Source organism: Eptatretus burgeri, chromosome 2 (assembly GCF_056783735.1).
Source record: "Eptatretus burgeri isolate ZD-2024b chromosome 2, Ebu_testis_v1, whole genome shotgun sequence".
Classification (NCBI taxonomy): Eukaryota; Metazoa; Chordata; class Myxini; order Myxiniformes; family Myxinidae; genus Eptatretus; species Eptatretus burgeri.
Window position 1 is genome coordinate 30,498,301 of NC_140962.1, and position 144,179 is coordinate 30,642,479.

General features: G+C 46.8%; 2 protein-coding genes across 3 annotated transcripts; one reads left to right on the forward strand and one right to left on the reverse strand.

Moving 5' to 3' along the window:
• Positions 1–16,332: 16,332 nt before the first annotated feature.
• LOC147031722 (cytochrome c oxidase subunit FA4-like) lies at positions 16,333–57,001 on the forward strand. 2 transcript variants are annotated; one of them, XM_085852913.1, is made up of 4 exons: positions 16,333–16,489; positions 38,634–38,722; positions 40,238–40,298; positions 56,647–57,001. In XM_085852913.1, the coding sequence occupies exons 1-4, from the start codon at positions 16,448–16,450 to the stop codon at positions 56,701–56,703; spliced, it is 249 nt and encodes an 82-aa protein (XP_085709039.1). In that variant the 5' UTR covers positions 16,333–16,447; the 3' UTR covers positions 56,704–57,001. The 2 variants fall into 2 exon arrangements, with proteins under 2 accessions (XP_085709039.1, XP_085709029.1); XM_085852903.1 differs by lacking the exon at positions 16,333–16,489 and adding an exon at positions 29,918–30,073.
• A 16,790-nt stretch (positions 57,002–73,791) lies between these two features.
• Positions 73,792–111,639, reverse strand: LOC147031723 (putative protein PTGES3L). The gene is made up of 8 exons (XM_085852843.1): positions 111,497–111,639; positions 106,650–106,763; positions 106,462–106,531; positions 82,513–82,611; positions 81,918–82,007; positions 81,782–81,838; positions 81,626–81,671; positions 73,792–74,626 (listed from the first exon to the last, which is right to left on the reverse strand). The coding sequence occupies exons 1-8, from the start codon at positions 111,520–111,522 to the stop codon at positions 74,607–74,609; spliced, it is 522 nt and encodes a 173-aa protein (XP_085708969.1). The 5' UTR covers positions 111,523–111,639; the 3' UTR covers positions 73,792–74,606.
• Positions 111,640–144,179: the final 32,540 nt, after the last annotated feature.

Sequence of the window (144,179 nt, forward strand, 5' to 3'; positions counted from 1 at the left end):
TTCCTTGTCACACACCCAACGGGTCCACCAAGTTTCGTCTGAATCCGTCCACAACTTCTTGAGATATCGTGCTATGCATCATTTTTGGCGTGATCTCTCCATGGTGAAGAATCACTAAAAAAAATTCTACTAGCTGGATGCGGATCTGCATCTCCACCAAAATCGAATCAGTTGGCCTTGTCACACACACAAACTGTCCACAAAATTTCATCCGGATCCATCAACAACTTTTTGAGATATCCTGCACACAAACAAACAAACAGACAAATGAAATTGCTCATTGAGCAAGGAATTTCCGGAATAACTTTGTCATATCTCCATGATCTCTGAAAAAAACAAAATCCTGGAAATCAATTTGGTTCTTATAAGTCGATAGTGCTACTGTTTAATGAGTTATAGCACTTAGTTTGGTCATGATCATAACTTGGAAGTCAATCAGACTTGAAATGGCATTTTTATCGCAATTTGAAACTTTTGACCCGACCTCCCTGACATTCGACCCCCGACCGCAAAGAAGGGTGTTAGTGTGACACCCCAATGAGACATTCGGTTGGATGCAGTATTTGAAGATGCACATTTTGGATTTGGTTTGAAGTCGATACGACCATTTTAGCGGACGTTATTGCAAAAATAAGAATTCCTGTTTTTCGGTGACCTTGACCTTTGACCTAGATTCACCAAAAACGACAAGTGTCTAAGTCGGACCATGGCCGAAGTCTGTACCCAGTTTGGTCATGATTGCTGAAACGGTGTGGCTGCTACAGGGTAAACAAACACACAAACAAACAGACAGACAGACAGACACACAGAATGACACACACAACCGACCAACATAATTGCCAAAATCCGAAGGATTCCGGCAATTAACAAACAAGAAGATGTGCAGAGCACGATACTTGCAAAAACCATAAAACAAATTTGACCTCAAAAATAATTAGTGGTTGAATTCAATGACCAAATATGCAACTCTTCTTCAAATTTCAAGTGAATCGGATGAAAAGTGACAATTTTTTTTTTCATTTGGCCTATGTTGAGCTTTTGGCCAATGTGAACCTCAAAAAGAATGGGTGGTTGAATTCAGTGACCTGATATGAAAATCCTCTTCAAATTGGAAGTCAATGGGATGAAAATTGAGGATTTTAGAAATCTCACCAAAGTTGTTGACCTTCAGCTTATGTTGACCATTTGGTCCATGTTGATCTCAAAAATAAATGGTGGTTGAATTTGGTGACCCAAAATATATATCCTCTTCAAATGCAAGTCAATCGGATGAAAATTGAGGATTTTAGATAGACCACCTTGGTTGTTGACCTTGGGCCTATGTTGCCCTCAAAAATAATTGGCTGGTTGAATTCAGTGACCTGACCTAAAATATAACTTATTTTAAAATTTCAAGGCAATCGGATGAAATTGAGGATTTTAGAAATTCCACCTAAGTTGTTGACCTTTGACCTATGTTGTTGACCTTTTGACCGCAAAAACAATAGGCTTCTTCGTTATGACAAACTCTACCATGTGGTGAAGTTTCGTGAAGATCGGTTTAAAATTGTGACCTGTAGGTGACGAACAGACAGACAAACAGACAGACAGACAGACAGACAGACAGACAAACAGACAACTAGAGTGGGAGCACTCGGTTGAGTGCAAAACCTCCGCCGCCAATACTGCTGGGTCACTTAAGTGAACCTGATATCCTATTCATTGTAGGTCAAAACGGATCAGACTCTACTGAACCACGATTGAATAAATTAAACTAGATCGACATGCATGTAGAAATGCCAAAAAAATAAAATCGAAACTTTTTGAAAAAAAGGTTGTAAAAATTTTTTTTTTCCTCTAACAATTTTTTTGGGGGTTTGGAAATCACTTAAAACATGTAGAAATGCAAAAAAAAAAAAAAAAAATCAAATCTTTTTCAAATAAAATCGAATTTTTTTTGAAAAAAAGTTGCAAAATTTTCTAAGTTTTTTTTTTGGACCAAGTCCAAAATCTAATGGCATGATCCTTGGACCATACCTAATCCCCCCACCAAGTTTCGTCGAAATCCGTCCAGGAGTTTTTTCCGTAATACTGCTCACAAACAAACAAACAAACAGACAGAGGTGAAAACAGTAACCTCCATCCATCTTCGATGGCGGAGGTTAATAACAAAATCGACGAACCAATATATTTGAAAAATCTTTGATTTTGCAAGTAACAAACAAACAGACAGACAGGGGTGAAAACACAACTTCCATCCACCTTCGGTGACGGATGTAATAAGAGAGTTCATAGTCCATAGAACACATTATCCCGCGCAGACGCACTGTCTCGAGAAACAACAACATCGGGAGGGTTTCTGGGCAGATAATTTGATTGGTCATGATGACGCAAAATGGCACATTATTTTGTCCATGTATCACTAAATGCAAGGGTTTTGAAAGTGCTAAAAAGGCGATTTGTGTCCTCCAGTGTTTAGTACCGCATGTGTATAATTACTGTATATTGAAATTTGAAAAAAGATTTTAAAGGTTCCAGAAAACTTTGTTTTTTCGAAAGTCATCTTTGATACCACCTTATTTATTTAACCCTGAAAAAGCATCCTGGGATTATAAGGACTCCCAATTCAACAAATATTTTCAAAAGTAAATATATTTTTAAAACATTTTTTCCCCAAAAAATAAAATGCAAAATGGTTATTAATAGTATTGTTATGTTTGTGTGTGGTTGGGGGTCAGAGATCAGATATGGGAGCATGTGCCAGAACAGCGCGTCGCTGCGTCCACTTTCCGCCGGTACTCCAGGGGCCTCCGTCTGGCCATCCCCCAGGCAGATGCCAGGCCCATCCCCATCTCCTTGAGTCCGACATCCTCCCAAAAATCCAGTCCATACAAGTGCTGAAAAGTGTGGGGGCAAGTACACATCCCTGACGAACTCCAGTAACAACTGGAAATAAGTCAGAGGCGGTACCACCACACTTCACAGCACTCTCAGTACCAGAGTAGAGTTCAGACATCAGATCGATCAGTTTCGGTGGCACCCCACGAAGACCAAGAATCCTCCAGAGGACATCCCGATTCACTGAATCGAACGCTTTACAGAGATCAACATAGGCTGCAAGCAGCCCCTGCCGAAACTCTCGTCTGCGTTCGGTGAGGACACGAAGTGCAAGGATACGGTCAATCATTGACCTCTTTGGTGTAAAGCCTGACTGCTCTGGACGCTGGTGCTCAAGCAGATGGTGGCGAACCCTATCAAGAATTATCCGAGCAAAGACCTTGCCCGGCACTGAGAGCAGCGTCACCCTCGGTAGTTGTTGCAGTCTTGGCGATCACCCTTCCCTTTCCAGAGAGGGACAACAAGGCCCCTCTTCCAGTCAGTTGGGATGATGCCTGTGTTCCAGGCAGAGCACAAAACTGCATGCAACGACGCGAGTGCAGCATTTCCACCAGCCTTGAGAAGTTCGGCATGGATGCCACAGATCCCTGGAGCTTTGCCCCGTTTCAACTGGTTCACCGCAGCCCGTGTTTCCACAAGCGTAGGTGGACCACAGTTGATTCGAGGGTCAGCAACAGGGATTGTAACACCCTTGACGTCCAACTCGACAGCTGGGGGATCAGCCTGGTACAACCGCTCAAAGTAACCGGCCCAGTGGGCCTTCACTTCAGACTCCTCTGTCAAGAGCCTACCACTCTCTGCTCGAACTGCAGTGCTCCGAGGGATGGGCTTGGATGAACGTAATGCGCGAATTCCCCTGTAAGCGGGACGAGAATCACCTGTCCACAGGTGATGCTCTACCCCTCACAGATTCCTCGCACATAGGCCTCCTTGTCCACCCTCAGTGCACGTACAGTTTTACGCCTCAGCTCCCTGAACAGCTCAGCTCTGCCATTCAGCCTGGCCCTGCGACTCTGGTCAATGGTATCCAGTGTCCCTTGAGAGACAAAATTCTTCTTTGCCCTGCGGTGAACTCCAAGGCATCCACCGGCAACATCAAGGACGGTGGTCTTGAAGGTGCTCCACAACTCTTCAGGACCCCCAAAGCACCCAGACCCCCAAGTGTCCACTCAGCCTGTTCGCAAACTCCTCAGCTACTCTCATCCCTGAGCTTGGCAACATCCAGCCTAGGCTGGGATGGTACCATTCTCCAGGATTTAAGGTGCAGCTTTAGAGTTGCTACAACAAGCCTGTGGTCAGTATTGAGGAACTGAGCACTCCGGTAGACCCCTGCAGTTCTGGATCATCCTCCAACGACCGTCAATGAGGACATGGTCAATCTCCTTTGCCACACCGCCAGCGTTGGAATACCAAGTCCAGCGATGAGCTTGCGGGCGCTGAAACCATGAACCAGCCACCCTCAGTCCATGACTTCTTGCAAAGTCAAGGAACTTAGTGCTATTCTGGTTCATAGTTCCTGACCCATGGGGACCAACACACACCTCATAACCATCCCTATCAGTTCCAGTCGATGCATTGAAATCCCCAAGACTAGAAGTGTATCTCGTCTGGGGCACTGATCAACCACAGACTCGAGTGTGGCGTAGAATGCATCCTTCACGGTAAGATCACTCGCCTCAGTCGGAGCATAAATAGAGACCAGGGAAATGACACCTAAGGAGTGACGAATCCTTAATCTCATAATACGCTCGTTGACCGGTGTTACCTCAATTATCATTGGGGTCAGCTTATTGGACACAGCTACAGCAACTCCTTGGGTATGGTAACCATCAGAGCGACCAGACCAATAGTAGGTGTAACCACCCACCATTATCTCGCCGCAATCCGGTCTCCGAACCTCAGAGAGAGCTGCAATCCCGATGTCCAAACGCTTGAGCTCAGATGATAACAGAGACAGGTGATCATCCTCTCTTAGGGATAGGACATTCCAGGCACCCACCCGAAGGGACCGCCTCAGGTTAACCCAAGGAGACCGCCGTCTGGTGGACGACACCTCAGCACCACTCCGACACACTCTCCCGCAATCTGACCCAGGGATGTTACCCCGTGGTTTCCCTCCTATCAAAGATTGGGGGTCCCGAAGGCTTTGCCCCAATCCCATCATCCGGTGAGCTGCCCTGCGAAGGGAAGCTGCACAGGAGGTACTCCCACGGAGTGGGTTTTCAGATTTTTTTGCGTTTTTGCGTTTTGCGGAATGAAGCGTTTTACGGTGGCTGGAGTGCAAATCCTGCCACCAACCTCCTAATTAGAAGTGACCCAACTGCAGAAGGACGTCCGCAGACACAGTTGGGCACTAGATATGGATGGCCGTTGGCTCACAAGGAGCTCCTCCGCCCTTTGACAGGTTTTGTTTTTAATCCTGCTGGGTGTCCATATCCAAACACCCTCCTCACCAGAAAACCTGGTGGGGGAGACGGTTTAGTCGCCGACAACCCGACCATGGAACAGGTTAGTACAGGTTTACATGGTACCTGTAGCAGGTCACAGATCGAACCTGACCTGACATGGTTGGGGGGGGGGAGTTAGATATTCCTATAGAGCAGATAGGAATGTATAGAGTGGCATGGTCCATGTACGAGTAGTTAGCCCGTCTTGATATAATAAGTAGGGACACGTCAGCCCCCAGGATGTCTTGTTTGTCCATACATCATGTCGGGGTGGTGCATGGTAATTATAATTAGTTAGGGATTATGGTTAAGGAAATTGTGTGTATGATCCCCATTATAAACCTCTACCGGGGACCCGGGAGACTTTGCAAGAGGAAGAGAGGGGCGGAGCTGTGAATGTCTCCAGGGCAGAGTGTTGCCCGGGGAGAGGAGGGAGGAGCCGAATCTGGCATTGAGTGTGTCGGTGAGGTGCATCAAAATCTGAGGAGTAAAGACAGATGAGAGAAAACTCGATGGAGAAAAAGAGTGCGGAGGAGTGTTTTGAGGAGGTCTTCCTGCCTGCCTGCCAGCCTTTTCGGTGTTCTTGTCTTGCCCCGTTCGTCGACCTCCCGATGTGCCTTCATTTCGTCATCATCCTGCTCATCATCTCCTTATCGCCTGCTTTTGGGTGCTTCGTGCCCATCCTCCCACCACCAGAGCTGAGTCCCCCGGTTTTGTCCTTTTCCCGTCTGAGATCCAGTCTGGAGGGAGGCATCTTAGATTTATTTAGATTCATTTTTATTCATATTGTACATACATTTTTTTTATTACATTTTGTAATTATTTTATTAATTATCGATTCGGTGTTCCCCCTTTCTTCCCTATCCCAACCCACCATCGTATTCCTTTTGTCGGGTTAATCTTCTCCTGGTAGTTTGTGGTTTCGGGAATAAACCCATTGGTTTTAAAAGCTTTAAAGTTCTCGTGTTTCTCCTCATGACCCTTGCGTGTATTCTCCTCCATTAATTTGGAATGTCTTCATGGGAGTTAAGCCGTTCGGAACATTGAGAGATTTTAACTTCCCGCGCAACGAGCTCGACGTTAGTTGAGTTAATTGACACAATAGGAGATTAATCTTAAAATATCGCAAATGGTTTCATTTGGTATGTAGATAATGTTATTTCAATAAAATTATTTGAACAGTTTTTTTCGAATCCTTCGGGGGGGGGGGGGTTCCGAAAGACACTAGGTTGCCCAGATGTTACTATGGAATGAAGGTTATTCGTGCTTGTTGTTTGTGTCCTTTATGACGTCCTTAAAAACAGTATGTTTCCCACTTGGAGTGATTTTCAGTTTTGTTTGAATGCCAGGCAGGTGAGGACTTCAGGTCCACCACTTGAAGTTCTCAAAACCTCAAAATTCAACCTTCCCCCTCCCACACCCCCTTAAATTAAATTTCTGGGGAAAACACTTGTTACAAATCAACATAATTAACTATTTGAATTCAGTAAAAATATAGTGTACAACGATCACCAGACATAAGGCCCACCCTGCAGAATATTTATTTTTCGAGGACAATATATCTGTTTGAAAAATCTACCAGCCTTACTGCCTACCCCATCATATATTGTCCAAGACATTTGATTGGCATAAGGTGCTATAACATCAATACCTCCGCCACTGAAGGTGGACGGAGGTTAGGTTTTCACCCCTGTCTGTCTGTCTGTTTCTTTTTTACTTGTTTGTATGTCAATCACCTCCAGGTTACAATTTTAAACCGATCTTCCTGAAACTTCACCACTTGGTAGAGTTCATCATAAGGATGAAGCATACTATTTTTGAGGTCAAAAGGTCAACATAGGACACAGGTAAACAAGTTTATCGAATTTCTAAAATCCTCAATTTTCATCCGATTGACTTGAAATTTGAAGACGATTTGCATATCAAGTCACTGAATTCAACCAGCCAATTGTTTTTAGGTCAATTTAGGCCAAAAGGTATAGGCCGAATTTCTAAAATTGTCAATTTTCAATTTTCATCGGATTGACTTGAGATTTGAAGAGGATTTGCATATTTAATCATTGAATTAAACTACTAATTATTTTTAAGGTCAAATTTGATTGATGAACTCCGCAATTATCTTGCCATGCATGACGTCTTTTGGGTAGTCGATCGAGTCGAAAAAAAAATTGAGATTTTTTTCTACCCTTATTACACTGAACAACAAATTTCAAAAATTTTTTTTTACTGGAGATGTGTAAAGTGATTAAGACTAATTTGGGTACGCTGATTTCAAAAATCATAACCGTTTTGCTGTATCACGTCAGGATTTTCAGGAACAGAAATATTCCCATTGCCTAGAAGTCAGGATTTCAATGAAATTTACATATGTCTTTAACATGTCTATTTCGTACAATTGTTGTTAACTTGTGTTATATTTCTTTCTTTCAGATAAAGATGAGTAGGCGTTCCTGTACCAATCATCCTGACAACTTCTGTTATGTCTGTGGTCGGTATACCAAAAAAGATCAACAGCGAAGTATATCTACAGCAGTGAAAATGAAGGCCGCCTACTTTCACTACTTCGGGTGTAAGGTGGGGGACCAAGAACAGAGCTGGGCACCACACATCTGCTGCACAAGCTGTCACACAACCTTGACTCAGTGGTTGGTGGGCAAGCACGCGAGCATGCCATTTGCGGTGCCCATGATATGGCATGAGCCGCACAATCATCATGATGATTGTTATTTCTGCTGCACAAGCATCGCCGGCTTCAACAAGAAGAATAAAGGTCACATCAAGTACGCTGACTGCGTCTCTGCTCGTAAACCTGTGCCTCATGATGACGAGAACCCCGTTCCAACACCTCCAGCTGATCAGAACATAGCTGTAAGCAGTGGTGAAGAGGATGGTGATGATGAACCTTTTGAACCCGACACTCAAGAATCACACCTTCTGAACCAGGGAGACTTAAATGATCTTGTAAGAGATCTCTCGCTGTCAAAGGCGAAGGCAGAGCTGCTTGGATCAAGGCTGCAGCAGTGGAATCTACTTGAACCTAACACCAAGATATCCTTGTTCAGAGCACGTCACAGAGACATGGCTGAGTTCTTTGAGATGGAAGACACGATGACATTCTGCAGTGACATCAACGGTCTGTTGAAAGAACTTGGGTGTGATCACGATCCTGCAGACTGGCGCCTCTTCATCGACTCGGGGAAGAACAGCTTGAAGGCTGTTTTGCTCCACAATGGCAACGAGAAACCATCAGTCCCACTGGCTCACACGTTCGGCATGACAGAGACCTATGAGACTATGCGGCAGCTGCTTGATTCCATCAAGTACAATAACTTCAACTGGCACATCTGCGGAGACTTGAAAGTGGTGGCGCTGTTGTTAGGGCTGCAGTCAGGCTACACGAAATACATGTGCTTCCTTTGTCTCTGGGATAGCAGAGACGACAAGAATCACTGGACGAAGAAAGATTGGGAAGAGCGAAAAGAGCATGTACCTGGTCGACACAACGTGAAGCATGTCGCCCTTGTCGACCCAGCCAAGGTTTTCCTTCCACCACTCCACATAAAGCTCGGCTTGATGAAAAGTTTTGTACGGGCAATGGATCTGAATGGGCGTGGGTTTTTATCAACCTCAAGGAAAAGTTTGGCAACACGTTGTCGGAGGCCAAGATCAAGGCTGGTGTCTTTGTTGGACCGCAAATCCGACAGATTATGAAGGACGAAACTTTTCCGACAACTCTAAACCCCAAAGAGCTGGCAGCGTGGAGGAGCTTCAAAGCTGACGGACAACTTCTTGGGGAACGAGCGCGCGGACAACTATGAAGAAATAGTGCAGCAGCTGCTGGAGTCCTTCAGGAAACTTGGCTCCAGGATGTCCCTGAAAATCCATTTCCTACACCAGCACCTGAACTTCTTCCCTGACAACTTGGGAGCAGTCTCGGACGAGCACGGCGAGCGATTCCACCAAGAGATTTCACTCATGGAGACGCGTTACCAAGGGCGGCACAACCCGAACATGATGGGCGATTTCTGCTGGTTCCTGCATCGTGAAACTGACACAGAGCAGCACAAACGCAAAGCCAAATGCCTAAAGCATTTTTAATTACATTCTAGTGGAGTTTTTCTGTAATTTCTATAATTTTGAAGCATTCATGATGAAATAAATGAATAAATGAATTTTTGTAAATTTCATTGAAATCCTGACTTCTAGGCAATGGGAATATTTCTGTTACTGAAAATCCTGACGTGATACAGCAAAACGGTTATGATTTTTGAAATCAGCGTACCCAAATTAGTCTAAATCACTTTACACATCTCCAGTAAAAAAATTTTGTTGTTCAGTGTTATCAGTATTTCTATCGATATTTTTGTCTGTTGGGTAGTCGATTGAGTCGAAAAAAATTTTTTTGGGGGTAGTCGATCGAGTCGAAAAAAAAAATGTCGAATTTTTTTTTTCGATTAAAATTTTTTTCTTTGATCGACCCTTATTTGTTGGTCGTGGTGTCGGTCTGTCCGTGTGTGTGTTTGTCGGGGGTTTTTGACCCCCTTGCAGTTGTTCGATTTTGATGAAATTTGGGTGGTAGGACCAGTTTATGACCTCGTTGTGCCGCGTAGGTACTGGTTACTAACGCCCCTTTGGTTGCCTAGCAACGGGACTTTGAAATTTTTGAAAAATCATAAAAAAATCATTTTTTCGAAAATCAAAAATTGGGCCACGAGCGACTGTGGGCAGTACATTCCACCATATTGTCAAAAATTTCCAGCCGGATCCTATGAAAACTGTCGGAGAAGATAGACTTTGAATGAACCCTGGTCGAAAACAATAAAAAAAGGAAGTTCGTTATATCTCAGAGACTATGAGTCAGATATACATGAAACTGGTATGGTAGGTTCATGGTATGTCCTAGTTATGTGTGAAAAGAACTGTTGCTATGGACCCCTCCGTTGCCTATCAATGGCCGAAAAACCTCTAAATGTTGGGGGTATTTTAATGAAAAAACAATCTGCAGCATTAACCCTTGAAGCTGGAATCATGAATTTTCTTGTGCTTAATCCTCAGGTCATTTCCCATCGAACGGGTCCATCACACCAGGTTCTATTGGGTAATCGACTACCCATGTCCGCCTACTGGCTTGTCTGTCTGTGTGTCTGTATGTATGTCTGTTCGGTCCAGTGCTCCGTTAATACAATGGCGATTTCGATGAAACTTGGTTGGTAGGTTCATACCATGACCTAATTGTGTGCAAATGAGAACCGTTGCTATGGACCCATCCGTTGCCTAGCAACGGACCTTTGAAGTTTTCAAAAAAAATCTCAAAAATTTATTTTTTCGAAAATCAAAAATCGGGCCACGATCGACTGTGGGAAGTACATTCAGCAATATTGTCAAAAATTTCCAGCCGGATCCTATGAAAACTGTCGGAGAAGATAGAGTTTGAATGAACCCTGGTCGAAAACAATAAAAAAAACGAAGTTCGTTATATCTCAGAGACTATGAGTCAGATATACATGAAACTAGTATGGTAGGTTCATGGTATGTCCTAGTTATGTGTGAGAAAGAACCGTTGCTATGGATCCCTCTGTTGCCTAGCAACGGTCGAAAAACCTCTAAATGTGGGGGTATTTTAACGAAAAAACAATCTGCAGCATTAACCCTTGAAGCTGGAATCATGAATTTTCTCGTGCTTAATCCTCAGGTATGTCCGATTCCCCATCGAACGGGCACATCGCGTCAGGTTCCATTGGGTAGTCGACTACCCATGTCCGCCTACCGGCTTGTCTGTCTGTTGGGTAGTCGACTACCCATGTCTGCCTACTGGCTTGTCTGAGTGTCTGTCTGTCTGTCCAGATCATAACTTCGTGGACTTGATTCGATCTTGATGAAACTTGGTTATGTGTTCGATATCAATGTATAGTTGTGTTTTCTTGGATGAGGGCGTGCTACGCCCATCGTGGGCAGAGCCACGCCCCAAAAAAATAGCCATTTTTAGGGGGTAATCGGATTAAAAATCTATCTTCTCCAAGGGAATTGACTGAATGGAATGGCTTCTTCGGTATTTGAATAGGAAAATGAATTATCTAAAACTTGCCGTTGTCCGATTTTTCATTTTCATCCCAAGGTCAAGGTCACAAGGTCAAAAACTTAGAAAATTGCGAATTTTGACATAAAAATCATACGACCGCCCAAACATTGAGAGGTCAGGTCAGGTATGGGAGCATGTGCCAGAACAGCGTGTCGCTGCGTCCACTTTCCGCCGGTACTCCAGGGGCCTCCGTCTGGCCATCCCCCAGGCAGATGCCAGGCCCATCCCCATCTCCTTGAGATGATGGTCAACCTGCTGCAACCATGAGGCACGTGGTCGGCCCACTGGCTTCCTCCACTCATGAGACTCCCTCGCTGAGAGAATCTGGTGAGCAGGATCAGCGTCAGGAAAACGAGCCACATGTCCATACAGCCGCAACTGATGCTCACAGACTATGCAGGTAACAAATCTCATCCGAGTCTCTCTCAGCAACCGCTCGTTGGACACAAAATCCGACCAGCGATAGCCAAGGATTCTCCGAAGACACCTGGTACCAAAGGAATTAAGTCTCCGTCTCAGATCCTTGGTCAGAGTCCAGGTCTCGCACCCATAGTGCAAGACTGGAAGTACCAAGGACCTGAAGACTCGGACTTTTGTCCTCCCGCACAGGTACCGGTAGCGCCACACCCCATGAAGCAGTGAATCCATGACTCCCCAGGCCCGACCCAGACGTCGATTGACCTCTCACTCGCAGCCAGCAGAGACATGAATATCACTGCCAAGGTAAGTGAATCTCTCCATGACCTCAACATCCTCACCACAAACAGACACAGACAAGACAGCAGCATCCAAGATGTCACCGAAAGCCTGGATCTTAGTTTTGACCCAAGAAACCCGTAATCCCAGCGGCTCCGACTCCTCGTTCAGCACCTCGAGGGCCCCCAAGAGGATGTCTAAAGTCTCCGCAAAGATGACTGCATCATCTGCAAAATCAAGGTCCGAGATCTTGACATTCCCAAACGATGCACCACAGCTTGATCTCTCCGACATCCTCCCTAAAATCCAAGCTGTTCATACAAAATCTGTTAAAATCCAAAATCCAGTCCATACAAGTGCTGAAAAGTGTGGGGGCAAGTACACATCCCTGACGAACTCCAGTAACAACTGGAAATAAGTCAGAGATGGTACCACCACACTTCACAGCACTCTCAGTACCAGAGTAGAGTTCAGACATCAGATCAATCAGTTTTGGTGGCACCCCACGAAGACCAAGAATCCTCCAGAGGCCATCCCGATTCACTGAATCGAACGCTTTACAGAGATCAACATAGGCTGCAAGCAGCCCCTGCCAAAACTCTCGTCTGCGTTCGGTGAGGACACGAAGGGCAAGGATACGGTCAATCGTTGACCTCTGGTGTAAAGCCTGACTGCTCTGGACGCTGGTGCTCAAGCAGATGGTGGCGAACCCTATCCAGAATTATCCGAGCAAAGACCTTGCCCGGCACTGAGAGCAGCGTCACCCGTCGGTAGTTGTTGCAGTCTTGGCGATCACCCTTCCCTTTCCAGAGAGGGACAACAAGGCCCCTCTTCCAGTCAGTTGGGATGATGCCTGTGTTCCAGGCAGAGCACAAAACTGCATGCAACGACACGAGTGCAGCATTTCCACCAGCCTTGAGAAGTTCGGCATGGATGCCACAGATCCCTGGAGCTTTGCCTCGTTTCAACTGGTTCACCGCAGCCCGTGTTTCCACAAGCGAAGGTGGACCACAGTTGATTCGAGGGTCAGCAACAGGGATTGTAGCAACCTTGACGTCCAACTCGACAGCTGGGGGATCAGCCTGGTACAACCGTTCAAAGTAACCCGGCCCAGCGGGCCTTCACTTCAGACTCCTCTGTCAAGAGCCTACCACTCTCTGCTCGAACTGCAGTGCTCCGAGGGATGGACTTGAATGAACGTAATGCGCGAATTCCCCTGTAAGTGGGACGAGAATCACCTGTCCACAGGTGATGCTCTACCCCCTCACAGATTCCTCGCACATAGGCCTCCTTGTCCACCCTCAGTGCACGTACAGTTTTACGCCTCAGCTCCCTGAACAGCTCAGCTCTGCCATTCAGCCTGGCCCTGCGACTCTGGTCAATGGTATCCAGTGTCCCTTGAGAGACAAAATTCTTCTTTGCCCTGCGGTGAACTCCAAGACATCCACCGGCAACATCAAGGACGGTGGTCTTGAAGGCACTCCACAACTCTTCAGGACCTCCCAAAGCACCCACACCCCCCAAGTGTCCACTCAGCCTGTTCGCAAACTCCTCAGCTACTCTCTCATCCCTGAGCTTGGCAACATCCAGCCTCGGCTGGGATGGTACCATTCTCCAGGATTTAAGGTGCAGCTTTAGAGTTGCTACAACAAGCCTGTGGTGAGTATTGAGGAACTGAGCACTCCGGTAGACCCTGCAGTTCTGGATCATCCTCCAACGACCGTCAATGAGGACATGGTCAATCTCCTTTGCCACACCACCAGCGTTGGAATACCAAGTCCAGCGATGAGCTTGTGGTCGCTGAAACCATGAACCAGCCACCCTCAGTCCATGACTTCTTGCAAAGTCAAGGAACTTAGTGCTATTCTGGTTCATAGTTCCTGACCCATGGGGACCAACACACACCTCATAACCATCCCTATCAGTTCCAGTGGATGCATTGAAATCCCCCAAGACTAGAAGTGTATCTCGTCTGGGGAACTGATCAACCACAGACTCGAGTGTGGCGTAGAATGTGTCCTTCACGGTGAGATCACTCGCCTCAGTCGGAGCATAAACAGAGACCAGGGAAATGACACCTAAGGAGTGACGAATCCTTAATCTCATAATACGCTCGTTGACCGGTGTTACCTCAATTATCATTGGGGTCAGCTTATTGGACACAGCTACAGCAACTCCTTGGGTATGGTAACCATCAGAGCGACCAGACCAATAGTAGGTGTAACCACCCACCATTATCTCGCCGCAATCCGGAGTCCGAACCTTAGAGAGAGCTGCAATCCCGATGTTCAAATGCTTGAGCTCAGATGATAACAGAGACAGGTGATCATCCTCTCTTAGGGATAGGACATTCCAGGCACCCACCCGAAGGGACCGCCTCAGGTTAACCCAAGGAGACCGCCGTCTGGTGGACGACACCTCAGCACCACTCCGACACACTCTCCCGCAATCTGACCCAGGGATGTTACCCCGTGGTTTCCCTCCTATCATCAAAGATTGGGGGTCCCGAAGGCTTTGCCCCAATCCCGTCATCCGGTGAGCTGCCCTGTGAAGGGAAGCTGCACAGGAGGTACTCCCACGGAGTGGGTTTTCAGATTTATTTGCGTTTTTGTGTTTTGCGGAATGAAGGGTTTTACGGTGGCCGGAGTGCAAATCCTGCCACCAACCTTCTAATAAGAAGTAACCCAACTGCAGGAGGACGTCTGCAGACACAGTTGGGCACTAGATATGGATGGCCGTTGGCTCACAAGGAGCTCCTCCGCCCTTTGACAGGTTTTGTTTTTAATCCTGCTGGGTGTCCATATCCAAACACCCCCCTCACCAGAAAACCTGGTGGGGGAGACGGTTTAGTCGCCGACAACCCGACCATGGAACAGGTTAGTACAGGTTTACATGGTACCTGTAGCAGGTCACAGATCGAACCTGACCTGACAAACTAGTTATCTGTCTGTTTGGTAGTCGACTACCCATGTCTGCCTACTGGCTTGTCTGAGTGTCTGTCTGTCTGTCCAGAGCATAACTCCGTGGACTTGATTCGATCTTGATGAAACTTGGTTATGTGTTCGATATCAATGTCTCGTTGTGTTTTCTTGGATGACGGCGTGCTACGCCCATCGTGGGCGGAGCCATGCTCAAAAAAATAGCCATTTTTAGGGGGTAGTCGGATTAAAAAATCTATCTTCTCCAAGGGAATTGACTGAATGGAATGGTTTCTTCGGTATTTGAAAAGCAAAATTAATTATCTAAAACTTGCCGTTGTCCGATTTTTCATTTTCGTCCCAAGGTCAAGGTCACGAGGTCAAAAACTTAGAAAATTGCGAATTTTGACATAAAAATCATACGACCGACCAAACTTTGAGAGCTCGGATGACAATATTTTTATGCATAATCTTGAGGTCATTCCCCACCTAAAGTCTTGAAACCATTTTGCTCTATATCGAACACCTTGCCCGTGGCGCCCCCTTCAAGTTTGTTTTTACACTGATTTCATCAAAGTATGGATAATCCGAGGAGTGTGAAATGCCATATAGCCTATATGACGTCATATTGTTCCTGGAATGTTCCAGAGGAAGTTTTTCACCAAAGGTCAGAGTCATTGACCTTTGACCTTTAAAGGCCACAAAGGTCAAATTTTCAAAGTTGTGGGAATCGAACCGGGTTTTTGACCTTCTTCGACGAACTAACTCCATTAAGCTATAGCACGTATCCTGTTTCCATATTTTAATGTCCACAACATTGTTTTGTGACCTTTAGAGGTTATGCAAAGGTCAAATTTTGAAAGTTGTTGAACGAAACCGGGTTCTCATCATTTTGCAGCTAATAACCTGTCACTCGTACCACATCATGTTGATCATTTTTATAACTTGGTCAAAAATTATCACATTGTCTCATCCTTGACTTCTGAAACAATCTGCATCGTCAAATACCACTCGTGAACCATCGTCGTCTTCAGACTTGCTTTATTGTATTCTTTTGGTTTGATTCGATTTAGATTCGCAAGAAAACAAGAAAGCCAAAACCCAACGGGGTTTCCTTCTTAGAAATGCCACGTGCTTTCTTTCACGTCCCTCGATCCAGAGAACGCTGCACACCTGCACTTTTTAAAACGACGTATAAATCATTAAAAAAAGAAACATAATTCTACCGTTCAAGAGAAATCAAGGCAAATCATTGAGTCGTATCAAAGTGCTCACAAATAACGACGACATTGCACGATTGTCCTGGGCGAAACACAGCCACCTGTCGTCGTTCGCCGTTACCACCCCCATGCTTTATGACGTCATTTCCGCGGCACGCGCGACATTGTTGTTGAAGGCTGAAGGTGAACGTGGAGAACGTATCCGATACAATGCTGCGACACTTGTACTTCCAAGCTAAAAAATATCCGAGCGTGAGTACAAGGCCTTTCGTGTTGAATATTTTTCTCTCGTTCTGCCTCAGTCTCTCTCTCTTTTCCGACCATGAACGTCAATGGCGTCGCGGTTTATGCCAACCTCCCTCGTCCTCCTATAAACAATGATTATATTTTTTAAATGTGTTTTTTTTTTTTACCCAATTTATTGAAACCAACTGGAATTCCAGAACGCGAACGTTTTTGAGCGGGAAAATGATCGATGTGTGAGGAAACGCGCGCCTCATTTCGATTGTTTGTTGTGTTAATTGCTGAGTAAAATGAACCTGCTGCTGCTGCTGCTGCTGCTGCTGCTGCTGCTGCTGCTGCTGCTGCTGCTGCTGCTGCTGCTGCTGCTGCTGCTGCTGCTGCTGCTGCTGCTGCTGCTGCTGCTCCTGCTGTTCCTGCTGTTCCTGCTGCTGCTGCTGCTGCTGCTGCTGCTGCTGCTGTTGTTGCTGCTGCTGCTGCTGCTGCTGCTGCTGCTGCTGCTGTTCCTGCTGCTGCTGCTGCTGTTCCTGCTGCTGCTGCTGCTGTTCCTGCTGCTGCTGCTGCTGCTGCTGCTGCTGCTGCTGTTCCTGCTGCTGCTGCTGCTGCTGCTGCTGCTGCTGCTGCTGCTGCTGCTGCTGCTGTTCCTGCTGCTGCTGCTGCTGCTGCTGCTGCTGCTGTTCCTGCTGCTGCTGCTGCTGTTCCTGCTACTGCTGCTGCTGCTGCTGTTCCTGCTGCTGCTGCTGCTGCTGCTGCTGTTCCTGCTGCTGCTGCTGCTGCTGCTGTTCCTGCTGCTGCTGCTGCTGCTGCTGCTGTTCCTGCTGCTGCTGTTCCTGCTGCTGCTGCTGCTGCTGCTGTTCCTGCTGCTGCTGCTGCTGCTGCTGCTGCTGCTGCTGCTGCTGCTGCTGCTCCTGCTGCTCCTGCCGCCGCCGCCTCGCCCTCGTGTGTTCGTTCAGTCAGTCATACAGTGTTTGGAATATTTCCAGCCGGTGACCTCAGATCTTGTACAGTCTCGGGGGTTGTCGGAGGCAGGGTCCATTTGGTCCATGACATTGACAGCCGTGATGCACGTATTCTCTCCTCCGTGTTCGCTCGACATCTCTGTAATCGTAAAACGGGGTTTAATCGGCTGTTTATGATGGTCGATCGTAAAGTGTGTGGCCTCGTGTAAAGTTATTTATTAATTTTTTTTATAAAGCAATTTGAAAGTTTTATTTAGAAACGACGTGTCAAAGTCAAAAGTATGGAAAAACGTTAGGACTATTAATACGTGCCTCGTCTTTCTTGTCTGTACTCTCCACATCTCAGTACAGTCGTCACACATTTGCATTTTGTCATAATTGTACTGTACACAGGTAAACCCAAGCAGGATGTTCGACCAATGAGTGCGACCACAAAATATGTGATTGTCTTTGGTTTTTAGCTCACCTGGAACGTCGTTCTGTCCGTCTGTCCGTCCACAAATACTTGCAACTTCTTTTCAAAAATAACGTACGATTTCGCATGAAACTTGACCACAACGTTCATCACCGTGTATGTACCAAATTTTGATCTTGGCATTAAAAAAAAAAGGGGGATGTTGTGGGGGTTGCCTCTGAAAATAGGTATTTGCTTTCTTTTCCAAAACGACGCACACACAGTTCCGATGAAACTTGACTACAACCTTCATCACCCGTGATGTACCAAATATTGTTCATGGCATTAAATTTTTTTTTGGGTCTGAGGGCTCCACAGGGGGGGGGGTTGCCCTCCAAAAGAGGGATTTGTTTTTCTCGGAAACGACACACACAATGCCGATAAAACTTCACCGCAACCTTCATCTTCAGTGATGTACCAAAGTTTGATCGTGACATTTAAAAGATTGGGGTCTAAGGGGTTCTGGTGGGCGGTTGCCCCCCAAAATATGTATTCCAAAGATGGCCCCCCAAGATATGTATTCTTTCTTCTCCAAAACCACACACAATTTCGTTGAAACTTGACCACAACCTTTATCACCCATGATGTACCACACTTTGTTTCCTGCATTTTAAAAAAACCCATAGGTATTTACTTTCTTCTCCATTATGTACTTTGTGGGCCATCCGTGTCTACCAGTGGTTCCCTGGTTATCTTATCCAGCCGCTACCAGGTGAGCACCCAGGGATATTGCCTCTATGTCTGTTATTGCTTGCAGAGTACCCGCCCAACGTTCTTCTGACACATACCTTTATTTGGGTGGTGTATAGGCAACTGACAGCTCTGTATACACAAAAAAATAATAATCATAAAGTTTATGTGCAGGAAGCAAAAACATACCTCCTGCTTATAATTCAAAACGCTTCACTGTACTGGTAATGGTATCGACTTGTAATACTCTGCCCCACCTGGAGGCGGCGCGACACAACACACATTTACACAGAGGATTAGCATCTCCTCCCCCCTCTCACAAAGACCACCGGCAAAGATAGAAACTCACCTGTACAATAATTCGGGTCATGCTGATTCCACATAGCAAGTCTGGATGTAATCGGTCCAGAGCTGTAGGAGGAGTAGCGTGACCAACAAACACCAGTCCATGAATAGTAAGGATAAGGATTACCTTCGCCACTGAAGGTGAATGGAGGTGATGTTTTCACCCCTGTCTGTTTGTGAGCAGGATATCTCAAAAAGTTGTGGACAGATTCAGGCGAAATTTGGTGGACGGGTTGGGTGTGTGACCTGGAAGGAGGAATTGCTTTGATTTCGGTGAAAAATGCGGATCCGGATATGAGTTCTTCAAAGTGATTCTTCACCATTGAGATGTGGGGCCAAAAACAATATACAGTATCGCATTATATTTCAAAAAGTTGTGGACGGATTGGGTCGAAATTTGATGGACAGTTTGGGAATGTGACAAGGCCAAATTTATTCCATTTTGGTGTGATCTGGATGCAGATCCGGATCCGATCATTTTTAAATGATTCTTCATCATTGAGTAGTTGGGCTAAAACCGATATGTATTGCTACGGGACCGGTGCGTCGGCCGCGAGCCGACCACTCTGAAGGCGCCGCGAGCCGGCTCGGCCCGACCGATCGCCCGGAATATAGATCGCCGCCCAGATAAGTCCAAAGCCGACTTGTGCAAGAACCGTGAAGGGCCAATTTTTCCACCACGTGGTACAGGGTTATTTGCCAATTCTTCAAAATACCTAGAGACCACGTGGCGATCGACTGAGCCTCCACACCCTCGACGGAACTCGTACAAAACAAGCCGCTTAAGCGAGCCTGTCCAGTGCGCGATTCCGAGCGGCTTAATCGCCGAGAACCGTCAGTCCGAATGTCCCCCTTTTACGGCAAACCAACGGCTTTTTAATTTCTAACACACAACATGCTCAGTCAATGAAAGAATCGACGCGACGAGCTGAAAAACATTTAACAATTGGGGTTTTTATTAATAATAATGGGGAACTAACTATTCCGACTAACCATAACTATTCCGACGATACAAAATGCAATGCAAAGATTTACAGCACACAAAGCACTACAAGTTTCCTACTTATTAGACGGGCCCACAAACACACGTACGCACACGCACACCCAAGAAATGGCGGCTGATGCCTTTAATACGGACTTCAGCTCGGAGGGACAGATGAGCTGAAACCCAGAACCTATCTCGAACCTCTCCACCTCGTGTGGTCTTCAAGCTGCTCGGACCGCGGCTCCAGCAAGAGCGAGCTGGATCCAATCGCCGTGAGCCGCGATCCTTCCCGAGCTCCAGCGAATCCCCTCGCGCTTCTGAACACGTTCTGGTGAGACGAGGCGCCGATCCTTCCCATTGATGCGTCGCTTCCCCGAAGAACCACCTCCAAAATGAGGCCAATGAGTCGCACCAAGCCGGGAACCAAGCGGAGAACAAAGAGCTCCACGAGCCAAGAAGAGCCGGCAGAACCAGGCCACGAAGCAGAGCAACAGGCTCGAACCAGCTCGAGCACCCTTGAACCAGGCTGACATTCCTCGACTACCAGAGCGAAGAAGAACCACGACAACCCGACCAGCTCCTCCGATGAACATCCAGCCAACAAAACAAGACCCAGAAGCAACTCCGAGCCAAGCAACCAGCTCAACTCTCTTCCGATGAACAAAGCAGCCGACTCTCTTCGACGCACCAAGCACACAAAGCGAACCACCTCTCTTCCGAACAAACCTCCAGCCCAAAAAGCGAACCGAGCCAAGCAGAACCAAAAAGCCTTCTCCCTAACCCGAGCCAAGCAGAACCCGAAGGCCTTCTTCAAGCCAAGCCAAAAAGCTCTGGCAGAGGGTCTCCCTCTTATTCCTATCCGCCCCTCCCCAGCTCCCGCCGTGACTCATCCCCTCATGCCCGCACAACCGCGGGTGGGAGGGAGTTGTTTACGTCATGAATCACGGGACGGGAGGGCTCTTCTTCCTCTTCCCAAAGGAGGGGGAGGGTCGGCTTCCTTTGTGTTGTGATCGCTCCCTAACTATTAAATTGAATCGCAACGCACTTAATCGATTTCTGCCCATTAAACAATGGAAGGTGAGCTATCTATCGAACATGCACTTATCGACATAACTGAGCTAAAGGAACCTGAATGTTGTGTGCGATCGATTTCCAAATTCGTAACACTACCCCTCCCCTTTTTACAGACTCGTCCCGAGTCGTCAAATTTTCGTGTGACCAGCATGTGTAAGTTTTCCCCGAGTACGTTTTACCTTCGGATCCCTGAGTGCAACATTTCTTGATACGTGTCCCAAAAATAAATAACCTAATGCGCTGCGGAACAAACTAAACAAACTCACACAGACTCATTCGGACAACTTAACTAAAATTGCTGGCGCTAAAACAAACATGCAGGCGGGGGTTCACGTATTTACAATTTTCACTCAACTTATCCATTACATTAACCATGGCCCAGGACCTGTGATCTGTGAAAGGGAAAAGGCAAAAGTCATTTCAAAGTCATTTGTGCAGGGGAATGGATGGAGATGGTAGCAAAACAAATGAACATGATGGATGCATAGGCTGCCTGCAGGGCAGTCCTTGCAAAACTGGATGATCCTGGCGCACATGGTAATGACACTGGCAGACGCAAACAAGGGCAGCAGGCATGGGGTTATGGCAGAGGCAGGCAAATGAGGCATGGCAAGGCAAGCCCATGCAGAACAGGTGGCTGCAGCACAACAGGCCGGCAGGTGAAGCTGGCCGGCCTCTGGTGTGGTTCCATCAGGTCTGGAGGGAGTGCGGTGGTGCTGGCCACTCTGAAGGCGGGCTCGGACCTAGCCTGTCTCCCCCCACTCTATCAACTTTGCCTGTCTCTGTCCATACCCACTCCCTTAATTTGCAACACAACAACAAAATTTGGCCCCTCTTCATTTTTATTTCCATTTTATAATTGTCTCCCTAATCCCCTTTATCGTCTTTGTCCAGCTAACCTTTCTCGTCAACCAAGCCTACTCCCAACCCCTACGTTCCCTCTCTGGAGGGGAATAGGGAGAGACTAGCGTCCTGTCTCGAGGCCCAACAAAGCCTCAGAATGGCCTTCTCAGAGTTCAGTGATCTAACCCAAAGTGGGTCCAGCGGCCTATAATGAGCGAAGGGATGGATGGTGCGAAGGGGTGCATCTCCTCACTACCCTAACATTTATTACACCTGAAACTACCCCGGGGCTTTCCAAAAACGCCTCACACTTTTAAACTATCGGTTCTAAAAACCATGATTCCCATCGCCTGTGTTGGTGTCCATTATAAATTTGGGCCTTGACCTCAAATTTTCATTCGTGCCCTCGCACAATTTCCTGGCTGGGCAGCGTGGCTCAACTGGCAGGAACTCCCCCTCTGCCGAACTCGAACCATGGCACCCCCAGGCCCGCAGGCTGCCTCCGAGCCTAGCTGCTCCCTATGAACGCGGGGGGGGTTGCCCTCTCTGGCATTGCCCCCCTCTGATGTCCACGTGGCATGTTGTTACCCCGGGTCCCTTTCCGAGGGTCGCCCTTGCCCACGACACTGCCCCCGTGGCATTCTGGCACTACGGGTCCCGTTTCCGATGGGTTGCCCGTACCCACTACACTATCCCGGCCCCTCTTGGGCCCTTGGCCTACGGGGTGCCCTCTTAACAAATACTCACCGTTCAACAGCCACGCTCCCAGCCGGTCATGAATTCCTGCACCTCTCCAAACGGGTTTCGTGCCTTCTCTCGACACCAACAACAAAACGACCTCCTTTTTGTAAACTTAACTACCCACGAACTAACATTACTCTGACCCCGGGGTCACTTGGGTGGGAATCACCCCTCCCCCCAATCATTCATCGCACCATGCATTCAACATTCGCTCCACTCACACACTTGGGCCCGCTGTCCCTCACTTATTCCTCACACACTTTCCATTTCTCAACTCACACCAACACTCTATACTGCCATCCTTCCTAATTCAATTCCCTTAACTAACTCGTGCTCCTCGTCATCCCTTAAAACTCATGCACGTTCCATTTACTCTACGTAGCTAAGCTACGTCTCCACTACACATTTCCAGTCTGTCCATGTCTCAAATTCCAACAATTCCCATTTCCTAAATCTAAACTGAAATCCCTCTAACTAATCCATTCCACGGGCTCCATGAGGAACAAGCCATGTCCCCATGAAGCCGGTCAAACTAACTCTAACCCATCCCCCTAACTTGTGGTCTTCCTGTGCCCCCTAAGCAGGGGGGTCTCCTTCCCCCTGCCCAGGGAATCCTGTATACCTGAAATGGGAGGCTTGCTTTTTTCTTCTTATTATTTTTTTCTCTCTGCGCACCAGCGCGGCAATTCACAATCTGCGCTCTTTTCCCGTGACGTCGCGGCAGCTGCTTGCGCCTCGCGCAACTCGTCCTTTCTCGGATGGTAACACCCGGCAGGGATTTCCATCCTGCCGGATTCCAACCATGCGTGCAGCCACGACATCACCGCGCATCCCAAGCAAGCCTCGCGTTTCGAGGGGTTCCCCACGCGAGCACATGTGCTCTGCCCGTCCGTAACCCGTCCGAAGACCACGAGCCGCCCGCTCGCTCATGACCGACACTACAGTTGGCTGACGAGGATCTTCGGATCGGCGTGTGCAGGGTGGTGGCGTTCGGATCGGCAGCGAATAACCCGTGCGGTTCCAGGCTACGGAGCCAAGGGTCTCGCCAGCACGAGCATGGCAGAAGGTCGGGGCACGGCGCACGGACGCGTGCCCATTTTCGGGGGAGATGACTTCGAGTTGTTTTCTGAACAATTGGGTTGCTACTTCCGCGCGAATGATGTAGATGATGAAGACAAACGCAAGTCGATCTTGCTCGCCTCGCTATCAACGGAGCACTACCGGCTGCTGAGTGATTTGGTGGCTCCAGATAAGCCCAGTGATGACGGGTTATTGTTTCAGGACATCGTGGCGAAAATGAAGACCCACTTGGCGCCAGAGAAGTCATTGCAACTCGCACGGTACCAGTTCGATCACCTCACGAAGGGTGCCGAGGAGCGCGTTGCAGATTTCGTAGCACGGGTGAAGCATTCGGCCGTGCCTTGCAAGTTCACGGCAGAGGAGCGTCCGGCACGACTCGGAGATCGTTTTATTTCTGGTCTGCGGGACGCGAAGATGGTAGCAGCCATCCTGCGGATGACCGACGTCACGTTCGACTCGGTGGTCGGGACTGCTTCGTCTGTCGAGCAGACACTCACGGATGTCCGCACCATCGCTGGCCGGGACGTAATGAGTAGCTCCAGCTGGGGCATGTCGGCTGATCCCGAGGTCCACGCGATGACCCAGGTGCCGCAGGTTGCGCATCCCGGAGTTCACGCGATGACCCAGGTGCCACAGGTCGCGCATCCCGGGGTCCGCGCGATGACCCAGGTGCCGCAGGTCGCACGCGCGTCTGGCGGTGCGGGCCGAGGGCGCGCACCGCAGCACGGTCGCACCGAGAGCGAAGTGGATTTCCAGGGGTACTGGGGGTGTGGTGGTCCGCACCTGCGACGAATGTGCCCGTATAAGAACACCGTGTGTTTGCATTGTCACAAGGTGGGACATTTGAAGCGTGTGTGTCGGATGGCGGGGGCCTCCGTTGGGGTCTTGGATGGCGAGGTGCGGGAGGACCCCAGTGACCTGGGGAGCGGCCTGCAGCCGGGGCATGGCGATGCCGGCGGGCCAGAGCAGGAGATGCAACCAATGTTGAGTCTGTTTTCCATTGGTCCGGAGGTGACGACACCGTTCACGGTGGAGGTCGAAGTGAATGGCGAGCCGACCGTGTTTTGCGTGGACACCGGGGCTGCAGTGTCGGTCATGAGCGAGCGGGCGGCTCGTGGTCTTCGCGGTGTTCGCCTAGTCGAGACGACCTTGTCGCTGTGCACGTACACCGGTGAAGCGATTGCACCGCTTGCGATGGCCGACGTCTCGGTGCGCTACCGAGGTCGAAGCGCCCTACTCTCGGTGTTCGTGGTGCGAGGGGAGGGGCCTGCCCTTTTTGGGTCGGGACTGGCTGACGCACCTCGGGCTGGATCTCCAGTTCGTACCTCCAGGTGTGCCGGTGCTCCCTTCGATGCGTTCGTCGAGTTCCGAGGGCGAGGTTCTGGCGGCGGAAGCCGCATCGAGGCAGCGGGAGCGGCCGTTCGTTGCTGCCTGCAGCGGTGATGTGCGGTTCGGGAGCAGCGGGAGCCGTGCCAGCTCTCGCGATGAGCACTCGCGCTTCGCAAGGCGCGCCGGTGTTGTTCGGGCAGTTTCAACGGGGAGTTGCAGCGAGCCCGTCGCGTTCAAGAAAGTCACGGTTCGCAACATCGAGTCGACAACCAAGATATGGACTCGTGATGTGGGTTATGGGTTGCTGTTCATTGCATATTTGTTTTGCATTGCTCGAGTGATGCGGTTTAACGTTGTTGAAATAAATGCCGACAGTTCATGTGTGAGAATGGGTTTGGCTGAGATCAATCGATGGGATTTGCATTATGATCAATGTGATGTGAAGGCTTTGGGAGCGATGGTGGAGAATAAAGAGGTGTTGTTGGCCTCCCATTGCCCCGGGCCGCGGGTGGTTCCCTTGTCGTGTGCAGGGATTTTATCGAAAGAACGCGCTGTACAGAAAAATGAGTTTGCGATTGTACCAACGATGTTCTTGTTGATTTATGACGAGCCTGTGATTGAAGGGTGCTTTGAATGGAGTGGCTACCGTCTGACTGCCGTGTGGGTCTCGGAGATCGACTCGGAGCCGGGGCTGGTGCGCCGTTCGGCGTTACCCCCACCTCTGGTTTCGGCAAGGTCAGACGTGCCTGGCGCCTGGGACGCGGCTCTCTGTTTTCGCTCAGGGCAGTTTGGACATGCATTGGGGTCTCAACTGATTGTGGTGCGTGGGTTGTTGTGGGGCTTTGGTTGCATCCAGCCAGCGGCGCTGTTCAGCGCCCCCACTCAAGGTCGATCTGGTCTGGCGTTGGCGCCACGACTTCCAGACAGCGGGCTTCCGGCCTCGAAATGTCTGCTTCAGGTCTGGCTGGGGGAGATGTGCCGCCTTGTGGGCCGGGGGCGTTTGATGGTGCCGGGGGGAGGTTTGCTCGGGAGGTCGCCACGACCTCGCCGAAGGCCATGTAAGCATGAGCCGCCTGGGGGCGCTTTTGCTGTGTAGTGCTGCTGTGCTTCTCGCCTTGCTGCTTCATATCGGTAACGCGGTCGGGGTTTTGTAGGTTCCTGGTGCAACTTAGTCTTCGGGACCTGGCCGTTGCAGCTCCACTCGCTCGTGTCGACACGTTATATGATGTGATATGCTTTTATACTATGCTGTGTCTTTTTGTGCCTTGTCTGCTTTAATTCCGTGGTATTTCGTGCTGCTTATGCTTATTATGATGATGATCATTTAATAATCATGGTTTTAGGAGGGAGGAGTGTGGTATAGCCTGCGGGCCTGCGGGGCAGGGTGTGATGGTGGGGGAGTGGTCGGCGTGATCATCGTGTCTGCCGGGGATATAAGGAGTGCGCGCCGCCTGAGGCGTTGTAGTGGGTGCCGTAGTGCCACGGCTCGTGAGTGTGTTGAGTACGTAATAAAGGAGAGCTGCGGGCAAAGTACGCCCGCGCTCGCGCTTGTACACCACAGCCGGGCTCGGCTGTTCCTCCGCTCGTGTCTGCCTTATAAGCGCCCCTACCACGACACTACAGCTTTTTTCTTCTTATTATTTTTTTTCTCTCTGTGCACCAGCGCGGCAATTCACAACCTGCGCTCTTTTCCCGTGACGTCGCGGCAGCTGCTTGCGCCTCGCGCAACTCGTCCTTTCTCGGATGGTAACACCCGGCAGGGATTTCCCTCCTGCCGGATTCCAACCATGCGTGCAGCCACGACATCACCGCGCATCCCAAGCAAGCCTCGCGTTTCGAGGGGTTCCCCACGCGAGCACATGTGCTCTGCCCGTCCGTAACCCGGCAGTGGGATCTCCGATGACGTCACTCGCACCCCAAAACCGTGCGATTTCTCGTGCAAGTCGGGGTACGCGCAGCGCATCGGGGGAAACCGCTTCACGCGCTCCGCGCACAGAACGTGCGACGCAGGCCACTCGGAGCTTTACGCACATGCTCACCTGGAGAACCCGTCCGATCCAAATTCACATTTACAGCCTAGTTTTTGTCCGTCCGCGGGATCGGCTTGTATCCACCGCGGGCGTTTTCCGGACCGGATCTCACTCGCGTAGGCGCGTACGTAGCAGCCTCGTGCGAAGCACAGCACGGACCTCACGCGTGCTGCTGTGCGAATCCGGCACGGTTACCAAAATGGCTATGGCCGCTACACGGCCCTTGTCCCTCATCTGGTGCCGTCTTCGTTGCCATTCAACACACGCACTCCCACGTGCCATGATGCTTACACACCTCGCCATGACACGCGGTTGCGTTTTCTCGCATACCAACCGCCATCTCTTTCATACCGCTCTCTCACACTTGGCATTTCTCCCTTAAACACCTTTTCACTCCCGCACGCCATTTCACTCACACGATGCATACGTTTCAATACAGTCGCTGCACTCGCACCTTTAACCACACACACCGGGACAATTGCTGGGGATTCGCGCCACTACAAGCGCTCCCGGGGTCTCCATACCCCCCAAGCTCCACGTGTACCCGTTTACAGTACTCGCCCCCTCAACCTCGCAAAGCTCGACCGGATCCACCTGGTCGCGATCCGCTTCAAGGGGGCATATTCCCTCCCCTCGGTTCTGGAGGATGCCATCCTGCTGCTCGCACCGGATCACGACACATTCCCCAAGCTCACTCCTATTGTCCCCTATTACTCCCACGTGTGTGTGCTCGTTAATAGTTTCGTCCACTTCACGCTGTTCTATCTCCCGTGTCTCTATTTTTATTTCTATGGTCTTTGTTTTTCGTTTCTCTGTTATTACTTTTAATTCCTGTGTCGTCTCCTCATATTTATTAGTTTCTCCGTCACCATCAATCTGTCCGTCATCACCTCCACCTGTCTCACCCTACACGTGGTGACGGCGTCCTGCATCATGACCTCGCTCGTCTCCATTGCGGGACCGACACAATCCACACCTCCCCGAGCTCATTCGCTCCACCACGTGGCGCCGCCATGATTCCTCTTATGCCCGTCCTTATTGCCTTCTACCCTTCCTGGAGGTTTCGCCCCATGCGCTGCATCTCACCCCTCATTGTTTGCATTTGCGCATCCATGCTGTTTTATATTCTTCCTTAATTTCGCTTTGCATGCCATCCATGCTGTTTTATATTTCTTCCTTCATTTTGCTTTGTATCGCTTGCATCATTTTCATCAACATTTCGATGCCCGAGTTTGGTTGCGGGGAAAGTTCAACCTGCATGGTGATCTTGTTCTGGACCATGGGTTGGTCTACACTACTACCTCTACCCACCTGCCTCAGCTCATCTTGGCTGGACATGTTGAGAATAATAAAATTAAAACCGCTCGCAATTTGGGGACATTGGGGGGGGGGGGGGGTTGCTTCATATAACCCTGATCCGACTCCGTGAATTTTGCTACAGAGGCGAAGGGGGCCGAATCGCACTCCTGGCAACCACTGTTACGGTGCCGGTGCGTCGGCCGCGAGCCGACCGCTCTGATGGAGCCGTGAGCTGGCTTGGCCCGACCGATCGCCCGGAATATAGATCGCGCCTGGATAAGTCTGAAGCCGACAGGTCCTTGTGCAAGAACCGTGAAGGGCCAATTTTTTCACCAAGTGGTACAGGGTTATTTTCCAATTCTTCAAAATACCTAGAGACCACGTGGCGATCTGCCGAGCCTCGACACCCTCGACGGAACTCGTACGAAACAAGCCGCTTAAGCGAGCATGTCCCGTGCGCGATTCAGAGCGGCTTAATCACCGAGAACCGTCGGTCCGAATGTCCCCCTTTTACGACAAACCAACGGCTTTCTAATTCCTAACACACAACATGCTCAGTCAATGAAAGAATCGACGTGACGAGCTGAAAAACATTAAACAATTGGGGTTTTTATTAATAATAATGGGGAAATTGGGAAGCACGTAAGAGCAGAACTATACCGACTATACGAAATGCAATGCAATCATTTACAGCACACAAAGCACTTAAGTTTCCTACTTATTAGACGGGCCCAGAAACACACGTACACACACACACACACACACACACACACACACACACACACACACACACACACACACACACACACACACACACACACACACACACCCAATAAATGGTGGCTGATGCCTTTAATACGGACTTCAGCTCGGAGGGACAGATGAGCTGAAACCCAGAACCTATCTCGAACCTCTCCACCTCGTGTGGTCTTCAAGCTGCTCGGACCCGGGCTCCAGCAAGAGCGAGCTGGATCCAATTGCCGTGAGCCGCGATCCTTCCCGAGCTCCAGCGAATCCCCTCGCGCTTCTGAACACGTGCTGGTGAGACGAGGCGCCGATCCTTCCCATCGATGTGTCGCTTCTCCGAAGAACCACCTCCAAGATGAGGCCAATGAGTCGCACCAAGCCAGGAACCAAGCGGAGAACAAAGAGCTCCACAAGCCAAGAAGAGCCGGCTGAACCAGGCCACGAAGCAGAGCAACAGGCTCGAACCAGCTCGAGCACCCTTGAACCAGGCCGACACTCCTTGACCACCAGACCGAAGAAAAACCACGACAACCCGATCAACTCCTCTGATGAACAAACAGCCAACAAAACAAGACCCAGAAGCAACTCCGAGCTGAGCAACCAGCTCAACTCTTCCAATGAACAAAGCAGCCGACTCTCTTCGACGAACCACCTCTCTTCCGAGCAAAGCCAGAGCCCAAAAAGCGAACAGAGCCAAGCAGAACCAAAAAGCCTTCTCCCTAACCCGAGCCAAGCAGAACCCGAAGGCCTTCTACAAGCCAAGCCAAAAAGCCCCGGCAGAGGGTCTCCCTCTTATCCCTCTCTGCCCCTCCCCCGCTCCCGGCATGACTCATTCCCTCGTGCCCGCACAACCGCGGGTGGGAGGGAGTTGTTTACGTCATGGATCACGGGACGGGAGGGCTCTTCTTCCTCTTCCCAGAAGAGGGGGAGGGTCGGCTTCATTTGTGCTGTGATCGCTCCCGAACTATTAAATTGAATCGCAGTGCAGTTAATCGATTTCTGCCCATTGAACAATGGAAGGTGAGCTATTTATGGAAAAGCACTTATCGACATAACTGAGCTAAAGGAACCTGTATGTTGCATGCGATCGATTTCCAAATTCGTAACAATATATATATATATATATATATATATATATATATATATATATATATATATATATATATATATATATATATATATATATAATATATACTAGTGCGGGCCCGTAGGTGCGTAAACGACGACTGTATTGGGGCATTATTTCAATAGATTGGACTAACCGTATCATAAATGGCCATAACTTGGGAAACATACTCAGGTCCCCAGCGTCAATTGTAACGTCATATCAAATGAAGAATTGTGATGCCCTCTCTCTCTCGCTCCCCCTAGTCTCGCCCCTCCTCTCCCCCCTCCTCTCTCGCCGCCACTCTCACCACCCTCTCTTGCCCCCTCTCTTGAATTGTGACTCACCCCGCTCTCTCACCCCCTCTCTCACCCCCTCTCTCACCCCCTCTCTCACCCCCCTCTCTCACCCCCTCTCTCACCCCTCCTCTCTCATCCCCTCTCTCATCCCCCTCTCACCCCCTCTCTCTCACCCCCTCTCTCACCCCCTCTCTCTCACCCCCTCTCTCACCCCCTCTCTCACCCCCTCTCTCACCCCCCTCTCTCACCTCCCTCTCTCACCCCCTCTCTCACCCCCCTCTCTCACCCCCTCTCTCACCCCCTCTCTCACCCCCCTCTCTCACCCCCCTCTCTCACCCCCCTCTCTCACCCCCCTCTCTCACCCCCCTCTCTCACCCCCCTCTCAAACCCCCTCTCTCTCACCCCTCTCTCACCCCCCTCTCTCACCCCCCTCTCTCACCCCTCCTCTCTCACCCCTCCTCTCTCACCCCTCCTCTCTCACCCCTCCTCTCTCACCCCTCCCTCACCCCCTCCCTCACCCCCTCCCTCACCCCCTCTCTCACCCCCTCTCTCACCCCCTCTCTCACCCCCTCTCTCACCCCCTCTCTCACCCCCCTCTCTCACCCCCTCTCTCCCTCCCCTCTCTCCCTCCCCTCTCTCCCTCCCCTCTCTCCCTCCCCTCTCTCCCGCCCCTCTCTCCCGCCCCTCTCTCTTGCCCCTCTCTCTTGCCCCTCTCTCCCCCTCTCTCTCTCCCCCTCTCTCTCTCCCCCTCTCTCTCTCCCCCTCTCTCTCTCCCCCTCTCTCTCTCCCCCTCTCTCTCTCCCCCTCTCTCTCTCTCCCCCTCTCTCTCTCCCCCTCTCTCTCTCCCCCTCTCTCTCTCCCCTCTCTCTCTCCCCCTCTCTCTCTCCCCTCTCTCTCTCCCCCTCTCTCTTCCCCCCTAGTCTCACCCATCCTCTATTCCCCCTCTCTTTCCCCCCTCTCTTACCCCTAGTCTCACCCCTCTCTCTCGGTTCTCTCTCTTGCCCCCACTCCCACCCCCCTCTCACACCCCTCTCCTGTCCCCCTCTCTCGCTCGTCCCCACTCCCACCCCCTCTCTCTCCCCTCTCTCTTGCCCCCCGTCTCGCCCTTCCTCTCTCCCCCCCTCCTCTCTCGCCCCCCTCTCCTGTCCCCCTCTCCCGTAGATATTGGTCGACAGATAAATTGCCGTAATTTGGGAACAACTCGTCCGATTAATATCAAACCTCGAAAAGGCACATCCGCGGGTCCCCTGCAATATTCATGGCAAGTTTCAATCAGATCCGACCGTCAATCGTGCAAAAAAAATAATAAAAAATAAATAAACATTAATTGTGACGTCATTCGTAATGTCATAGCACCGTGTCTTGTCATTGGTCGACAGATAAATGGCCGTAACTTGGGAATTGCTTATCTGATTAATATCAAACCTTGAAAAGGCACATCCGCGGGTCCCCAGCAATATTCCTGGCAAGTTTCAATCAGATCGGACCGTCAATCGTGCAAAAAAAATAATAATAATAATAAATAAACATTCATTGTGACGTCATAGCACCGTGTCTTCTCATTGGTCAACAGATAAATGGCTGTAACTTGGGAACCGCTCGTCTGATTGATATCAAACCTCAAAGGCACATCCGCGGGGCCCTGGCAATATTCCTGGCAAGTTTCAATCCGAAGAGGAAGCATTGTGATGTCATTCGTGATGTCATAGCACCGTGTCCTGTCTGATTGACAGACAATATATAGGTCGTTATTGGTTGACAGACATTGGTCATTGTATCACGTTATTCTTTTTTTTTCAATTATTGCGTACTGCCAATTATTGTGTTATTATTATTATTATTATTATTAATGTGCTGTTATCATTATTCTGAGAAAAAATGGCATGATAAGGTGATATGGTGGAACGACACTTCAGCTGCGATATATACACCTTTAAAACACTGAAAAAGCAATTAAATGGCCGTAACTTGGGAACCGCTCGTCCGATTGACATCAAACCTCCAAAAGGCACATCTGCGGGGCCCCGGAAATATTCCTGGCAAGTTTCAATCAGATCGGACTGGCGGTTGTCGAGAAACGGCCGTCGCAGACAGATAGACACACACACAGAGATTGCTGGAATTATATATATATATATATATATATATATATATATATATATATATATATATATATATATATATATATATATATTGTTGTGGTTGACGAAATTCGCAAACCACCATTCAGGTCCCGTAGGTGAGATATCTCTGTAAGTATATGTGTAGTTAGGCCCAAACCCGTTGTTTAGAGGGAATAAATGTTATTCATTCGGGCTGCGACCCTTCTAGATAGCCGTTTTTCTTTTACTATCTTTATTTTGGACCAGCCGCCATTACTACCACCACAACCACCACCAACCACGTCTCAACAGCCATCACACAACAACCACCAACCGCAATGCCGCTTCACAACAACAGCCACGACCCTTGCCGTCACATCTCGCTCTCGCAACCATCGCATCACCGCCATTCCCGCGCCGCTTGTGGGCGCCGATCCTGGACTCGTGCAGGGCGCGCACCGAGCAGCGGGTGCAAAAACACCAACCTTTCCGAGAAATCGGATCAAAAACGATTCACGCCCACTTCTGTTCCGTCCTATCAGCGAGCGTGGGGCGATTTGGCCCCGCCTCCAGGTGCGTCGGAGTATAATCGCTATATGCAGATTCGCGGATCAAAAATCATTCACGCCCACTTTTCCTCTGTCCAATGGGGAGCCAGCCAGAGATGAAGGGTCGAAGGTGAAGGAGCGAAGCCCCGGGGGCGATAAAGGGCCGCGTTCGCTCGCCGACAAGCAGTTGTTGAGGGAGTTTCTGAGAAAAGGAGTCAGTCAAGGAGAGTTGAGAAGAGAAGAGTCAGAGAAAGCAGTTGGACGGAGCTGAGAAGAGTGGAGAGTGGTGGTGGCGGCGGCGAAGGCAGTCGAGAGGGCGCTCGTGTCAGAGTCGGGGAGCTGCGGAGAGGGGAGGCCGGTAACGCGACCGAGGTCGCGGTGGAGATGCTCGTCGTGGGACCCAAGCCAGCGAGATATCCTCATTCCCCCGAGCATCAACAACCCCCTCCTGTTTCCCCCCGCGCTGAGATAGTGTGAGAAGGGGGCCCCGTTCCCACCCCATTTCCAGGCAGTGCCAGCGAGGCCCGCGGAGTCGGGGCGCCACCGCCATTTTGCGGCTCATCACCAGACGGGTAGGCTCGACGCGGTCTCGGCCCCAGGCCCGTCTGCCCCCTCATAGTGGAGGGTGGTCCCTTTTTCTTTTGCTTTGAGTATATGTGTTGTCGGCGCCGTCTGTGAAGTAAAACTGTATAAGTGTTGCCGTGTGCTCGGTAGTCGGTAGTAGATCTGCAGTGTGTTTTTCTTCTTTTACATTTGCTTTTTGTGCATTATTGTGGTGTTTCTTCTTTTGTTACATTTGCTTTTGGTGTATAATTGTATATGTGTGCTTTCCGTGTGCCGCGGAATAAATGTGCTTTATGTTGAACTGTTTTACCCGTTTCGCTTCGTCTTTTCCTTTATTGAATCTCCATCTTACTTCACGTAAAGGGTTGGTCGTGGGCTAAAAACGTCCGATAATCAATCGAACCGTCGAGGTTGACGATAACACCGCTCGGTTATCCCGATAGTACGGAACGGGTCGCTTAAAGTGGCCCGTGTCCGAAGTCGACCTGCGACGAGGTGCGATCGCCCGGTCTACCCTCCGTGTGGGTACTTAGGTAGGTCGAATTTGGTGAGCAACCCTATCCCACGCGGGGGGCCGATTGGCACGATCGTGGTGAGGCCGAAAGGCCCACCCATGACTAGTTCCCGGCGTTAGTCCGAGAGGGTCACGACGGGATTGTTTCCTCCGGTGGGCGACGTGCCGCAATTTGAGTTACGTGGCCGTCCGCACGCCGGCAGGTGCGAATCCGCAACAATATATATATATATATATATATATATATATATATATATATATATATATATATATATATATATATATATATATATATATATATATATATATGGACAGGGCTGCAAAATTACGTCTACAGTAAGGATTATACCAATATTACCAGTATTATAATCGTGGTGCTAGGATTCATTTTATACTAGAATTCATATAATTTGAACATTTGAGAGATTAATATGTTTATTATTGATGTGCTTTTATAATCAATAAAATACGTTTTGTGCGCACGTTTTGTTTTCCATTACTGTATTCCTACTTTTGCAGCCCCATATCTATGTAATATATATATATATATATATATATATATATATATATATATATATATATATATATATATATATATATATATATATATATATATATATATATTTTTACGAATCTGGAAGCCTCCTGCACACAGACAGACAGCAGTCCCTAAGCTTAGTTATTTCGATAAGTATGTGTTTATGGTTAGGTCCCGTCCCAATGTTTAATGGGTGATTAAGTGTATGTGCGCTGCGAGTTATTGTCTTAGCTCTAGAATTTATATCCACAAAAATAACAACAACAACACTGTGGACCATTCCCCGCACGATGGCGCGCCGATCACTCATGTGGGCAGAGTTCCCTCGGTCACCGAAGTTCTGACTCCACGCTTCGGCCAATCAGAAGGGTGCGAACGCGTTTGCCGCCTTTCAGCCAATGGGTGCAGAGCGAGCTCCAAGAGAAGCAGAGTCTCTTCGGGGGGTGGGGGATCGAGTCGCCCCGACATGCCCCCCGACCAATCACGGAGAGACGGCCGATTTCCCCCGGAGAATGAGGGGTGCGGTGACGTGAGACACTTCCCCCCCCCCTCGACCCCGGTCGGGAAAGAAATAGATGGGATGGCACGGTCATCTCGTGGCTGGTCTCGTCTTGTCGCTGGCTCTGGTCTCGTCGCAGTGATCCTTCGCCTTGTCATTATTCGAGCTGGCTGGCATCCGTGGCTGAATCCTTGGTCCCTCGGTGCCTGGTATATCGGCGCGGCTTCGAGTCCCGCCACCGGACAAGATCGACGTTACCGCACGAGTCGGGCAGGTGCAAGACCAGGCTCTTCCCTCAGCTCGTCTTCCCTCCCGATCTGTAGGGCACAATAAAGGGCAACCGGCCCCATTTCTTTTTTGTGTGTGTGTGTGTGTGTGTGTGTGTCTGTGTCTGTGTCTGTGTCTGTGTCTGTGTCTGTGTCTGTGTCTGTGTCTGTGTCTGTGTCTGTGTCTGTGTCTGTGTCTGTGTCTGTGTCTGTGTGTCTGTGTGGCACCAGTCCGATAAGTAGACATTGTTTCAGTATCTCACCTTTGTACATTGACTGCATATTCGGTTTTAACTCTGCTCTTTGTGTGCTCCCCTCCCCGATTATTTTTCATAAATAAATCCTCTTGTTAAATGTACCAGCTCATTGCTGTCGTTTCTTTCATTGGTTTAGCACGGTGTGTATTGGGAATTAGGGAGGCCTTGTTGCTGTAATTGTTCATTTGGACCAATGGATCTTGATAATCCCCACTCAGTTTACACCCGGATCGGGTTCGGAAAACGGCCCGTTCCGCCCGAGGTCCGTCGAGGGTGTGGTTTTCCCCGGTAGTTAGACGACGTGGGTACTTGGGTATATTGAAATTAGGCAATTAACCCTACCCCACGCCGTCAAAATATTGGTGTCCGCTCAGGGACCCGTGACCTTTGGAGTTATCTAAGGGTTACGACCTTCAATTCCGGGTACTCTGTGGAGATGACCCTACTGCTCCACCTAGCTGTCGCTCCTCGCCACCGACCCCCGGCCCACAACAATACATCTCAAAAGGTTATGGATAAATTCTGACGAAATGTGGTAGACAGTTTGGGTGTGTGCAAGGCCAAATTGATTCGACTTTTGTGAGATCCAGATACGAGAGGTTTTTTAAATTCTCAATGTGATTCTTCACCGTTGAGAGATGGGGCCAAATACGATGTATAGCATATTTCAAAAAATTGTGGATGAGTTGTGACCAAAACTCGGTGGATGAGTTGGTTAGATGATGCGAACAAGACGATTCAATGCTAGTTGAGATCCAGATCCAGCCCATTAGTGGGATACAAAATGTAAACTGTTCAGCCTGGCCGAGCGAGGTGTGTGTTCTACCGAGGGCCTTTTTCTATTTTATTTTTTTTTAAAGTGCATCCACAACCCATTAATCAGTCTGACAGGAAGGTGTAGAATTAGCATGATTATCAATGAACTGCCTAGTTTAGGTTAGGCCCAGTAGCCTGGCGTTGGGTTCACGGTTATGGTGGCTGGCGTAAGATCGTAGGTCGTAGGGTCTTGAGATTGAGCGTCTATGGTGCTGTTGAAATAACAGCAGTTGTGTTGACTCGGCCTATCATCCTTCTGAGGTTGGCACAATTCGTACCAACTTACTGCTTATGGGTACTGCAACAACGGCACAGCCACGATTCCAGAAATGATGTAACCAGCAGCCACAAGCTACATATGAAACAACAACAACAACCGGCACAGTTATAATCTGTTTAATTGTTATGCAGGTAGAGCATCCAAAACTCGGTGGATGAGTTGGTTAGATGATGCGAACAAGCCGATTCAATGCTAGTTAAGGTTCAGATGCACCTTAACTTCACAAGAGGATGCACAAAGTGCACGTCCCTCGGATGGACATTAAGCTGGGTGTCCCATTTGCTCGCATTTGTTGGTGGATGTGATGGATCCTGCAATGTCATTCACAATAGGTGAATTATCCCTGGCACCCTTAACAAAAAAAATTCCTGCCATCGCTAGTTGGCCATCAGGCCTGGCCAGCCAGTTTGTGAAATGACTTGGGCCGACAACTTTTCCCCGGAGAGAGAGACAGACAGACAGACAGAGAGTAATTTAAGCCACTTAAAGTGGAAGTCATACATGCATCCACAATCCAGTTCCGACAGAATGGTGCAGAGGAAGCACACTTACCTTTGAGCTGCATGTTTTGGGTTTAATTCCTGACTGACTCTAAATTGTCATGGTGCTTCACAAGCATGGCATTGCATAAATAAAGTTCACCGTACTTCAGATTGAAGTCAATCTGGATGTCCCATCCTCTAACGTTAGCTAAAATTGGATGTTAAAGATTCCACTGTCTTTGTACACTGTCTTTGTCTTTCTCGTTTCGTCAAGTTATCACCGTCACCCTGAACAAATTCCAAATTCCTCCTTGAATCGGCTCCAGTCAAATGCCACGCCTGGTAAACCGGTTTGTGAAATCCTTGGGCCAATCACCCCTCCTCGGTCGACCCCACGAGGAGGTGTAATTAATTTAAGACTTTAAAAGAAGAAGAAGTAGTCGTCGATGCGTCCTTAACCCTAATGCAAGTAGGTTGACCAATCTATATATTAATACTGAAGGACCAATATATTAATACTGAAGGACCAATTTTGTGCTCCTCCTCGCAGTCGCGTCACGTTTTTCTCGGTACTGTGACCTGGACTGAAAGAAACTTCGTACCTGTAAGAGTGCATCGCACATAGTGGCAATCGTCAACCTTCAACTCTGAAGCATCTATATATTGATACTGAAGGACCAATTTTGTGCTCCTCCTAGCGGTCGCATCACGTTTTTTCTCGGTACTGTGACCTGAGAAGTTTTGACACGGTGTTTGTACGTCAAAGTAGACACGTGCACGAATCAGGGGACTTCTTCACAAGTAGTGTACACCAAAAATGTCGTGTACAAGGACGTTTTGTAGGCCTCATTAGGTAAGGCCATGGAGTACATCGACTGGGATCCGGCTCTTACAAGAGCCGCCACTGGTTGTCATATTGGGCTCATGGAACGGAATCCGTCTGTGACGGGGTTTCGGCTAGTGAATAATAATATCACTTCTAAACTTTTGCCATTTCAGATTTAATGGCCTTGAAAGTAAACAACTAAGAATCAATCCTGTTAAGTGAGGGTCTGTCCCTCCCTCTCCCTCTCTACTTTCCATTTTTCTCCATTATGTGGCCTCTGCCTTGTCCCCAAATTTTACTCATGTCAGTGTAGTGTTTTATAATCTGGCGGTTTGGGGAGGGTCGGGTGGAATTCCTGTGAAATTGGTCGATCTGTTTGTTCATCAAAATCTTTGTTACAACGAATTAAAAATTAGTGGTCTTTGTTTTATAGGAGACATGCAGTCTAACCATACTGTCGCGTTGTCATTGCTCTTGTCCACAGTTGATTCCAATGTTCGTGTTTGTGGGGCTCGGAGGTGCAATGGCCTCCCTGTACATGGCACGCTTGGCATTGAGAAGCCCTGATTGCAGGTGAATTACTGTGCACACCTGCATCCTTTTCACATTCTAAATGTGTTGTGATCTTGTGCTGAGCTGTGTTGTGTTTTTATGTGTGTGTGCACATCTGAAGAGCTGGGTGATGTCAAAAGAGCTTCCTCATCCTTTCGATGACCCACTTGATTTGAAAGCGTTGAAGGCAGGAAAGTGTGTGTGTGTGTGTGTGTGTGTGTGTGTGTGTGTGTGTGTGTGTGTGTGTGTGTGTGTGTGTGTGTGTGTGTGTGTGTGTGTGTGTGTGTGTGTGTGTGTGTGTGTGTGTGTGTGTGTGTGTGTGTGTGTGTCGGTCATCCTTTATTCGAAAGGGTTCCTGCTTTTGTAGAATAAAACAAATGGTACCATTGGAATACTAATAAGAGATTTACTTAGAACAAAACTTAGTGTCTGTTTACTCATAAAAATGCCAGTTTTGAAAGCCCATCTTTCCTGGAGGGGAGGGGAGGGGGAAAGGAAGAGGCACAATTTGGAACTTTCAATGTAGCAGTTTCAATGGTGTGACAGCAGTAACCCTTTAGAATAAAGCCTGATGGATGTGGAAGGAGCACACAAAGTCATGTATAGTAGTACTTCTCGGAACAATAGAAAAATGTATCATAGTACACAGGAGCACGGCAACAACATCAACAACAACAATCACCTATTATAAAAGATCCTTTTTTTCATGTACAGTATTTCACTTCATTTTACTTCCTGATTGAGACTCACAGGTAGATATGCAATATGTTTGTGAAGTACAACATGCTGTCTTTTGATTAAACCCATCAGCATAGTGTTAGGTAAGCATGGCTGGTATACTTCTAATTTTCAAGTAAGAATGCCAAGCTGTTAGATTGGGGGGACGGGTGGGTGAGGTGGGGACACCTGGATTTCCAAATGAAGACCCATAATCCAGTTTGAAGTATCATGACCGTTTGGCTGGCATAACCACTGTAACAGTATATATGTTGGCTTGTGGATTTTGTTTCGTTTGATTTGTATGCACTCCTAAACTGCTGGATAGAATGAGTTGAAATTTGTTGGTTGTATTTGGGGTTTCCCTGTGGAGGCTTTAGGCAGAAAAAAAAGAAGAAAATCAGTCATGGGGATTCGGGAGGGGGGAGGAGTGCGACGCAAGTTCTCTCTGTAAACACGTACCATATAGCACCACTCAGTGGTGGGAGGGGGTATTACAAGAGCTGTGGAGATTCTTTTCAATTTTGCACTGTGCATGTTGCAGAGTGTAAGTACTTTACTGACGAGATAGAGACAGAGACAATATATATATATATATATATATATATATATATATATATATATATATATATATATATATATATATATATATATATATATATAATTACACTCTCGTAGGGTGAGGGTGTTTCTCGTTAAAGTAAATTTGTTTTGATTGACATTGTCAGTTGAACCTGTTATTTGTAATTTATGCATAATTATATTCTTACCCTAATCATATAATATGGATGTTTATTATACAAATTCTCATTATAACAGTTGGGACAAGAATAAAAACCCAGAGCCTTGGCAAAAGATTGGACCGAATGAACAATACAAGGTAAGTAACCTTAATTTAAAGAATGAAACTTTCAAACTGTACCTTCGGTGGCAATCTCAAAATCCTCGACTCAAACTCTTGTCCTCACGTATTCATTTGAAATATTCTGTTTGCCACTTTTTAAACTTGGTTATCAGTAACATGGGCATGCCTGGTCCTGCAAAGTGACTGTTTCAATTAATATGTGCAACGCTGATTTGAATGCGAGTGTAATGCAAAACGTATGGTGTTGTATTGTTGAACTCTGCTTCAGTTCTTTAACCTCCAATAATCAGATATTTTTCGCCAAATTTCTGAAAGTCCACTTCATGCATGAAGCATCTTATTCCCGAATGTGGGGTTTCATGGATAATTGTAATTGAGATTGCTTGGTTTTCGGTGTGGGGCTTCATGGATAATTGTAAAACGTGGTGTCACTTGGTCCTATATTGCTTGTGTTGTAGATCACACAAGGTAAAACCCCAAGCTCCAACTTGTTTTTCTCCATGCAAGGGTCTTATTCCAGGACTCGGGGGGGGGGGGGGAATTGAGGCTCATTTGCTTTCTTTGTTCAGATGAGGAGCCATCTTAGCATGATGTACCGAAGGGTAGGATTTGAAGGAAGTTTAGGGGAGGGAGATATATTTTATTTGGAAAAGAAAAGAGCAGATAGTGGGGGTTGGAAAAGAGGGGTTAGATAAGGCAGAGTAAGTTGGTAGAAGAATTTGGAGGGTGGCATGAGGAAAGGAGGCTTTGAGGAGGATGGTGGTGGGGTGGTGGGGGGGCGGTGGTGGTCAAAATCCTACCTTTTCATGTCATTTATTTCCAAGCAAAGCCGATGAGAAGGAAAGTTTGGAGGTTATAGATGTGACGTATCGCACTATATTACGATGCAGTAACTCACCTTTATACTTGTAATCTGATCCTCAGACACAAGATTTCTTCCCCGAACCACATTTAATATGTTTAATTTTTCTTCTTCAGATTACCAAATCAACCATACTTGTCAAAAGATCTGTCAACCATACAAAGTATAATTGTCCCAGGGATTTTGCTTTGGATGATGAAAATGGCATTCCACCTCCAGAAAGTTTTTTATTTGTTTGTGATTATTTTGACTAACTTTGTTTGGGCTGCTTTGGAGTTTTATCAAATGGAATAGCAAATTGTTGGATGAAGTCTTTGGCTTAACTACCTTGAGCTATAAATACCTTAAGGCCCAGTCACACCTTGACGTTTTAGCCAGCTTATGCCGATTTTTGAAAAATTTGTCTAAAACGCTGGCACACGTCGAATACGTTATGGGTAAGTTTTGGAAACATTAAGAGCACGCTGAAAAACACTGCCATACGTCGTAGTACGCTGGCTTTCATCGTTGTACTTTGCGGTTGTCCTCAAATTTTAGCATGCTTGAAATTTTACGACGTATGCCAGCGTATGACTCACAAGTTCCGCTACGCTGGCCATAAGTTGTAGGCACGTTATGTGATCGTTGACACACGTCGACACGCGTTAATTGTAAGTTAATCATTAGTCAAAACACATCGAGGTAATGTTTAGCCTACCCGAAACTTATTTCTAACCTATGAGTAACTTGTTGTCGGCACGTTACATGATCGTTGACACACGTCGACACACGTTACTTGTAAGGTACTCATAAGTCGAAACACGTCAATGTAATGGTTAGCGTCAGTGTTCCAGACTCCCTGGTTTTTTTTTTTGTTTTTTGTTTTTTTCTTTTTTTTTCTTTGGTATGACGGTCATGTTGACACTTCGATTTCTAGTGCGGTTATGATTTAAATCGTTGAGCGGCAGCCTATTAATTACATTATATTATAACCGCACTAGAAATCGAAGTGTCAACATCACCGTCATACCGAAGAAAAAGAACCAGGGAGTCTGGAACACTGACGCTAACCATTACATTGACGTGTTTCGACTTTTGAGTAACTTACAAGTAACTTTTGTCGACGTGTGCCAACGATCGCATATCGTGCGTACAACTTATTTCCATCGCATGTGGAACGTGTGAGGCATACGGCAAGTACGTCGTAAAATGTTTAACATGTTTAAAAGTACAAGACATACTCCACTTACTACAACGTATGATAGCGTACTTTAGCGTTCTATTCACATATACCAAACTTACCCACACCGTATTCGACGTGCGCCAGCGTTTTAGACGAATTTTTCAGAAGTCGGCATACGCTGGCAAGATCGCCAAGGTGTGACTGCGATGTTGACACTTCCATTTCTCCGGCGGTTATGATTTGAATCATTGTGGGGCAGCCTTTTAATAGGCTACGCCACGTAATCGTCGGCGATACGTGCAGCGCGCTATGCATAAGTTAGACTATCGTTGGGCATAGGTTGTGAACGCCGACAACAGGCTAAGCATTCATTGGTATAAGTTATCTATACGACAACGAAACGTTCTGTGTCCGTTACTAATATGTTATGCATACGACCAACTCGTTATGAATACGTCTGTATCTTTTAAAAAACATCAAAAGTTCAGCGTAAGCCAGCGTTTTACATACATTTTGATACGTTGCCATTGCTGGCTAAAACGTCAAGGTGTGACTGGGCCTTTACCAAACTGAACTCGGAGATTTCCCACTTTTATAGGTACACTTGGCTATGTTTGTATCCACATCATCCTTCATTTTAAATGAACACAGGTGATGTGTAATCTATTGTTGTTGTGTTATTGGAGTTGTATCCATGGTAACTGGACTGGCAGGATGGCCTATAGGTATGCACACTCACCTCCGAGTTTTTTTTTAGCCTGCTTTTGAAACCCGACCCAGCGATAAACCGTCATCCGGTGTTTCACAGGCAGGGTGATTCATCAATGTGTGTGCCATCCCTCGGATGGACGTTAAACTGGGATGGACGTTAAACATGTGCCGACATTAGTTGGTAGACATTAAAGACCCCATGGTGTCCTTTGCGAAGAGTAGGCGAGCTATTGCCCACACCATGGCCAAATTCCAAATTCCTGCCCTAACTAGCACCCTAATAAGTGAGCAGTCATTCTCACATGCATACGTAGATCCAAACAAGGTCAATACAGCAATACTCACACGCTGCAGTGTGAGGTATGTGACAGGAAGCGCGTTCCAAGTTTTGATAATCAGCTCGTCTTCGGGTTGAAGTTTTTTCATTTCTGTCCACATGTGCTTGCTCGCCAACTCTGCTTTCTGTCGTGCGATTCTTTCCAAATCTTCATTCAGTGACTTGAACTTATTCACCCACATGTCTGAGGCCTTCAGGTCAGCCACTTCTGCTTCAAAATCTCTGACGGAGACACCAGGAATGTAACTCAGGTCGGCTGTGTTCAGTGAACACTCGTTTGGATGGGTGATGAACTTAAAAAGACGAGTGTGCTCACGAAATTCTCCAAAGCGTGCTTTGAATGACTGTAGGAGACTGGATGTGAAGCCAGCTAACTGGTGGAGATCAAAGTTTTGAGTGGGCTCACTTGCTGTGCATGCATCTTTAAATTGTCTCAGTTTTTCAAAATGTAGTAAACGACCTGTTTCAAGATCCATGATAAAGAGCTCCAGCTTGTTTTCAAAAGCAAACACGGCTTGTTGAAGGGATAACACTGTATTTCCAATGCCTTGCATTTTCACGTTGAGCTCGTTCAGATGTTCAGTCATATCCACGAGATAGTAAAACTTGAGGAGCCACTCAGTTTCGGCTAGCTCAGGATGCTCAATCCCTTTCATTTCAAGGAAAGTCCGGATTTCGTTCAGGCAAGCCGCAAAACGGCTAAGCACCTTCCCTCTTGACAACCAACGCACATTGCTGTGCAAAAGCAGACCGTGATAGTTATTTCCAACTTCATCCAGCAGTGTTTTAAACTGGCGAGTATTTAAGGCTCGGGTAACAATAAAGTTGATCACACGAATGACCAGCGACATCACTTCGCCAAGCTGCCCATCACACATCTGAGCACAAAGTGCCTCCTGGTGTAGAATGCAATGGAAACTTAGGATGGGTCTATTTTCATGTTCACGGAGAAGCGCCACAAATCCTTTGTTTTTCCCCACCATACACGGAGCACCATCAGTACACACCGAGATAAGTTTATCCATTCGTAGATTTTTTTCTTGAGCGAACTCCATGAAAGACTTGAATAAATACTCACCTCTTGTGGACCCTTTTATTGGTAGAACAGCAAGACTTTCTTCGCGCAGTGTATCACCAGCAGCATATCTTGCAATCACACTGAACTGCGACAAATGGCTTACGTCTGTTGACTCATCCAAAGCCAGGGAAAAGAACGGCGCTGTATTTATGTCCTTCACTTGCGTTTCCTCCACTTGGTTTGCCATCATGATGGTACGATCATGAACAGCTCTTGCCGACAGAGCCATGTCTTGTATCCGTTTGATTATCTTGTCTTTGTTCGGAAGATCATCAAAAAATTCATTGGCGACATCCAGCATGAACGTTTTTGCATACTCGCCATCTGTGAATGGTTTTCCGTTCCTCACTATTGCTAAAGATCCAGCAAAGCTGGCGGAATTATAGTCACCTTGCCGGGTCCATACGCGGAGTTGCTGCTGGCTGGCTTGCACCCTGCTCAGTAGCTCTGGGCACGGTTTCTTTCTGCTGTCTCCCACAGGGTATTTTGATGCAAAGGTAGCATGGCGCGTGTCGAAGTGCCGCTTTATATTCGACCGTTTCATCGATGCAATTTTGTCATTGCAAATTAGACACACGATAGAACCTGCTCTCTCCACAAAGGTGAATTCTTCGGCCCATTCGTCCTGAAATGTACGATACTCCTCATCTTTTTTTCTTTTCGCCATCTTCTTCGTCGAAGGGTTAGCTTTGAGCAAATGAGAGAGAGGGAGATGTTGACCCAAGTGAGTCTGGCTGGCCTGCACACGGGCTGACATACTCGAGAGGTGCGGCGCGGCCGGCCGACTCTGGGATGCTGTCGCCTCAGCGGTGGCGCGTGATTGGTCGAGATGAATTCCGTGACGCGTCTCGGCGGCGGCACGTCATTGGAGGAACCGAAATCACGAGTCGCCTCAGCGGTGGCGCGTGATTGGTCGAGATGAATTCCGTGACGCGTCTCGGCGGCGGCACGTCATTGGAGGAACCGAAATCACTACTCGCGTCGGCCGCATGACTGGACGAAACAAAAACCGCTTCAGACAATTCGGAGGTGTTTTTTCTTCTCTCCTTCTGCCAAGTTCAGCCCTGCACGTGAATGAAGCACGACACCATTCAAACTATAGGTAAAGCTTCTGCGAGGAATATTGGGCTTTCCAAGTTTCAAACTCCAATTTTATCTGCGAGCCAGATGCAATCATCAAAAGAGCCATACCTGGCTCGCGAGCCACACGTTCCCGACCCCTGGTCTACGTGATTCTATTGGCTTGCTGTGTGTTTCCACGTTTGATTGGTCGACTCAATCGCTTCGTTCATTTCTGCTTTTAAAAAATCAAACATTTGGTTTTGACGAATGGCTGGCATAGACTTTTACTTGTCTGGTAGCAACAGTGAGTGTGAGAAATGAAGGATTTTGGTCTGAATCACATGGAGAATTGTCGGATAACATAGTTGCGGGAGGTGAAGTTCAGGCAGCTGGAAATGAAATATGGCCTTAACAGTTCGAGCACGAAGCAGGACAAGCAGAGAAAAATGGCGATGAAATTCCCAGAGTTCATGATGATAGGGAGGACATCGAAGGAAGACTCGGAAATAACAACTGGTTAGACTAAATCCTATTCGTAATTCAATAATGTAAACTCGACTTGCATACTGCTCAATATCAGAAATATTTTAGTGAGGTGACGTGAACAGCGCAGCGGACATGTTGCTTCGCGGCGAATTAATCACAAACAAGGCCGACGCATGTCATCGGCTGTATCTCTCCGTGCATAAAACGAAGCAATCTCGCTGCTCGGATACGATGAAAACTTGTGTGCAGAACACACCTTGCGATACAATTGTCTCGAGTAGTCCGATAAATCTGACGTTCTGTTGCATTTTTATTTATTTTATTACTACTGTCGTCATGTAGCACCAGTAGATAAAAAATAAAGCTACAGCACGTCAGATTTATCGGCCTAGTCGGACGGACGACGGATTTATCGGCCTAGTCGGACGGACGACGGATTTATCGGCCTAGTCGGACGGACGACGGATTTATCGGCCTAGTCGGACGAACGACGGATTTATCGGCCTAGTCGGACGGACGACGGATTTATCGGCCTAGTCTGACGGACGACGGATTTATCGGCCTAGTCGGACGGACGACGGATTTATCGGACTAGTCGGATGGACGACGGATTTATCGGACTAGTCGGACGGACGACGGATTTATCGGACTAGTCGGACGGACGACGGATTTATCGGACTAGTCTTGACTCTAGAGATCTCGAGTTGACAAGTAACTTGTATTAGCATGCACACAATGTATAAGTCAATGCGTAAGAGTCCTGAGGCTATGAGGCGTGTAATCGGACAGATAAATTTGTCTTTCATAGTTGTGCCAACATTTTTTTCCCCTTTTTTTTATTACAGCATTTTGGCTAAATGTTAATGAACAGCAAGCCAATGAAAGCAGTACCTTCACTTTAGAATAAACCCATGTATGTCGAGTGCAGCCATACCTGGCTTGCATGTATGTGGAATCGTACCTATCCCAGCAGGCTGGTTTCAACGAACAATTCAATAAGCTGCAAAATGTGGGTGCAGGTTTTTCACATTGTTTGATTTTAAAATTATCTCCTTGCACCTTGAAATGATGCAATATTAATGGTTAGTATTTTACTTGTATGTCCCTGTAATTTTTTTTTTAAATGGAAAGGTTAAACAGTCAAATTTTATATTTTGTGGACATGGTATAGCCCTTCATTGTGCATACATGTATTGGATTTGTATATGACTCCGACAAGGTAGTAAAGGGATAAATAATTGCCTCGTGATTGTTGTGCATACACGGCTCAGAAGCATAATTTCTTGTCTCTGTGTGTGAGGAATGAGGGGTTGGGATGAATAGAGGGATGAATCGAGCCCGTGCTGAAAGTCACTGTCTTCGAAGTGGGCACTGCAAATGACGCTCGTGTCGCTGGGGCCTTTTCAGTTTCCCCTCGTCAACTTCCCTTTAGATGTCCATATTCTCTGACGATTATCATCTTTCGGGAATACATGAAGGCTTACACCGTCTTTGCTTGTATTGCTGCATCCTGCTACGATACATCTTGCAGGCATTTTCGAAAGTACGGCTTAAACTATTAAAAAATTTCGCGAAACAATCACTGGAATTAAGACGATCACAGAGATTGCACTAACATGTGCAAAATGCATTTGTACGTACTTTATAAGGCACGCGACATCTGGACTCTCGAGTCAATCCACTCTGTGTGAGTTACTGTATGTGACGTCATGCTGTGATTCGCTGAAGTCCATTTTTTTAGGGGCGATGAAATAGCACATTGTGAAAGGCTCCAGAAATGATCGAAATATTGCTCTAATTATCCCATTTTTGATAAAAAAAAAAACATGGGTGATTTCTTCACTAGGAAGGTCAAGTTAATATATAAATAACAAGTTTATTTTTCATGTCAGGGGACCTTTAAAGGTTTATAATAATACATTTGTTTGAATCAAATTTAATTGGCAACATTTTATTATTATTATTTTTATCACCCTCAAACCCATGATGATAATTTTGGAGAGATTGCTTTGACAGTAATCTCCTGATTTTATGATGCCATGCACACATTCAAGGCATCCAGTGCCAGAGGCAGCACAGCAACCCCAAAACATCACTGAACCTCCTCCATGTTTGACTGTAGGGAAGGTGTTCTTTTCTTTGAAGGCTTCATTTTGTTTTCTGTAAACAGAGATGATGTGCTTTACAAGCTCAAATTTGGTCTCATCTGTCCACAGGACATTCTCCCAGAAGGATATTGGCTTGTTCAGGTGTGTTTTCGCAAACTCCAGTCAGGCTTCTCGTCTCTGTGTCTCTCTGTCTTTGTGTCTCTCTGTCTCTGTCCTCCTGGGTCCTCCTACCATAGAACCCCCTTTTAATGAGTTGGTGATGGAAAGTGTGAGTTGAAATTGTCGTACCTTGTGTCTGAAGGTCATCTTGAATCTGTTTGCTAGTTGATCGTGGTGCTTTCTCCACCATTCAAACAATCCTTTGCTGCAATCTTTGAAGTTTTTTTTTTTTGCTTGCGGCCACGTTCAGGGGGGTTGGTTACAGTGCCATGGGCCTCCAAACTTCCTGATAACATTGTGTACGGTGGACACATGAACATCAAGGTCACTGGAGATGGATTTGTAGCCTCGAGATTGTCCATGCTTGGCCACAATCTTGTATCTGACGATCTCAGATAATTCTCTGGTATTCTTTCTTTTCTCCATGCTCATTGTGGTACACACAGTGACACAAAACAGCAGGATGACTTCTTTTCGCTATTCAAACTGGTAGAATGAGTGATTTATATATTGCAGGCACCTGCAACTCATCACAGGTGAGTTCAATTCCAAAGTAAAGGAGAATCACCTGCTTGAAATCTAATTATTTCCAACAACTTCTAAAAGGTGCCAATAGTAATGTCCGGGCCATTTTAGTAGTAATTTTTTTTCAGCTTTTTAGGTCAGCTCACTGACCTAATAAAACCGTTTGATGTCCTCAGGTCTGTCCGTCCGTCAACAATTTTTATTTTTCTATCTCCTCCTCGACACCTCAGCCGATTGAGTTATAACTTGACACTATGATAATACTAGTTGCTCTCTATAGATCGTCTGAGCCCTTTTTCGCGTTTTCGCTTCGGGGGTCAAGGTTACACGGTCAAATGCAAAATGACCGATTGGTCGAATGGCCTATAAAGAAGCATCGGACGGCTATAATGCATAATGGGTTTCATATGGATTATTAAGAAGATTTAATTCGACCAACTAGTTTCTCGTTTCCTCTGTCGTCTGGCCCTGTTTATAATATCCAGTTTCCATTCTCGATAGTACCGAGCTGACAGTCAAACCCGTTCGGGTGTATTATTTTTGTTTTGTTCCTCTGCAAACCAAAGAAATACATATGTGGATACCCAAATATTTTTTTAATTTCAACAATTTTCTGGAAGAAATGGTGCATTCCTTGAAAAAAGTGCGAGGGTGCCAATATTTTTGGCCACGACTGTACCTCTGACCGTTAGATACCCTTTAAGAAACAAAAGACCCCAATGACCTGTGGAACAAATGAACTCTATTTTCCGCTCAGGTTCAGCATACAAAGAAGAATGTTTAATTACGTACGTGCGCACATACAGCAGAGAGAAAGAAAAACAATCCATCAATGAAATACTTTCTCAAAAGACAACACTAATGCAAGTCCTATATGCAGGGATGAGTGGGGGGGAATGATTGAACAAGCAGGATAAGAGAAATAGCTTTTCATTTGCGAAAGAGTTACCATTCCCATAGTTCGAAATCAAAATAACTGCTTTATGCTACTGGGAAAGGAGTGAAACAGTCTAAACAATGTAGGCAAGGCCCAAGTACAGCCAATCAGAAAAGAGCACAACAGTCCCTTCGAGGTTCCACAGGGTTTGGAGGTACAGATAATTACACAGATCAAGGGAGTGAATCATTACTTCAGCACGTTCTCAGCACTGATGAAGAACAACATTACATTTGACTGGCGCTGCTCACAGAACCTTGGCAGCTTTAACAATGCATCTACACAAAAAGCCATCCATTATATTCATTAAATTTGTGAACGAAATAAGAAATATCTAAAGTTATGTTTTATCATGTACTCATTGATATATTTTAAGTCTTCCTGGAACTTGTGCAACATTTCCAGGTTGGTGCATAGTTTTAATCAAAAATTGACAAATCAATATCAACTGAAGACAGATGTACGTTTTACAGAATTCATGAGTAATTATGTTTACTGGAATCCTCTCAACTGCAGCATTTTACCAAAGTTCAAGTAATATTTTATAAGCGAGGAACAATATCTTTATTCATTCATTCACACTTTGGCCTGGCAACACCAATTACAAATGCTTGAAGAGGAAATCTTCGACAGACCCACAAATCCCCTGAGGACCAAAAAGACCCAGATGACCCAAAGGTCCCCGAGTACACAAGACTCATAAGGCCCTGATGGTCCAGAAGACCCAAAAGATCCCTGAGGACACAAAAGACCATGAAAACCAAAAAGACCCATAAAACCTCGAGGACCCAAAATACCCCAAGGTACAAATACAACAAAATATCCCAAGGTCGGTAGTGTGTGTCGGGGTGGTGCTGAGGTGAAAATCTGCAACTATTAACCAGAATAGCATGAAGTTCCTTGGCTTTGTAAGAAGTCGTAGCCTGAGGGTGGCCGGTTCATGGCTACAGCACCCACAGGATCATCACTGAACTTGGTATTCCAACGCTGGTAGTATAGTAAAGGAGATTGAACATGTGCTCGTTGATGGTCGCTGGAGGATGACTCAGACCTGCAGGGTCTACCAGAGTGCTCAGTTCCTCAATACTGACTACAGGCTTGTGGTAGCAACTCTGAAGTTGCAGCTTAAATCCAGGAGAATGGTACCATTCCAGCCTAGGCTGGATGTCGGCAAGCTCAAGGATGAGAGGGTAGCTGAGGAGTTTGTGAACAGGCTGAGTGGACATTTGGGGGGGGGGGGGGTCTGGATGCTTTGGGGGGTGGGGTCCTGAAGAGTTGTGGAGTGCCTTCAAGACCACCGTCCTTGATGTTGCCCGTGGATGTCTTCAAACTCACTGAAGGGCGAAGAAGAATTTTATCTCAAAGGATACTGGATACCATTGATCAGAGTCGCAGGGCCAGGCTTAATGGCAAAACTGAGCTGTTCAGGGAGTTGAGGTGTAAAACTGTACGTGCACTGAGGTTCGACAAGGAGGTCTATGTATGAGGAATCTGTGAGGGATAGAACATCACCTGTGCTCAAGTGATTCTCATTCTGCTTACAGGGGAATTTGTGCATTGCATTCCTCTAAGCCTCTCCCTCGGTGGACTGCAGCAAGAGCGGAGGGTGGTGGGCTCTTGACAGAGGAGTCCAAAGTGAAAGCCCGCTATGCCGGTTACTTTGAGCGGCTGTACCAGGCTGATCCACCAGCTGTTGAATTGGACTTCAGGGGTGTTACTAACCCTATTGCTGACCATCCAATCAACTGTGATCCATCTTCATTTGTGGAAAAACAGCTGCGGTAAACTTGTTGAAATGGGGTAAAGCTCCTGGGATCTGTGGTATCAATGCTGAACTTCCCAAGGCTGGTGAAAATGCTGCACTCATGTCATTGCATGCAGTTCAGTGCTCTGCCTGGAACACAGGTATCATCCCAACTGACTGGAAGAGGGGCCTTGTTGTCCCTCTCTGGAAAGGGAATGGTGATAGCCAGGACTGCAACAACTACTGAGGGGTGACACTGCTCACAGTGCTGGGCAAGGTCTTTGCTCGGATAACACTGAACAACAAATTTCAAAAATTTTTTTTTACTGGAGATGTGTAAAGTGATTAAGACTAATTTGGGTACGCTGATTTCAAAAATCATAACCGTTTTGCTGTATCACGTCAGGATTTTCAGGAACAGAAATATTCCCATTGCCTAGAAGTCAGGATTTCAATGAAATTTACATATGTCTTTAACATGTCTATTTTGTACAATTGTTGTTAACTTGTGTTATATTTCTTTCTTTCAGATAAAGATGAGTAGGCGTTCCTGTACCAATCATCCTGACAACTTCTGTTATGTCTGTGGTCGGTATACCAAAAAAGATCAACAGCGAAGTATATCTACAGCAGTGAAAATGAAGGCCGCCTACTTTCACTACTTCGGGTGTAAGGTGGGGGACCAAGAACAGAGCTGGGCACCACACATCTGCTGCACAAGCTGTCACACAACCTTGACTCAGTGTTTGGTGGGCAAGCGCGCGAGCATGCCATTTGCGGTGCCCATGATATGGCGTGAGCCGCAGAATCATCATGATGATTGTTATTTCTGCTGCACAAGCATCGCCGGCTTCAACAAGAAGAATAAAGGTCACATCAAGTACGCTGACTGCGTCTCTGCTCGTAAACCTGTGCCTCATGATGATGAGAACCCCGTTCCAACACCTCCAGATGATCAGAACATAGCTGTAAGCAGTGGTGAAGAGGATGGTGATGATGAACCTTTTGAACCCGACACTCAAGAATCACACCTTCTGAACCAGGGAGACTTAAATTATCTTGTAAGAGATCTCTCGCTGTCAAAGGCGAAGGCAGAGCTGCTTGGATCAAGGCTGCAGCAGTGGAATCTACTTGAACCTAACACCAAGATATCCTTGTTCAGAGCACGTCACAGAGACATGGCTGAGTTCTTTGAGATGGAAGACACGATGACATTCTGCAGTGACATCAACGGTCTGTTGAAAGAACTTGGGTGTGATCACGATCCTGCAGACTGGCGCCTCTTCATCGACTCGGGGAAGAACAGCTTGAAGGCTGTTTTCCTCCACAATGGCAACGAGAAACCATCAGTCCCACTGGCTCACGCGTTCGGCATGACAGAGACCTATGAGACTATGCGGCAGCTGCTTGATTCCATCAAGTACAATGACTTCAACTGGCACATCTGCGGAGACTTGAAAGTGGTGGCGCTGTTGTTAGGGCTGCAGTCAGGCTACACGAAATACATGTGCTTCCTTTGTCTCTGGGATAGCAGAGACGACAAGAATCACTGGACGAAGAAAGATTGGGAAGAGCGAAAAGAGCATGTACCTGGTCGACACAACGTGAAGCATGTCGCCCTTGTCGACCCAGCCAAGGTTTTCCTTCCACCACTCCACATAAAGCTCGGCTTGATGAAAAGTTTTGTACGGGCAATGGATCTGAATGGGTGTGGGTTTTTATACCTCAAGGAAAAGTTTGGCAACACCTTGTCGGAGGCCAAGATCAAGGCTGGTGTCTTTGTTGGACCGCAAATCCGACAGATTATGAAGGACGAAACTTTTCCGACAACTCTAAACCCCAAAGAGCTGGCAGCGTGGAGGAGCTTCAAAGCTGTGACGGACAACTTCTTGGGGAACGAGCGCGCGGACAACTATGAAGAAATAGTGCAGCAGCTGCTGGAGTCCTTCAGGAAACTTGGCTCCAGGATGTCCCTGAAAATCCATTTCCTACACCAGCACCTGAACTTCTTCCCTGACAACTTGGGAGCAGTATCGGACGAGCACGGCGAGCGATTCCACCAAGAGATTTCACTCATGGAGACGCGTTACCAAGGGCGGCACAACCCGAACATGATGGGCGATTTCTGCTGGTTCCTGCATCGTGAAACTGACACAGAGCAGCACAAACGCAAAGCCAAATGCCTAAAGCATTTTTAATTACATTTTAGTGGAGATTTTCTGTAATTTCTATAATTTTGAAGCATTCATGATGAAATAAATGAATAAATGAATTTTTGTAAATTTCATTGAAATCCTGACTTCTAGGCAATGGGAATATTTCTGTTACTGACAATCCTGACGTGATACAGCAAAACGGTTATGATTTTTGAAATCAGCGTACCCAATTAGTCTAAATCACTTTACACATCTCCAGTAAAAAATTTTTGTTGTTCAGTGTAATTCTTGATAGGGTTCGCCACCCTCTGCTTGAGCACTTTCGTCCAGAGCAGTCAGGCTTTACACCAAAGAGGTCAATGATTGCCCGTATCCTTGCCCTTCAGGTCCTCACCAAATGCAGATGAGAGTTCTGACGGGCTGCTTGCAGCCGATGTTGATCTCTGCAAAAAGTTTGATTCAGTGAATCGGGATGCCCTCTGGAGGATTCTTGGTCTTCGTGGGGTGCCACAAAAACGGATCGATCTGATGTCTGAACTATACTCTGGAACTGAGAGTGCTGTGGGTTGTGGTCATATCATCTCTGACTTATTTCCAGTTGTTAATGGAGTTCTTCAGGGGTGTGTACTGGCCCCCACAGTACATCGTTTGGGAATGTCAAGATATCTGACCTTGATTTCGCAGATGATGCAGTCATCTTTGTGGAGACTCCAGATATCCTTTTGGGGCCCATGAGGTGCTGAATGAGGAGTCAGATCTGCTGGGATTATAGGTTTCCTTGGTCAAAACTACGATCCAGGTTTTCAATGACATCTTGGATGCTGCTGTCTTATCTGTACCTGTTTGGTGCGAGGATGTTGAGGTCATAGAGAGATTCAATTACCTTGGCAGTGATATTCATGTCCCTGCTGGCTGTGAGCCAGAGTTCAGTTGATGTCTGGGTCCGTCCTGGGATGCCCTCTGGCGGATTCATTGAATCATAGGTTGTGGTGTTGGTACCTGTGCAGAACGACGAAAGTCTGAGTCTTCAGGTCCTTGGTGCATCCATGCTTGCTTTATGGATGTTAGACTTGGACTCTGACCAGGGATCTGAGACTGAGACTTAATTGCTTTGGTATCAGGTCTCTTTGGAGAATCCTTGGCTATCACTGCTCGGACTTTGTGTCCAACGAGCGGTTGTTGAGAGAGATTCAAATGAGATTTGTTACCTGCACAGTCTATGAGCGTCAACTGTGGCTGTATGGAGATGTGGCTCGTTTTTCTAACGTTGATCCTTCTCATCAGATTCTCTCAGCGAGGGAGCCTTGTGAGCGGAGGAGGTCAATGGGCTGACCACGTGCTTCATGGTTGCAGCAGGTTGATCAGCGTCTTAAGAACATGGGGATTGGTCAGGCATCTGCCTGGGAGCTGGCCAGATGGAGGCCCCTGGAGTTCCAGCAGAAAGTGGACACAGCGATGTGCTGCTCTGGTGCATGCTCCCATACCATACCTGACCTGTCCTGACCTGACTCCAAAGACCTATAAGGCTCTGATGATGCAGAGGACCCAGATGACCCAAAAGTCCCCAATAACCCAAAATACCTACAAGACCCTGAGGACCCAAAATGCCCATCATATCCCAAGGACCATGACAACTCAAAAAATCCAGAAGACCCATTAAGATGTCTCTTACCTTTTAAGACCATTTTAACACTTTAGACACACTTAGATCCCTTCACCCTTTTGACCTTTTATACGCTTTTGTCCCCTCGAACCTTTATACCTTTACACTGCTTAAGTCCCTTTAGTCCCCTCAGACCTTAACAGTTCAGACCCCTTACACCCTTCAGACAGATTAGAGCTTTAGACCACTTGGCCTATATATATATATATATATATATATATATATATATATATATATATATATATATATATATATATATATATATATATATATATATATATATATATCTTTCTCTCTTTTCAGTTGCAAATCCAGCTTTGTGTGGGGGTTAACATAGGCTATATAGCCGCGGCCTCACACGGGGATGTGCGGTTGGTGGGGGGGGGGGGGGTGTAAATTGTAGATGTAAATTTGTACCATGTATACCTGATGGGTACCTGATGGTTGTGGCAGAGGGTGTTACAATTTCCTTTTTACCTGCGCAGCGTTGAGGTTAAAGCAGTCTTCGCACGAGTAAACTTGTTTTCCTTCCCTCCTTCATCGCTCCCCCAACAAAAAAAAACCAGAGGGACCTGTCAAAACCTCTCATTGTGTGTGACATTTCTCGTAGGAAGGGACAGCAGGACGGGCGGGGAAGATGGGGTGGAGCGGGATGTGAGGACGGAGACCGGGGGGGGGGGGGGAGTCGAGGTTAGAGCACTCTATGCACGGAAAAATTTGTCTTCCTTTTCTTCTCCTCCTTGCCCAAATTTTTTGGCAAACAGGACAACTAATTGGTCTGTCAGCGGAGCAATGGGTAGGCTCTGCTAGTCATACTATAAAATGACACTGTTCTTGTTACTGACCTAAGCAGTTTGTTTCACACACATTTATACAGGCTGTTAATTTACAATAATAAACAAGTTTGATTTATCATTGATGATAATTTGATGAATTTACCCTAAAGTATAAATGTCATTGGAGTAACCAAAAACCTTTGCATAGTACTGTAGCTCTGAGCTCATGGCATTCCCATCCCAGTAGTCTCGACAGAGTTTCAGTTTCTAGATTCAAAGGAATAGTCAGACTGCAAATTATTTTGGTGCTTCACAGGCAAAGCAAAATATGTCGATTGTAGAGTACATCATCCCTTCAGGAACCTCCATCTGCTTGTGCTTGCTTATGGACATGAGACTGCTGTGGTGCCTTTTAAAAGAGTAGGTCATTATGAGCTGTTCATTTAAAATTTCTGTTTGCAACATTACATATCCCCGATCATCTCGTGTGTGTGCATGCTCTTTTGTCCAAATGTAGGGTTACTTTCAAAAGCAAAAGCGTCAAAGCACAATTTTGGGAAACCTAATACTGTTTATTTTCCTTTCTTTTCTTCACAGTTTCTATCCGTCAACTTGGATTACAGCAAACTGAAGAAAGAAGGACCTGAATTCTGAACCTTCCATCACAAGAAGCAATCCTTTTGTGGAAGTTGTTCTCTCATAAAGTGATTAAAAGATTGTGCCTTTTTGGGAACTGTTGCTATCTCTACTCATTTATCATTCTCTTATGCAAGTACTGAGTAAAGCTCTTATATAGCCTTAAGTTTTCAATAGCATAAGTAATTGATTTTGATTGGCCACCTCAAACAAATGACGAGGTGATATTTTGAGGTTTTCTTTTGCAAGAACAATGCATTGACTTGAATGGGAAAAAAATGTGAGATGTTTAAATTAAAGTCAAGGTACTGCAAAAGTCTGTTTTGTTTATATGGTTGAACCAACACCAACACCACTACCATTTACCATGCTTATCTAATAAAAAATAGGACCTCTGGGCCCTGGCCGAATGTTGTCACCCAAATTTGGTATCATTCTGACTGGTGGGTCCGGAGAAGGTAATTGCGCGACCGCCATTTTGACCTATTTAGTCACATGACCGGAACAATCTTTGCAATCCCCATTACCAGTCATGAGGGGAATGTTGCTGCCCGATTTCAGCAGGATCGGCCCAGCGGTTTGGCTGGATAAGTTGAAATAGGAGAGGGACGGACAGTGTACAATGACAATACCTTATCTGGAATTCTAATGCCAGATAAGCTAACAATAAATGTCAGTGTGTGCCATTCCTTCTCCTTCATAACCATGAAACCAAGTGGCCCCAAACTTTGCATGCATACGAAGAGAACTCCAATGTAGTGCATGAATGGAATTGGGTGTCTGGGTTAATTTAAACACCCCTTTTGAAAATGATTAACGTCCTTATTTAATTATATCCTTTATGAACGTCATTCGTGGTCAGCCCCTGAGACAGCTCACTGTTAGGTTGCTGGGGTCTTCATTCGCCATTTTGTTCGGCCTGCTCAACAATGTCTTGTCTTGGAACAAGCCACAATGGTTTCTTCACGATAAAGTGCTCAAAATTTTGTTTTTCACTTTCCTCACTCATAATCATCGAATGCTTCATCTTCATACCTACAAATCACCGGGTATATCGCAATGCTTATAAACGCCCAGAGATGTCTGTATTCATGGCTTTACTTCATTTCCGCATATGCGATAAACTCTAGAATCTCTTAACCTAAGTTAAATTTCTTAATTGACCTCAGCAGCAGTTCTGACTGCTATAATAAAAGGGGTTCATTTGTTCAATTTGGACATTGTTTGATATCCCGGGTATCTCCGAGTGTTTATGGCTTTGTATAGTTTCCACACATGCGATAGATAACCTCTAAAATCTCTTGATCTGAGGCAAATTTCAAAATTTAAACTGAAGAAGACCTTGGCAGCAATTCCGTCTGCTACAAAAGTGTTCATTTGTCTAATTCAGACATTGTTTTGACATTCCAGGCATCTCCAGGTGATGTTTGCTATAACCGATTGCTAATCGCTGGCCAAGCCAGTGTGTTCATCTTAAACACTGTCTGGAGACGATTTGAGTCATCTGGAGTGTCGAATGATTTGTGATTTAGCCAAATGAACACTTTTTTTATTTGCAGTCGGAACTGCTGCTTAGGTCAATTCCGCATTTAGAATTTTGAAATTTGATTCAGGTGAAGAAATTCTCATGCTTATCACATTTCAGCTGTAATGCTTCTAAATGTTCAGAGTTGCATTCACACATTATTTGATATTCCGGGAGGTGTTTGTCTCTGTACTTGTCTGAACGGTGTTTGCCTCCGCCCGGTGTCTGTCTCCGTACTTGGCCAGATGGTATTTTTCTCCTTATGGTGTTTGTCTCTGGACATGTCCGGGTGTTGTTTGATTCCGCACGTGTCCAAAATTTCCATGCTCACTTTTGCTCAATGGACCTTGCTCATCACTTTGAAAGTTCAATATGCTGAAACGTATGAAAATCGAACACCAGAGAGAGCAGCTATTGGTGACGGTTGAGAATACGGATTCAAAGAAACTAAAGTCTGCAATAGCAACAAGTACGCTTTTGCAATTGATTTTGAAAGCACTTTCACCCTGGTAATGCCCCGGTTCGCTGCCTTCCCCTCCCCTCACTTTGCCTTCTCTTCCTTCGCTCTCCCCCCACCCTTCCTCACCCTCATCACTCCCTTTCTCCCCTTCCCTCCCTCTTTCTCCCCCTCCCTCCCTCTTTCTCCCCCTCCCTCCCTCTTTCTTCCCCTCTCTTAGTATCCCCATTAGCGAGGCATCAGAGATAGTCTGACATGCAGAATGTGGGGGTGAAAAAAGGTTAGATGTGGTGGTTGGGGAGGGGGTTGTTCAGGGTCTGGTTAAGCTGAGCAAGGTGTCCTCACCAAGATTCAATGGTATGAGAAAGTAACAGTTTCCCCACCACGTGCTGTGGGGTGGGTCCTCAGGCCTTTCCGGGTAAACTTGGAGTTTGCACCCCCAGCCTCACAGTACAGGTTCCTACTAATTGTGTAGGGGTGTTCACTGAACCCTGGCAATGTTCTAATAAGGAGTCTGAGTGAGGGAGGACTTCCATGGGGGCTGGGAGAGACGGCCCAAACTCCTCATTCTCCACATTCCCTCCTGCAACTGAACTTTCTTCTCCAAAACCCAGTTGAAAGCCATCTCTCTCGTGATGTCATCAGGTGCACTCAGGGTTGCCTGGTTCAAGTATGCTGCTGATTGGTCTGATTCAGAAGAGAAGAGTGTGGTTTTTGGGGGAGGAGAAAGGGAAAATGGTATCCTATTATTTATACTGTTACGAATCTGCCGCCTGCCCAGCGTGCGGACAGCCGCTTTAGCCAATGGCGGCCGTCTCACCCACCGGACGGACAATTCAGTCACAACTTTCCGGAACAATGCCGAAAACCAGTCACGGGTGTGCTCCAAGCGCACACCACGGCCTAGTCAACACTCTACCCGTGCGTGACAGGGTCAATCGCCGAATTAATCGATATACCTAAGTATTCGCGTGGGCAGCCTACCGAGAGACCGTCCCTCAGCGAGGCCTGCTTGGACACGAACCGCTTAAGTGGTTCGTTCCGTTCTGGGATAACCGAGCGGTTTATTATCGCGAGACCTCACTGGACCCAATTCTTTTATCGGCTATGAAAAAGCCCGCTATTATTCCGAGAGCAAGATAGCAGTTCAATTGTGGAAAAAGGACACGACGAACGGGTTAACATTCACACAAGGACATTTATTTATAATGCACACGTAAACAGGGATAAGCAGTCGTGCAATGAATGGGGGAAGGGGACAAGACACGAGCAAGGTAAAAGCACTACAACCGTCTATGGTTATTATTCACAAGCACTTACACAGTTCTACTTGCGGGACATGGCGCCACAACATTTACACAAATAAAAGCAAAGAAAGACCCCCTCAAAGGCAAGGGAGTCAGACTGGACCTGTAGGCCTTTATGTCCAAGGAGCTTGGTTGACCGAAGGAACTCCCAGAGGCCGCCGCAGGTTACCTCCACCCTCGTGGTGACTTGGTTGGGCGACCCTCCATGGACCCTGTCGAGCACTTCCACCGACTGACTGCTCCACCCAGACCGAGACCTCCACCGACTGACTGCTCCACCCAGACTGAGACCTCCACCGATCGACCAACAACCAACTCCCGAGAGACTGTGAACGCTTCGTTCGCCCTTTTTATTCTCCCTGCCTTCTTCCAGCTCCCGCGGGAAGCCTCTAGAAGGAGGGCGTGTTTTACCTCCAACGCCCTGGCTCCCTTCGCGGCGCGCGAAGGGCTGAAGAAATCGTTGCGGTGGCCGTCAATGGGAATGTGGCCCAGGGACATTTATCGCCCAAAAACAGGCCCCCACCCTACATCACCTTTGACTCCTGGTTCAATCCGCCCCTTCCCCCGTCGCGAAGCGGGGGAAAGCGTGAGGGAAAATCCCGTGCGTGTTGGAACCCCTTCTTCTTTCTGCATGGCAGAGACAGTTTTTGATGCGGAGAGGGTTGTAGCGTTGTTGTGGAGAAGGTGATTGGTGGTGTGGTTGGTGGTTGAGGTGGTCGTGGTTGTTGTAATGGTCGCGTGGTTGGTGTTGTGTGATGGTCGTGAGGGTGGTGTGGTTGGGTGCTTGTAAAAAAGGTGGTTGGTGGTTGGCGGTGTGGTTGGTCCAAAATAACGATAGCGAAAGAAAAACGGCTAACTCAAAGATCACAGCCCTGTCCACACGAAAAAATCCCATTAAACAACGGTGGGGAAATCTATCTGAACACAAACTTAGCGATATAACTGATCTTGGGGATATCCTTTATGGTGCTCTGCGAATTTCCACAGCCGTAACAATACTAATAAAAGGCAATGTGTCTGTGTCTGTGTGTGTCTCCTTCATAACTCCAAAACTATGAAATGTAGCAGCTTGAAACTTTGAATGTACACTAAGAAAACTCCAAGGAAGTGCAAGAGTGAAAATTGGTAGTTTGGGTTAATTAAAACACCCCTTTTGAAGATAATAATTAACGGCATTATTTAATTGTATCCTTCATCAGGCGATCCTCGGCCACCTCGCTCTCTGGGGTCTTAAGGCGTTTCCAAGGTAACTTCGCTGGGGTCTGAAGCCGCCATGTTTTTTGTGTTTTGGCCCACTCGGCTATTTTTTGGTTTGAAACAGGCCACAACGACTTCTTTACGATAAATAGATGTAAGTTCCAGATTTGAAAGTATCAGCAGTTCCGACTCCGCAAAAAGTGTTGATTTGTTCATTTGAGACGTTGCTCGGGCGATTCCCGTTGTGTTGTTGTATCGACGGCGATTGGTAATCGCTTGCCAAGTCAGGCGTTCCGTTGGAGGCTTTGAGTGCTTCAGCCACTTTACGAGCTGTACCGTACAGTTCGTGTCCTGATCGGGATGTACAGTCCACAGATACTACAAGGTGGAGGTATGTACACAGCACACACGGACCTGGTACATACGAGTAGATCTGGATCTGTACGGACTCTCCGCGGATGTGTGGACGTGACATGTCATGACTGTTTCGTGCACCGTGTCCGTGGTGGTAAACGTGGTGGTAAACGTGGTAGTTAACGTGGTGGTTAACGTGGTGGTAAACGTGGTGGTTAACGTGGTGGTAAACGTGGTAGTTAACGTGGTGGTTAACGTGGTGGTAAAGTTTCATCCCCGATCTGATGGAGGTTCTATGAGGTTTTCCTTCGTCCTCACGTCTGTTTATAAAGTATCCGGTTACCGGATTTGCTTGACGAACGTTATATGTTTCCCTTTGTGAGTTTCCAAGTAAAATATTGTTGCGGTCTTCGCGCCCGCCGGCGTGCGACGGCCACGTAACTCGAATCGCGGCACGTCGCCCACCGGACGGACAATCCAGTCGTGACCCTCTCGGACTAACGCCGGGAACCAGTCACGGGTGGACCTTTCGGTCTCACCGCGATCGAGCCAATCAGCCCCCGCGTGGGATAGGGTTGCTCGCCAAATTCGAACTACCTAAGTACCCACGCGGAGGGTAGACCGGGCGATCGCACCTCGCCGCAGGTCGACTTCGGACACGGGCCACTTAAGCGACCCGTTCCGTACTATCAGAATAACCGAGCGGTGTTATCGTCGACCTCGACGGTTCGATTAATTATCGGGCGTACTCAGCCCACTACCAACCCTTTACGTGAAGCAAGATGGGGGTTCAATGGGGAAAAGACGAAGCGAAGCGGGAGAACAGTTCAACAATAAAGCACATTTATTCTCTGCACACGGGAAGCACACAAATACAATTCCACCAAATGCACACAAAAAAAAGAAAACACAATTCCATTTACACAAAAAGCAAACATAAAAGTGAAAACACAGTGCAGAGCTAATACCGACTACCGAGCACACGGCAACACTTGCACAATTCTACTTCACAGACGGCGCCGACAACACATACCCAAAACCAAGGAAAAGAAATACCCTCAAGAATGAGGTAGGCCTGGGGCCGAGACCTGGTCGGGCCTACCCGTCTGGTGATGAGACGCGGAGCGGCGATGGCCCCGCAACCCGCGGGCCTCGTGGACAGTGCCTGGCAGGGGGTGGGAACGGGGCCCCCGTGGTCGCACTATCTCAGCGCGGGGGGAAACAGGAGGGGGTTGCTGATGCTCGGGGTATAGAGGATCTTTATTATCCCTGGTGTGCGTCTCCACCTCGGCCAGGTCGCGCTGCCGGCCTCCCTCGGGCGTGCAGCTCCTGGCACCGACGCGAGCACCCCCTCGTCCGACTCTCTTCAGCTTCTCCAGCCACTGCAGGCTTCGGGCTCCAGACTTCTTTCGTTCTCGTTTGCGACTCTCCTCTGACTGACGAACACCGTCCTTTTATCCCCCCCGTAACTTCGCCTTTGACCCCCTCCCTTTGACCTTTCACCTCGCTCCCCATTGGCCCGACAAAAAGTGGGCGTGAAGGCTTTTTGATCCACAAATTTGCATATATCGATCGCCCTGGGGGCAGGGCCAATTCGCCCCTCGCTCACCGATTGGACGGCAAAAAGTGGGCGTGTGTCGTTTTTGATCCGTTTTTGAAGCAGAAAATCCGTGATTTTGTACACGCTGTTCAACGTGCGTTCTGCATGAGTCCAACACCGGTACCCACAGCGGGGCAAGAACGGTGGCGATGCTACGGTTGTGAGGTGTGCGTGAAGGTCGTGGCGGTTGTGGTGAAGCGGTGGTTGTGGTCGGTGGTTGATGTTGTGGTTGTGATCATGGCGGTTGGTCCAAAATAAAGATAGTAAAAGAAAAACGGCTATCCTGAAGAGTCGCAGCACGTATAAATGACATGTATTCCCACTAGACAACGGGTTTGGGCCTAACTACACATGCACTTACCGAGATACCTCACCTAAGGGACCTGAATGGTGGTTTGCGAATCTGGTAACCACAACACTACCCCCTTCCCTTTTTACAGACTCGTCCCGAGTCGTCAAATTTTCGTGTGCCATCATGTGTAGTTTTCCCCTAGTACATTTTACCTACGGATCCCTGAGTGCGACATTCATGGTATTCGTGTCCCCAAAATAAATAACCTGAGGGCTGCGTAACTATCTAAACAAACTCACTCACACGGACGACTTAAATAAAATTGCCGGCGGTAAGACATACATGCCGGGGGCGCACTCATATTTACAGTACATCTTAACCTTAACTTACAAATTTTACACTAAACCATGGCCCAGGATCATTGAACTCTGCAAAAGAAAAGCAGTTAGCAGGGAGCCAGGCTGCCCACATGCAGTCTCTGACTCAAACAATGCAGGTGACAGGGAACGTGGCTGGCTGCTCACACGCAGTCCAAGGCCTCCCTTTTGAACTGAACGCAGTGAACCACAACGGTGCATGGGCTGCACAACGCAGTCTCCGTGCCAGCTCAAGTGGCACACGCAATGAGCACAACGAATGGATGCATGGACACAAACACGGTGCACGGGCCGCCACTGCAGGCCCGTGTTGTAGCTGCCAACAGGGCAGTTCTTGCAGCTTGCAAACTGTTGCTTTCTGATCCTGGCGCACATGGAAATGAACAGGGGGGGGGGGGGCAGAGCAAAATTGAACGGGGCTGGTGAACAGGGGCAGTGGGCATGGCATGGCAAAGGTGATCAGGCAAACAGCCCGCAGAAGAAGGACGCTGCAGGCAAACACAGCCCGCAGAAGAAGACCGTTGCAGGCAAACACAGCCGGCAGATGAACTGGCCGGCACAGGCCTCGAAGAAAACAGCCAGCAGATGAACTGGCTGGTACAGGCCTTGCAGCACAACAACAGCTGCCGATGAAGTTAGCCGGCCTCTGCCTTGCAGCAAAACACGGCCAGCCGATGGAGTTGGCTAGCCTTTGCCGTTCAGTGGAGGTTGGTGGAGGGAGTGCGGTGGTGCTGGCCACTTGGAAGGCGGGCTCGGACCTACCTACCTGTCTCCCTCCCAACCTATCGCCTTTGCCTGTCACTGTACATACCCACTCCCTTAATTTGTCAAACTCCAATTTAGCCCCAACTTATTTTATTTTTATTTTTATGTTTACTTCCCCTCTATAAATCGTCCCCTAACCCCCTTTATCGTCTTTGTTCGGCTAACCTATCCTGTCACCTAGCCTACTCCCAACCCCTACGTTCCCTTCCCGGAGGGGAATAAGGGAGAGCTAACGTCCTGTGTCGAGGCCCAACGAAGCCTCAGAATGGCCTCCCCAGAGTTCGGCGATCTTAACACCAAGTGGGTCCAGCGGCCCACAACGACAGCGAGGGGATGGATGGTGCGGAGGGGTACATCTCCTAATCTACCCTAACCATTTAACTGTTAAACTACCCCGGGGCTTTCAACAAGCGCTTCTCGCTTAAACTATTGGTTCTAACAACCCAGATTCCCGTCGCCTGTGTTGGTGTCCTTACAATTTCGGGCCTCGCCCCCCAATTTTCTCTCCGTGCCCTCACACGGTCTCCTGGCTGGGACACGTGGCTCCCTTTGGCAGGCACGACCCTCTGCCGATTCTCCCGCTATGGCACCCCCGGGCACTACACTGCCTCCGAGCCTACCAGCTCCCTAACACCGGGGAGTGCCCCCCATGGCACCTCCCCTGAAACGCACACGTGGCAGGCCGGCCTCCGGGGCCCCTTTCCGAGGGTCACCCGTGCCCACAACACTGCCCACGCGGCTAATGGCGCCCCGGGCCCCCGCACCAAGCAGGCGCACCCGTGCCCACTACTCTATCCCGGCCCCCCATGGGCCCATGGCCTACCGCGGCCGACTAGCCTGGTGCCCGGGGTACCCACTCAGCGATACTCACCTTTCGCAGCCACGCTCCCAAGCCCGTCAACAGGGCTCCTGCACCCCTCCAAATGGGTCTCGAGCCTACTTTCCCACCAACAACAAAACGACCTCCATTTTTCAATTTGACTAACCCAGCTAACTCACTTTACTCTGACCCCGGGGTCCCTTGGGCGGGAGTCACTCCTCCCCCCAATCACTCATCGCACCATGCATTCCCCATTCGCTCCATACACACAGACCCGCTGGCCTCACTCACTCAACATGTACACGTACTCACCTCACAACTCACCAACTCTTCAACACACACACACCGCTGAACTCTGCCATCCTTCTAACTACCTCCCCTAACTAACTCGTGCTCCCACGTCGTCCCTTAAACTACAGCACGTTCCTTTTAACACTACGTAGCTAAACTACGTCAACTCTACACACTCAAAGTCTGTCTCTGTCTCCAAATCATCAAAAATCATTTCCCATTTCCCAACCTAAATCTGGCTACAATCCCTCTACCTAATCCATTCCACGGACTCCATGAGGACTTACCCCTGCCCCATGAAGTCGGTCTAACTAAGCTAACCCTTCCCCCTAACTAGTTTTCATCCTGTGCCCAGGTAAGGGGGTCTTTCACCCCTTGCCCAGGAATCCTGTACACCCGAAAGTGAGGCTTGCTTTTTTTTTTTTTTTTTTTTTTCCATGCGCAGCACCTGCGCGGCAACTCAGAGCTCGCGCACTTTGCACCTGTCCGTGACGTCATGCAGCTGCACGTGTTCCTCGTCCTTCCTTGGACGGTCCCATCCGGCCGGGATACCCCTCCTGCCGGATTCCAACCACACGTGCAGCCATGACGTCACCGTGCGCATAAAAAAAAAAAACACAAGCCCCACGTCTCGAGGGGTTTCCCACGCGAACACATGTGCTTTGCCCGTTGGAGCTGAACACACACGATCGCGTGGAGAACCCGTCCGGTCCAAATCCATTTACCTGCCTAAACTTTGTCCGTCCGCGGGATCGGCAAATCCACCGCGTGCGTTTCCGGACCAGGACTTCACTCTCGCAAGCGAGCACGTGGTGGTCTCGTGCGTTGCACAGCACGAACCGCGTGCTCACTGCTGGGCGAACCCGGCACGGTCCCCGAAACAACTACAGCCGCTACTCGGCTTTCTTTCTTTACATGTCGCCGTCGTCGCCTCCATTCCACACACGCATACCTGCGTGTTACGACGCACACAGTCCGCTCCATCACATTCACACGGGGAGACGCGGCTGCGTGCTCCCGCATGCCAACCGACATCTCCCTCTCATACCGCTCTCTCACACACACGGTCTCCCTTGCACACAGCGACCTTGCACACGGCCGTTCACTCACGCGTGCGGGGGCACTCACCCGCGGTGCCTCACTCGCACTCCGTCCCTCATCCACACACGCGGGGGAACTCAACCGCGGTTCCTCATCCACACACCGTGCCTCACTCATACACGCGGGGACACTCACACACGCGGTCTCTTCCACACACGGTGCCTCACCCACACACGCGGGGGCACTAACCCGCGGTGCCTCACTCACACTCCGTGCCTCATCCACACACGGCGTGCTGGGAAGCACGTACTCCGGCACCATCGCCACCACACCACTCACACGTGGTGCCTCACTCATACTGGCCGTTTCACTCACACACACGGCCTCACTCACACACGGTGCCCCCATCCACACCCGGCGTGCTGGGAAGCACGCACTCTGGCACCATCGCCACCACACCACTCACACACGGGGTCGCTTCCACACACGGTGCCGCACTCACACCTTGCACCACACACACAGGGACAACCATACTGGGGATTCGTGTCCCCACAAGGGTCTCCGGGGCCTCTATACCCCCCAAGCTCTCCGTGCACCCGTCCACAGCACTCGTCCCCTCAACCTCGCAAAGCACGACCGAACTCACCTGGTCGTGACTCGCCTCAAGGGGGCATACTCCCTCCCCTCGTTCCTGGAGGAGGCCATCCAGGTGCTCGCACCGAGTCCCTGGACGGTCCGCCAGCTCACCCCCATTGTCCTCCACTACCTCTGTGTGTGTGTGTGCGTCACTTACCCCGTATTCATCGTGTTTATTGGTCTCTGCTTCTTTCTGGCGTCTTTCCCTTATCTTTATGTAGGTCAACCTTGCTTTCTCTTTAAGTCGCTCCCGTCCTTCCCTGTTTTTCACTCCTTGCTCTTTCACGATCTCCGCGTACCTCATCCTTGCTCTCCGTATTAATTGTTCTTTTCTCTCCCTCGCAATTACTTTCACCTCGTCTCTTGTCTCCCGAATTACTTTTTCCTTACCCGCCTCCACCGCGGGCCTGTCAGCCGTTGCACCCCCTTCCAGCTCGTTTGCTCCCACACGTGGAGTCGCCATTCCGAGTTCCCTGCTAACGGCCTTCATGCCCGCCTGCAGGCATCGGCCCATGTTCTGCGTCTCACCCCGCAGCTTTTTCGTTTCTTCCCTCATTTGCTGTGTACTCGCATCAATCTTTTCGTTCATGCTTTTTATTTCTGCATTCATTTGTGCCAGCATGGTGAATAGCTGGGCCATGTCGGATGCACTCAAGTGAGCCGTTTCGGCAGGGGTTGGGGAAGGGTCTTGGTGGAGAGGGGGGGAGGTGTCATACACCGCGGCCGCTGCCGCACCCACCTCGGGCCCTGGGTTCAGTTGGGCGAGTCCGTGTTCCTGCACAATCAACATTTCCTGCTCGGGGATTCCATCCTGGACCATGGACTCTACATTATTACACATATACATTTCTAATACCCCCGGCTCCCGCTCGCCTTGAGACGCCATCTTGCTTCTCGTGAAGGGTTAATTTGAATCGCTCGTAATTTGGAGGGAATCGGGGGTCGCTTCTCTCACCCCTGGACCGATTCCCGTGAATTTCGCTGGAGACAGGAGAGCCCGTTTTCCTGTTCTCCGATACCAGTGCCGCGAGGAGGGCGATGAATTTGCATCCCACTCCTGACACCAGTGTTGCGGTCTTCGCGCCCGCCGGCGTGCGACGGCCACGTAACTCGAATCGCGGCACGTCGCCCACCGGACGGACAATCCAGTCGTGACCCTCTCGGACTAACGCCGGGAACCAGTCACGGGTGGACCTTTCGGTCTCACCGCGATCGAGCCAATCAGCCCCCGCGTGGGATAGGGTTGCTCGCCAAATTCGAACTACCTAAGTACCCACGCGGAGGGTAGACCGGGCGATCGCACCTCGCCGCAGGTCGACTTCGGACACGGGCCACTTAAGCGACCCGTTCCGTACTATCAGAATAACCGAGCGGTGTTATCGTCGACCTCGACGGTTCGATTAATTATCGGGCGTACTCAGCCCACTACCAACCCTTTACGTGAAGCAAGATGGGGGTTCAATGGGGAAAAGACGAAGCGAAGCGGGAGAACAGTTCAACAATAAAGCACATTTATTCTCGGCACACGGGAAGCACACAAATACAATTCCACCAAATGCACACAAAAAAGAAAACACAATTCCATTTACACAAAAAGCAAACATAAAAGTGAAAACACAGTGCAGAGCTAATACCGACTACCGAGCACACGGCAACACTTACACAATTCTACTTCACAGACGGCGCCGACAACACATACCCAAAACCAAGGAAAAGAAATACCCTCAAGAATGAGGTAGGCCTGGGGCCGAGACCTGGTCGGGCCTACCCGTCTGGTGATGAGACGCGGAGCGGCGATGGCCCCGCAACCCGCGGGCCTCGTGGACAGTGCCTGGCAGGGGGTGGGAACGGGGCCCCCTTGGTCGCACTATCTCAGCGCGGGGGGAAACAGGAGGGGGTTGCTGATGCTCGGGGTATAGAGGATCTTTATTATCCCTGGTGTGCGTCTCCACCTCGGCCAGGTCGCGCTGCCGGCCTCCCTCGGGCGTGCAGCTCCTGGCACCGACGCGAGCACCCCCTCGTCCGACTCTCTTCAGCTTCTCCAGCCACTGCAGGCTTCGGGCTCCAGACTTCTTTCGTTCTCGTTTGCGACTCTCCTCTGACTGACGAACACCGTCCTTTTATCCCCCCGTAACTTCGCCTTTGACCCCCTCCCTTTGACCTTTCACCTCGCTCCCCATTGGCCCGACAAAAAGTGGGCGTGAAGGCTTTTTGATCCACAAATTTGCATATATCGATCGCCCTGGGGGCGGGGCCAATTCGCCCCTCGCTCACCGATTGGACGGCAAAAAGTGGGCGTGTGTCGTTTTTGATCCGTTTTTGAAGCAGAAAATCCGTGATTTTGTACACGCTGTTCAACGTGCGTTCTGCATGAGTCCAACACCGGTACCCACAGCGGGGCAAGAACGGTGGCGATGCTACGGTTGTGAGGTGTGCGTGAAGGTCGTGGCGGTTGTGGTGAAGCGGTGGTTGTGGTCGGTGGTTGATGTTGTGGTTGTGATCATGGCGGTTGGTCCAAAATAAAGATAGTAAAAGAAAAACGGCTATCCTGAAGAGTCGCAGCACGTATAAATGACATGTATTCCCACTAGACAACGGGTTTGGGCCTAACTACACATGCACTTACCGAGATACCTCACCTAAGGGACCTGAATGGTGGTTTGCGAATCTGGTAACCACAACAATATATTTGATAATGTCCGATTTCCGAGCCGTTTTCAGTATTTACGTGTTTTATAAATTACCGAGGAAGTTTTTTTTCCCGTCACACGCAGCTGTTTATAAAGAATAATGTTTGTATAATAATCCCTGACACGTCTGTGTAAATGTGACGATGTTTTTCGGTGAAAACGACTCAAAGTTTCTGGGTTTTATACAGTACGTACTGTAGTCGGTAATCACAATGACAACCTACTGATTCCAGAAAACAAGTGTGTGTGTGTGTGTGTGCGCAATATTATACACATATTGACATGTAATACACACACACACACACGTATTTAATTAATTAATTTTTTAATTTACTGATGTTTTCCAAAGGTTCTGTGATGTGATCTTTGCCCCCCCCCTCCACGCACAGTTGAGGATGGGGTTTTGCAATCATTTGTGTGTCTGTCCAGGCCGTTAACCTTTTGTTTTTACCATTTGAGCTTTTGTCACCACATTTTCAACAAAGGTTTATTTTGAGAATTTGGAGAAGACTAATGAATAATTTCGTTGAAATAGTTTTCATTATTATGATTATTGTTGTTATTAATATGGAATAGGCAAGGCCGAGAAGCGAACGTATAATTCTTACATTCGCTTCTGACTTTACCTATAACTTGTTGACAACTGTATACGCAGTTTCCGGTTACTTCGGGATCAGCGGATGATCATTTGGATTCATTCGGATGATCATTTAATCACGATTAAAAATTATTTTTTGATGATGCGGGAGATATCTTTATTAAAATCAGTGGAGGAAATATACACCATGTCTGATATTAGGTATTTCATGTCTCCGACGATGCCTTTATCTCCCGGCATGCATCATTCCCCATGACAAAAACCGGAAACAAAAAAAAAACCAGAAACAAAACAAAAACGGAAGCAAAAGGGTCATAGCCAACGACACGGATTCATAATTGGCAGGGTATTGTGTTGTATTTGTTGTTGTTGTTTCCTATTCTCTCACATGCTTGCGTTAAGTATTAAGCTCACTGCGTTCGCTGTTATTGTTCGACCCTTTTTTTTTTGGCCTTTTTCCCCTGATTCCTTCTTTTTATCAGCTCGTTGATAGTGCGAAGGGGTGTGATTTTAAACTTTTTTTTTCTTCTCAGCAACCACTTGTCTGATTGACAAATTTTCAGGGTAGGAGTGACCCCCAGGGAGAACATTTTAATTATAATTGTGACATCATAGGTCATATGATGTGGCAGCCATCTTAGATTAAAATAAAATGATTAAAGCATTTTATCTCTGAAACCCCTGATCGGAAAAATTTGACACTTGGCACATCTCGTTCGAATCCAAATGGGGAATAAAATATTATAAGGATTGTTTCATCAGGCATAAATGTTTTAATCAAAATCCTCGTTTACCATTGAGATTCAGTGTGAATGTCAAGGCCGTAACATTTTTACCAATTGAGCTTTTGTCATCAAATCTTCAACAAACCTTTATAATGAGATTGTGGAGAACACAAATTGATACTGGAGGGGGAGCACTCGGTAGAGTGCAAAACCTCCGCCGCCAATACTGCTAGGTCACTCAAGTGAACCTGATATCCTATTCATTCAATTTGACGTCAACAGTGCTCACAGAGTTATAGTTTGCAACTTTCCCTTTTACTTTTAACTTTTACATACTCAATTCATTTGTCATAACTAGATTCCTTGAGACAGAAATTGATTTTACGTGGGTATATCCACCTGAAGTTCCAAAATCGGCCGCAATTATAATTTTTACATGTTTTTTGTTGGAAATCACTTATAATATGTAGAAATGCAAAAAAAAAAAAAAAATTCAAATATTTTTTTCAAAATGCCCGCCATAGCGGCCATATTGGATTTTGGACCAAGTCCAAAATCTAATGGCATGGTCCTTGGACCATACCTAATCGCCCCACCAAGTTTCGTCGAAATCTGTCGGAGTTTTTCCGTAATACTGTTCACCAACAAACAAACAAACAAAAAATAAACCAATGTCACCATCAGGGTGACCCGTATCTTGCCAAAAGGTGACCACGTGTGACTTCTTTAAGGTCACACTGAGGTGAACGGAGCTGCTATTCACCAGGAGCGACTCCTTGAGGAATATCTGCCTACGAGAGATTCCGATGAGAATCGTTCTACAGAGTCACCATGAAAAATATGCGTTTGCCTCATAACGTCACCAAATGACGTCATAATGTCTCAAGCTTGACATATATAGAAAGCACTCATCGAGGTGTTCAATTTGAGGTACGACACGATATGGTTCCTAAAACTTGAAAATTTGACCTTGGGGTCAAATATGTTTGACCTTAGGCACTAACCATGAAGGTCAAGGCCAATCGCCACCAAAAATTAATCAGCTGAGCGCCAGACCATGAACTATATTCCCATGAAGTTTGAAGACTATCCGATCAAAATTACTCAAAAAATAAGGGTTTCGTCGACTCCCCTGATTTGCGACAGTGACCTTGACCTTTGACCTTGACCTTCAAAATTTTATGCGCTGAAAGGGACCTCTATAGGCCTCTGATATGCGAAGTTACAAAAATTTCCAATGATAACTGTGCTCTGCAGAATTTTTTTATACGTGATTACAGACAAACAAAAAAATAAAATTTTCATGAAAAATCCGTTTTTTCGTCATGACGTCATCAAATGACGTCATAGCGTCAAACTTTTGACAGATCTGGAAAGCACTTATCAAGCGCTTTCATATGAGGTATTACTCAATATGGTATCTAAGATTTCAAAATTTGACCTTGGGGTCAAATATGTTTGACCTTAGGCGCTAACCATGAAGGTCAAGGCCAATCACCACCAAAAATTAATCAGCTGAGCGCCAGACCATGAAGTATATTCCCATGAAGTTTGAAGACGATCCGATCAAAATTACTCAAAAAATAAGGGTTTCGTCGACTCCCCTGATTTGTGACAAAGTGACCTTGACCTTTGACCTTGACTTTCAAAATTTTGTGTGCTGAAAGGGACCTCTATAGGCCTCTGATATGCAAAGTTACAAAAATTTCCAATGATAACTGTGCTCTGCAGAATTTTTTATACGTGATTACAAACAAACAAACAAACAAGCTGACTAACATATCTTGCAAAAACTTCATTTTGGCAAGATAACAAATGGAAATGGGTGAAAACAGTAACCTCCGATCTTTGATGGCGGAGGTTAAAAATGTACTTTTTTATACGCCCGATATATATATATATATATATATATATATATATATATATATATATATATATATATATATATATATATATATATATATATATATATATATATATATATATTGGGGCGTATTATGTGATTCCATCTGTCTGTCTGTCCGTCCATTCCTGTCCACACTCTAACTCCCAAAGTTTTCAACTTTCACGTTTCATATTTGGTACATAGGTACAGACTGTGGAGACGGTGTGTCACAACATACGTTCGTCATCTAAAGTGGTTGCCATGGCAACCAGGATGCTGTTTTCCATGTCGTAGCACAATTCTGTATATACCTTCTTGTCCGGGTGTATATTGTGCTCACTTGAGCTCTTGTTTTTTTTTTTTTTTGAACCGTCGTTTTCATCAGGTTTAGTTTGAGTACAAAGCGGACGCGGACGGGATTTACATTTTCAGATGCTTTCTAGTTATTTGTTTGGTTGGACGCAGACATGGGAAGTGGGTGCTTTGGGTTAAATAATGTTCGTTAAAGCATCAATAAATGACTTTGTGTATACCAAGACAAACAAATCGATAAAAGACTTGGCTTTATATATTTTTTAAATAATCTACAAACAAAACACATTTTGCAGAGTTGCTTCTGTTGTGGTAGAAACAGGGATCAAAGCAAATAGTGAAGAACAGGAAAAGATTGACCTTTTAAGAACTTCCTTAACTCCAATGTGCCTTTGGTTAGATAAGCAGTCTGTAATTCTACATCATGGTAAAAACTATACAGTTACTCACATCCATAGTGCTCTGGATTATACCCAAGTTTAACTGGAGCGGAACTCGGTAGAGTGAATATTGTATATTGAGGGATTGTTTCATTGTTGGTATAGCTTTGAGTTTATTCAAAATTCAGTTTTATTATCTGATGCATTATTAGTTAACTTTGCTGAGGAGTACGATTTATTATTGTATGTGTGACCAACACCAAGAGATATTCCTTGTGTTTTTACACTTGGCGAAATAAAGTTATCTTATTTTCTTATATGTACTTCTGAGTTCCGCCAGGCTGAACAGTTTACGTTTTGTATCCCACTGATAGGCTGGATCTGGATTCGGACCTGAACCAGAATCGAATCGGCTTGTTCTTGTTACCTAACCAACTCTTCCACCAAGTTTCCTCCGAATCCATCCATAACTTTTTGAGATATAATGTTCACAGACAGACTGGTGAAAACATAACCTATTGTCACAATGCTCAAAAATATACTTTCGAGTATTTTTCTATGGCTTTGAATTACTTTGGGTACTTTTTACTTCTTTTTTTCCAAATTTTCTTCCTTACTGGACAGCACTTCAGTAATTCGACACTTCATTTCTCCACCGTTGACCAGTCTTCATTCCAAGTCAGGCAGATCTGCATCACAAACATAACAACTCTGAGACCTGGTCGGCAAACTGACCAAGCGATTAAGGGCTGTGGTGTGTTCTGTTAGCAAGCTGCTTATTATCGCGTTCCAAGCTAGTAGTTTTGCGTCAACCGCTCGGCAAACGGATCAGCGATTAAGCGAGGTGCTTCGTTTATGTTGGCAAAAATGAACGCCATAGTCGAATTCAAAACGTTACGACAAGTACAACCAATTAAATGTTCAGAGGAAAACCCCTGTTATCTATACTCTTAAATGATACTATAAAAAGCCATTCATGTCTGTCTGAATAAGTTACACCATGTACTTAAGTCTCTGTATTACGTAGGCCTACTATTTGAACGTCAGTTGTACCATGATTACATCTATTAGAACATACCTTTTAAACCTTTAGACCCTTTAGATTACTTTGATCCCTTTGGACCCTTTAGACCCCTTAGACACCTTGAAGAATTTACATCCTTCAGACTCCTTGATACCGACAGGCTTAAACGTGTCTGTTTCACCCTTTAGGCCCCTTATAGCTGAGATCCTAAGTATAATTGGAATATACTCTTGAGACCTTTTGACCCCATAAACCCTTCAGACCTTTTAGAATCCATAGACGTCCACTTTAGTCCTTTACACCCTTTCAATCTTTACACCCTTTCGACCTGTAGACCTTTTAAGAACATTTAGCCCCATTCAGACTTTTTAGACACTTTAGACCCCTTGTACCCATTATACCCTAAAGACCCTTTAAACCCCTTTAGACCTTAACTACTATTGGAGTGTACCCTTCAGACCCTTAGAACCCTTATGACCCCTTTAGACCCTTTGGACCCATTCAATCTCTTAGACCACTTGGACTTGGACCTTTACACCCTTAAGACCCTTTAAACCCTTCAGACCTGTTATACCCCTTACACACACCACACCGGCATCAAAATGGTTTTCTTGCAATACGTACAGACGATACTTTTTACAGGAAGTAATGCACAAACTCTACCTACTCTGTTAGTATTGATAAGCTATGCAAGGGGCTCGTCCGTCTGTCTCCCCATTTCTTTATCTTTCTTTCTTTCTTTCTCCCTCGTAGTCCGTAGCCACTGCTAATACAATAAATTAGTTTGGGGAAGTCTTCCCAAGAGAATGAAGTAAAACTGAAAACGACGGCAATTGCTTGAGTACCACCAAAGCATTGTTGACATTGGAGGTTGCCATGTTTTGTGGTGCCGAGTACTCCACTCCATTGGAGTGCTTGCTTGAGCCACTTGCTAACAGAACACCCCTGATCCGACTCGCATTTATTCAATTTACAACACGAGAAAGTAGAAATGCGTGCTCCCAATGGGAGTGGGAAGTGGGGTGGGGGGGGGAGGGCCATGTGCATACCATGTTGATGGTGGTGTGTTAATATTCTAAATTCTTTTTCTTTAACGACCACAATTATTCCCAAGTTCTTGTGTTGTTGGCTGTGGGAAGCTTGGCCAAAGTCTTTCACGAACCAGTTAGGCCAGGCCTGACGTTAGACTAAGGTTTGGGCAGGAATTTGGATTTTCACAATGATGCCAGCAATAGCTCACCTACTCTTTGCGAAGAGCACAATGGGATATTTAATGCCCACAGATTCATGGCAACAGACAAGATGCTCAGTTTAGCATCCATCTGAGGGACGGCACAAACTGATGAATCACCCTGCCAACGAAACACTGGGATGACTGATAATGTGTAAGAACATCTAATATTCTCCAAACTTCCTTCAGCTGAATATTCAAGAATGCTAGTGACCATTAGGAATGGGGTTTTGCATCAAATAAAGGTAAGAATTGGGCCATAAGGGTGTCGAGGGCGATACCATGCGTCACACTTGAAGCCATGGCTGGGAGAAATCACATATGAAACCCAAAGATCTAGTTTATAAACAATCCGTATGCAGTCCACATCGAATCTGATTCCTAGAAAAATGGGACAGGCAATGAGATGCATCATTCATGCGTAAAGACTCATTTAAGCACCATTAATAGCTAAAAATAATTGTGGCCTAGTTACCGGCACACTTGGAGCCCGAGAAAATCGAGACTGCTCTGATACAATCCTCTGTGCTTAACGCGATAAGCATAGAATGCCTCAAGAACAACGGGTTTCCTCCAAATTTATTTCACTGAAGTGTTAACCAATAGTGGCGACTGTTTTAAAAAGGTAATCATCCTTTGAACAGAATTGACTGAATACTTTAGTTTGTGCTTATATTTTTTACTTCCAGAAGGTGTGCCACGAAATGCCACTACAAGCTATTTGTACACTTTAACACAGATTTTGTCCAAGGGGGAAACCCCGTTTGGGTGGGGGTGGAATCAAGTCCCTACAACCTCCCTCGTGTGACCCCTAATCCCCTGGAAAGTTTGGTTGAGATTGGATAGGTAACAACCGAATGTATCGCACTCAGACACACTAAATTGCATATTTTAGTACAATTATAAAAATTTTGCCTGTATTTGTATTTAACATTCCATTCAGGTTTCTAAAGTCTGGAGGTTTAATTTATTTATTTGTATGCAGCCTGTGGCTGCTTGGCTGCATCATTTTTTTTGGTGGTGCGGCTGTGCCGTTGATGCGATGCTCCTGTTACCAGCAAGTTTGTACTCGTTTTGCTGACCTCAGAAGGATGACAGGCTGAGTCGACACTACCTGGTGTTAATGAAATGGCCCAACAGGCTTGAACTCGAGACACTGAGATCCAACTAATTTAACATTAAGCCAGCTAACTTAACTGTTAATCCATATCCATCTATCCATCCATTGGGATCATACTCTGTACAGAGCGTTGGTGCTGCCGAAGCAGTCTCCTGGGCTATTGGGTGCAATCCTGGCCGGGTCGTCTCTCCGACGTAGGATACTCAAATGGCTCAATCATCCCAGCAAGCTGGTACTCATTTTTTCAACCTTGGAAGGATGATTGGCTGAGTCAACCCCACCTGGTATTAATTCAACAGTAAAGCAGGATCTGAACTCGGGACCCTCGGATCCCAAGCCGACCACCCTAACCATTAAGTCAACATCAGGCATATTAAGCCATATAATGTCACATTAACCTTATTTTATGCTAAAATAATTCATGAATTTGACACAATGATTGGCTAAAAGCCAATACATCATTTTTCTATTGCCTTATGATCTACAGGTAGTGGACAAAAAATGGAAATACCAATGTAATGTCACTTCATAGGGCGTTTGGCCACCACGTGTGACCAGTACAGCCGATATGCGCCGTGACAAAGTCCACGAGCGTCTGTAATTCTGCAGGAAGGATGCGGCACAATTCTTCCATGAGAAAGTCAATCAACTCACACCTGTTTGATGGAGCTGGAAAATGCTGTCTCAGGCGTTGTTCCAGACTATCCGGTAAATGATTGATTGGGTTCAGATCTGGTGATTGAGAAGGCCATGATGTATATGGATAACATCAGTCATGCTCATCAAACCAATGGATGACCACATGTGCTTTGTGGATGGGGACATTAGGGGAGGGGGTCCTCCTCTTGCAGCCATGCTTGGCATAATTATAGGCAACCAGGCCAGTGCAGTATTTTTATACATGACCCTAAACATGCTGGGATGTTATTTGCTGAAGTAACACATGGGCCACACCTGTGCGGAAACCGTGGCTTGTTGTCCTTCATTTAACCAGGTGTTTACATGGGGTTTTTTGTCCACTACCTGTATATTACATCACTTATTTTGGGTGCATACCAAATTTTCAATGACATCTTTTTTGGCATACAGTCTATCTATATTGTGTTGTTTTTGTCACGTTTTCAATCTTTTTCATAAGACAGTTGGAGCACCCTCTGTTGTCATCCTTGGGCAATCACAACAAAAGTTTCTCGTGAACTCGTTTGTTAACCTCCGCCATCTTCGAAGATGGATGGAGGTTACTGTTTTCACCCCTTTCTGTTTGTTTGTTTGTTTGTTTGTTTGTTAGTGAACAGTATTACGGAAAAACTCCTCGACAGATTTCGACAAAACTTGGTGGGGGGGGGGGGTTAGGTATGGTCCAAGGATCATGCCATTAAATTTTTGACTTGGTCCCCCCCCCCCAAAAAAAAATTGTTAGAGAATTTTTTTTTTTTGCATTTCTGCATGTTTTAAGTGATTTCCAACCCCCCCCCAAAAAGAGAATTTTTTTGCATTTCTACATGTTTTAAGTGATTTCCAACCCCCACCCCCAAAAAAAATTTAGAGAAAATTATTATTTTTTTTTTTTTTTTTTGCATTTCTACATGTTTTAAGTGATTTCCAACCCCCTCCCCCAAAAAATTGTTGGAGAAAAAAAATTTTTTTTGTTGCATTTCTACATGTTTTAAGTGATTTCCAACCCCCCCCCCCCCCAAAAAAAAATGTTGGAGAAAAGAACTATAACTGTCAGCACTGTTGACATATTTAATGAATAAGATATAAGGTTCACTTGAGTGACCCAGCAGTATTGGCGGCGGAGGTTTTGCACTCTCCCGAGTGCTCCCCCTCGAGTTTATGGTTCAATTAGATTTGACTCGAAGGTTTTTTTTCACTGTCCAATATTTACCCAATTTGCAGCATGAAACATGCTTTTGTTTGATGTGGGGCAAAGTTAGTCAGTATACAGTATGCCACCCCATAAGTCATGTAATTATATGTTGTGTGTCATTTCAGAATCAGGCATGTTATTTTCACCAAAACATGTCCTTGACTTTAGCCAATGGGCTGAGGTGGTGCTCGGCTGTGTGAAAGTCTTTTTAAAGTGAAAATTAAAACTTTCACAGAAAGACTTGTCCTCCCTTTCAGAGGGCAGATAAGCCTTTGTAAAGTATGCATCCATCCATCCATTGGGACCATACTCTGTGCAGAGGATCGGTGCTGCCGAAGCAGTCTCCTTGGCTATTGGGCACAATCCTGGACGGGTAGCCACAACGACACAGGATACCAGCAAGCTGGCACTCATTTTGCCAACCTCGGAAGGATTACAGGCAGAGTCAACCCCACCTGGTAATAAGTCAACAGCTGAGTGGGATCCCAAGCCCACCACCCTAACCATTAAACGAACACCAGGCATAATGTATGTATGCTGTCTTGTTTATAAAACAAAGGTTGCACGTAGCCCCAAGATACATTGGACAGTGTATTCCCACTTTTAAATGGGATTATGAAATTCTAAATAATATGTTGATTGAATGATTACCAGCTATAAATTCGGTAATTGATGTAATGTTATGTTTAAGTGGTTAAACCACTTGAACATAACCACTTAAACATAACATTCTTCATTAAGCTTGATCTCACTACCGTCTTGCGATCGGCCTTTGAAGCTGCGCTTTCAGTGTATAGGTACAAAGATGCACATTTTGGTAAACGAAGCCCTCAAACCAACCCATAAGTTCTTCGTCTAACTCCAAGCATGATTTGGTATTGGATTAATAGCATAATATAAGCTCTCCGATTAATAAATTGTACATCCAACTGATAGATGCAGGAATTAAGATGATTCGATGTCATAACCAACTAGAGGGGGAGCACTCGGGAGAGTGCAAAACCTCCGCCGCCAATACTGCTGGGTCACTCAAGTGAACCTTATATCTTATTCATTAAATATGTCAACAGTGCTGACAGAGTTATAGTTCTTTTCTCCAACATTTTTTGTGGGGGGGGGGGGTGGAAATCACTTAAAACATGTAAAAATGCAAAAAAAAAAAAAAAATCGAAATTTTGTTGAAAAAAAAAAGTTGCAAAAAATTTTTTCTCTAACAATTTTTTTTTTTTTTTTGGGGGGGTGGAAATCACTTAAAACATGTAAAAATGCAAAAAAATTTTTCTTTTTTGGGGGGGGGGGTAACAATTTTTTTTTGGGGGGGGTTGGAAATCACTTAAAACATGTAAAAATGCAAAAAATAAATTTTCTCAAACAATTTTTTTTGGGGGGGGGGTTGGAAATCACTTAAAACATGTAGAAATGCAAAAAAAAATTTTTCTCTTTTTTGGGGGGGATTGGAAATCACTTAAAACATGCAGAAATGCAAAAAAAAAAAAAATTCTCTAACAATTTCTTTTTTGGGGGGGGGGTTGGAAATCACTTAAAACATGTAGAAATGCAATAAAAAAAAATTTTCTCGAACAATTTTTTTTTGGGGGGGGGACCAAGTCCAAAATTTAATGGCATGATCCTTGGACCATACCTAACCCCCCCACCAAGTTTCGTCGAAATCCGTCGAGGAGTTTTTACGTAATACTGTTCACAAACAAACAAACAAACAAACAGAAAGGGGGTGAAAACAGTAACCTCCATCCATCTTCGAAGATGTCGGAGGTTAAAAAAAAATACATCGTCTTTTTATCGCTATATGAGCAGCAATAAGTGTTTTGGCCAATACGCGACTTTCAAAATGACGTCTTCTACCCCAGATTGCTTGGTGCAGAAACCCCGAGTAACAAAGTAAATTGGAGTGGCCTGGACGTATTGCATGCATTGCATCAAAGGATTGTAGAATGAAATGATGAAAAAAAAAACTTTTAAAGAAGCTGAAAGTACTTTTAAGTACACATGTGAGGAAGGGGTGTGCGTCTGCACAACGAAACAGTTGGAGAACTTCCTGATCAATTCGTCCAAAAAGTTGATACACGAGTATTGCAATCCATACTGCAAAAACTACCACCGGTTATGGGCCCCGTGAAAGGCCGAAGGTTCGTTCATATTACTCAAATTCCTGTATTCTCAGAGTTCGATTTGCATTCAGGAATAGAGCAATTATTGTTCACGATTTTGAAATTTCCACTATTTCGTCGAAGTGCTGAAAATAATGTTTGAATACTCTTTGAATCACAGATTTCATGCCGGTAATGGCAGGTTGAAAGTGCCCGACAAGCAGAACCGAGTCACGGTAAGCACACACACAGCGCATGTGCTAAAAGCCTAATTTAGCATTCTTGCATCATTTCAAAAGCCCCGTATTTCTACAATGCACTGCATCGAAACTCACCATCATGTTTAGATGATTCGACATCACCTCCCTCTTCAAGATCATCCTGTACAGAAACGAACAAACATAACTTCTTGTTGTTCCCCCTGTCATGAAATCTGTGGTTTGGAAAAATATTGATCGATGCTCTCAGCTAATGTAAAGTAATGAACATACGTCTAAGTCATCCATACTTGGGACAACCTTGTTCTTGTCTGAAATTTCTTTCATTGTCTGTGGAAGGTCAAAGCAAGCATGTTGGTTAAATTCTAGTCCTTCAGTTATAAACAAATGAAATTCCAGATAATGTTACCTTCATTAAGTCTTCGTAACGTGCTGTCTCTTCCTCGTTCTCATCTGCCCAATCACGCCAGTTATCGAAGTCCGTCGTCAACCAAGTGAGCTTTTGAAGAAGGTATTCAAGGAAAAAGATGCAGAAATGTGAAAGTTCAGAAAATGATGCACGGAATTCATTGGAATTCCTGCTTTTATTTTGCAGGTGCAAGTTCTACCTATATAATGATGCATGGAATTCGTGGAACGTTGCTTGAGGTCGGCAAACCACCTTGGGAAACAAGAAGCTGACATTTTGTGGGTTAACCCACTTTTGCCCTGAGAAAGGATTAATGCCTGAAACGTAGGCTTCCCCTTGATTCCCACGGTGGTTAGCTGATCGATATAAACGTCCTGGCAATTCCATACATTGTTCTACCTATCTGTTGATGTAGATCAACACTAGCATTCATGCGCAAGACTAAGTTATTCATTCTACCTCCATAACACATTTATAATTTTGTTGGTTCTTCTCATTAGGAATGTAAGGCACAATAAAAGTCCATTTGGCTCATGTTACTTGCATCATAACATCCCACTCACATTCTTGAATAGCATGAGCTGTGCAAACATACCTTTGCAGTATCTTTGGTTAATCGTGGCCATGCCTCTGTCCCCTTGGATTTCCCCACGAAGCAATGCACCTTCCTGTCGTAATGCTTCGTTTGGCTGTCCTGCAGAGAGCCAGAGATGCCACCACATTCTCCCTTTATTCACACATAAGCTTTATATATATATATATATATATATATATATATATATATATATATATATATATATATATATATATATATTGTTACAGATTCGCGCCCGCCGGCGTGCTGACGGCCACGTTACTCGAATCGCGGCACGTCGCCCACCGGACGGACAATCCAGTCGTGACCCTCTCGGACTAACGCCGGGAACCAGTCACGGGTGGACCTTTCGGTCTCACCGCGATCGAGCCAATCGGCCCCCGCGTGGGATAGGGTTGCTCGCCAAATTCGACCTACCTAAGTACCCACACGGAGGGTAGACCGGGCGATCGCACCTCGCCGCAGGTCGACTTCGGACACGGGCCACTTAAGCGACCCGTTCCGTACTATCGGGATAACCGAGCGGTGTTATCGTCGGCCTCGACGGTTCGATTAATTATCGGGCGTATTCAGCCCACTACCAACCCTTTACGTGAAGCAAGATGAGGATTCAATGAAAGAAATGACGAAGCGAAGCGGGAAACAGTTCAACACAAAGCACATTTATTCGCGATGAACGGAAAGCACACATATTCAATTCCACCAAAAGCACATAGAAAAGGAAAAGAAACACAATGCAATTTTACACAAAAAGCAAATGCGACAATGCAGATCTAATACCGATTACGCGAGCACACGGCAACACTTATACAATTTTACTTCACAGACGGCGCCGACAACACATATCCAAAACCAAGAAAAAGAACACCGTCAAGGATGAGGCGGGCCTGAGGCCGAGACCGGGTCGGGCCTACCCGTCTGGTGATGAGACGCGGAGCGGAGATGGTGCCTCAACTCCGCGGGCCTCGCGGACAGTGTCTGGTAGGGGGGTGGGAAGGGGGCCCCCTTGGTCGCACTATCTCAGCGCGGGGGGAAACAGGAGGGGGTTGCTGATGCTCGGGGGAAAGGAGGATTTCTACTCTGCCTCGAGTCCCGCGACGAGCGTCTCCACCTCGACCAGGTCGCGCCGTCGGCCTCCCTGGTGTGCAGCTCCCGGCACGACGCGAGCACCCCCTCGTCTGCCCTCGCCGCCTCTCCACAGCTCCGTCCTCTTCGCTCCGACTCCAACGCACACGACGACGACGACGACGACCAACTCCTTCTTGCTTCTTCTTCCCAACTCCACCGACTGCGAAGTCTTAACTCAACTCGACTGACGAACGCGGTCGCTTATATAAGCCCCGTGGCTTCGCCTTTGACCCCCTGCCTTCGACCTTTCACCTCGCTCCCCATTGGCCCGAGAAAAAGTGGGCGTGAATGCATTTTGATCCATGAATTTGCATATAGCGACCGCCCTCCAACGCCCTGGTGGCGGGGCCAAATCGCCCCTCGCTCACCGATTGGACGGCACAAAAGTGGGCGTGTGTCGTTTTTGATCCGTTTTTGGAGCGGAAAATCCGTGGTTTTGTACACGCTGTTCGGCGCGCGCCCTGCACGAGTCCAATACCGGCACCCACAAGCGGCGCAAGAACGGTGGCGATGCGACGGTTGCGAGGTGTGACGGGAAAGGTCGTGGCTGTTGTGGTGAAGCGGCGTTGTGGTGGGTGGTTGATGTTGTGACGACTGTTGAGACGCGGTTGGCGGTGGTAACAATGGCGGTTGGTCCAAAATAAAGATAGTAAAAGAAAAACGGCTATCCTGAAGAGTCGCAGCACGCATAAATGACATGTATTCCCACTAGACAACGGGTTTGGGCCTAACTACACATATACTTACCGAGATATCTCACCTAAGGGACCTGAATGGTGGTTTGCGAATTTGGTAACCACAACACTACCCCCTCCCCTTTTTACAGACTCGTCCTGAGTCGTCAAATTTTCGTGTGCCATCATGTGTAGTTTTCCCCTAGTACATTTTACCTACGGATCCCTGAGTGCGACATTCATGGTATTCGTGTCCCCAAAATAAATAACCTGAGGGCTGCGTAACTACCTAAACAAACTCACTCACACGGACGACTTAAATAAAATTGCCGGCGCTAGGACAGACATGCCGGGGGCGCACTCATATTTACAGTACATCTTAACCTGAACTTACAAATTTTACACTAAACCATGGCCCAGGATCAATGAACTCTGCAAAAGAAAAGCAGTTAGCAGGGAGCCAGGCTGCTCGCATGCAGTCTCTGGCTCAAAACAATGCAGGTGACAGGGAACGTGGCTGGCTGCTCACACGCAGTCCAAGGCCTTCCTTTTTGAACTGAACTCAGTGAACCACAACGGTGCATGGGCTGCACAAACGTAGTCTCCGTGCCAGCTCAAGTGGCACACGCAATGAACACAACGAATGGATGGATGGATGGTTTGAATTGAACTCAGTGAACCACAACGGTGCATGGGCTGCACAAATGCAGTCTCCGTGCCAGCTCAAGTGGCACACGCAATGAACACAACGGATAGATGGATGGACACAAACACGGTGCACGGGCCGCCACTGCAGGCCCGTGTTGTAGCTGCCAACAGGGCAGTTCTCGCAGCTTGCAAACTGTTGCCTTGCGGATCCTGGCGCACATGGCAATGAACAGGGGGGGGGGGCAAAGCAAAAATTGAACGGGGCTGGTGAACGTGGGCATTGGGCATGGCAAAGGCAGAGGCAGCAGGCAAACACAGCCTGCAGAAGAAGGCCGCTGCAGGCAAACACAGCCGGCAGATGAACTGGCCGGCACAGGCCTTGAAGTACCACAGCTGCAGATGATCCGGCCGGCACAGGCCTTGCAGCACAGCAGCTGCAGACGATCCAGCCGGCACAGGCCTTGCAGCACAGCAGCTGCAGATGAAGTTGGCTGGCCTCCGCCTTGAAGCAAAACACGCCCAGCCGATGAAGTTGGCCAGCTCTTGCCGTTCAGTGGAGGTTGGTGGAGGGAGTGCGGTGGTGCTGGCCACTTGGAGGGCGGGCTCGGACCTACCTACCTGTCTCCCTCCCAACCTATCGCCTTTGCCTGTCACTGTACATACCCACTCCCTTAATTTGTCAAACCCCAATTTAGCCCCAACTTATTTTTTTGTTGTTTTTATTTTTTACTTCCCCACTATAAATCGTCCCCTAACCCCCTTTATCGTCCTTGTTCGGCTAACCTATTCTGTCACCTAGCCTACTCCCAACCCCTACGTTCCCTTCCCGGAGGGGAATAAGGGAGAGCTAACGTCCTGTGCCGAGGCCCAACGAAGCCTCAGGATGGCCTCCCCAGAGTTCGGCGATCTATAACCAAAGTGGGTCCAGCGGCCCACAACGACAGCGAGGGGATGGATGGTGCGGAGGGGTACATCTCCTAATCTACCCTAACCATTTAACTGTTAAACTACCCCGGGGCTTTCAACAAGCGCCTCTCGCTTAAACTATTGGTTCTATAAACCCAGATTCCCGTCGCCTGTGTTGGTGTCCTCACAATTTCGGGCCTCGCCCCCCAATTTTCGCTCCGTGCCCTCACACGGTCTCCTGGCTGGAACACGTGGCTCCCTTTGGCAGGCACGACCCTCTGCCGAATCTCCCGCTATGGCACCCCCGGGCACTACACTGCCTCCGAGCCTACCAGCTCCTTAACACCGGGGAGTGCCCCCCATGGCACCTCCCCTGAAACGCACACGTGGCAGGCTGGCCTCCCGGGCCCCTTTCCGAGGGTCACCCGTGCCCACAACACTGCCCACGCGGCCAATGGCGCTCCGGGCCCCCGCACCAAGCAGGCGCACCCGTGCCCACTACGCTATCCCGGCCCCCCATGGGCCCATGGCCTACCGCGGCCGACTAGCCTGGTGCCCGGGGTACCCACTCAGCGATACTCACCTTTCGCAGCCACGCTCCCAAGCCCGTCAACAGGGCTCCTGCACCCCTCCAAACGGGTTTCGAGCCTACACTCCCACCAACAACAAAACGACTTCCATTTTTCAATTTGACTAACCCAGCTAACTCACTTTACTCTGACCCCGGGGTCCCTTGGGCGGGAGTCACTCCTCCCCCCAATCACTCATCGCACCATGCATTCCCCATTCGCTCCACTCACACAGACCCGCTGGCCTCACTCACTCATCATGTACTCACCTCACAACTCTTCAACACACACACACCACTGAACTCTGCCATCCTCCTAACTACCTCCCCTACCTAACTCGTGCTCCCACGTCGTCCCTTAAACTAGTAGCACGTTCCTTTTAACACTACGTAGCTAAACTACGTCAACTCTACACATTTACAAGTCTGTCCATGTCCTCAAATAATCCCATTAATCAATTCCCCAACCTAAATCTCGCTACAATCCCTCTAACTAATCCATTCCACGGACTCCATGAGGACTTACCCCTGCCCCATGAAGTCGGTCTAGCTAAGCTAACCCTTCCCCCTAACTAGTTTCCATCCTGTGCCCAGGTAAGGGGGTCATCCACCCCTTGCCCAGGAATCCTTTGCACCCGAAAATGAGGCTTGCTTTTTTTTTTTTTTTTTTTCATGCGCAGCACCTGCGCGGCAACTCAGAGCTCGCGCACTTTGCACCTGCCCGTGACGTCATGCAGCTGCACGTGTTCCTCGTCCCTCCTTGGACGGTACCATCCGGCAGAGATACCCCTCCTGCCGGATTCCAACCCCACGTGCAGCCATGGCGTCACCGTGCGCATAAAAAAAACACAAGCCCCACGTCTCGAGGGGTTCCCCACGCGAACACATGTGCTTTGCCCGTTGGAGCTTAACACACACGATCGCGTGGAGAACCCGTCCGGTCCAAATCCGAAATCCTGCCTAAACTTTGTCCGTCCGCGGGATCGGCAAATCCACCGCGTGCGTTTCCGGACCGTGACTTCACTCTCGCAAGCGAGCACGTGGCGGTCTCGTGCGTTGCACAGCACGGACCGCGTGCTCACTGCTGGTTGAACCTGGCACGGTCCCCGAAACAGCTTCAGCCACTACTCGGCTTTCGTTCCTCTGTCGCCGTCGTCGTCGCCATTCGACCCACGCACACCTGCGTGTTACGACGCTCACACTCCACACCATTACATTCACACCGGGAGACGCGGCTGCGTGCTCCCGCATGCCAACCGACATCTCCCTCACATACCGCTCTCTCACACACACGGTCTCCCTTGCATTCGGCCGTTCACCCACGCATGCCATTACCCCTTTCGCACACGTGGCTCCACGCACTCGCGGTTCCTCATCCACACACCGTCCTTCACTCACACACGCGGGGGCACTCACCCGCGGTGCCTCACTCATACTGGCCGTTTCATCCACACACACGGCCTCACTTACACACGGTGCCTCACCCACACACGGCGTGCTGGGAAGCACGTACTCCGGCACCATCGCCACCACACCACTCACACACGGGGTCGCTTCCATACACGGGGACGCACTCACACCTTGCACCACACACACAGGGACAACCACACTGGGGATTCGTGTCCCCACAAGGGTCTCCGGGGCCTCTATACCCCCCAAGCTCTCCGTGCACCTGTCCACAGCACCCGTCCCCTCAACCTCGCAAAGCACGACCGAACTCACCTGGTCGTGACTCGCCTCAAGGGGGCATACTCCCTCCCCTCGTTCCTGGAGGAGGCCATCCAGGTGCTCGCACTGGGTCCCTACACGCTCCGCGAGCTCACCCCCATTATCCTCCACTACCTCCGTGTGTGTGTGCGTCACTTACCCCGTCTTCATCGTGCAGTCTTCCCTCTATCGTTCCTATCTCCCGTGTCTCTGCCAACTCTTCACCCTTTACCTCCCTTGTCTCCACTATTATTTCCGTTGTCGTCACCTCGTGTCTCGTCTCGCACGTTTTGGTCTCCCCATTTAATTTTTCCCTTTCGGTCATCGTCACTTCTTCTGTCACGACCCTCGCCCAACACGCCCCCCGAATTATTTTTTCGCCCGCCTCCACCGCGGGCCCGACAGCCGTTGCACCCCCTTCCAGCTCGTTTGCTCCCACACGTGGAGTCGCCATTCCTATCTCCCTGGTCACGGCCTTCATGCCCGCCTGCAGGCATCGGCCCATGTTCTGCGTCTCACCCCGCAGCTTTTTCGTTTCTTCCTTCATGTGCTTGTTCATGACTTTCATTTCGTTTATAAATTCATTTGCGTTTGTATCCATCTTTTTGATTATTTGTTGTGTATTCGCATCCATCTTTTCGTTCATGTTCGCATTTATCTTCGCTGTCATTTCCGCCAGCATGGCGAATAGCTGGGCCATGTCGGGTGCGCTTGGGTGAGTCGTTTCGGCAGGGATCGGGGAAGGGTTCTGGTGGTGAGGGGGAGGGGAGGTGTCGTACACCGCGGCCGCTGCCGCACCTATTTCGGGCTCTGGGTTCAGTTGGACGAGTTCATGTTCCTGCACGGGCATTCCATCCTGGGCCATGGATCCTACACATTCTACATCCATTTCTAATACCCCCGGCTCCCGCTCGCCTTGAGACGCCATCTTGCTTCTCGTGAAGGGTTAATTTCGCTCGCTCGTAATTTGGAGGGAATCGGGGGTCGCTTCTCTCACCCCTGGACCGATTCCCGTGAATTTAGCTGGAGACAGGAGAGCCCGTTTTCCTGTTTTCCGATACCAGTGCCGCGAGGAGGGCGATGGATTTGTATCGCACGACCTGACACCAGTGTTACAGATTCGCGCTCGCCGGCGTGCTGACGGCCACGTTACTCGAATCGCGGCACGTCGCCCACCGGACGGACAATCCAGTCGTGACCCTCTCGGACTAACGCCGGGAACCAGTCACGGGTGGACCTTTCGGTCTCACCGCGATCGAGCCAATCGGCCCCCGCGTGGGATAGGGTTGCTCGCCAAATTCGACCTACCTAAGTACCCACACGGAGGGTAGACCGGACGATCGCACCTCGCCGCAGGTCGACTTCGGACACGGGCCACTTAAGCGACCCGTTCCGTACTATCGGGATAACCGAGCGGTGTTATCGTCGGCCTCGACGGTTCGATTAATTATCGGGCGTATTCAGCCCACTACCAACCCTTTACGTGAAGCAAGATGAGGATTCAATGAAAGAAATGACGAAGCGAAGCGGGAAACAGTTCAACACAAAGCACATTTATTCGCGATGAACGGAAAGCACACATATTCAATTCGACCAAAAGCACATAGAAAAGGAAAAGAAACACAATGCAATTTTACACAAAAAGCAAATGCGACAATGCAGATCTAATACCGATTACGCGAGCACACGGCAACACTTATACAATTTTACTTCACAGACGGCGCCGACAACACATATCCAAAACCAAGAAAAGAACACCCTCAAGGATGAGGCGGGCCTGAGGCCGAGACCGGGTCGGGCCTACCCGTCTGGTGATGAGACGCGGAGCGGCGATGGTGCCTCAACTCCGCGGGCCTCGCGGACAGTGTCTGGTAGGGGGGTGGGAAGGGGGCCCCCTTGGTCGCACTATCTCAGCGCGGGGGGAAACAGGAGGGGGTTGCTGATGCTCGGGGGAAAGGAGGATTTCTACTCTGCCTCGAGTCCCGCGACGAGCGTCTCCACCTCGACCAGGTCGCGCCGTCGGCCTCCCTGGTGTGCAGCTCCCGGCACGACGCGAGCACCCCCTCGTCTGCCCTCGCCGCCTCTCCACAGCTCCGTCCTCTTCGCTCTGACTCCAACGCACACGACGACGACGACGACGACGACCAACTCCTTGCTTCTTCTTCCCAACTCCACCGACTGCGAAGTCTTAACTCAACTCTACTGAAGAACGCGGTCGCTTATATAAGCCCCGTGGCTTCGCCTTTGACCCCCTGCCTTCGACCTTTCACTTCGCTCCCCATTGGCCCGAGAAAAAGTGGGCGTGAATGCATTTTGATCCATGAATTTGCATATAGCGACCGCCCTCCAACGCCCTGGAGGCGGGGCCAAATCGCCCCTCGCTCACCGATTGGACGGCACAAAAGTGGGCGTGTGTCGTTTTTGATCCGTTTTTGGAGCGGAAAATCCGTGGTTTTGTACACGCTGTTCGGCGCGCGCCCTGCACGAGTCCAATACCGACAAATTAAGGGAGTGGGTATGTACAGTGACAGGCAAAGGCGATAGGTGGGAGGGAGACAAGTAGGTAGGTCCGAGCCCGCCTTCCAAGTGGCCAGCACCACCGCACTCCCTCCACGAACTTCCACTGACGGCAAAAGCTGGCCAGCTTCATCTGCTGGCTGTGTGCTGCAAGGCCTGTGCCGGCCGGATCGTCTGCAGCTGTGGTACTTCAAGGCCTGTGCCGGCCAGTTCATCTGCGGGCTGTGTTTGCCTGCAGCGGCCTTCTTCTGCGGGCTGTGTTTGCCTGCAGCGGCCTTCTTCTGCGGGCTGTGTTGCCTGCACCTTTGCCATGCCATGCCCACTGCCCACGTTCACCAGCCCCGTTCAATTTTTGCTTTGCCCCCCCCCCCCTGTTCATTGCCATGTGCGCCAGGATCAAGGCAACAGTTTGCAAGCTGCGAGAACTGCCCTGTTGGCAGCTACAACACGGGCCTGCAGTGGCGGCCCGTGCACCGTGTTTGTGTTCATCCATCCATTCGTTGTGTTCATTGCGTGTGCCACTTGAGCTGGCACGGAGACTACGTTTGTGCAGCCCATGCACCGTTGTGGTTCACTGCATTCAGTTCAAACCATTCATCCATCCATTCGTTGTGTTCATTGCGTGTGCCACTTGAGCTGGCACGGAGACTGCGTTTGTGCAGCCCATGCACCGTTGTGGTTCACTGCGTTCAGTTCAAAAAGGAAGGACTTGGACTGCGTGTGAGCAGCCAGCCACGTTCCCTGTCACCTGCATTGTTTTGAGCCAGAGACTGCATGCGAGCAGCCTGGCTCCCTGCTAACTGTTTTCTTTTGCAGAGTTCAGTGATCCTGGGCCATGGTTTAGTGTAAAATTTGTAAGTTAAGGTTAAGATGTACTGTAAATATGAGTGCGCCCCCGGCATGTATGTCTTAGCGCCGGCAATTTTATTTAAGTCGTCCGTGTGAGTGAGTTTGTTTAGGTAGTTACGCAGCCCTCAGGTTATTTATTTTGGGGACACGAATACCATGAATGTCGCACTCAGGGATCCGTAGGTAAAATGTACTAGGGGAAAACTACACATGATGGCACACGAAAATTTGACGACTCGGGACGAGTCTGTAAAAAGGGGAGGGGTAGTGTTGTGGTTACCAAATTCGCAAACCACCATTCAGGTCCCTTAGGTGAGATATCTCGGTAAGTATATGTGTAGTTAGGCCCAAACCCGTTGTCTAGTGGGAATACATGTCATTTATGAGTGCTGCGACTCTTCAGGATAGCCGTTTTTCTTTTACTATCTTTATTTTGGACCAACCGCCATTGTTACCACCACCAACCACAACATCAACCACCCACCGCGGCGCCGCTTCACGTCACACCTCGCAACCGTCGCATCGCCACCGTTCTTGCGCCGCTTGTGGGTACCGGTGTTGGACTCGTGCAGGGCGCGCGCCGAACAGCGTGTACAAAACCACGGATTTTCAGCTCCAAAAACGGATCAAAAACGACACACGCCCACTTTTGTTCCGTCCAATCGGTGAGCGAGGGGCGATTTGGCCCCGCCTCCAGGGCGTTGGAGGGCGATCGCTATATGCAAATTTATGGATCAAAATAGATTCACGCCCACTTTTTCTCGGGCCAATGGGGAGCGAGGTGAAAGGTCGAACGCAGGGGGTCAAAGGCGAAGCCACGGGGCTTATATAAGCGACCGCGTTCGTCAGTCAAGTGAGTTAAGACTTCGCAGTCGGTGGAGTTGGGAAGAAGAAGCAAGAAGGAGTTGGTCGTCGTCGTCGTCGTCGTGTGCGTTGGAGTCGGAGCGAAGAGGACGGAGCTGTGGAGAGGCGGCGAGGGCAGACGAGGGGGTGCTCGCGTCGTGCCGGGAGCTGCACACCAGGGAGGCCGACGGCGCGACCTGGTCGAGGTGGACACGCTCGTCGCGGGACTCGAGACAGAGTAGAAATCCTCCTTTCCCCCGAGCATCAGCAACTCCCTCCTGTTTCCCCCCGCGCTGAGATAGTGCGACCAAGGGGGCCCCTTTCCCACCCCCTACCAGACACTGTCCGCGAGGCCCGCGGAGTTGAGGCACCATCGCCGCTCCGCGTCTCATCACCAGACGGGTAGGCCCGACCCGGTCTCGGCCTCAGGCCCGCCTCATCCTTGAGGGTTCTCTTTTCTTTTGTTTTTGGGAATGTGTGTTGTCGGCGCCGTCTGTGAAGTAAAATTGTATCAGTGTTGCCGTGTGCTCGCGTAGTCGGTATTAGCTCTGCATTGTGTTTCTTTTCCTTTTCTATGTGCTTTTGGTGGAATTGAATATGTGTGCTTTCCGTTCATCGCGAATAAATGTGCTTTGTGTTGAACTGTTTCCCGCTTAGCTTCGTCATTTCTTTCATTGAATCCTCATCTTGCTTCACGTAAAGGGTTGGTAGTGGGCTGAATACGCCCGATAATTAATCGAACCGTCGAGGTCGACGAATAACACCGCTCGGTTATCCCGATAGTACGGAACGGGTCGCTTAAGTGGCCCGTGTCCGAAGTCGACCTGCGGCGAGGTGCGATCGCCCGGTCTACCCTCCGTGTGGGTGCTTAGGTAGGTCGAATTTGGCGAGCAACCCTATCCCACGCGGGGGCCGATTGGCTCGATCGCGGTGAGACCGAAAGGTCCACCCGTGACTGGTTCCCGGCGTTAGTCCGAGAGGGTCACGACTGGATTGTCCGTCCGGTGGGCGACGTGCCGCGATTCGAGTTACGTGGCCGTCAGCACGCCGGCGGGCGCGAATCCGTTACTATATATATATATATATATATATATATATATATATATATATATATATATATATATATATATATGTATATATATGTATATATATATATGTATATATATATGTATGTATATATATGTATATATATATATGTATATATATATATATATATATATATATATATATATATATATATATATATATATATATATATATATATATATATATATATATATATATATGTATGTGTCAGCCATGTTTTGATGTGATTCCTATTGTGATCAAAACATTTGTGCACCGATTTTATTTTCACAAACAATTATGGACAGTACAACACCTCCCAATTATCTCAAGCTATCTTCTTTAAAGTATTCATTCAAAACTTCTTTGAACCTCTTGAAACTTTTGGTCCTCTTTTGGGACCCTTTGCAAAGCTGCTGCTGTTTGTTGAATAAACATTATCAAAATGCCTTTAAGTACTTTTTCGTTTTGAGGATATAAAAAGTTATGTAAAACAAGTTCCAATGAGTAAGGTGGGTGGTCAACACCTGCATCACCATGCTTTGACTGGTGCTGGTGCTCAGATGTCGCAGCGTGTGCTAAGTGCGTTGTCATGTTGCAGGGACGCAAGCAAGTTGCATTCAACAAATGTTTAAGTAAATCACTGTTGAACTTCCAACTGTCCATCCGGAATATGTGTGGTGTAGTTGTCCTCCTTTGTCAAAAAAATGTGGCTTAGCATAGTATTTTCACAAATAATTATTTCTACAAACATTCTTTTTTTTTAAGGTGATTTCCTTTGCTAACTATTCCATTGTTTCCTGGTTGTACACTCACATGTCACCCATTACAATCCTTAAATTTTGGATTGTCTGCAGCTGTTGCAATGAGATCACCATTTATCTGGCAAATGCATTGAACTTTTTGCATTGAGCTCAGGTCCAAAATGGATCTTGCTTTCTATAGGCACTGTATATTACTTTATAGGGGTGTAGGGGTGTATGTTTTTGCATATAGGGGTGTAGACTTTCTATAGGCACTGTATATTAATAGATAATGAACAAGGCATGCCTTACTGGGTTGACAAAATGCTGCTGCGAAGCATAAATTGATGATACCATGCAGCAAGCTTTTTCAACACTGCGAATTGTAGAGCCAGTATTTTCCGTTTCCAAAAAAAGCTAAGTTCTGGTAAATTCTGTTTCAGAAATTAAATTCCATTTCATATTCTCTGCAAGCCTCTTCATTGAACTTCCAAGGAGATAGATCAAAGCAAGTCTCACCCAGATGAGCGTCTCTCCCTCTTCCTTGATGGTGTTGCTGGGAGGTGTATTTTGCTCCCATGGCGATGCAAAAATGCAGGGAAAATTGTTATTTTTTTATTTTTGACTTTTATAATGTTGGACCTTGTGTTTGTGTTCAACTTGCTGGGACAAAGTGATCTTTATATGTTACTTTTCCAGCAATGTGGGTGGTTACTGAATAGAGTTATATGCAGTGACTAAAACATATCGTGAATTATGCCTGTTATAACCAGGGTGCCTGATATAGCTAAATTCTGATGGTATATGTAAACATGCAATACTTAAAACATGGACTGTAATGCTTATCACTATACACAATCTGTAAACGCAAAATGTTTTTGACTTCCTACCACTATACACCGTCTGTAAATGATAAATGCCCACAGTCACTTTTCTAATCATATTGCCGTAAAACCGAAAAACACCCTCGAGCAATTGTACACAAGTGAGATCACGTGGCATGCCATTGTCTTTGGTCACATGACCCTCCGTGAGCATGAGTGAGGTTCCACAAGCTGATTTTTGTTAACATGCACGGACAGGTAGTTTTGTGGTTTTTCCTGGAATCTTGGCTTCAAGTTACATCAGTATGAAAAATTTCAGCTTTCTAGCCCATCTATAAAGTACTAAACATTTTTTGAGTGAGTGAGTGAGTGACTGAGTGAGTCATGAGAAAGATATGTATATACAATATGGGACATGAACCTGGGTTCCAAGCATCATGAGCTATCATAGTGGAGTGGCGAAGCTCATGAATTGTACACTTTTGGATACAAGCACCAAACTTTCCAGATATGTTTAGGAATATATTGTAAATGATTGTAGATATAGAGGCAGCGCAATTATTTTTTTTTTCCTGGGTGGCCATTTTGTAAAATGATAATCAGATTCACTGCAACCATTTTGTAAAATTGCCACCAGATATTCAAAGGTATGTAGTGGACACAGGACTATCTAGACGAGTCAGTAACTGATTAAAATCGATGTTTCGGATAGAAAATGATTGGGAATGTTGCCCAACCATTCAGAATAACTCGAACTGCTTCATTTCAATGTGATATAATCTACATTCTACGTACACAGCTTCAAAATACAAGGCAAGACATTATTACATTTTGTTTATAACGAATTTGTATGTCTTCAAATTGTTTTTAACAATTTGAAGACAGGTTGATAAAACTAAAATTTGTATCAACTCTCTCATCCAACTGCAGAATTTGCTCTGGGTTAGAGAACATTGCCTCTGGTGAAATAGTGTCAAAGAGAATAAAATTTGCTGCACAATCAACAGCGGTGACATCTGAACATCAGAATCAGATTAACTGTAACCTATGCATAATTTGGTGGTGTCAAAAATTATTCTATTAACTGTCCAGCAAAAATTTGGGAAGTGGATACAAGTCTTTGGCAGATAATCTTGCTGAATTCAATGAACTTGGGAAGCTTCCATTCAAAATGTGCAAACTTGATGATGGTGTTGGCATCGAATATGCTATGGTTGTCCATAATGCCTTCGAGCATAAAACCTGTAGCCTCTGCTTCAACAATAAAATGCTGGAAAGAGCATTTCAGCGGGATATGCTCTTGATAAATGCATTGAAGATTCTGATGTGTCCGCACATACACGGTCAAAGATGAAGCTTCTATCAGAAGAGAAACATTCCCTCTGCTTTTTCTGTTATGGACCAGCAGGACAAGATGGTCTTCGTGAAGCATCAACCTTTCAATTGGATAGACAGGTGCGTTTAAGTGCCGCCTTGATTCAAGACAACAGACTTTTCGCAAAACTGAACGAAGGGGACATGGTGGCTTTTGAGACCAAGTATCATGCCAAATGTTTGCTAGATCTTTATTGCAGAGCCTCCAGAGCAGTCATGAATGAAAGAGAGCAGTGCACCATATCAGGCATTGCATTTGCTGAACTAGTGATGTACATCGAGGAAACATGAATGCAGGAAGGAATGACACCAATCTTCAAACTCATTGATTTAGCACATCTGTACCAGCAGAGGGTTAAACAATTTGGTGTTGTTTTCGAAACAGCGACTTCATTCTACATTATTAATGTTAAGATTGTTTGCTCATTTTTCAGACATGGAAGCTCACAACAAGGGTCGAGAGATTTTGTTGCTTTTCAAAGAGGACATTGGTGCTGTCTTGGCAAAGTCATATGAATTAGATACGGATAACAGTGCTGTTATCCCTTCATGTGCAGCAGCTGTACTCCGGCGGAACATGTTTGGCACTAAGCAGCAATTCCATTGATCATTTTCTGCAGACTGTCTTGATGGCTTTGTGACAAATTGGCTACTTTTTTGGTCGGAATGATTATTGAGGGGCCAAGCATAAAGGATCAAAGTTGTTCAGTAATACCAGCAGCACTCTCAATTACACAACTCCTGACTTGCAATAGTGTAAAACATCAACGACAACAAACAAGTGCATCCATCAGATGCAATGCTGAGCAGGAGACCCCACTTCCTATGTACCTTGGACTAATGCTCCACACAAAAACTCATAAGAAGGAACTGGTTGATAGGTTTCATAACTTTGGCCTTTGCATATCATATGATCATGTTCTCCATATCTCTAGTGAGATGGGAAACAGTGTTTGTAGGTGCTATGAAGAGGAAGGAGCTGTTGTCATCCCCCTGGCTACATGTGCAAAGGTCTTTACTACAGCTGCCATTAACATCATTGACCATAATCCAAGCTCAGCAACGGTAGAGGAATCATTTCATGGAACTGGAACTTCCTTGTTTCAACATCCCAAACATGAAGCAGATGGCACAGATCGTGGAACAATTACCTTCAATGAAACTACTGACTCAAAAGTAGTTTATCTCCCAGAGTATTACACAGAAGTCTGTCCCATTTCCACCAGTATTGAAGCATCACCAGTGGTCGAAGCATACGTCGCATCTCTAGCAAGGAAGGACTTTCAACTCCACACAGATGAGAAACACAAGTGGATGGAAAATACGAGACAAGTTCTTGATGAGAACAGAGAAAACACTGACGTATCCTGGTCAGCTTATCATGCAGATCGTCAGCAGAAAGTTGATCGTATTAACACATCCACTGCATTGTTCCCATTATTCCACGAGAGTGCTCATACAGTTGTAATGATTCGACATTCAATAGACATTGTTAAGACTGCTATTGCTCATCTCAACCAAAGGCAAGTAAATACCAGTCATTGCTGTTGATCAGCCACTTTATGCTTTAGCAAAGCAAGTCCAATGGAAGTGGCCAGAAGTTTATGAAGAAGGTAAATTGGTGGTGATGAGAGGCTTTCATATTGAAATGGCAGCTCTCGCAGAAATATTCAAGTTTCTCGTGTTGTTAAAAAAAACCCATACCTAGCCATTTCAAATAGATCTGGGGCTTGTTTATATGCAAAATCAAGTATGTTGGCCTGGCTGGTGGTCATCTTGGAAAATGACCAAATGACCATAGGACCATGTGCCTCTATATCTAGATTTATTTGAAATATGTTCCTGAACCTGTGTGGCAAATTTTGTGCTTGTACCCCAAAGTGTACAATCCTCTCTGGTGGTCGTATGGCAGCTTAGCTGCCGGGATAACTATCATTTCTTGAAGCGCGACTGTGTCGCTGATACAGTGCCCCTCTACCAGTACATACACTGGAACTGGTACTCATTTTGCCGACATCGGAAGGATGACAGGCTGAGTCAACCTCCTGGTGTATTAATTCAGTGGTCGACGGGGCTTGAACTCAGGACCCTAGGATCCCAAGCCGCCACCTTAACCACTGAGCCAACACCAGGCTTCAATCGTCTCTATATCGGGTACTTAGCCACCTCACCATTAGTTGAGATGGGAATGTTAAACAAACCAACCTAAAGCATTCAGTTTCTAAAATCGTCAGATGATTGTGTTGCACAGAGGCACAGTTGCAGTGCGCCATTACATTAATGCAGGAACAAAAAAAATGTGTCAAGGGTTTCAGCACCCAATGGCCGACTTTTTGAAAAAGAGACATCAGGTATATGACATACACCAGCAGATTTAACAGACTAAACAGTTGGTGTGACATTCCCCAGGACAGTGTACTTTTTCATGCAATGCCATGCCCATTAAGCAATAAGATGACAACTTGTAATTGGATCCTACGTCATCGGGGATTAACCCAGACAAGACATTTGTAGAGGCAAGCACATTACCTCTGAGGTATGTTGCCACTCCTTTCGATCACCAACACACAGATATGACAGTTCTCTTTGTCCGTCTATAGGAAGACCTGGAGTTAATTTGGCATAGATGTCAAGTGCTTTCTTGCATGCTAACCTCTTAAGGTACTCATGGTTCACTATGTTTATGGACACAACTCTCGTACTTTAATCCATATTGATGATAAATCAGAATACGTGTTACGTGTCCACTGCAAGGCACCGCAGCGAGTGCACCAGTAACCTAGATAATCTCATGGCAGAAAATAAATAGACAAGTCTGAAGACGACAATGGTTCACGAGTGGTATTTGACGATGTTGATCATTTCAGAAGTCAAGGATGAGACAATGTGATAATTTTTGACCAAGTTATAAAAATGATCAACATGATGTGGTACGAGTGACAGGTTATTAGCTGCAAAATGATGAAACCCCGGTTTCGTTCAACAACTTTCAAAATTTGACCTTTGCATAACCCTTAAAGGTCACAAAACAATGTTGTGGACATTAAAATAACGAAACAGGATACGTGCTCCAGCTTATTGGAGTTAGTTTGTCGAAGAAGGTCGAAAACCCGGTTCGATTCCAACAACTTTGAAAATTTGACCTTTGTGAACTTTAAAGGTCAAAGGTCAAGGATTATGACCTTTGGTCCAAAACTTCCTCTGGAGCATTCCAGGAACAATATAACGTCATATAGGCAATATGGCATTTCACACTCTTCGGATTATCCATACTTTGATGAAATCAGCGTAAAAACACACTTGAAGGGGGCGCCACGGGCAAGGTGTTCGAGATAGAGCAAAGTGGTTTCAAGACTTTAGGTGGGGAATGACCTCAACATTATGCATAAAAATATTATCATCCTAGCTCTCAAAGTTTGGGTGGTCATATGATTTTATGTCAAAATTCGAAATTTTCTAAGTTCGTGACCTTGTGACCTTGACCTTGGGACGAAAATGAAAAATTGAGCTCCGTGGGGCTATGCAGGTGCCATTGGGCTAACCAAATACCGAAACCCCTGTCAGATTCGACAAACACCCTCTGAGAAGATGCAAATTGAAATTGGCTACCCCCTAAAAACATGTTTTTTTGGCGTGGCTCCTCTCATAATGTGCGCACCACGTCCATTCTCAGGAAAACACAACTAGATCATGATATAAACTCTCACCCAAATTTTATCAGGATCGGATCAAAACCTACGGAGCTATGCTCAGGACAGACAGACAGACAGACAGACAGACAGACACACAACAATAACGAATATAGTGGTCACTTATTACTTACGAAATCTAAAGATTTCGTAAGTATATTGATGACTTCCGTCCTCTGTTTGTGTGTGTTTGTTTGTTTGTATGTTTGTTTGTAGGCACGATAACTCGAGAACGGAAGAAGCTACCAATCTCAAATTACACCACGTGATTCGGGAGGGTGATGGCTAGCGCTGATTAGATTTTGGTCAAAATTGGTCAAAGGTCAACGTCACAGTGAGGTCAAACATTCGATTTTTGATGGTTTGGTGCAGAATCATCGTAGAAACTTCTGGTTTGTGTCGCTACCTTCTCTAGAGACAGCTTTTATTAGACAAGGTCAGAGGTCAAGTTGACGATTTCGTAAGTACCAGTCGATGACTGCTTGTTTTTTTTTCATGAAAATATTTTTTTCGTGAACCAACATTTATGTGCCTCTTGTGTTGTTTTACGGATGAAACGTACATACGACGAGAGACAGAAGGATAACTTTTTAACAAACAATTAATTCCGACTGTCTACCTTAAACACAATAATACTGCTTAAATGCAACACTTTATGGCTTAACTAAAAATTCCAAATTTAACATGTACAAACGTCACAGCCAACAATGCAGCCATAAGTTAACACACGACTCACGAGGTGGTTACTTATCTAAAGCAAACAGTTTGTAAAATAGACTCCAGAGGGTTATAAATGTGTGAAGTGTCAGCAGTGAGGATGTTCAAAAGGATCTTATCCAGAGGGTGCACACGGGATGAAGTGGATAGGTCAATTGCGTCGTAAAAGTCCTCAGAAGGTGAAGTCCCCTCGTATCACTGAAGTATGGAGAAGAACCCGAGTCCACAGGTCAAGTTGTTTGAGATGTTTAAGATGGGAGCTCCAAGCTGTGAAGGACAATGTTACTTGAAGAAGAGGAGAGAGTGGAGGAATGGGCAACATGCCTATTTGTTAATGCACCAGTGAGGATATGCCTGCTTTGAAGTCATCTCTGAGACAACAGCAGTACAATGTCTGACAAGTAGATTTGATGAGTAGAGGGAGGTCAGCAAATGATACCTCAGGGGGTATGAAATGTGAAGTGAAGCTGAATCTCCACCAACCAATGTACAGTGGGGTGAAGTTAGTCCGTCGTGGTCCAGAAATGGGGGAGTCACAGAACCTCCCCAGGTTCGCATTCAGAAGACTTCAATTCCTCCTTTGCTGGGTTGGTCGGTTTTGAAATGATTTGCCTTCTCCATGCATGAGACCAAGCGTGACAGCTTCGGAGAATGTGCCTTTCTCCCCTCTGTCTCCTTTTTTTTCCTCTCTCATCTTCATGCAAACTGTCGGTGCTATAAATTCTTCTGTTAAGGCCCAGTCACACCTTGACGTTTTAGTCAGCAATGGCAACATATCAAAATGTATGTAAAACGCTGGCTTATGCTGAACTTTTTATGTTTTTTTTTTTAAAGATTCGGACGTATTCATAACGAGTTGGTCGTATGCATAACATATTAGTAACGGACACAGACCGTTTCGTTGTCTTATAGATAACTTATACCAATGAATGCTTAGCCTGTTGTCGGCATTCACAACCTATGCCCAACGATAATCTAACTTATGCATAGCGCGCTGCACGTATCGCCGACGATCATGTGGCATAGCCTATTAAAAGGCTGCTGCACAATGATTCAAATCATAACCGCCGGAGAAATGGAAGTGTCAACATCGCAGTCACACCTTGGCGATCTTGCCAGCATATGCCGACCTCTGAAAAATGCGTCTAAAACGCTGGCGTACGTCGAATACGGTATGGGTAAGTTTAGTATACGTGAATAGAACGCGAAAGTACGCTATCATATGTCGTAGTAAGTGGAGTACGTCTTGAAATTTTAAACGTGTGAAACATTTTACGACATACTTGCCGTATGCCTCACACATTCCGCATGCGATGGGAATAAGTTGAACGCACGATATGCGATTGTTGCCACACGTCGACAAAAGTTACTCGTAAGTCGAAACACATCGAGGTAATGGTTAGCGTCAGTGTTCCAGACTCCCTGTTTTTTTTTTTCTTTGGTATGACGGTGATGTTGACATTTCGATTTCTAGTGCGGTTATAATATAATATAATATAATTAATAGGCTGCCGCTCAACGATTTAAATCATAACCGCACGAGAAATCGAAGTGTCAACATCACCGTCATACCGAACAAAAAAAAACAAACAAAAAAAAAAACAATGTCACCCGCAGGGTGACCCGTATCTTGCCAAAAGGTGACCACGTGTGACTTCTTTAAGGTCACACTGAGGTGAACAGAGTTGCTATCCACCAGGAGCGACTCCTTGAGGAATATCTGCCTACGAGAGATTCCGATGAGAATCGTTCTACAGAGTAACCATGAAAAAAATCAGTTTTTTCGTCATGACGTCATAGCGTCAAACTTTTGACAGATCTGGAAAGCACTTATCAAGCGCTTTCATATGAGGTATTACTCGATATGGCATCTTAGATTTCAAAATTTGACTTTGGGGTCAAAAACTTTCGACCTCCAGCGCTAACCATGAAGGTCAAGGCCGATCGCCACCAAAAATTAATCAGCTGAGCGCCAGACCATGAACTATATTCCCATGAAGTTTGAAGACGATCCGATCAAAATTACTCAAAAAATAAGGGATTTGCGACAGTGATCTTGACCTTTGACCTTGACCTTGAAAATTTTATGCGCCGAAAGGGATCTCTATAGGCCTCTGATATGCGTAGTTACAAAAATTTCCAATAACTGTGCTCTGCAGAGTGATCGATACGTGATTACAGACAAACAAAAAAAAAACAAACAAACAAAAAAACAAACAAGCTGACTAACATATCTTGCAAAAACTTCGTTTTGGCAAGATAAAAACCAGGGAGTCTGGAACACTGACGCTAACCATGACCTTGACGTGTTTCGACTTATGAGTAACTTACAAGTAACGTGTGTCAACGATCGCGTAACGTGCCTACAACATATTACTCATAGGTTAGAAATAAGTTTCGGGTACGCGAAACATTACCTCGACGTGTTTCGACTTCTGATTTACTTACAAGTGACGTGTGTCAACGATCGCATAACGTGCTTACAACTTATGGCCAGCGTAGCGGAACTTGTGAGTCATACGCTGGCATAAGTCGTAAAATTTCAAGCATGCTAAAATTTGAGGACAACCGCAAAGTACAACGATGAAAGCCAGCGTACTACGACGTATGGCAGTGTTTTTCAGCGTGCTCTCAATGTTTCCAAAACTTACCCATAACATATTCGACGTGTGCCAGCGTTTTAGACATTTTTTTCAAAAATCGGCATAAGCTGGCTAAAACGTCAAGGTGTGACTGGGCCTTTAATGTCGCTCCCTCTTTTCTCATGTTGTTTTCATTGCAGAGGCCACTGCAGCTGCCATTGGGGCCATTGCGACCCAAAAATACATTTAACAGTCAAAAGAACCTTCACCAAGCCACAATTAAATGAAATGGTCTAGAACAACATGGGTCAAAAAAAAAAAACGGGAGGATATTGTAATCAGCTCCATCTATCTGTATGTCTGTCTGTCACACTCTCCTCCTAAACAGTTGTGCAGAAATTCACTAAACTTGGTAGTTAAGATCACCATCTGGCAAGAAGGCATGAGAGCAGTGTCAGTTTTAACACCCCACCCCTGTGGTCCTGGGGTGGGGTCAAAATGTCAAGTACAAAAATGCAATTATTGACATTTTCAAACATTTTTTTAAATGAAACTTTGTATATGCAATCAATATTGGGGGACGCATGAAATATATGATGATTTATTGGATTTAACCACCAGTTCATCTCCCGGGGGTGGAGTATAATGGTCACTTGGGTCAAAACAGAATATTTTAACTCAAATTTTGATATTGGGTAATTCCTGGTGGAACTTTTTGCCATCTCTCAACATTGCTTTCGGTGAGAAGGGTGGGGATTTGCAATGGCATGTGCCATCAACTTTGCTCTAGTTTTTATCCCCATGCTTGTTTTTTTTTTAAGGTGGGATATTGTAATCGGCTCCATCTGTCTGGCTGTCTCTTTGTCTGTCTGTCACGCTATTTTTTCCTCAACCAAGGGTCCTCAAAAGGTGGACCGTGGTCCACATCCAGACTGCAGGCATCATCAGTCCAGACCTTGGAGCTAATTCTAATCCCTAATTAATGGGTTGATCACATGGTGCTAAATTAGTTCAATTAATTCTGAGTTAATCATCTTTCATGTTCTTCTATTCTATCTGCCACTAATTATGTGTTAATGGCCTCTGGCATTTCTCCATTCAGACCAGCTTGATAAATTAGAAACGAAGGTCGGAATTAATGCAGCTGGTAGTTAATGTGGGACTAATGTGGAGTATGGAGAAGGACATGATGGTATTATATATATGGAGGAAAATATTTTCTCTGGTCACGTCTTGTTTCCATTTCATTTTGAAAACTAGATTTGCTGCATTGATTTTCTTGTCATTATTATGTTAATACGCTAAGCCATATTTTGTGGATGTATCTCCTCCGAAACTGCTGGACGGATTGTCGCCATTTTCGGCATGTGGGTGCTCTGTGGTCTAATGTACACCCTAGGCTATGTGAGATCGCACCAGACGGACAGGTTTGGGAATTTTCTAATTTCGATTTTAATTTTAAATCTTTTTTAAATTTTTATATATGCAATTTAATTTTAATTAAAATTAATTTTAATTGATTTTAAATCAAGCTTGATTTGGTTGCATTTTTACGACCTTTGCAACTTTGGCCGAGAATATCTCGAGAACAAAAAATACTACCCCTCCAGTTTTTTGATGTTATAGTAGACAGTATGAACTTTCATTTTCATGCAAGGCCAGGTCAAGGTCACGAGGTCTTCAAGGTCAAGGACAAGGTCAAATGTCAGGTCAACAAATAATCCACCCCGAACTTAAATAGATCGACGAACCGATGCTGGATTTGCATTCTATGGACAATTACCTTTCCAACGACACCAAAATAATTGAGGTAGGGCAAGGGGTTGCTGAGATATGAGGATTTGAATTTTGGTGGAAACTCGACATTAGTCGAAAAGTTCAAAAGTTCTCAAGGTCATATCTCGTCAACCCCTAGTCCGATTTAGCTAAAATTTTGTGTGTGAACATGGACTATCATATGTAACATACATGCAAAAATTAGCCAAATCTGAGGGGGTCGGGTTACAACCCTTGGGTGAACTGAGGTAGAATGACCCAAGTCGACATTTCAAATGTTAATCCTTCTTGGGATCTCAACTTGATAGGCTGAGTCGGGCTGTAGCCTTGATTGTGTTGAGGATATGTCCTTGTGCTGTAAATTATATAATAAGTGTACAAGCTCCTTTGGAAATGTTTGTAATTGCACCCATCTTGTATTAAGGAAAGTTTGCCTATTGCCCTATCTGTTATAGCAGAAAGAAATGATGTCGTCATCACATGATTATCTTCTCTAATGTCCAGTACACGGCTGCTGGTATCATAATTGCTTGGGAACATTCTGTATTGCTTGTGCAGTGTCCCTGTATGTTGGGACAACAATTTTCTGAATTTAGCCAACATGCGAGTAATAACTCACCCACTCTTCATCGAAAGACGCTGTTGTGTCTTTGCTATCCATAGGCTAATGCGAGCAGACGGATCACCAGTTTGTCATCCATTCGAGGGACGGTGCATTTTGTAAAGCAACTCCATGCCTACGATGCACCAATCCAACAGTTTACAGTTATATCCAGAATCCAAACTCAGACTAAACAGGTTAAAGTTAAGTCTACCATATGAGGACAAAACCCCTTCCATCCCTTTCCATCCCTTTAACCTCTCATCTCACCCCAAAATCCAAATCCATTGAGACCATACACTGTACAGTGTTTGTGCTGCCAAAGCAGTCTCTTGTGCTATTGGGCACAATCCTCGACGAGTCGCCACTCCGACACAGGATACTCGAATGGCTCAATCATCCCAACCAGTTGGTACTCATTTTGCCAACCTCAGAAGGATGACATGCTGAGTGAACCCCACCTGGTATTAATTCAATGGCTGAGCGGGATTTGAACTCAGGACCCTAGGATCCCAAGCCTGCCACCCTAACCATTAATTCAATACCAGGCATACCCAAAAAAACCTGGCTTTTATAAGTCTTTGAAGCTACAAGAGGCCATGTAGTACAGCAAAGTTTACACTATGTTTGCAGTGAACATTCTGAACTGAACTGTGAGATCACACAAGGAAATATCGAATTGTATATCATTACTTGGTACAAGCCAAACATTTTGTGAAGAGGAAGGCACCAACATACGTTTTTGACGATCTTCGCATATAACTCTATTTCATTGTAGTACGCCGTATTGTCTGCTCCACTTGTACCACTGGACATTGCATACAAAAACAGTGACCACAAGGGGTCATAGTTAAAGGCAGGTGTGGGAGGGATCATGTTCAATGCGTTTATTTCACAGCACGATACCTAAATGGTGCAACCCAAACCTGAATGTGATCTTTTGTTCTTCGATGTCAACTTTTATGTCTTTTCCATCTTGAATCATGAAATTGACAAATAGGTAATTTTTTCGGTCATACCACGTGGTATGAACTGGCTTTCTGGATGGAAATCAAAGGCAAGAGAATAGGACATAGTAAATGCTGTATAATTGTATTTTACATAATAATTTATATCAAACTTTGGATTGATGATTACAAAGCAAAGCAGTAAGAAAAACTAGTAGGGCACTCGGTCGAGTGCATATTTCCACCACTTAACGCCTGATCCACGAGAACATATCTGGCCCAATACATTTTTGAAATGGCATGCTATATATTGTTTTTGGCCCTCTCTCTCTCTCTCTCTCTCTCTCTCTCTCTCTCTCTCTCTCTCTCTCTCTCTCTCTCTCTCTCTCTCTCTCTCTCTCTCTGGTGAAGAATCACTTTAAAAATTAAATAATTGTCGTATCCAGATCCGGATCCGAATCTTCACGAAAACTGAATCGATTCTTCCTTGTCACACACCCAACCTGTCCACCAAGTTTCGTCCAAATCCGTCCATAACTCTTTGACATATCGTGCTATATATCGTTTTTGGCACTATCTCTCAATGGTGAAGAATCACTTAAATATGCCAGTGGTCGGATCCGGATCCGGATCTCCACCAACATCTGATCAGTTCGTCCTTGTCACACAACAAACCTGTCCACAAAGTTTCATCCGGATCTGCCCACAACTTTTTTGAGATATCTTGTAAATAGACAGGGGTAAAAACATAACGTCCTTCACCTTCAGTGGCAGAGGGAATAATAAACAACTTCAATAATTAATGGAACAAATAATTTGATGGAGAGATGAATTGGACTGAACGTTGAATAGACTATAAAAAGCATTGGATTGAAGTGGTTATAATCTCAAGTTTTCGGTTCAAGTTGCGATGTTGTATGGAAATCATATCTTATTCGAAGCTCTTGAATGTCATAAGTGATTTGGTTTTGCATTAAATAATCCTATTGAAAACGCTGCGAGAAAACAGGTTCAAGTTCCGTTTTGTAAAAGGTTCATGATGGAGCTTGTACTCACGTATAGTACGAAGGGTGAGCGGATTTGACGACTGAATGACAAGGACATGAGTACACAATGGACAAATCAACAGAGTACGAGTATATGGGATTTGAGTCCATGGGATCTCAGATTCACAAGTGATGTGTTCAGATGGGAATGCCATTTTTATCTTGCCAAAACGAAGTTTTTGCAAGATATGTTAGTCAGCTTGTATGTTTTTTATTTTTTTTTTTGTTTGTTTGTTTGTCTGTAATCACGTATAAAAAATTCTGCAGAGCACAGTTATCATCGGAAATTTTTGTAACTTCGCATATCAGAGGCCTATAGAGGTTCCTTTCAGTGCACAAAATTTTGAAGGTCAAGGTCACTTTGGCGCAAATCAGGGGAGTCGACGAAACCCTTATTTTTTGAGTAATTTTGATCGGATCGTCTTCAAACTTCATGGGAATATAGTTCATGGTTTGGTGCTCAGCTGATTAATTTTTGGTGGCGATTGGCCTTAACCTTCATTTTTTTTTTTTTTTGGTCTGTAATCGCGTATAAATCAATCTGCAGAGCACAGTTATAATTGGAAATTTTTGTAACTTGGCATATCAGAGGCCTATAAAGGTCCCTTTCAGCGCATAAAATTTTGAAGGTCAAAGGTCAAGGTCACTTTGTTGCAAATCAGAGGAGTCGACGAAACCCTTATTTTTTTAGTAATTTTGATCGGATCGTCTTCAAACTTCATGGGAATATAGTTCATGGTCTGGCGCTCAGCTGATTAATTTTTGGTGGCGATTGGCCTTGACCTTCATGGTTAGCGCCTCAGGTCAAACATATTTGACCCCAAGGTCAAATTTTCAAGTTTTAGGAACCATATCGTGTAGTACCTCAAATTGAACACCTCGATGAGTGCTTTCTAGATATGTCAAGCTTGAGACATTATGACATCATTTGGTGACGTTATGAGGCAAAAGCATATTTTTCATGGTTACTCTGTAGAACGATTCTCATCGGAATCTCTCGTAGGCAGATATTCCTCAAGGAGTCGCTCCTGGTGGATAGCAGCTCTGTTCACCTCAGTGTGACCTTAAAGAAGTCACACGTGGTCACCTTTTGGCAAGACGCAGGGTGACATTGCTTTATTTTATTTTGTTTTTAATCTTCCCGTGTCTTGAAGCACATAAGGTGTCGGGAAACGAGACAATGCCTTACCTTTGTCTTACCTGTTCAGTTGTCTTACCCTTCCTCCCGCCCTTGGTTTACTGAAGCTTGTGGTGAGGCAGTTGTCCTGAAACAACTTGCCTTTGCCTCATGGAAAGCAAACCCAACTGAGGGCAATCTCAGTTCTTTCCACAAAGCTCGGAACAAGTGTGTATCTACCCTCAGGAGAGCCAGAAAACAACATCTTTCTCATCTCAAGTCTGAACTCTCAAACCTCTCTCCCTCCTCAAAATCCTGGTGGCGTTTAATCAAATCTGTTTCTGGTGTATGTTCCCCCTCCATCCCCTCCCTTACCTCAAATGGCCGCACTGCTGATTCCACACGTGATAAAGCTGAATGTCTAAACTCGGTGTTTGCAGCTAAATCTTGTGTCCCAAACCCATCACTATCTCTACCCACTTTACCCAGTCGCACCCAACTGTCCCTGGACTCTGTATCCTTTTCTCCTGACAAGGTGGAGAGCTTGCTTTCAAACCTCGAGTCAGATTCTGCAACCGGTCCAGACGGCATCAGCCCACGTGTCCTCAAAGCCTGCTCTTCTGCTCTTGCTCACCCTCTCTCTGTTCTATTCACCCTCTCATTTTCCCAAGGTCATCTGCCATCTGCTTGGAAATCTGCTAACATCACTGCCCTGCATAAAAAGGTGCAAAAACAGATCCCTGTAACTACAGACCAATCAGCCTTCTCCCAATCATCAGCAAGGTTATGGAATCCATCATTGCTTCAGACATGAAATCCTTCCTCTTCTCCAATGGCTTGATTTCCAATCATCAATTTGGTTTCAGACCAGGTCACTCTACCCTGGATATGCTGCTACTGCTCTCCCATCAATGGATGGAGGTCCTCAATGCCAGACAGGAAATCCGAGCCGTATCCCTGGACATATCACGTGCTTTTGACACAGTCTGGCACCCTGCCCTACTCACCAAACTCTCTTCCCATGGTATTCAAGGCCATCTCCACTCATGGCTCGCAGACTTCCTCTCCTGTCGCAGTCAACGTGTGGCCCTAAACGGAGTTCTTTCATCCCCTCTTCCTGTGCAGGCTGGAGTTCCTCAAGGTAGCGTTCTGGGCCCTGTTCTTTTTCTGGTTTTCATCAATGATCTCTCGGACTCTCTGGAAAATCCTCTATTTCTCTTTGCCGACGACTCCACCCTCTGCCGTACCATCTGTCATCCCTCAGACCGGCAAGCAGCAGCTTCTTCGCTCACTGCAGATCTGGATAAAATCACAAACTGGTCCAACATGTGGAACATGTCTTTCAATCCACACAAATCTCACACTCTCACTATGTCTCTTCGAAAGGACCGTTTACAAAACCCCCCAACCTCTTTCTCAACAATCCTCTGGAAGAAGTCTTTTCTTTCAAGCTTCTGGGTCTCACTATCTGCCATGACCTTTCCTGGGAAAGTCACATTTCCAACCTTGCCTCAAAAGCCAGTCGCCGACTGAGAATCCTCCGTCGTGCAAAGTCCTTCCTCGGCCCTCTTGAGCTCCTGACTACTTACAAAGCTTTTGTCCGTAGCCTGATGGAGTACTGCTCTCCCCTCTGGGCTGGTGCTCCTGCCTCCCACCTTTCTCGACTTCACGCTGTCGAAACCAGGGCTTTTAAGATCATTGGCATCTCCCGCAATGAAGCTGAGTCTTTGGGCCTCTCACTCAATCACCGCAGGTTGGTCGGTGGTCTTTCTGTCTTCTACCGACTCCTCTCCAGCCTTGCCCCCTGCTCTCTCTGCGATTTGTCCCAACCACATTTCCACAGGGCGCTCAAGGTCCGCCAACAACCCCCTTCTGGTAAAACTACCAAAATCACGAATCACTGCTCATGTTCCTTCTTTCATTCCTCTTTTTTCCCACCTTTGGAATAAACTTCCTCACTCTATTCTTTCCCATTCTTCCCTTCAGGCTTTCAAAACAGCTGTTCACCACCACCTCTTATCTTCCCCCATCCAAATCCTCGATCTTTTCTACCCCCGATAATCCACCCAAGCCCACTTCCTTCATTTCTCCTGCTTTCCTTCCTGAAAGTCCCTGTAATGTCCATCTTCTCCTCGCCATGTTCCCCGTCCCATCCCCATCCCTCTCCCTTCCACAGTTCACCTGTGTCTGTTCCCCAATGTTTTGTCCCTTCCACTCCCACCCCTCTTGTCTCATGCCTCCTTGCTGTGAGTTGTGTGTTAGCTCTCATACGAGCCTCGACCAAGGTATACAAAAAAAAAAAAAAAAAAAATGCCATTTAAATGTCCCATGCCAGCCTTTTTACTGTAGATCTTCCACTGTAAATGCAACGGACTCTGTCTCGGTTGAGATGGTTTTTAAATTAAGAAGGATGAATAGGCTAACCAAATTTATGTATTCATATAGGGTTATGGAGAAGATACAGTTCACCCTTGCAAACCGTATATCATGACCATGTGGCCCAGGCCCATACCATGGCAGCTGCATCCAGGAATGTCTCACCGCTATTCTTAGCTGTTCCCTGTTTAACCGCATGCCCAAAGTGAGCAGTGACAAAACTATAGAAATCAACAACAAAAGAGGTATAAACATCGTGTGAGATAAAGGTTTCCGGCAATGCCTACCTGTGCTCACCGTGAGTTGCTGGCATGCTGTGGGCAGGCTTTTCCTGGATCGAGTCCTATATCAACTCACTAACGTACGATGGACTTAGTGGGCTGGGGGCTCCCACTCTATTTCGGAACCAACCATGATGAGGGAGGCTGAGACGTCACAGACACCAAATGTGACGCCAAAAACAAAACCAGACTTTTTAAGTTTTAGTAAAAAAATGGACAAAATCATTCAAACAGTTATTATGACCATAACAACATACAATGTGCTTTCTGTACTGCACCACTTTGTTGCAGTGTTTATCTTGATTCTAAAATGAGATCTCATCATGTACAAAACACAAAATATGGTGATATGACTCAAACGCACAACGCTGCTGTCTACATGGAAATGAATTCAAGGTAATGTGGTATTTGATACATCGAAATCCTAAAACACAGGAAGTATAAATGCATCTGTCTGGATCCTTATGATCATAAATGAGCTTAAGGTGATAAGAGGGGGTTGGGGGGGTCTTGCAACTTTGTTTTTATGGAAAACACAGAGGACTCCCTAACACCTAAGCCAAGGCTTTGGCTCTCTGCCAAGCTTGCATCGTGTTGTAAAGCTTATACTGTGTTGCGAGGTTCATATTGAGCCACGAGGCACATCGGTGTGACCAGACCCATTCTACCTTTTATCTACATACAAGCGCTACTCGTTAAGGAGGATTAAAGTTGTCAGTACATCTCTCTATGTAGCTCATTGTAAGACTTCACGGAGTAAGAAACATTGGAATGTATTTTGCACGCGTTTTCATGTAAACACATTGCACGTCACGGACATTCGTGACATTTGCATAACGTATTTCAACGTCATTTGACGTACTGTTTCCTATTCGTTTGATTTATTATCTTGCCAAAACTAAGTTTTGCAAGATATGTTAGTCAGCTTGTGTTTTTTTTTTATTTTTATTTTTTTTTTTTGTCTGTAATCACGTATAAAAAATTCTGCAGAGCACAGTTATCATCGGAAATTTTTGTAACTTCGCATATCAGAGGCCTATAGAGGTCCCTTTCAGTGCACAACATTTTAAAGGTCAAGGTCAAAGGTCAAGGTCACTTTGTCGCAAATCAGGGGAGTCGACGAAACCCTTATTTTTTGAGTAATTTTGATCGGATCGTCTTCAAACTTCATGGGAATATAGTTCATGGTCTGGCGCTCAGCTGATTAATTTTTGGTGGCGATTGGTCTTGACCTTCATATGTTTTTTTTTTTTTTTTTTTGGTCTGTAATCACGTATAAATAACTCTGCAGAGCACAGTTATCATTGGAAATTTTTGTAACTTCGCATATCAGAGGCCTATAGAGGTCCCTTTCAGCGCATAAAATTTTGAAGGTCAAGGTCACTTTGTTGCAAATCAGGGGAGTCGACGAAACCCTTATTTTTTGAATAATTTTGATCGAACCGTCTTCAAACTTCATGGGAATATAGTTCATGGTCTGGCGCTCAGCTGATTAATTTTTGGTGGCGATTGGCCTTGACCTTCATGGTTAGCCCCTCAGGTCAAACATATTTGACCCCAAGGTCAAATTTTCAAGTTTTAGGAACCATATCGTGTAGTACCTCAAATTGAACAGCTCGATGAGTGCTTTCTAGATATATCAAGATTGAGACATTATGACGTCATTTGTTGACGTTATGAGGAAAAAGCATATTTTTCATGGTTACTCTAGAACGATTCTCATCGGAATCTCTCGTAGGCAGATATTCCTCAAAGAGTCGCTCCTGGTGGATGGCAGCTCTGTTCACCTCAGTGTGACCTTAAAGAAGTCACACATCGTCAGCTTTTGGCAAGATATGGGCCGTTTATTTTTGTATTTTTTGATTTATAGTGGAACCGTAATGCATATCTGAAGTATTGTTGTCACAAAACAACATCATATTTCTTTACAGTTTCATACAGATCGGAGCCTTTGGGAGCTTTTCAAAGCTTTTTCAGAGCTTTCACGGAGCTTTACGAAGCAATCAAACAACTTTCTTGAAGCTTCTTTGGGAATGAATAAAAGGCCGAAGACTTTCTGTTCGTCTAGAAGCCAAAATCTGTAGCTAGCCTAGAAAATAGGTTCGCTGCTGATTTCATGTTAGAATGGTGCAACTGGTGTTTTTGAAGAGTCTAGGCATGACCAAGTCTAGTTCCACTTGTTGCCAAGTCTGCATCTGAATATTATGGCCGCCATGACAGTAATCAAAATGGCCGCCATCAGATTTAGTCTTTTTCTTACTGCAAATTGTACTAGCCAGAAATTTGTCATGATTGTAAAATACTATGTAATCTGACACGAGGAACACTTTTGTGCTTTATTTTTGGACTGGATCACAACTTTTCACATAATTGACAACTTAAAGACGAAATTGAAAATGCACATACGAGCAACAAATGTGAAAAAGAAAATGTTTAGCACTATTGACGGAGATGGGTTTACAGTCAGTCAAAGGTTATTTCAACAGCTGTCAGATTCTTTCTAACACAAAATTACGTTGCTTTGCAGAAGAGAAAAGTGTTGGGAGAACACCCAAGTACAATTTTCAGAGCTATTGATCGGCTTGTACACTGAACGGATTCCTACAAAGGGCTTTGCATCCACATGCTTTCGTGCAAGGCAGTCCATTCCGTGTACATTTGCACCGTCGAGTTGAGCATGACCCACGGCATTTGCATGTCGTCAGTTCTACACAGTAAGCAGTAATAGGCTGTGCAGTCATGAGTCGCGGCTGAAATGTCTCGTTGCCATCTTTGACAACCTGTTCCCACCCACAGTTCTCAGGTGCAGGTAGATGTGGTTCAGATTCCAAGGCTCTTCTCCACACAAAAGTCTGGTAGTGCGCTCGCTTGATGTGTAGGAGCAGAGCATCGCGAGTTGGAGGCAGATTCTCAATAGCTTTGGTCAGACTGAGAAACAGATCACATCTTACTCGCTGAATTGAGTTATCTTGGCCATGAGGGTCATAAAGCCTGCAGACAAATGACTCAGCATCTGCAATCACACTCTCATCAGGAATTTCCTCTTTGCCTAGGTTATTCAACAGGTGGGAGTTGTTTTGAAAGACAGCCCATGCAGAGCGCTTCGCAATTCCAGCAAACTGGCTTGTGCTGTCTGAACCTGTCACTGCATGAAATGCCAGAAGTGACTCCCTCTGCGAATCTGGGAAACTCTGCGAGTCAATGGGAATGTAGTGTTGCTTTTTGGGTGTCCCTGCATTCATCCAGAGAAAGGGACTGAGATGCAGCTGATAGGCAGCAAGGAGAATGAGGACATCAGTGTCCCGGCTAACAACAACAGTTTGCATGTACCCCTGTTCATATGCTTCCTTGGCATGGAGAAGAATGCGAGTATCAGCCTCTTTGTGCTCAGGAGATGACAAGTGTGAGCCATCTCTCCCTGACGACGTCCACACTTTTGCAGGATCTGTGAAGCCTCCATTCAGTACCAGCTCCTGTTCGTGATTCTGGAACTTGTTTGCTAACTCTGTGCATAGAAAATTTGCTAAGCTAGCTTTGTTTTCATCGAGGCAGATGAGTGTATTCCATTGCCCCATGGACTGGCTTCTTGTTTGCACGTCTCTTCTGATTGCTTTCTTGCCCCGTATCCTCTGACTTCGAGCTGTTGATTTGATCGTTTTCTTCCTATACTGATCAAAGGCAAGATCAACCCTGGAGCAATAGTTGGAAAAAACATGACTAATATGATCTGCAACAGAATCTGCCCATTCACCAAGTTAAACATCTTCTGGTTAAAGCCACTCCAGCCTGGAACGGCCTGATTATTTTGTTGATTCAATCTGGCCAAGATCCAGGCAAGCTCCTGAGTGTTGGCTGCTTTGATTTTCTGTTCAACGGGTGAGTACCATGTATGCTGCAGTGGTTCAGAGAAAACAGGTTCTGGCTTCAAGTTGGTCATATTGGCCTCTTGGACGCTTGTCATTTCAGGAGGGGCACTGAGAACTTTGGAGCGGCCAGGTTTAATCTGAATGTCCATCACTGGCTCTTGTTCTCCCTTGCGTCTGAGGGCCACGCACTGACTTGCATGAAAAGTGCCAGACCCAGTCAGCGTCTCATCAATTATGTCAATGTTGTCATTAGAATATCTCAAATATCCTGTGGTAGTTGGGATGTTGAGAAAGTTCCTTGGGATCATGACATTTCCATTATCTCGGAAGCATTGTATAACATCATTGGCAATTGCTGTGTCAATGCGCCTCACTGTATCGTACCCAACTGTGTGTGCAGCTGCATGAAAAAGATTGACAAGCTCTTTTGAGCGTCTAGCCTGGTGAAGAGCAAGGCCAAGGCCCAGGTGTTTGGGGGTCAGTTTTTTGCCTCCTGAAGCCACATGAATAATGTCTTGGCAGATGCTCAGAACTTAGTTCTTGGTATCTGTCTCATCCGCTTCTTCATTGTCCATCTTGTCAGTGCTGTCACCACCACAAAGAAGCTTTACAAGCATGTACAGGGTTTCAGGTACAATTCGCTCTGCATTTTCTGTGTTCAGTCCACCGATAATGCTATGCCCTGGAGAGTGTTTTACGTCACTGTAAATCTTTATACCCACTCTGAAGATCCAGCTAAGGATTTCGTTCTCATGATGAGGCAGACTGCACTGGGCCAATTCATCTTCTTCAGAACTTTCACCTTCTTCAGATAAATCATTCACGGCGGTTCTCATGGCAAACTTTGTCACAGTTGAGGACGCAACTATGAGGGGTTTTGTGACATCCAATGGCTGCACGAATGTCACCTTGTCACTACCAAAGTGAACCTCCACTTTCTGCTTGAAATTGTAGCTTTTGTAGGCTCCAGCCTCAATTCCAAAATCATTCAATAACAGCATGCTGTAGTGTTCCCAGATGTTTTTCAGGGTAAACACATGTCCCTTCTGCAGCTCTTTCTCAAGCTGGTTCATCACATTTCTGAAACAGATGCTTTCAGGAGACTGGTTTTTCTCTCCACTCTCCTTTTTATACTTTCTGCGAAAAGAAACATAACACTTGAGGTGATATTTACCTTCAGCTGCCATCAAGTCTGAAACACCTGCAAACCTGTGATGCATGGTGGGGTCAAATTGGGCCAAACTAAGCATCCTGGATGATGTGTGATCAAATTCAACATTTGTCAGGACACCAGCTTTATCAGGAATGTCAGTCTGGCAGAAAGCGCATTTTGACCAATCCATAGCGTGGTGCGCGGATCTTAGTGACTTTGGGACATGGTATTTCTCTGAGGAACCTGATGTTGTGGGTATCTCTTCTGCGTAAGTCACAGATTGTGGCTGAATCCTTGACTTCAGTCTGTCTATTTTTTGTGCGTGAGTAAAGTCACTATAGCAGAATTTGTGCCATTGAATCTTTTCGACGTGCTCCGGTACAGAATATTTTCTGATTCTTGAGAATGAGTCAACATATTTGGCATCATTATATTTCTCTCTTTCTTTGCAACATTCAGCTACAGTTTTCACACCAACGATTGTAGTCTTTCGAAGTGGCGTTGACTTGCTAGTTTTTGAACTGTCCTGGCAAATAAAGCATTTATTCCAGTCTACATGCTCTTCTTCTTCTCGATCCCTTGAACCCCCTGTGAGAAATCTTGCGGCTTTCATTTTTCAGTTAGTCCTGGGTAACAGAAAAACACAGTTATGTAGTTTAGGTTCATTTTATAGCAAAGTTGTAAAATTCATTGATTGTGGTTTGTATAATCAGACATTCTAATTCGAGCCTGAACATTTCTTTAAAAATAATATAGTGAAAAACAAGTCATAATTTTTAGAAAATGGATGGAGCAATGTTTTTTTCTATACTCCCATCAGCTCAGGCATGCTCAAAAACATGGAAATCGACCCTAATTTTGTAATTTCATGTCAATTTGCGGCTGAAATATGACGAAAAGTGTATTTAATGGCGACCATTTTGTAAACTGTCATGGCGGCCATACTATCCATATCCAGAGTTGGCAACAAGTTGATTCACGTTTCTGTGTGTCTGGACAGTCAATTTACACCTGTTGCACTATTCTAACACGGAAACAGCAGGATCGTACACTATTCTGCATTGGGCCTCCTGACTATGTATGAACACGACTCCTTGTGTCTACATCTGCGTATGACATCCAACGAACCTGCGATACTACGATTACGTAACCCCGAACGACAGATACACAGAGAGGGAGAGGGAGAGGGAGAGGGAGAGGGAGAGGGAGAGGGACAGACAGACAGACAGACAGACAGACAGACAGACATTTTCTTCCTCTTTATATCTAGGAATCATTGTGCACAAGAAAATCAGAAACGAAAGGCAAACATTGTACAAAGTTAAAATGAGGAAAGAGGAAGTACATAAACAAGGAAAAATCATAAATTAACCAGAAGGATACCATCAACAAGTTTACATAATGATTCCTTCACACACCACTTCTGTAAAAACGACGTAAAATCACTGAGTTGAAATTCAAAGTGCAAACGTGATGTGACGAAGGTTTTAAAAAGATTAACTACATCATCATCAGAATTGTCGATATTTTGCATTTTATGTTTCTTTGACAGGTATATAGTGAGTTTAGCCTTGGAAGACAAATAATTTGCTAAAAGACACTCATTTTTGCATCGGAGATACTAAAACCGAAGATAAAAACACAATGTGTAAAAACAAGGCCGAGCCCTCGGAGTGCATGTGATAAAATCATAAAAAGGGGGGCCAGCCTTGGGCACTCAATAAAAATGTGAAAAATGTTTCAATAGCACCACAGAAAAGACACAATTCCATGTTACTAGAACATACACCGATGAGTCAAAACATTATGACTACCTGCCTAATATGCTGTTGGTCCTCCGTGTTCCGCCAATTCAGCGCCGACCCGCCAAGGCATGGTCTCCACAAGCCCCCCTGAAGGTGTCCTGTGGTATCGGGCACAAAAACATTAGCAGCAGATCCTTCAAGTCCTGTAAGTTGCAAGGCGGAGCCGCCGTGGATCGGACTTGTCGGTCCAGCACATCCCACAGATGCTCAATCAGATTGAGATCTGGAGAATTTGGAGGCCAGGGCAGCTCCGTGAACACTTCATCATGTTCCTCAAACCATTCCTGAACAATGTGTGCCGTGTGGAAGGGCGCATTATCCTGCTGAAAGAGGCCACTGCCATCAGGGAATACCATTGCCATGAAGTGGTGTACCTGATCTGCAACGATGTTTAGGAAGGTGACACGTGTCGAATTGACATCCACATGAATGGCCGGACCCAGGGTTTCCCAGCAGAACAATGCCCAGAGCATCACATTCCCTCCACCGGCTTGTTGTCTTCCCACAGTGCATCCTGGTGCCATCACTTCCCCAGTAAACGGCGCACAAGTACACGGCCATTCACGTAATCTAAAAGAAAACGGGACTCATTGGATCAGGCGACCTTCTTCCACTGCTCCAAGGTCCAGGTCCGACGCTCGCGTGCCCATTGTAGGCGCTTTCGATGGTGGACAGGGGTCATCATGGGCACTCTGACCGGTCTGTGGCTACAGAGCCCGATACGCAGCAGGGTGTGATGCACTGTGGATTGTGACACATTACTCCCGTGACCACCATTAAAATTTTCTGTGACTTGTGCCACAGTCGCCCTTCTGTCGGTTCGGACCAGACAGGATAGCCTTCATTGCCCTCGCGCATCGATGAGCCTTGGGCGCCCAATACCCTGTCGCCGGTTTGTGGTTTGTCCCTCCTCGGACCACTGTCGGTAGGTATTCACACCATGGCTGACTGGGAGCACCCCACAAGCCTTGCCGTTTCAGGGATGCTCTGACCCAGTCGTCTGGCCATAACAATTTGGCCATTGTCAAAGTCGCTCAAGTCTTTACTCCTCCCCATTTCTCCTGCATCCAACACATGAACTTCAAGAACTGGCTGTTCACTTGCTGCCGAATATATCCCACCCCTTAATAGTGCAGCAGATAATCATAACAATTGTGCAAATTATGACTAAAGCATGAAATTTTTACCAGTGTTAGTACATGCCATAAGCTTCATTTTCAGATCGGGAGGGAAGTCAGATTTGACCTCTGAGGATAGTGAGAGGTCAATGACCTCAATTACATTGAAATTGTCATTTTTTTCACGATTCTGGTGCAGTTTGTCTGTTTTGGGAATCATTAAAAAGGTATGTTGCCATGTGTTGATCCCTTTATCTTCTGGAGAGCCTTTATACATAATCACAGGATGCAACCATGACTGAACAAGTGCTTTAAATGAGGTCAGTGACCCCAAAAACAAATTTATTGAAATACACATTTAGGTTATTGTGGTGTCCATAACAGCTTGCATGAAATAGTGTTGCAAGATCATCTGTGCAAACTTAATTTTCAATGTGCACTGAACATAGTCTCTAAGCTTAAAGTACAGTGAGGTCAGTTACCTCAGACACATGTATAGTACATACCGGTACATGTAATGCACACACATTATCCATATAGACGCATAAATATAAAGGTGTCTGATTGCACCTCACAGTCTCACGAACATGCACATAATGCAGTGCACTTGAGTGCAGCCTTGGTGCACTTGCAGTGGCCGGTACATCCCTTCTCGCAGCCGCAGTGGATCAGTTCATGGAAAGATTTTGATGCCTCTGGCAGTGTCGTCCAAAGAGGCTGACACCCAGAGGCCTCCTTTGTCCAGCCCCAGTCAGATGGGATTGGTAACTCTGGATTCAGGACCAGAGTTTGGTTCCAGCAGTTTCCCTGGAGAGATGCACGCTTGATGTGCTGCTAGAGTGCTGCCTGCGTTGGGGGAATGTTTTCTAGAGCCCTAGACTTGTGTGCGAAGAGCTGTTTCCTAGCATCGTTCACTTCCATGGTGTCACTGGTGCAGTCATACATCAGCACAACGAAGCATTCCAGCAGTGACATTGACTCCTCACTGACATCACTTGGCATGCGTAAGAGTTCTTCAAAGGCTTCAGTCACCTGTGTGAACACTTTCCAAATCTCCCAGGCAGTCTTCTTCCCTCTGCCAGCGAAAGAAGACACAGTGTCGCACCCTGTGAGGGCATGGAAGATGGGGAGAGTAGCACATTGTCTTGGGTTCATGGTGGCAGCCAGTTGGTGAACAGCTATATACCGGAAGCTGGATCTAGTACCAAGAGCTATCCACAGCTCATCAGGATTGATGTTGTTGAATGAAGCCACAGGCAGTACCACAACATCAGTACCACAACATCAGTATCCACAGTGCGTATGGCCACCTTCCTGATCCCCTTCTGCACAGCATCTGCCACATGTAGAAGCAGGCGAGTGTCCGCCTCCTCGTGTGAACATGGGGCGAGGCTGGTCAAGTCGGACTTGGCAGGAGAGCACAGGACCTCAGTTCCACATCTTTGATACATTTCCTTGCCATCTGCTATTGGAAGATGAATGGCCTCTCGTGACAGGAAACCAAAGAGCTCAGTCTTGTTTTGATCCACACGAAGGAAGTCCTTCCAGTTCTGCGGCATGACGGTAGAGGGAGCCACTCTCTTCCTGACGCCCTTGCCCCTCTTCTGTCTGGTCGTGCCTTTCAGGCTGTCAGGTAGATATACATCCCAGATGAGGTCGAGTCTGTTGACCTTTTCAAGTTGAGTGGAGATGTAAGGTGCAAAGACTTGTGTTCACATACTCTTCAAAGGTCTTTGCCGTTACGGGATTGAGCATTTGAACAATAGCTGCTCTGTCAAGGATTGTGGCATCAACCCCAGGTGCGCTTGTGGTTTCGGGTTGGTCTGATTTCAGACAGTGTAGTAGATCTGCTTTGACTCCAAGGCGCAGTTTTCCTCCTGTTGATAATGCTGGTGGGGCTGCCTGGTTCTTGTGGCAGAAGAACTGGTCCAGATCCCCATCACGTGATTGACAGGCAATATACAGCTTCGAGAAGAGACTACAGTCACTCTTCACTGCGGTGAGTTCGATCTGCTGCTTTGACTGCGTCTTGGTCTGTGGCCGACTGAAGAGTGGCAACTTGTTCTTGGGCAGTGTTTCTGTAACTGGCTTCGTGCATAGTTCCAGTCTTTCTTCAACAAACTTTGTGTACTGCTCCTCACCATCTACTCAATCTTCCTCAGTTTCTGCCACTGGGGTGTCCATGATGTCTCTCGTGTCAAGGACCAGTAGGTCAAAGCGAGACATCTGTAAATAGCTACCAACACTGTGTGGAATATGTAGACACTTCTATTGGAACACAAATGCATGGTTTGTACCGTATTTTCACGACTATAAGGCGCATATAAACGTCTAAGATTTTTGTCAAAATGTGCGACGCGCCCTATAGTGCAGTGCGCCCTTTGTGTGTATAAAAGAACAGGTATGTGCGGTATGCAGAACATTGCTGTTTTAACAACCCCGAAAATGGCAAAGAGACACGCTTATGAAGCTCAGTTTAAACTGAAGGCGATCAGCTATGCGGAGGAACATGGGAATCGAGCCGCGGCGAGGAATTTCCAGATCAACGAGTCGATGGTTCGAAAGTGGAGGAAGCTGGAAAACGAGCTGCGACAGGTGAAGAAGACGCAGCTGAGTTTCCGTGGAAACAAGGCGAGGTGGCCAGAGTTGGAGGAAAGACTTGAGCAGTGGATCGTTGAGCAAAGAGCAAGTGGGAGGAGCGTTTCGACGGTCACGATCCGACTGAAGGCAGTATCGATAGCGGAGGAAATGAAAATCGAACATTTCCACGGAACATTTCGAACATTCCATTTCCATTTCCATTTCCACGTTTTAGTATTTTTGTAACTAATACTTTAATAAAGCACAACCAAACTCAATTTTGCTCCCGATCTATTTTTAAATACGCACACTTGTGTGCTTGTGTGAGTGTGTTGTTGTACGACGGACATACGTAGTAGAGGATATTCATATAAAACCCGCGCCCTATCGTGAGGAGCGCCTTATGTGTGTGTCAAATACAGGAACGGCACACACAACTTAGACTGCGCCTTTTGGCACGGTGCGCCTTTTGGTCGTGAAAATACGGTACATCATAAACATGTTTACCATTAACGAATGAAGCCAAACATCAATATTTTGATATTTTTAGGTCATTGACCTCTCACTGTCCTCAGAGGTCAAAGCAAGACAACTGTAAATAATTACCAACGCTGTGTGGAATATGTAGACACTTTTATTGGAACACAAATGCATGGTTTGTACATCATAAACATGTTTACCATTAACCAATGCCACCAAACATCAATATTTTGATACTTTGAGGTCATTGACCTCTCACGGTCCTCAGAGGTCAAATCTGCCTTACCTCCCAATCTGAAAATGAAGCTTATGGCATGTACTAACACTGGTAGAAATTTCTTGCTTTAGTCATAATTTGCACAATTCTTATAATCTGAGAGATTATCAGCTGTACTATAACAGGTGTCATTGTAACAAGATAATCAATGTTATTCGCTTCACCAGTCAGTGGTCATAATATTTTAGCTCATCCGTGTATGTGATGAGACAAAACATTGGAGTGTAAAAATAATACAAAAGCCACCACTGCAAGTCTCCAGAGCGCTTGGCAATGGGCGCCTTATACATAACAAGCCATTGGATTGCAGTGGAAGGAGTAACCCAGAGCATCCTCTTCCAGTGTGCTTGTGGTTGTGCAGGTCTATCAGGAACAAGGGCTTTAACACACAAAAAATAAACAGTACGTTTTTCATTGAGTTAAAAGGGATAATACCTTGAAAGTGAAGTAAAGGTGTGTTGGAGTGAAGGTGTGGAGTCCATTTTAACTTGGACTGCTTGAAAAAGCGTAGAATTACAGAGGAAATTTGTTAGTGGCCTAATTCCAGTGGCCACACTGACCTCGGCAGCTGGCTTCCACTTATAAGGAAAAGGAGTTCTAAAATGTTTAACCTTGGTGTATCCAGCATCAATAAAATTTTGCATAAAACTGCGGTCACCACAAACCCCTTTAAAAATATGGTTTAAAAAAAATTGGCTCGTTTAAAAACGTTTCGAGAGTAGCTACGGTCATCACGGCGGACGGTGACTGCCTGCCACGCGTCCAACATACTTCTATAGAACAGGGGCACTGATGTGATGTCAACTTTGTCGGTGTCAATGAGAAAGAGTTCCTGATCATAGCCGAGTTTTCCTGCCTGCCGGAGCAGGTAGTGAGCGAAGGCTTTCTAAGAAACATTCGTGTCTAACAGCCTGCGCAACGAAAGGAGGCGAAAAGCCATCACTTTGCTGGTAACGTCAACTAGCCCCTGTCCTCCTTCGGCAATAGGCAGGCTTAGCACACCGGGCCGGAGCCAGTCCCCCCCAAAAAAGAAGTCAATAAAAATAGTTTATAGTTTTTTTAAGAATGAAATATGGGGGTTGTAGTGCCGTAAAAGTATGCCAAAGCATTGATGCCACAAGGTTATTAATAATATGGGTTTGTCCCCGATATGAGATTTGACTAAGTAGTCCCTTCCATTTTAGTAAGCATCTCTCAGTTTTATTTATTAAAAATTACCATTTTTTTAAAAACGAAATTTTGAGCGCCAAGGAAGACGCCGAGATAAAAAAAAAATTACATCCCGTGCCCATTCAAGGTGCTCGAGCAGGGTCGGAGGAGTGGTGCCATTTTGCAGACCGAGAAAGAGAGCTTTGCTCTTTTTCCAGTTCACTTTGGTGGAGCTTGCCATCCTGAATTCATGGACACAGTGGACCAAGGCAGAGACATCCACATCTGAATGGATAACCGCACAAAAATCATCCGCATAGGCAATTAGTTTAACTGGGTTCGCCATTGGTTGGGGAAGAAAACCATGAAGATGTACCAGCAACCAAATGAGCAAGGGCTCGATTGTTTGGGAAGAGAGAAGGCCGGGTAAAGGGCAGCCTTGACGAATGCCTCTACTAGCTGGAAAAGGCTGACATATAAAATTGTTGACTTTGAGTGAACTAAAAATGTTATGCTAAAGGAGCTGTATGTAAAGGGGCTGTCACACCTTGATGTTTTAGCCAGGGTATGGCAAGGTATCAAAATGTATGTAAAACGCTGGCGTACGCTGAACTATTGATGGTATTTTTTTTTAAGTTTTGGGCGTATAATAACGTGTTTGACGTATGCATAACGTATTAGTAACATACACAGAACGTTTCAATCACATATAGATAACTTACACCAACGAATGCTGAGTGTGTTGTCGGCGTTCACAACCTATGCCCAACGATAGTCTAACTTATGCATAGCGCGGCAGCGTATCGCCGACGATCACGTGGCGTAGGCTATTCATAGGCTGCGGCTCAACGATTCAAATCATAACCGCACTAAACATCGAAGTGTGAAGCCGCTGGCACACGTCGAATACGTTATGGGTAAGCTTTGTATACGTTAAGAGCACGTTGAAGCACGCTGGCAGACATCGTAGTACGCTGGCATACGTCGTCATACGTCGAGAAATTTTCAGCATGTTGAAAATTTCTCGACATACTCTGCGTATGACACACGTTCCGCATACGCTGGCATAAGTTGTAGGCACGTTACGCGATCGTTGACGCACGTCGACACGCGTTACTTGTACGTTACTCATAAGTCGAAACACGTCAAGGTAATGGTTTGTGTCAGTGTCCCAGACTCCGTTTTTTTTCTTTTTTCTTTGGTATGACGGTGATGTTGACACTTCGATTTCTAGTGCGGTTATGATTTAAATCGTTGAGCGGCAGCCTATTAATTATATTATATCATAACTGCACTAGAAATCGAAGTGTCAACATCACCGTCATGCCGAAGAAAAAAAAAAACCAGGGAGTCTGGAACACTGACGCTAAACATTACCTTGACGTGTTTTGACTTATGAGTAACGTACAAGTAACGTGTGTCAACGATCACGTAACGTGCCTACAACACGTTACTCATAGGTTAGAAATAAGTTTCGGGTACACTAAACATTACCTCGACGTGTTTCGACTTATGAGTAACTTACAAGTAACGTGTGTCGACTTGTGTCAACGATCGCGTAACGTCCCTACAATACGTTACTCATAGGTTAGAAATAAGTTTCGGGTACACTAAACATTACCTCGACGTGTTTCGACTTATGAGTAACTTACAAGTAACGTGTGTCGACGTGTTAACGTTCGCTTAACGTGCCTACAACTTATGGCCAAGCGTATGCGGAACGTGTGAGTCATACGTTGGCATACGTCGAAAAATTTCAAGCATGGAAAATTTGTCTAACACCTCGGCGTACTACGACGTATGCCAGAGTACAAAGACTTATGCCAGCGTACTGCGAAAAAAAGCCAGCGTACTACGACGTATGCCAGCATGCTCTTAACGTATGCGAACTTACCCATAACGTATTCGACGTGTACCAGCGTTTTAGCCAAATTTTGCATACGTCAGGCATACGCTGGCTAAATCGTCAAGGTGTGACAGGGTCCTTAAGATATAAAAAATTTCCCCCAAACCAAACCCCCGTAAAACATAAAAAAGATAGAGGTGATCGACAGTATCAAAAGCTTTTTCCTGTTCCAGAAGAACCAAACCAACATTTTTTGCCTCGAGTGCAGATATCAATCATATTACGCACAATAAAAATACTGTCATGTATTGTTCTTTTTGGAACACAGTAAGATTGATCAGGGTGTATGATTTCCCCAATCACGGGTCTGAGCCGCTTGGTAAGAACCTTTGAGAATATTTTATAACCTGTGCAAGCAATGATATAGGACTCCAGTTGCATGGTTGCTGAAGGTCACCTTTTGGGGGGACAAGGGCAAGTACAGCCCTGCGACAGCTTAATGGCAACAAACTCGATCGTAGACCGTCAATCAGAGCTTCAAGTAACTCGGGTCCAAGGAGGTCCCAAAAGGTTTTGTAAAGTTCTACAGGCATTCCATCTAGACCAGAGAATTTGCCTGTCGGTAGAGTATATGGGGCAGCCTGAAGTTCTTCCAAAGTTACTTCCTTGCCCAGTTGGAGACGTGTGGATTCTGATGAGGTGGGTAGGGAAGAAGTCAGAGATTCCATGATCTCGTCATCAGTGCTCTTGGCTTGGTAGAGTTTAGAGAAGTAATCCTTGAGTGAAACTCTGATGTCTTTTTGACAGTGTGTTATTCTTGCTTCCTTCGTCTTTAATGAGGCTATCTGCTGACTTGTTTTTTTCCGAACTTCAAGTCCGAAGAAGACCGATGAGGAAGTATCCAAAAGATACAGATTTTCCATTCGGAGACGAATCAGAGCTCCCCTGGCTTGCTTTGCACAGAGCCCAGCAAGAAGGGCTTTTTTTCTTTGCCAGCAAAAAGTTGGTCCCTTTGGTATTAGAGGCTGAGAGGTTGGATTGCAAAGATAGTATTTCTCTGGCAACCAGGGATTGAAGGGCAGAGTCATGTCGAGTTTGATAAGCTCCGTATTGCTGGCAGAAGGATCTTATCTGTGCTTTGGTGTTATCCCACCATTGCACAAGACAGGGAAAGGGAGGGTTTACGTTGGAGTAAAGTTCTCCAAAAAACACGAAAGGCATCAAGGAACAAATGATCTTCAAAGAGGCTTACATTAAAGGTCCAGTATGCAGCACCTCGGTTACGAATTGGTCGGTAAATACGAAGTATGACCATATGATGGTCTGAGAAACCACTTGGGACAATTTCAGTGTGGGTCACAATATCTTTTTAAATCATTATAAATAATAAAAATGGTCTAACCTTGTGAGGGACAGCCAGCCATCGAAACACCGACACCACGTATATTGTTGTGCAGATGGATTACAAGTCCTCCAAATGTCAATAAGGGAGAAGGTTGTCAAAGTCCGAGTCAGAGGCATAATGCTCGCTGGGTGAAGCTCTTTCCCATTGTGATCAATAGTAGAATCCATCGTGCAGTTAAAATCCCCTCCTAAACAAAAAAAATCCATTAAAATCTAAGTGTGTGAGGGATGTTTCTAACTGTGTAAAAAAACAAGTTTGATCCGTACTGTCACTCGGTGCATAGACATTGAGTATTGTGTGTTTAAAACCATTAAGAATAAAAGTGAGTGAGATTAAATATCTTTTAATAATTTCATTAAAATCAATAATGAGATTACAGAGAGGGATGTACAAAGATGGCTACCCCAGCTCTGGGACACTCTAAGCTGCTGAAGAACCATCTCCCTTTCATAATTCTCTCCCATTCGCTCAAACAGGAGGAACTACATCTGGTTTCTTGTAGGAGTAAAAATTAAATGTGGTTCTTCAATACAAGCTCCTTAACTTCAGCTTTATGTAAATTCGAACGTCCTCCATTAATGTTTAAAGTAGCTATCAAGAAGGCCAGAGTGTGGAATTTTGAAAAAGGCGTCGGTCAATTGGCCAGGTTATGGATGCAGTAGTTTCCCTGCTTTCAAAACCCATTTCTTGAGAAGAAACATTTGTGGCTCAGTCATGCCAAACTGCTCAGACTGAAAGAGCAGCCACTTTTCAGAGGTGATAAAACTGTGCAGGTCAGGAAAGGAATCTTTAATTTGAACATGTCTCTTATGGAAGGTGTGCTGTAAAAACTTTATGATCTCCTTGGGGGGGGGGGGGCACAGTCGGAACACTATCCGGTTCCTGAAATAAGCCTGGATCGTTCCAGACTTTGGTACTATCACCAGAAGCAAGCGACGATGCCCCATCAGAATCAGTCCGATTGGTGATCCATACTTGAACCATGCACCACAGGTGGAGCAGGCATTTCCATTTCTGCTGGGAGGGAGAAAGCTGTTACCGAAACAGAACACACATAACATGCTCCGCATCCGTAATGCCCGGAGTTGTCTGGAACGCAGATGTCTCAGCCACTCCGCTTTTGTTAGAGAGAGTGACCAACATTTCACTTTCAATGTCCATGACATCAGCAACCACTGAAGTCACAACTACTTCTTGGGGCACAACACAACCCTCTTGTTTATGCTCGTGCTCATCCTGTACATGATCAGGGGCATTGTCAACATCCACCAGAGCGAGAACAGCAAATTTGTTTTCCGTTTCCAAAGCAGCAAATGAGCTGGCTATATCTACATGAGAGCCGTGTACTTTGTTCGATGGCGCAAGCTTTTTAGAATCGCTCACCATTACATAATGACCGTTGACATTAGGACGCTTCTTCGGGAGTGAACGATGACAAAACCCTCGTCATCTACTTGAGATTCTTTGACTTCTGCACTCGCTTTCCAGGGCTGGTTATGGGAGGTGTCTGCACGTTCCTCCTTTCCACATGTACCACTAGTGCTTGGCTTGGGTTCTGCGCTCTAGGTGCACCATTAGTGCTTGGTATAGATTCCTTGTTAGGCTCCACACGTTGAGACTCACCAATAGGAATCTTTGGTTTCAGACACGCATTCTTTAAATGTCCGTGCTCACCACACATAAAGCATGTCATTAAATTTGGTAGCTGCGATCCTGATATTTAAGAGTCACAGCAGTACTAAGTGACTGTGCACCATTCTTCAAAACAATATTACAGTGGCATCTGAGTGACATGATGTGTCCAACCGAAATGCCAGAACGCAAACGTAATGGGATCATGGAAATCCGTGATACAACTGTCCCAAAATAACTTAAAGCAAAGATAATCTTGTCGCTTTTAAAGAAAGGTGGAATATTTGAAATAATAATTTTAACAGCAGGTGTGTCCAAAGGACTCGCAGGACCAAAAAGATCCGGCGGGATAGGCAAGCCGGATTCAACTGTCTGAGCAATGTATCGTTCTTTGGACAAAAATAGCACAACATGTTGATTCATCCTCGACGCTGCCCAATGAGCCCAATGAGCTCTCCAAAACCCATTACGACATCATCGACACTGACTTCGTCCGGTGGACAAACTATGACACTTCTTTGGAGTAAGTGCCTCGTACGCACGATTGTTATGAATCTGGCAGCCATGAGCACACAACAGACAGGTCCCCGTAGCTGAGTTATTTCGTTAAGTAAATGTGGATAGATAGCTCCTTTTCCCCGATGTCTAATGGGAATTAAGTGTGCATGCACTGTGAAGTTATTTTATAGATAGGATTTTTACACTGATAACAACAACAACACGCCTTCGCCTTGCTTCCTCAACCCGACGCCAAAGCGCTCGCAGTGGGCGGAGTTCAAGGCGGAACCTCGCGGCGGCTCTCGCCCAATCGGGGTGATGCGAGCGAGGTTGCCGTCCTTCAACTAATGGGACTCCTCCACTGTGTGAGGAGCAGTCCGCGTGATGTCACCACGCCCCCGGACCAATCAACGGACTTGGTGCCCGTTTTGGTCAGTGACAGAGGCGACGAGCGCTTTTGCGCACCAAAACCGTCCAGTGAGGGAGAGCGGGTCGCGAGGAGGTGTCCCTCCCTCCCCCCCCCTTGGACAAGGGGGGATATATATTTGGCGCGATCGGTGTGTTGAGACCCGAGTGTGCGCAAAGAGGTCCTTCCTCCCTTGATCCTGTCCCACGGAGGATCGCCTGCCTTGAGCCTGTCCCGTGGAGGATCGTTTGCCGGAGGAGCGTGCTGGAGCCGACACAACCCTCCGTACCTGGTGCTTCCAGCGGCCTCGTGTTGCGGGTTGGAGTCTCGCTACCCCAAGATCATTGAGAACCACACGAGGTGGACAGGTCCAAGCTAGCTTCTCTTCCCTCAGCTCATCTTCTCACTCGAGCTGAAGGGGCAAATAAGACCCTACGGGGTCCGTTTCTTTGGGTAGGTGTCTGGTGCGGGCCAGTCCTTTAAGTAGCACCTGTATAAGTGCTTGTGTATAAATTTCCATTTATTTTATATTCGGATAACTCTGCCTTATGTGCTCCCCTCGTCCCCCAATTATTGTTAATAAATTTCCCCTCTTGTTGAATGTCCCAGCTCGTTTCTGTGCTTCTTTCATTGGCTTAGCACGGTGCGTGTTGAGAAATTGGGAGACAGTAAATTGTGCATTTGGACCGACGGGCCTTGGTAACCATCTGCTCGGGTTATGCACGGTTCGAGCATGGTAACGGCTCGTCCCGCTCGAGCTCCGTCGAGGGTGTGGATTCCCCGGTAGCTTGCCGCGTGGGTATTTAGGTTTATTGAAGTTTGGCAATTAACGCTATCCCACGCGGTCGAATTATTGGCGATTCACGGTCCTGTAAGGGACCCGTGCCTTTTGGACTTATCCGAGGGTAACGGTCTGAATTCCAGATGTTCGGTGGAGCCGACTCTACTGCTCCCCCTAGCGGTCGTGCTCACCGCCGATACCTGGCCCCACAACACTATTATGCAAATGTACGTTTGCCATCGTGTAAAATAATACAAAGTAAATTGAAGAATCAAAGAAAACGAAAGCAAACCTACCACAAGCAAAACTAGCAAGTGGAGGGAAACAAAAAATTAATATGAACTAAGTATTTATCCAAGAAAAAAGGTGAAATGTCGAAACATAGGAAAGTAGTAAAGCAGGCCGAAAAACCAGAAAGTCCTAAACAGGCCTGCAAATCACTTACTGTGCATGCTCTCTTTCTCTCAACTGTCTCAACAAAGAAAGGAAACACAGGGGAAAACGTCACAAACACATACAAGGACACAAGGGGAGTGAAAAGGGATTCGGAAAAACACCAACATGACAGTACTCACAGCTTCACCCACAGAGCCGCCATGATGGCACACCCATGCACAACACGCCAATAACCAGCAGGGGGTGAGAGGGACAGAAAAAGAGTAAGAGGAAATTACTAGTCTGAGAAAGTGAGCATGGAATCAAATGAGTAAGCGTACTGCAGACTCGATTATAAATATTTGTTAAAATGTTGGTGTCTCTGTCTCAGAACTGTCTTTACTTATTGTGTATTGTTGCGAATTCGCGCCCGCCGGCGTGCGGACGGCCACGTGACTCGAATGGCGGCCGCCTCGCCCACCGGAACGGATAATTCTGTCGTGACCCTCTCGGACCAACGCCGGGAGCTAGTCACAGGTGGGGGTTTAACCTCACCACGATCGTGCCAATTGCCCACCCGCGCAGGATAGGGTCGCTCGCCAAATTTGATCTACCTAAGTACCTGCGCGAATGGTCGACCGGGCGATCGCACCTCGCCACAGGTCGACTCCGGACACGGGCCGCTTGGGCAGCCCGTTCCGTGCTATCGGGATAACCGAGCGGTGTTATCGCCGACCTGGATGGTTCAGATTAATTACCGGGCGTATTAAGCCCACTACGAACCCTTTACGTGAAGCAGGATGGAGGGTCAATAAAGAAATGACGAAGCGAAACGGGGAAACAGTTCACACAATGCACATTTATTACGCGACACACGGAAAGCACACATATACAGCCATACAGTCAAAATGCACATATAGCAGTTAAAACAAAAGAAACAATGACGCAGAGTTACTACCGAATATGCGTACACACGGCAACACTTATACAGTTCTACTTTACAGACGGCGCCAACACACATTTCCTCAAAAGCAAAGGAAAGAAGCCACCCTCATAGACAAGGGGGCAGACAGGCCTGTAGGCCAATATGCGCGCGTGACCTGAAGGAGCGGCCAGGTCCGCAAGACTGGGGGGTCCTACCCGCGTCCTCGTGATGCGTTGGCGGACGAGCAGCAGATGTGGCCGCGTGGCTGTGCCCCGACTCCGTGCTCCTTGGCAGGTTTCGTTGGCAGGACGTTTGGAGTGGGGTGGGAACGGGGCCCCCTTTTTGCACTATCTCAGCGCGGGGGAAAGGGGGAATTGTTGATGCCCTGAGGGAGGAGAATGGCTGGCTGGCTTGGGTCCCGCGACGAGCGATCCCACACCGCGACCTCGTCGCCGACCGCCATTCTTCTCGCCTCGGACCCGAGCTCCTTTGCCTCTTCCCGCAACTCTCCTCAGCCGACTGCAGAACCCAACTTGATGCCACATCGATGACTTCGCCACCCGACTCCACTCTCTGCCACACCGATGACTCGACTCACTCTGCCCTGCTGACACACACTGCTACTGCCACACTCTGCCACTGCCACACTCTGCTCTGCTCTCCAACTAAAAACTCGACTCACTCTTTCTGTCCTGATTCGCCTTGCGCTCACCGTTTTCTAGGCCGGCAGGAGAAAACAATATGCAAATATCCGGATCAGGATGACCTCAGGGGCGGAGCCACGCTCGCCCATTGGACGGAGGAAAAGTGGGCGTGAACCTCCCCTGATCCTAGAATTTGCATATATTGATTTCACACAGACGCACCTGGAGGCGGGGCCAAGCCGCTCCGCGCTTGCTAATTGGATGGATCAGAAGTGGGCGTGTAGCGTTCCTGATCCGAATTCTCCCTCGGAAAGGCCGCTATTTGCACTCGCGGCTCGGTGCGTATCGCTGAACGAGCCCAGGACAGCCCGACGCTCAGTGTTCACAGGTGGTGTGGGAATGGCCGTACGAGAGAGGTGAGGGTGGTGGAGGGTTTATCGGTGGTGGTTTGATGGTTATGGTGCCGTTTGGGAATGACGGTGATGCGATGTTTGTGGGATTGAGTTGTGAAGGTAAAGATCGTGGCTGTTGGCGTTGTTGTTGTTGTCTGAGGGTTGGAGCGTGGTTGTAGTTGGTGACGATGGCTGGCGTGGTGGTTAAGGTGGTTGTTATGTGATGACAGTTGAGACGTGGTTGGTTCAAAATAAAGATAGAACAGAAAAACGGCTATCTCAAAGCGTCGCAGCCCGAATGAATCACATAAATTCCCTCTAGACAACGGATTTGGGGCTAACTACACATGCACTTAGAGATATCTCACCTACGGGCCCTTCATGGTGTTATGCGAATTTCCACAGCCGTAACAGTATTATAAGAACTGTTGTTTTTCAGGAGAAAATAATCGAATACCTATTGAGTAAAGATTGCTTCATTCAACATTTATATACCCATTGGTTGCTCCATTCAACTCCTTTACTTAAGACCTCATTCAACATGGGGTCTTCATTAAAAGAGCCAAATTAAAGCACTGATGCCAAGATCCCCATGTCAGGGTCTTAGACAGGGAAAACCCAAGGAAAAACTAGCATTTTTTCCAGTCAAGGTTTTCTCAGTGGATTCATCATCCTGAACCCATACCATTTGATATTAGCTTGGGGGGTCACCCAGAATTTTGCCAACCAAACAATGGTCAGAAAGGTTTTCAATGCCAAGCTGTAAAGGTGCTGAGATGGGAGGAATGGGGGTGATATTTTGGGAGGATGGTCAAATAGTCTTTACTTTTCCCCCATTCACTTTCATGTAAGATTGGAAGTGGGGAGAAGGGGAGGATTGTCAGCAACGTTTCCCTTCCCCCAATGACTTACATGAAAAATGGGGGGGGGGGGGGTAGTATGTCCTACAACTCTCATTTTCCTACTATTCTCAAGGCCATAAAATGTGCAAACAGGTTTGAAGAGCAATGATCTAGTTACACACTGTTCACATCTGATAGCAGGGTCTATGCCCAATGGAATGAATTTCAATTTGTTTGATTTTAATCAGTGTCGTTATGATCGAACAAAAAAAACGCGGTTACATAGGCTGAAACCCCACCAATCCTTGCTTATATAACACTCTTTAACAGTGTTCACAAACACCCACCCAACCACCCCCTCGACATCATACTGTATGTAAAGTCTTAGAGACAGAGTACAATATTTTCAGAAGCTCAGCTGATGGCAGCTGCAATCCAGCAGTTGTTGGTGAAAATGGCAGCTGAGTGTTTGAGAGACAGAAACGCAATCACCTTCTTGTAGTAACTGCATTTCCATTCATTGTCTGGGTTTCCTGCCGGGCTTCTTGCCAGAAATCACAGGTACTGTTGTAGTTACCTGGCCAATATGTGCGCTGTGTTTGTGCTAGAATTGAACTATGACCATGAGAGAGATAGGGCATCTCAAGGAAAAACTACCATTTTTTCCAGTCAAGGTTTTCTCAGTGGATTCATCATCCTGAACCCATACCATTTGATATTAGCTTGGGGGCCACCCAGAATTTTACGTCAAATTCAAGATGGCGGCCAAAATCCAAAATTGCCACCAAAATTACCTTTAGGAGATTTATACTGCCTCGTAGTGTTTCCTGTCAAGGTTTTTTTCAGTGGTTCTGTCATCCTGAACATATATCCTTTGAGATTAGCTTGGGAGCCACCCAGGATTTGGCCTACAATCCAATATGGCCACCAAATATCAAAATGGCTGCCAAAATTAAATTAAATAGGTTTATACTGCCTTATAATTTTTCCTGTCAAAATTTTCTCTGCAGTTCTGGCATACTGGACCGATTTGGTGATGAAATGTGTCAAGCACTTCCTGTCCATCACAGCATTACAGGGTGTGATACAACCTCTTTTTCATTTTGGTGTTAGTAAAACCACTGAAGAAGACGAAGAAACTGGGAAAGTTCCAACTCCTCTCGCAACTTGGCACATCGCGCACTTCAGTTGAAGACATCGCCGATGCTAAGATCTTCTTTAGAACCTGCATGTATGCTGGAAGTGAACACGAAGAGTATGTGAGAATAAGGATCAGAATGTACGACAAGCAGAAAGTGAAATCCAGTTCAAGTATCTTGCCAGATGAGAGTAGCACCAATGACCACCTAAAGAGGAGCAATTTACAAGTTTTCATCTGGTATCAATGTCTGAAACAAGATATTGAGTATCCTTCCATCAAACACAGAGGTTGGGAAGAAATGGAAGATGGTATTCGGCCAATATGGTTCACCTTCCCCCAATTCCCACCAAGCCTTTCGGTGATGAGCTGCAGAAGAAGGTTAACACCAGGTAAATATATTTATTTATAGTGAAGCTACGCAAGGTTTCCATTTGCTGTTTCAGACTTGTTTGTCATTTAGGCCTAAGTCACATTTGCTCTACGGTGAGGATACGGCGGCCGTACGCCCTCTGAATTGACAGAAACGTGCGGCGGCCGCAGAGTTTCTGAGGTGGCCTTAGGGTGGCCCTATGCCGTATGGCTATATTTTACAGGCTGTAGGGTCGCCGTGGATTTATAACGCGGAGTTATAACTTTTTTCATTTCTACGTTCGCTGTAGCAATTTGACAAGCCGAAACAAAAGAACTGGTAAAAAAAAAGAACCCACTCGTTACCGTCCGTCTGGCTGCACATTCGCCTTAGGGCCCCCCTGTGGTCCCCCTGCGGTCGCCTTGCGGGCATCTTGCATCTACCTTGAAAATTCTATGGCCACCGCAGGAACGCCCTAAGGTCACTGTGCGACATCAAATCAAAGACCGTACGGCACCCCCACGTTTTCGGTCTCCACAATTTCTAAATACGCTGTGCGGCTCCCCGAAAAATAAAAACATGTGACTGCAACATTGTTTGACCGTGGAAATACTGCGGCCGCCGTATAATTGCTCGTGGCCGTAGATTTTGGAGACCCCACTGCCGCCGTGGCATATGTGACTTAGGCCTTAGTAATACAATTCACAGCCTTATATTATCGAAATCAATTTGACAAAGCATTCACATCATTTTCCATCATACAGGTGACATTAATTATGAGGCAGAGACAGAAGATACGAGAGACACGGCCCAGCCCCCAAAGAAGAAGAGAAGAATGAGACCCAGCCATAGTGAGGACAAAGGAGACGACAGCACAGGAGGGGACGATAGTACTGGAAGTGACAGCGACAGCATTGAAGAGCAGTCGGCTACCTCTTCTGGCAGTATTAGAGCAGTCCACTCATCTGACTCACAGACGGACAGTGACTTGGATAATAGCGAATGAACATTAACTCTGGACTTGCAGTTCTATCTTAATTATGTGTTTGTATCGCTCATTTTGTTGGTGAATTGAACTGTAGGATGACCATAAAATGTGGTTAATATTATCTCAATTTACATTTTGTGGCCTGTTTTGAGTGAGAATATCATATTTACAAGTCATGATAATAAAGCTCGGTTGAGTATTCGAGACCCCAAAATCAATTTCCGGTACCATTATAAACCCCATATTAGGACAGAAAGTTAATTTAACAGGAAAAGAGAACCCTTATTAATTCAATTGAGGTAATTTTGGCGGCCATTTTGGTTTTTTGTGGCCATCTTGCATTTGAGGCCAAATCCTGGGTGCCCTCCAAGCTAATAACAAAGGACAGAGGTTTGGAATGGTGGTACCACTGAGAAAACTTTGACAGGAAAACCTAAGAGGTAGTTTGAATATAATTAAGATGATTTTGACGGCCATTTTGGCGGCCATCTTGGATTTTAGGCCATATCCTGGGTGGCTCCCAAGCTAATCTCAAAGGATATATGTTCAGGATGACAGAACCACTGAAAAAATCTTGACAGGAAACACTACGAGGCAGTATAAATCTCCTAAAGGTAATTTTGGTGGCAATTTTGGATTTTGGCCGCCATCTTGAATTTGAGGTAAAATTCTGGGTGGCCCCCAAGCTAATATCAAATGGTATGGGTTCAGGATGATGAATCCACTGAGAAAACCTTGACTGGAAAAAATGTTCATGTTTCCTTGGGTTTGCCCTGTCTATCTCATGGTCATAGTTCAATTCTAGCACAAACACAGCACACATATTGGCCAGGTAAGTACAACAGTACCTGTGATTTCTGGCAAGAGGCCCGGCAGGAAACCCAGACAATGAATGGGAATGCAGTTACTGTGGTGGAGTCTGCGGGCCTACGGGGAAGGGCATGGTGGTGTGGGAGTGGTTGGAGTGGTCATCGTATCTGCAAGGGATATAAGGTGTGCGCGCCGCCTGAGGCGTCGTAGGAATGCTGTGGTCGCCCGGCTTGTGCGTGTGCTGCATACGTAATAAAGGGGAGCCGCGGGCGAAGTACGCTCGCGCTCGCGCTTGTGAAACACAGCCCGGCTCGACTGTTCCCCCGCTCGTGTCTGCCTGCTAAGCATCTTCCATTCAGTACATTACAGTTGGCTGACGAGGATGTTCGGATCGGCGTGTGCAGGGCGGCAAATGACCCGTGCGGTTCCAAGCTACGGAGCCAAAGGTCTCGCCAGCACGAGCATAGCAGAGGGTCGGTGCACGGCGCACGAACGCGTGCCCGCCTTCGTCGGAATCGACTTCGGCCACGTCGAGTGGGCAACGGCCGCGCTCGGTGTTCGTTTTATTGAGGCACGTCAGATCGGGGGAATGATTTCTGCAGAGCCACGGCTAAAGAACGAGGACACGCGGTTCGGCTAGAACGCGGTGTGGGACGTCGCGCGAGCTCTGAAGAATGTCCGGGGTCTCGATGGTCGGGGCACAGCAGATGGTCCGGGGGTCAGCGCGATGGGCCAGGGCGACCCGGAGCAGGAGATGCTGCCGGAGTTGGACCTGCTTCCAATTGGTCCGGAGATGACAGTGGCAGGGGAGGTTGAAGTGATCGGGGCACTGATCGGGTGTCGAGTTGAGTCCACTCGTGCTGCCCGCGCATCGCGCGCGTACACCGGTGAAGCGGTTGCGCCGCTTGCAGCGCCCGACGTCTCGGTGCTTTACTGGGGGCGAAGCGCCCTACTCTCGGTGTTCGTGGGGCGAGGGGAGGGCCCGTCCTTTTGGGTCGGGACTGGCCGGCGCACCTCGGGCTGGATCTCCAGTTCGTACCTCCAGGTGTGCCGATGCTCTCTTCGATGCTTACGTCGGGTACCGAGGGCGAGGTGCTGGCGGCGGGAGCCGCGTCGATGCAACGGGAGCGGCCGTTCGTTGCTGCCAGCAACGGCGGTGTGCGGTTCGGGAGCAGCAGGGGCCGTGCCGGCTCTCACGATGGGCTCTCGCGCGTCGGCGGCGTGCATGATGCGAGGTGCGGTGTTGTTCGAGCAGCTTCAACAGGTTGCGGTGAGCCCGTGGCGTTAAAGGAAGTCCCGAGTCACGACATCGAGTCAACAATCAAGAATCGGACTCGTGATGAGGGTTATGGGTTGCTGTTCATTGCATATTTGTTTTTCCTTGCTCTAGTGATGCAGTTTAACGTTGTTGAAATAAATGCCAGCAGTTCTCGTGTGAAAGTGGATTTGGCGGAGATCAGTCAATGGGGTTGGTATTATGATCAATGTGATGTGGGGGCTTTGGGAGCAGTGGTGACGAATAAAAAGGTTGGGTTGGCCTTCCATTGTCCCGGGCCGCAGGTAGTTGCTTTGTCATGTGCTGGGAGTTTATCAAAAGGCCGCGCTGTACGGAAAAATGAGTTTGCAATGCTTCGAGTGATGTTCGTAGTGATTTATAACGAGCCTATGATTGAAGTGTGGTTTAAATGGAATTGCGACCGTCTAGCTGCCGTGTGGGTCTCGGAGATCGACTCGGAACCAAGACTGGTGCCCTGGTCGGCGTTACCCCCACCTCTGGTTGCGAGCGCAGCTCTCTGTGTTCGCTCAAGGCCGTTTAGACGGGCGTTGGCGTCTCAACTGATTGTGGTGCGTGGGTTGTTTTGGAGCATTAAGTGTGTACAGCCAGCGGCGCTGTTCAGCGCCCCCGGCCAAGGTCGATCAAGGCTGGCGCCACGGCTTCCAGACAGCGGGCTTCCGGCCTCGGAATGTTTATCTACGTCGGGTCTGCCTGGGGGGAGTGGGCCGGAGGCGTTTGATGGTGCCGGGGGAGGTTGGCTCGAAAGATCGCCACGACCTCGGCGAGGGCCATGTCAGCATGAGCCGCCTGGGGGCGTTTCCGCTGGGTAGGGCTGCTGTGTTTTTCGCCTTGCTGCTTCATATCGGTAACGCGGCCAGAGTTTGGGAGGTGCTGTGTCTTCGGAATCTGGTCGGGGCAGCTCCATTAACCCGCTTTCACGCATTATATGATGTGGTGTGCTGTTATAATTCGCTGTTTTCATTTTATTTTCATGGTTATTCTACCGAGGTCCTTCGTGTTGTTTATGCTTCTTATAATGGTGATCATTTAATAATCATAGTTTTAGGGGGGAGGAGTGTGGTGGAGTCTGCGGGCCTACGGGGAAAGGGCATGGTGGTGTGGGAGTGGTCGGAGTGGTCATCGTATCTGCAAGGGATATAAGGTGTGCGCGCCGCCTGAGGCGTCGTAGGAATGCTGTGGTCGCCCGGCTTGTGCGTGTGCTGCATACGTAATAAAGGGGAGCCGCGGGCGAAGAACGCCCGCGCTCGCGCTTGTGAAACACAGCCCGGCTCGACTGTTCCCCCGCTCGTGTCTGCCTGCTAAGCATCTTCCATTCAGTACATTACAGTTACTACAAGAAGGTGATTCCATTTCTGTCTCTCAAACACTCAGCTGCCATTTTCACCAACAACTGCTGAGTTGCAGCTGTCATCAGCTGAGCTTTTGAAAATATTGTACTCTGTTTCTGAGACTTTACATACAGTATGATGTCGAGGGAGTAGTTGGGTGGGTGTTTGTGAACACTGTTAAGGAGTGTTGTATAAGCAAGGGTTGGTGGGAGGGGGGGGGAGGGTTTCAGCCTATGTAACCACATTTTTTTTGTTCGATCTTAACGACACCAATTAAAATCAAACAAATTGAAATTCACTAATTAAAATCAAACAAATTGAAATTCATTTCATTGGGCATGGACCCTGCTATCAGATGTGAACAATGTGTAACTAAATCATTACTCTATAAAACTTGTTTGCACATTTTAAGGCCTTGAGAATAGTAGAAAAATGAGAGTTGTAGGACATACTCCCCCCCCCTCCCCCCAATTTTTCATGTAAGTCATTGTGGGAAGGGAAAAGTTGCTGACAATCCTCCCCTTCTCCCCACTTCCAATCTTACATGTAAGTAAATGGGGGAAAAGTAAAGGCTATTTGGCCATCCTCCCAAAATATCACCCCCATTCCTCCCATCTCAGCACCTTTACAGCTTTGCATTAAAAACCTTTCTGACCATCCAACCCTTACTTCTCCCCATATTGATATTGTCGCGGATTCGCGCCCGCCGGTGTGCGAACGGCCACGTAACTCGAATCGCGGCACGTCGCCCACCGGACGGACAATCCAGTCGTGACCCTCTCGGACTAACGCCGGGAACCAGTCACGGGTGGACCTTTCGGTCTCACCGCGATCGAGCCAATCGGCCCCCGCGTGGGATAGGGTTGCTCGCCAAATTCGACCTACCTAAGTACCCACACGGAGGGTAGACCGGGCGATCGCACCTCGCCGCAGGTCGACTTCGGACACGGGCCACTTAAGCGACCCGTTCCGTACTATCGGGATAACCGAGCGGTGTTATTCGTCGGCCTCGACGGTTCGATTAATTATCGGGCGTCATAGCCCAGGACCAACCCTTTACGTGAAGCAAGATGGGGATTCAATGAAAGAAATGACGAAGCGAAGCGGGAAAACAGTTCAACATAAAGCACATTTATTCGCGATACATGGGAAGCACACATATACAATTCCACCAAAAGCACATAGAAAAGAAGAAGACAAAAAGCAAATGCGACAATGCAGATCTAATACCGACTACACGAGCACACGGCAACACTTATACAATTTTACTTCACAGACGGCGCCGACAACACATATTCCCAAAGCAAAAGAAAAGAGAACCACCCTCCAGGATGAGGGGGTAGGCGGGCCTGGGGCCGAGACCGTGTCGGGCCTACCCGTCTGGTGATGAGACGCGGAGCGGCGGTGGTGCCTCAACTCCGCGGGCCTCGCGGACAGTGTCTGGTAGGGGGTGGGAAGGGGGCCCCCTTTTGTCGCACTATCTCAGCGCGGGGGGAAACAGGAGGGGGTTGCTGATGCTCGGGGTAAGGAGGATTTTTACTCTGTCTCGGGTCCCGCGACAAGCGTCTCCACCTCGACCAGGTCGCGCCGTCGGCCTCCCGCCTTCAGCTCCCGGCACCGACGCGAGCACCCCCTCGTCCGTCTTCGCCGCCGCCACCTCTCCACAGCTCCGCCGACAACTCGTTCCAACGCACAGCTCGTTCCAACGCGCAACTTCCGACGACTCTCTTGAACTCCGAACTCACTCTTTCCAACGCACACCACGACGACTTTTCTGACGAACGCAGCCGCTTATATAAGCCCCGTGGCTTCGCCTTTGACCCCCTGCCTTTGACCTTTCACCTCGCTCCCCATTGGCCCGAGAAAAAGTGGGCGTGAATGCTTTTTGATCCATGAATTTTCATATAGCGACTGCCCTCCAACGCCCTGGAGGCGGGGCCAAATCGCCCCTCGCTCACCGATTGGACGGAACAAAAGTGTGCGTGAGTCGTTTTTGATCCGTTTTTCTGCGGAAAGTCCGTGATGTTTTGTACACGCTGTTCGGTGCGCGCCCTGCACGAGTCCAATACCGGTACCCACAAGCGGCGCAAGAACGGTGGCGTTGCGAGGTGTGACGGTAAAGGTCGTGGCTGTTGTGGTGAAGCGGCGTTGTGGTGGGTGGTTGATGTTGTGATGACTGTTGAGACGTGGTTGGTGGTGGTAATAATGGCGGTTGGTCCAAAATAAAGATAGTAAAAGAAAAACGGCTATCCTGAAGAGTCGCAGCACGCATGAATGACATTTATTCCCTCTAGACAACGGGTTTGGGCCAAACTACACATATACTTACCGAGATATCTCACCTAAGGGACCTGAATGGTGGTTTGCGAATTTGGTCAACCACAACAATATTTTAACATCTTATAATCTCAGCATATCTTACCATGTTTACAAGGTCTGGTGTGGCTTAACTGTGACGGTGTCTGGTTTAAGTTCTTAGGGTCTTCAATTTGATCCCCTGTTGGTCCACTGAATTGACACCACATAGGGGTCACTCAGCCTGTCATCCTTCTGAGGTTGGTAAAATGGGTACCATTCTACTGGTAACGGGCATTGCATCAGCAGCACAGCTGTGCTCTCAGATCCATGATGCAGCCAAGCAGCCACAGGCTGGATACAAATAAATATACAAAAAGATGTCGTGTATAGTGTGATACTTGCGAAATCCATAAAAAAAAATTGACCTTAAAATAATCGGTGGTTGACTTAAAAGAGCAAATATGCAAATCCTCTTTAAATTTCAAGTGAATTGGATGAACATTATGAATTTTAGAAATTTGGCCTATGTTGACCCCAAAAATACTTGCTAATTAAATTCATTGACCTGATGTGAAAATACATTTCAAATTTCAAGTCAATGGGATGATTGGGAAGAATGAGCCATTTGCATATCACGTGTGAGAGTTGTGGCCCATCCAAATTGTTCCTTCTCGTCAATGAAACTGCTAAGGCAGCTTTATGCCCCTCCCCCCCACCCTCACACCCCTCAACTCAAACCACACTCCATCCCTGCCAGACCACTTGGGTCTGGTCTGCCCAACATGAGATGCACAAATATTAGGCCACTGGTGTGAGACTCTGCCCTGTGTGCAGTTATAATAATGGCAGACGATGGGTGCTTTCAGTCCTATTTGGAGTAGCGTAGAGCGGTCATATTTGGAGTCGGTGTTGATAATCTATGCCAAGGGAGGCCCACGTTTTGGAGAATTGAGAAAAGACAATTTTCAGTGTGCTTCAGCATGTTGGAGGTTGTATGGTGAATTTGGAAAAAAAACTACAAGTACTGGAGGGCCACGAGATGCTCACTACACCCAGCCCTCTATATCAGCCTGCCTGCACCCATGATGGACAATATTTTCATCTGTTCTTGATTGAGTTTTATTTACATCTAGCAAATACCACCCATCACTTTGTTGATGGGTAAACTAAAGGGGGCGGAGAGTGAAGAGGTGGAGGGGGAAAGAGAGAGGAGGGAAGGCGAGTGAGGAGGGGTGGGAGAGCAAGGAGGGAGGTAGAGTGATGAGGTGTGGGGGGTGAGGATGGAGGGAGAGTGAGGAGGGGTGGGGTAAGGGAAGGCAGCAAGAGGAAGGGAAGGCAGACGTGCGGTGGAGCGTTAATTATGATTCATACTGTCTTATCAAAATGATTCTGCATCGAATAACAGTGAAGATGGAAACAAAATAATGTCTGAAATCCATTTTCTACTGGTCATACTATAAATACCACCCGGAGACAAACACCGGCCAGACATGTCCGGAGAATAAATGCAGTCCGGAAACAAACACCACCCGGACACGTCTGGAGACAACACTGCCCATACACATCCAGAGACAAACTCCCCTCTGGACAGAAACACCGCCTGAACACGTTCAGAGACAAACACCAGCTGGACACATCCGGAGACAAACACCACCCAGAAATAAACACGGCCCAGACGCGTCCAGAGCCAATATGTCCAAAGACAAACACCACTCAGACACGTCCAGAAACAAACTCCCATGCATACATAAACACTGCCCAGACACATCCGGAGGCAAACACCGTCTGGACAGGTCCGGAAACAAACAAACACTGTCTGGAGATAAACAACACCCAGACATGTCTGGAGCCAAACTCCGTGTGGACACATCCGGAGACAAACAACGCCCAGACACATCCGAAGACAAACTCCATCCAGACACGTCTGGACACGTCTGGAGACAAACTCCGTCCTTACATGTCCGGAGATAAACACCGCCCAGACACATCTGGAGACAAACACCGTCTGGACATAATCACCGCCCGGATACGTTCGGACAGAGGAGAGAGATGTGTGGGAGATTAGTGCTCTGTATTAGGCATTGGTGGAGTGAGGATGGGACAGAGAGAGTGAGCAAAAGAGAAAGAGAGGTGGATGGGGGGAGGGGAGTTAACAGAGATAAAATGTTATGTTTTATGAAAAACACCCACACACACACACACACTGTATTAGTGCTTGGGCGATATCAGCAATTCTTCAGGAATCGGCAGATTGGAGTCGGTGTGATTACCAACTACAGTACGTACCAAAGATCGTAAAGCGGA

Coding starts and splice junctions, on each gene's coding strand:
- LOC147031723 (XM_085852843.1), bottom strand. CDS start 111,522: ATGCCAGCAACTCACGGTGAGCACAG. Junction 106,764..111,496: donor GCAACTCACGGTGAGCACAG/GTAGGCATTGCC, acceptor ATTTCCATCCAG/AAAGCCAGTTCATACCACGT. Junction 82,612..106,461: donor ATGCGAAGATCGTCAAAAAC/GTATGTTGGTGC, acceptor GGCTCTCTGCAG/GACAGCCAAACGAAGCATTA.
- LOC147031722 (XM_085852903.1), top strand. CDS start 29,933: ATGGATCACGGGACGGGAGGGCTCTTCTTCCTCTTCCCAGAAGAGGGG. Junction 30,074..38,633: donor TGCCCATTGAACAATGGAAG/GTGAGCTATTTA, acceptor TCTTGTCCACAG/TTGATTCCAATGTTCGTGTT. Junction 40,299..56,646: donor GACCGAATGAACAATACAAG/GTAAGTAACCTT, acceptor TTTTCTTCACAG/TTTCTATCCGTCAACTTGGA.